Source organism: Glycine soja, chromosome 7 (assembly GCF_004193775.1).
Source record: "Glycine soja cultivar W05 chromosome 7, ASM419377v2, whole genome shotgun sequence".
NCBI lineage: Eukaryota > Viridiplantae > Streptophyta > Magnoliopsida > Fabales > Fabaceae > Glycine > Glycine soja.
The window spans coordinates 17,778,349-17,922,527 of record NC_041008.1 but is presented as its reverse complement, the minus strand read 5'-3'; the positions used below and the strand labels follow the sequence as shown (position 1 = coordinate 17,922,527).

The following is a 144,179-nucleotide window of genomic DNA, read 5'->3' as shown; positions in this document are numbered from 1 at the left end:
TGCGCTGGGAAATTCATGTGATGCTTAAATTTATTTTAGGTTACAATTTAATCTCTTTAAAAGTTGTAAAATGAACTCTAAACCTTAAGTAATGTATTTTACAACATTTTTATTCTTTTTGAAACATTGATCATTTTTAATTTTGGAACATGATTTTCAATAAAAAAAATTATTGACTCATGTGAAACTTATTTCATTAGATTCACTTACAATGATAACTATGAAACACAACTAATGTTGAGATAAAAAAAGATATAAATATGATAAAAATCGAATAAAAATAAGTTTCATAAGTAATTTTTCTGTCAATTTTGGGCTGGGCACACTTTTCGTATAATTTTCATCTTGTTTATGTCTTTTTTATATAAATATTAATTAAGTTTGATATTTTTATGTAGGTGAATATAATGTGATAAATGTCATTTCCTGAATAAATGATAAAAAAGTTATACAAAGATGCTCCAAAATGAAAATGATTAATATTACTTAAGTGGTCATTTTGCAACTTTAATAAGGGACAAAATTGTAACCTCAAATAAAATTAAGGATAATTTAGAATCAATCACTTGTGTAGATGAAGAATAATGAGTGGTGGGTAACTTACGGTACGACAAGTATGAAAGATGTAAATATTGATATTAAAGGTCTCTTGGATCATGATTGCCGCACAGATTATAATTTTCTTAGTCTGGCTAGCCTACCCTATATTAGATAACATGTAAAAAAAATATAATATATCTCGACAAATATATATATATATATATATATATATATATATATATATATATATATATATCCATCAATTAGATACTAAGGCATCTTGTTTCAACACAAACTCTTAACATATTATCCAAAATATCTACTAATAACGATGTTGGTCATAAATACTAATCATCAAAGTTTTTCAAAACATCAAAAGTACATCATCAACGTATCTGTAAGTGAGGGTCGTTTAAATTTCAAAATAAAGGAATTCTCTCTAGATCTATTATTACCCTTATCCCTATAGCTGCATTATATTGGAGTCACAAAAAAAAAATATCCATCAGATGCAATGAAGGTCTACCAAAATGTAACCAAATTCCTGGGTAAGTCAGCAAATCGTAGAAAGTAAGATACTCCACTATTTGTGTATTTGAAAAAATAAAATAAAATAAGGGGATAAGTCACAGAGACTTAGTGAGAGCATAAAATACTAAGCGGACAAGAAGGAGAGCACAACATCACACGAGTCTTAACATACAAAATGAATTTAAATAACATTAAATAAAGAAAAATAAATACAACTTGTTTTTAGAAACTATTGTATACTCCCTTGAAAAATTTTAGAACTACATATAAACTTGTATTCAATAATAATAACTCTATAATCAAACTTTCATTCCACTATGTGCACATAGACCACATTATCTCTTCGTTGTGGTGAACGGTAACTATAGAACTACAACATTTAGTTCGTAGGCTGCATTATCTCTTCATTGCAACGAATGGAAAATATAAATACACTATGAGTAATTTGATTCATAGGCTACCTATTATCTCTTCGTTGTAGCAAACGATAAATATAAATGTACTATGAGAAATTGACTCATAGGCTACATTATCTCTTTATTGTAGCAAACCACAAATATAAATATACTGTGAGAAATTGACTCATAGGCTACACTATCTCTTAGTTGTAGCAAGCGACAATCAATCATAAACTCACAATAAATAAGATAAACAAATAATCCAACATTCATTCTTATATATCTTATCAAAATCTCAAAATAAATTTCAATCAAGCGAAAATAATTTTTTTTTCCTTTATTCTCAAATACTCCTAAAATTTCAAAGATCACAAAAGAAAAAAAAAAATATATATATATATATATATATATATATATATATATATATATATATATATATATATATATATATATATATATATATATATATATATATATATATATTGAAGTTTACTTGTTTCTCCTAAAAGAACTTAAAAAAAATGTGGTTAACTAGATTAGCTACTCACATAAAAGAACACAATCAATGCCTTCCAATGTTGTTGGGAGGATCAACCACCATATTTTTCACAAGATCTAAACATTTAAAATAAGAGAACAAGATATTAGATAAAATCCCCAAATTTAGCAAACCTAGGGTTTTTGAGGAAACCGCAATAATCCCTAATACTTAATTTTCTAACCCTTTCCACACAATCCATAACTAAACAATGCTATAAAATACTCATCAAACACAATGAGTTATAAATTTTTGCCTAAAGAGATCAAACAAACAATTTAAGGAAATGAATGGTGTTCATTTTTTTCTCCAATCATATTCTCGTGTTTGGGAATGACACAAGGATGCAATAAACTTAATAAATTTTGGAACAATGAAAGAAAATGCTTTAAAGGTGAAGAGATGAAAATTTGGGAAGAAGAGATATGGTTTGAGAGATGGGGGTGGGTTATTGAAAAAGAAGAGGAAATTTGGATATAGGGGGATTTCGGGTGGTTATAAATCTAAGGGGGGTGGTTATTATATATATATATATATGAAACCATGCGTTTCATTCTCCCCCTCCTTAAAGAACAATTCGTCCTCGAATTTGATCTATGACTAATCTTGACAACCCTTCCTCAACAACTTGTGAGCTTTTACCGTCGAAATCATATTACTCAATGACCAATTTTGATCACCCTAAAACACAATGGTCGGTTCCCTCAGCATATCATACTTCACTTTATTCTGGCAATCTAAAGTAGCATGACAAGAAGCCAACCAATCCATACCTAAGATGACATCAAAGTCTACCATATCCAACTCTATAAGATCTACCATAAATGATTTTCCCTCTAATAAAATCTCACAAGATTTGTACACTAAATTTGCAAGCTTAGAATCACATACACTAAGACAAACACTCCAGTCTAACAATGGATTGTCATAGCCTCTTGCATGTAAGTTGTGCCTGGGTACACAAGTTACAAACAAGATTCCATAACAAACCAAATAATGCATCTATATGATCTATCAACCAGGCTTTGATACCAACTTTGTCACGAGACAAATATATATATATATATATATATATATATATATATATATATATATATATATATATATATATATATATATATATATCAATCCAACAATTAGATATCAAGGCCCCATGATTCAACACAAACCCTTGACATATTGTCCAAAATATCTACTAATAGCAATGTTGGTCATAAATACTAATCATCAAAGTTTTTCAAAACATCATAAGTACATCATCAACATATTTGCAAGAGAGGATCATTTAAATTTCAAAATAAAAGAATTCTCTCTAAATCTATTACTACCCTTATCCCTATAGCTGCATTATATTGGAGTCATGAAAAAAAAAACTATCCATCAGACGCAATAAAGGCCTACCAAAAGATAATCAAATTCTTGGGTAAGTCAACAAATTCTAAAAAGTCAACTACTCCACTATATGTGCATCTAAGAAAATAAAATAAAATAAAGGAATAAGTCACAAAGACTTAGTGAAAACATAAAATACAAAACAGACATGAAGGAGAGCATAACATCCAAAAGGAATTTAAATAACATTAAATAAAAAAAATAAATACAACTTGTTTTTAGAAACTATTGTGTACTCCCTTGAAAAATTTTAGAACTACATATAAACTTGTATTCAAGAATAATAACTTTATAATAAAACTTTCATTCCACTATGTGCACATAGACCACATTATCTCTTTGTTGTGGTGAACGGTAATTATAGAACTACGACATTTAGCTCGTAAGCTGCATTATCTCTTCATTGCAACGAATGTAAAATATAATTACACTATGAGTAATTTGACTCATAAGTTATATTATCTCTTCGTTGTAATTATCTCTTCGTTGTAGCGAACGACAATCAATCATAAATTCACAATAAATAAAATAAACAAATAATCCAACATTCATTCTTATATATCTTATCTTATCAAAATCTCAAAATAAATTTCAATCAAGCGAAAATAAATATTTTTCCTTTATTCTCAAGTACTCCTAAAATTTCAAAGAGCACAACAGACTATATATATTTTGAATTTTACTTGCTTCTTCTAAAAGAACTTAAAAAAAAATGCCGCTAACTAAATTAGTTACTCACACAAAAGAACGCAACAATCCACGTCGCTGCTGGGAGGATCAACCACCATATATTCTACAAGATCTAAGCATTTAAAATAAGAAAATAAGAGATTAGATAAAATTCCCAAATTTAGCAAACCTAGATTTTTTGAGAAAACCCTAATAATTCCTAATACTTAGTTTTTTAACCCTCTCCACACAACCCATAACTAAACAATGTTATAAAATACCCATTTGATACAATGGGTTATAAATTTTTACCTTAAAGAGATTAAATAGATAATTTAAGGAAATGAATGGTGTTTATTTTTTTCTCCAATCACATTCTTGTGTTTGGAAATGACACAAGAATGCAATAAATTTGATTAATTTTGAAACAATAGAAGAAGATGCTTTAAAGGTTAAGAAATAAAAATCTAGGAAGAAGATGCTTTAAAGGTTAAGAGATGAAAATCAAGAGAAGAAGAGATGGAAAATTTGGAAATAGGTGGATTTGGGTGGTTATGAAACTAAAAAGGGATTTCGTGTGGTTATAAATCTAAGGGGGTGGTTATTATTATTTTTTTATATATATATTTTAAAAAAATGAAACCATGCGTTTTAACTATAGTGATTTATTATTGAGTTTTTTTTTTTTTAAGGAATAGTGTAAGTAAAATTACTCGTGTCAAAATATGTGACTAACTAATAGTTAATAGTTATTTGACTAGACTTGAGCGAAGTTTAAAAAAGAAATACTAATATAATCGAAACTGATTTAGATTATTTTTTACGGAAAAACTGATTTATCTTTAAATTATATTTTCAGCCAAAATAACTGAACTGTATGAGAAAATCAATATAATTAGAGTATTAGATCAATTTACCCCCTTCCTAACCGATTCAACTGAATTTGCGAAGACCTCCAGCCAAATCCAAGTTTTAATAATTTTTAAAAATGGTCACAGTTAGGTGGTGTAGGATCTTATGGACATGGTGGACCGAATTGAAGATTTTTTTTAAAAATATTATCGTAACAAAGAAGATATGATTACATATTTTCATTATTTTTTAAATATGAGACATTTTCATTTACTGTTTAAAATTCATTCATAATTTTTACTTATAACATTTATTCAAAATTATAAAAAATGTATAACAACGTCCCGAATAATTCGTAAAGAATTTGATTTTAATATATTATTAAAATGTAACGGACGCGCAATATTCTACTGAGTCATAATTACATCACAATATATTTCAATTAAGTTTAAAATTTAAATTTTTACTTAAAGAAAAAGATGGATGTTAAAAACATGTGAAAAGAATGAAAATAAAAATAAAAAGCAATTTCGAATAGCAATTAGCAAGGTAACAGAAACATGTGTGCCTAAGAAGAATGCACACAAAGTTTGTAACGAGTGTCATCATTCCCAGGGCCAAACTCTAACCCTTTCATTTCACATTGTAATCGCCAAATTTCGGAGATCCATTGATTGCATTGCACACAATACCACCACCCTCTCTGCTCTTTCTATTTCTCGGTAACCGCAATTTCTCATTCACATTCACGCTTTTCTTATTTCAACTTTTTTTTTTTTGACTTGTTGGGTCGTTTACATTACATTGCATGTTTACAATTTCAGTTTCGTATTTTTACGTTACCGGGGTGATTTTCTGGGGCTGACACTATCTGGGTTCTCTTTGCTTTCTAATTTTCCTTTCTGGGTTGGTGATTTTTTTTTTCTTGTTTGGTGGTTTTTTGATGAGTTTGTCTTAACTGTTTTGTGGGTGGTTTCAAGTTGATAGATTGGTGTAAAGGGAGACATGGGAAGGCTTTTCTTGATCAACCTTGAAGGAAACTTCTATAGTTGCAAACACTGCCAAACACATTTTGCTCTTGAGGATGATATCATTTCCAAGGTTTTTAATCTTTTTTTCTCCTTGTTTTTTTCCTTCCATGCAACATTATTTTGATTTCTTAGTACTTGATTGTACAATTTTTTAAAGGATAATTGGGGTTTTGCTAGATAACTAGTTGATATATATGTAAGGCTTTTATGTGATGTTCCTTGCTGGTTGATCATGATCAGAGGGATGTAGTGATTCACCCCAAAGGGAGGGTGGCAATAGAAGAACATAGGATATGATCAACTCAAGTGGATAATAGTATCAGATATAACTTGCCAATTAATATGTTTTATTATGTTGGGTTTATGAAACAGTGACATTTCTAAATAGTGTCTCTGTCCAAACGTTTTCAATGCTAACACTCGGAATGCTAAAGTGCTGGTAGGAATCCACACACACTCATACATTTTAAGAATTTTCTTTTCAGCATTTTCAAATACATACCAAACATTTATATAACCATCAGTAGTACTTATACATTAGTGTTTCTTATATATAAGTACTTATACATTAGTGTTTCCAATTTTTCTGTATTGGTGTTTCGGTCAAATCACGTGTCATTTCATGTGTTCGTGCTTTTTTTGTTTTTTGGGGTTGTTGGGTTGATAAGTTATACTCTGCTGTTGTGTGATTCTTTGGCACCGGAAGGATTGGTGTTTCAGTGAAGTCACGTGTCATTTCATGTATCCGTGCTTTTGTTTTTTGGTTGTGTTGGGTTGATACATTATACTCTGCTGTTGTGTGATTCTTTGGCCGTGGAAGGACATTCTATTTGGACTAATTATAAATGTGTTTGGAAGGTGATAAAGTGTCAGTTGTTTGAGTTCTTTTTCGTGTGAGGCCGTATTAGTTCATACTAATCATAAATGCTGATGATTCTAAGCAACAAGTTTTCTTGCGTAGATGAATTTCTTGATTCATTGATGATGTAGTGTTATTCTTTTTTGAGGAAGATTGTAAATAAATGAATCAGAAACCACGATGTACAAATTTGAGGATGAAGTGTTTGAAAGACTTATTTTCAAATAAACCGAATATCTTGAAAGACTTCTAAAATGTTGACCTTTTGATTGAATTTCCTAATATGACTTTTCAATTATATTTGAATGGCCCAGCTCCCTGTCCCAGGTGACTTGGTAAAATCTTTTTGTCATTTAACAGATCTGAACTTGTTTAAACTTTAAACTATGGATTTTGTCTCTATCAGTGTATTCAAATTTCATAAATCATGAATTTATTGGTCTACTATCTTTTGATTTGAATTCTGTATAAGAATTGGTATAGAATGTTTCACATGAAACTTCTAGAGCATTAAAATTATTCTCTGCCCTGATTATGGCACCTGATTAATGCCTTCTGTGATATGTTTACTCTTGCAAATTCATTTTGTTAAATGAAAGAAACATTTTGGGAACGATGAGAATAGTAGCTGTTTCACTTCCAACTTCCCTTTGTTGCCACTTGCCAATATGTATCTGAACCCTTAATTGTACAGCTCATCATGCAAACTAAATGTATGAGTAAAATTTGTAACTTGCACACAAGCTAACCCTGCTTTTCTCTTAGTCTTTCCAATGCAGGCATGGGAAAGCTTTTCTTTTTGACAAAGTGTAAGTGTTATTTGACTTTCTCACTACCACATTTACATAAGCATTAGTATGTGCTGATGTTGAACCTTAATTCGCTTAAGAAAACTTCTTTTTCTATAAAAATTGAGTTATTTTCTTGTGGAATTTGCTATCTTTGAGAACAATTTATTTTTCTCTATCTTTCCTAAATCTTGAAAGCACCAATAGTGTAATTGCTACTGGATAAAAATTGAAAACTTAAGATCACTATTATTGTTATATATGAATGCTTCAAATAATATCTTGTTAATCTATGTTATGACAGTGTGAATGTCACTGTTGGTGAGAAAGAAGAACGGATGATGATCACCGGATTGCACACTGTCGTTGACATATTCTGTGTTGTATGTGGGTCCATTGTTGGGTGGAGATATGTAAGGACCAGTTTCTAAAGCTCATGTTTTGCGATTTATCTGTTTACTTATCAAAACGTCATTGGCATTGGGAAATTTTTGTTCTTAAAATATTTCACTTTATTTCATTTTAGGAGGCTGCTCATGAGAAGACTCAGAAGTACAAAGAAGGAAAGTTTATCCTTGAAAGGTAACCAGTTAGTTATTCTATGTGTTTATTGTTTAGGCATACTCTACAGCTTTTGTTTTATCTGTCTTTTGAGTAATTAAAATGACAAAAACTTAGATGTAGTTCCTTAGGTGCTTTTGATACTGTTTATCTAATCAGAATTGGAGTTTTACCTTGATAATTTGCATAATAAAGGTTTAACACTAATTCTAATTAGAGAACAACATAAAAAAAAGCACATAAGAAACTAAATCTAAATTTTGTCCCTTTTAAAAATGGTGCCAATGAGGGGGGTGGAGAAAGAATTCATTAGTTCACATTTTGATGGCAAGTGCTTTGTTATTGAGTAGGTTTAAGGTGTTGGGACCTGATGGCAGCCTCTACTTGGCAGCTCAAGCAGCTGGAAGTGATGCTGATGATTAATTTGCTCATTCCATGTTTGAATTGTACATTCTCCATGCTTCCACTTTATGAAAATCTGCTATCTTAGCTATTAGAAATGGTAGTATAATAGTATATTTGCAACTCAAAGAGCTTTGAAAGTTACAATTTATATTTCAATTCAGAGCCAACATGTCCTTTCTCTGCGTCTTTCTTGCCTTATCTTTATGCCCCATATATAATCTCTCTCTCTTTAGTTATGTACACAAAGTTAAACAATTATGAATGAAGGAGCTAGAAAATCAGGGCATTGGTAAAAATCCTAGGGGTGTTTGAAGCCGTTGATTTATGCATTATAAAAAAGTAGATGGTTATAACATTTGGGCAACAAAACAAGCACGTAAAAAATGAGCCAATTTAACGCCAAATGAAACATCAAACTGATCAAAGGCTAGTGGTTCCTTCTATGGTCTTCGTGGATATTCTCAAAAACTCTAGAAGGTGCCACCTGTGAGACAGTATTTATCTGAGTATTTAGTACGTTGCATCTTATATTAATTTAGCCAACTTACCTCTTTGAGCAAATTATATTAACAATTTTATCAAATTACACACCCATTTTTTTATTTTATTTTTTACGTTACACACACCCCTTTAAGGTTTACATTGTATTCTATTGTAAGGGACGTCATTGTAAAGGCAAAAAAAATAAATATATTTTGTGTAATTCGATAACATTTCAGGAAATGTCAGGGTAATTTATTCTTTTTGTTGGCTCAACTCTTAAATCATTTGTTATGATTTAGGTAAAAAAAATAAAAGGTGTTTCATTCATGTTTTAATTTATTTTATTGCAATGAATTAGACATGTTTCATTTAAAATAATCAATTGGTAGTTTTTTTTGAAAGACTTAATTCCTTAATTAAGAAAATACAAGTTTAATTAATTAATTTAGTGCATATTGAATATTTTTTATTCTTTTTTGTTTATCGATAAGTGATCTATAACACTTGCACATCACATCCAACTAATTAAAATAGACTTTTTTAGTGAATAATTATTTTAAAGGAAACTGCAACTGTTTGTTGTGAATAAAAAAAATAGTTTTCTTAAAAATGAATTGATCTATATATTTAAATTTTCGTTTTAGTTAAAATTACTTAAAATATAAAATGAAGTTAATTCAAAATTTTTAAAATAAACGAAATGATAGTTCTGGAATAAAAGCTGTGATGAGTTTGGAGTACTAATTGCACTCATTGTTTCCATGTTCAAACAGAATCTTTGTTCAAGTGATCCACCTCCCATAACATGAGGATATGGATATGGTGTAAGCTTTCGGAAATTGGCATGGCCACATTAAACCCGTTTGAGGAAAAGGTCATCATGTTTTCCTCTGTGATGCTATAAAAGACAATTTTTCATTCTCTTTTAATTATTTCACCCACCTTGTATCTCCTAACATGTTAAATGAAATATTATTCAATTTTTGTTATATGGTAAATATTATTTAATTCTATCATATATTTCCCTTCAAATGCCAAAACATTATTAATTGGCAGATTCAAGAGCACATTTTCCTTCAAGTTTTGTAAGTTTCTAAATGATGGTCTTTGTACAAACGGTGAATTATTCAAGCATTTGTGCACGGGATTCCACAATTGAAGAATGAACATGGCACGTTCATTCATGCTTTAAGAATTAATTTAGATATACCTTCTTTATAAAATGTTTATACTATTGATTTTTTTGAAAATAGATAGAAGTAATTGATTTGGAAAATTCTTTAAAATTCTAATCAATGAAGAATTCACACGTTTTAAGAACAAGCATGTCAATGCATGAGTGCACATCAAGAGGAGGTTTTTAAATTCATTTGTAGAAGACTTTATCATTTGAGTTAGTTATATATTTTAGTATTGCTGATAAAAAAAATTGAGTTAGTTATCATTTCATATTTATTGAAATGTCATCACATTATTTGATGAGTTTAATTAATTTATCGTATAATTGTTAGTACTTGTCAGTACAATAAAATTATTAAATAATTTTCTAATACATGATTCAATGATAATATCAACTTATCAAAATTAAACTCTTCTGTTAATATCATTATTACATATATGTCATTAAGTATTTTAACAAATTGTATAAAATCTCAATCGATCACATTTAAAAACAAATCGTTAAAAAATAATTATTTTAATAATATGGGTTGTTAGTAATTTGTTAATATATTGATCTTGAGGTGTTCTGTTGGATCAAGAAAAACAATTACTTATAATATTTTATTGATCATAATTATAAGAAATACGTATAAAACTATTTTCTTATTTTTTATCTCAAATTATTATGATATCTATTAATGATTACATTCATTTATTCATGGAGGTGAGTATATTTGTTGAATTATCAATAAAATAAGTTATATTTATTTGTTAAAATTTACTCTAAAATAATTTAATGTATGATGAATTCAATGGTGAACCATTTAAACATATGGTCCATGGGTGCACTAGCTAAATGACTAGGCATTAGAGGTAACATTGAACCGATATTCAACAGTGTTAAAGAAAGTTTTTAAAATTGCAGAATAGTCCTTTGAATTTTTGTTGAGACACGGAAGAAGTTGTTGCGCATCTGTTAGTGTAATCGAGATCCCAATCCATGACTTTTATTATTTATTTAGATCTACAAAATATCCATGTCTTAAAATATCAATGTTTTGATTTTATCTCTCCGTTGATCTTCTTTAATTATTATTGTGAAATTAAATTTATCATGTAAATATAAAAGTTAATTAATTAATCATGTTGAAGCCTCCAAAAATTCCTAAACATTAAAAAAAACTGTGAAGGGAACTAAATTGAATCAAAGAAAGAAGGAAACCAAATCAAATCAAAGAAAGAAGGAAACCAAATCAAATCAAAGGTCATTCACACAACGGATTAGGATCTGAACTTGAAGAGCTTCAAGAATAGCTGGAACATGCTCAAATGTTTCTTGAACGACGTATAATCAGACTTCTAACAAGATGTGTATTGCGAGACATAGTGAGTAGAAATTATCAATGGTAGAGGGTTGAGAAAATTTTCTTGAACATTCTTCAAAAGAGTGTGAGATGAATGAGTGCATTTTATAGAAAACAAAAGTGTGACATTAATGCTCGTGGATGGACTTCATTGGCAATTCATGGTGGAGTTGCTTCAGTGCATCCTTATGATGTTCATTCGCAGGTCTATATCTTTGATGTAGAGAGGATCATGGTGTCTCAAAAGGAGAATGGCGAAAACTTAGGATTCCAGACTGCCAAATCTGTCCAAATGTTTTTTTGTAAATTGGTCCACAAATTATAGATTTATACAAGGACTAAAGTGTAAATTGTATTACTAATAACAATCTCAATCATTAATTTTTGGGTAAATAATCACTTCCTTGTAACTCGCTAGATAAAAATAAAAAATTTAGTCTCTCAAGTGTAAAAAGTGCGACAAATATATCCGGCCGTTAATAAAATAGCCTGCATGACACAGAGAGACAAATTTGTCAATGAAATGATTGTCAACCTGGATTGTCAGCATAGAGACATATTTGCCATAATAATAATTTTTTTTTTTATTTTTCGTCTTCTCACTCCGCTGACAAATACGTCCCTTGAAAGATGAAAATACAAAATTTAGTCTCCGAAAGTATAAAAAGTGCGACAAATATATCCTAACGTTAATAATAGATTGTGACTTATTATTATTATTAGTTTTTAATTTACTGCTCCTATTCGTTTAGTACTTATGTAATATATTTTTAAAATTGTCTTTTAATATATATATTTTTATTATATTGATTTTCTTGTCAAACTTTAATCTTTGCTGTTAAATTTTTTTTATCTTATATTTTATAATTTTATCAAATTTTTACAAATTTCTCACTTTTAATCTTTAAAATTATTCCATATCCCAATTTCAACTTAAGAACCCTCATATTTATATTGAAAATAATATGTCATAGAGTTTTGAGTAAAAAAAACACAATCGGCCGCGGGATCAAGTTTATGTTTTTTAAAAAAGGATTTAATCAACTATGTTTTTTTTTTTAAAAAAAGTCTCACAAAATTTAAACTAGATAAAACTAAAGTCAAATTATAAGTCTTTTTTCTTAATCAATAAAATGTATATATATACCTCAAATATGAAAGAATTCCTTCAATAAACCTGATGTGTTTTCACTCGAGACAATACTTATTATACATAATATGAATGAAATGAAAACAATTACTAACAAATAAAAAAGCCCAAATAAATTTAAATAAAGAATATAATAATGTTCAAACTAATACAAATGTTAACTTCAAAACAAAATAAAAAAAACTAATACAGAGATTTATTCTTTGCCTTTGGGATGGAGAATTGTATCTTTGACTGATTTAGGGGTTGTAGTGACCTTACATTTCATTTAGCATACTTTGGTAGAGTATGTAATAAAGATTAATACTTGGTTGAAGAAAAAAAAAATTTCCAGAAATAAAAGGCTCTCATTTTTTTAAATGGTAACTCAATTTTTTTATATCATAAAACTAAAGAAATTTATTTTATTTTGAAAAATAAGTAGTTATATTGATTAATTAAAGAACTAATTAACAATTTGATAGATGGATAAATAGATAGATAATCAAAGTATAAGAGTTCAACTCTTAAGTTGCATTTTACTGTTTTTTTAATCTTTTTTTCCTATACAATTCATTATTAACGTTTGAATGTATTTGTCGCACTTTTTATACTTTGGGCGACTAAATTTTGCATTTTTATCTTTCAAGAACACATTTGTCAATGGGTGAGAAGACGGAAAGTAAAAAAAATATCATAGTAAATATGTCCCTATATTGGAAATCCATGTTAGCAATCATTTTAGTGACAAATTTGTCCCTCCGTGTCACGTAGACTATTCTATTAACGGTGATGAATGCAAGTTAGCGGTTGGATATATTTGTTGCATTTTTTACACTTTTAGGGATTGAATTTTGCATTTTCATCTTTGGGGAATGCATTTATCAACAAATTACACATTGAAGAACAAAAATGACTATTTACCCTTAATTTTTTTTATTAATATATCTAGCCGTTCAAATAAATGGTCCATTGGTGAGTCACCTAAAAGATAGTTCATAGTAGAATTTACCTTAATGTATAAATATTCTTAGAAAAAAATTAAAAATTATGAAAAAATAATCAATGTAATAATTTTTATTCATCTTGACTAATTAAATAATTAGTTTTTATCTATTTAACTGAAGATTGTAATAGTTAGTGTAAGTGTCATTTTAAGCCTCCCTAGTCCCCCGTGGATATATAATTATATTTTGAATATAATGTCAAATAAGGTATATTCGTTATTAGATATTTAAATAATAGAATTGAAAAAAGAATTCTTAAATTTTAGCTTAAGAGATTGAGACATTTTTAAGTAAGAAAAAGGGAAAAAAAATACTATTTATGATGGATGGTGAAACCTGGCAGAGTGTGGGGGCAGTGTGATTCAGTGATGGGTGAGCAGTTCAGAAGCAGTCATAAATGCTATTCGCAAAGTTAATAAGCAAAGATCCTTTTCAATGGGACCCTCACAATCAGAGAGGAGCGTGTTCCTCCAATCCAAATTTTGAACCGCACGATTTACGATGACCCTCCTCTCTCAACTCAGAACCGTTAGATCATTCTTTTCTACATCCCGAGGAATCTAACAGCCCACGTTTCATGTTTGTCCCATCACCATTTTTGAAAGGCAATGAGGACATAAGTAATTGTGATTGAGACTTTTATATGCTATTACATATAGGACAGAATTAATAATGTTTTTGTTCTCTTCTTTTATCACTTCATCGTAATTCACTTTTTGTTTCTCAGGTATATATGGCTATTTGTTCATTCTGTGAAGTCATATTTTTTATCTTGGAATGACAATGCCGTATATGATTCAGATTGAAAGATTCATCATTATCAAATAAAAATAAAAGACTCCATTGATTAATCAATGTGGTTTGGCACTTTAGGCAACAACTAAGAAAAAAGAATCAGATAGATAGATAAATTAATCTGACCCTAGTTTTTTTTAAATGATAATGCCATTTATCTGTCTATTTTTTGCAAGATTTTTTTATTATGTATTATTTTATATGTTTAAGATAATGTTAATTATTATCTTTTAAATTATGTTGTTATTTCTATATAATTTTTAAATATTTATATCTAATGAAATAATACTAAAAATCATTTTAAAAAGTAATTTTAAAATAAATGAAGATATTAATTTAATTTAATTTATTTTGATAAAGGGGGAAATATTTATTTTATTTTATTTTCAATCTTTGTATTATCTTCTCAGATAAATAGATAAAAAAGAATGGAAAATATCATTGAAAAAGTATATGATATGATCTTTTAAGAACATAACATTTCTCTTCTTTTAAGATATGTTGGTGCCTTTATATTGCTCTTGGACTTGAATTATAAGCATATCATATATTCCCAAGACTGGCAGCATCGTCATTCGCCTCAAAACCAATGGACAAACTTTCCAAGAATGAATTTTAAAGCAAAATATTTTAATAAAAGGCATTAACTGTGTCAGCGAAACAAATAAATAAACCGCAAAAATTGAATTCAAATCTTTTGTTTTTATTGTATTACTTATTACTTACTACTTGTCTTCCGTTTTCAAACATCTGAACGCTAACTAGACAGAGGTGCACAGCAACTGCAACTTCCAATCTTGTCAAGGCACTTCATCAATCACCAAATCAAACATTTCGAGCAAAAATAGTTTTTTCTTCTTCCAAACCAAACAAACACAACTCAATCTACCTTGTACTCGTGACTCAACTCTTCATCTAACACTAGCTGAGTTCTTAGCTTATTGAAGAAAATTTGTGTCGACCCAATTTTTGTTTCCTTGCATTTTCACCACATAACGGTAATTAGATCCTTGTTGGGTGGCTTTTCACTATACCCTTTTGGATCATCTTCCTTCATGACATTTTTTAGGCTTCCAATCATTAAGTTTTGGTTGAAAGACTGAGGCTTTGGTGATTTTTGCTTGAAGGGATAATCAAAGCTTGATTTTTGAATATTTTTTCTAGAGAGAAGAGAAGCTGAGGTGATGGTGATGAAGCAGAGAGATGAAGAGCTCTCTTTGTTCCTCGAGCTGAGGAGGAGGGAGAAAGAGAATGAGAAAAACAACCTTGTTCTGCTTCAAAACTCTGAGGAACTTCATTTGTCCAATTTGGGTATGTTTTTTTCTTTTCATGTTTTGTGTGGCACTTGTTATGTTCTGATTAATGATTAATTATGTTGCTTGATTACAGAATCCAATGATGGGGGCTCCATGATTTCCAAGATCGTGTCTTCGGTGCCACCAAGGAAGAATGAAGTTGAAGAGTTTTTGAATTCAGAGATTGACAAGTCTGACTATGAATGGTAATTTTGGACTTTAACTTTTGATTGCTGATGGGGTGTGCGTGATTTAGCTGTACGAGTTTATAGATCTTGAAAATTCTAATTAATTGAATTAAAGTTTTGTTGAGCATTTGGTTTTGTATTTAATCTGATGTTAGAGAAAATTCTTCTAGTCCAGATGGAAGCAGTCACAATAGTGATGTGAAACGCCATTTACATTGCAAAATGATTAGTGAATCTTTAATATGATTAAATTGCATGGTCGCCATTTGAGGTTACTTCTGAAGCTGAAAAGTGTTTTTTTCCCCCTTGAATTTTTGTCAATGACATTTTCTTGTCGCACATGTAGCTCCAACTTCCTCCCTTTATGTTCCTGTTCTTTTCTTATTAATGATTCGCGAGAAATGATTCATAATTAATTCGCTTCTCAAATGTTTTCTCTGATAATCACACTCTCCTTGCAATCAATGGAGCTTTTCAGTTTCCCATTTTTAATGGCGAGCTTGAGTATTGTGCTGAATGTTTTCTCCAAAGGAAACAAGCTATTAAGTTAACATCAAGCTTTACTTTTCATATATCCTCTTCCAAAATTGATGTCATATTCGCAGAAAAGAGAATCTATGATCACCTTAATCTTAATGAAAACCTTTAGTGTAGGTATCAGAAATGAATTCAATATTTTTTTCCACTGATTTGAAAACCCTTCATGCTGAAAAGAACCAAATTGCATTGCATAACACATACATAAGCAATAGATCCATGCCGTATGTCTTTTACCTCATTCCTAGTTTGCATCTATATTACATTACCATTTTTGTCCACCATAGTTACATACTTTATTGACATGAAGATTTCTGTTATCAGGCTTCTTGCACCACCAGATGCACCTCTTTTTCCTACTTTAGAGAAAGAGTCACAAATATCAGTAAAGAGTGAACAGGAGACTCGTAATGCTCGCCCTACAGCTTTAAAACCTAGGGTAAGAACCATTTAAAAGGAGATTTGGATGTTGTTGAACCAAATCAATTGGTTGGATGCGTATAGTGTACATAGCAGTTAGCACAGCACTTTGCCTTTATAATTCCTCTACCTGTACCAAAACCTTGAATTCTTTTGAATTTCAACTAGAGGAATGCTACAAACACACCCTCTAACACACTCCTTCTAAAACACTCTTTTATTGGTTAAAATTTATTGAAAACTACAAAATCATGAGTGAAACTTATTAAATAAGAAGCATGACCCATGATTTAATTTTTGAGATTTCCAATAAACTTCATCCTGTATAATAGAGGGTGTGTTCAAAAGAGTATGTTGCAAGCATTTCTCTTTCAATTATTAGTAATGGATTCTGTTGTTCTAGCTGGTTTAATTGATAAAATACTTGCAACTTTCTTGTTATGCTGTATCTTGTATTGCAGGTAGCAAATATCCAAGCAGATCCTGCTTTAAGAAGCAATGTAGTTTCCAAGCATCATGCATCAATGCCAGGACTAGGTTCTTCCACAAATGGTAGTAGGAGACCTTCATCATCTGGGGGTCTAACCCCAGCCACTTCAAGATCTTCAACTCCATCTGGAAGGCCAACATTACCTTCAACAACCAAATCCTCTAGGCCATCCACACCTACCTCCAGGGCCACCTTACCATCTGCAAAGTCAACAGCTCCACCAGTGAGATCATCCACTCCTACAAGATCCACTGCCAGGTCCTCAACACCTACTGCAAGGCCTTCCTTGGCACCTCCAAAGACATCTCAGAGATCAGCAACACCAACACTTAGATCATCAACCCCATCAAGGGCATTTGGAGCATCTGCTCCTCCTACTAGACCTTCATCAGCATCGAAAGCACGCCCTGGCCCTTTAGTTGCTAAGAATCCAGTGCAATCACGTGGCAGCTCTCCCTCGGTGAGATCTAGACCATGGGAACCCTCACAAATGCCTGGTTTCTCACTTGATGCTCCTCCAAATTTGAAGACATCATTGTCAGATAGACCTGCTTCAGCCACTAGGACTAGGCCTGGTGCACCGAATTCTAGATCATCTTCTGTTGATGCCAGCAGCAATGCAAAATCTAGAAGGCAGGCAAGTACCCCTTCCAAAGGAAGAACTTCAACGGGGCTGGTCCACAATAATCACACCTCTATGCAAGTTTTGAGTAGAGCTCGTTTCACTGATGGAGATGATGAAAGCCCAGTTATGATTGGGACAAAGATGGTTGAAAGAGTAGTGAACATGAGGAAACTGGCCCCCCCAAAACATGAAGACCACCATTCATCTCGTGAGAATTCTTATGGAAAATCTTCTTCCGGTAGCTCTGGATTTGGAACTACACTTTCAAAGAAGTCTTTAGATATGGCAATGAGGCATATGGTATATCCATTTATTCCATTACTCGTGTTTTTATCTGAAATCAATTAGATTATGTAGTTTTAATTAATGATCAAGAGAAAGATATTAATGCTTTCAATTGTTTAACCTTGGTACATGCCTTGAAGTAAAAGACAGTAATTCAAAAGGGTTATTTCTGTTCCTTATATGTCAATAACATGGCATGTTCATATTCCCATGTATGACATTAAGTAACAGAATGACTGTAGAAAGAATTTTATTTTATTGCTTCAGTAGATTGACATTAATTTTAATGTTGATATATAGTAAGTACATTTGAGATATAGTGGAAGTATGTTAGAACTTGCAACAATATGTTGACAAAGACAAAGATTTCTGAATATCTGGATTAGATGACAGTTTTAAACAGCACACAAAGTGTATCTGAATTCGAATGTGTATAATACATTATGCAGCAATAAATAATGTATACACTGATTTGACACAAGCATGGAATCATTCACTTGTGCTTCATATAGGCAACTTTACAAGTGTGTGTTTGGTTTCTCTTCCACAGGACATAAGGCGAAGCTTCCAAGGTAATATGCGGCCTCTTGTGACAAGCATTCCAGCTTCCTCTATGTACAGTGTGAGATCAGGTAGTTCCTCAAAGAGCAGGACAGTGAGTGCTTCTGATTCTCCACTTGCCACAAGCAGCACTACCAGCTCTGAACCAAGTGTTAATAACAGCTCCATATCTTATGATGGAAGTGAGGCTGAAGAAAATGATTTTGCAAGTGAGAAGGGAAACTCTTGATGGGAATCATCAATCCATGATGGGCTAGGCATGATCATCATCACTGCTCTTGCCACTTTTGCCACTTTATTTGTATGTGGTACAACAAACAGCACCCATATGTTCATGTGATACCATGTTTCCAAATAGAGTGCTAGTGAAGAAAGTTTGTAGTATAGTGGTGCATTGCCTCTGTGCCTGCTAGAGTTGTGATACAATAGAAGTGTGCCTCGAGACATTTTATGAGCTTTATTGTAGGAAAGCACTTAAGCATGTTTGTGTCACGAGGATTGTTTGTACCGAACCTTGAACTACCAATTGACAATCTCGTTCAATTTTTACACACTAAATCTACCTGATTCTGCTTTGTTGGTTAGGAAAATAAGTGAGGAAAGAAAAAGAACAGAAAAGGGATAAATTTCTAATTTGTTTGGTAAAAGAAAATAGATGTTAAAATGACATAAATATGCTTAATTATGGAATATGATATATTATATGACATAATCCTTGAGTGAACAATATTTCAAGAAAATCTTTTCGGTCATTATTTGTACTATTTTTGTTCTTATTTATAAGACTCACGTTTAAAATGATGTTTATTTTTTTTATAAGATCCAAATTTAAAGTATATTTTATAAAAGTCGATGTTATACTAAGTGAACACCAGTTTATCAATAAATTTTGTTTTGATAGCCATGTGGGGGCAGGAGTTTATAGCTTACTTTTCTCTTTGCCTTGTTTGTACTTCTAAAATTTGGCATTACTGGAATACTGGTGTTATGGTTCTTATCTTTATAAGAGAAAGCTGGGCCAAATATTTTTTATATAGAGTCTCTTGAAAAAAAATATGTAATATCTTTATGCATACGAGAATATGAAGTTTTTTAAAAAATTAATTGGGTGAGCTTTTGGAACTTGTGCAGCATATTTACAAGTTAACAATTCATGTATATTGCTCAAACAATTCAACTACATCCCTTGATGTTACTTTCTTTTTATCATTCTCTTATACCTTCTTGAACGTGTGGTCTCGATCATTTTCATTTATTTATTTATTTATTTTTTATATATTTTTCAAACAATTGAGCTACATGTATGTTTTTATGTTACTTTCTTTTTATCATTAAAATATTTCATGTAAATTTAATTAATATTTTATTTATAATTGTCCTTTGTATTTGACGTGATAATATATTTTTTTTTTAAAAAAAACTTTTATATTAAAATGTCTTTTTAAGCCAAAAAGAGAGGAGATAATTGACAAAATGTTTCTTCTTTTCTTCTTCAAATATTTTCAGTTTTAACTTAGAAATAGCTTTGAAGTTAAACAAAAAATCACTGGGCAAACATACGTTAATGTGTTATCAAATACTTACATAAAATTAAGAGCAAAACACATTAGACATAATTATTTTTTTTTAAAAATAGTTACTCTTAATAACTAGTTAATTTGTATTGATTTCTATTAACAAGTCAATAATAATCACTACTATCTTCTCAGAATTATATTTGCAGAAATATCAGTTATAAATAAAAAAGAAATGGATCTGGTCAATGAATATTTAATTTAAAATACTAGTGAAAGAAAATTAAATACATCGTATTAATATTATTTATCATCTTAAAAAACTAGCATTATTGAATATTTTATTATTATTATTATTATTAGTATAATAATACTTTCTTTTTTAATAAATTTAATTTTTTCATAATCAAAATCCTAATAATCTAACCTATAGGTTACATAGTAATATAAGATTTAATTATATTCACATGAGAATGAATGATTTATATAATGAGAAAATTTGTGTTTAATTTTATCTCTGTGTAAATTTTTTTGGAATCAATAATAATAGTCATGTAATGGGAGACTAATTTTATTTGATCCAGTCAACTAAGTCCTTATAATCTTTACAAGAAAAGCACTATCCATTTGAGGTCAACTAAATCAGTTATGTACTCATTAGAAGCTTTCCAGAACTTCCAAAGGGTGGAGCAACTTACCCCAGCAACCAATTTGCAACCGAATCCAATGTAAGCACGTCATGTTAGAATCAGGGGTAGGAAGGTTAACATTCCAAGCATCTGCTAAACTATTCTCACATTATTATTGCATTACCAAAATATGTGATAAAGATCCTCATCATGCAAACCACAATTAGGGCATATGGCATCTGTGAATAAGTGTCTACGAACAAGGAAAGTTTTTTGTAGGAAGGGCATTACGAGCCAGTTGTCACAAAAAGAATCTCACCTAGGGCATAATGCAAGAAATATTTCCATATTCCAGACAATATGCCAATATCATCCGGGACATTAGCATGCAAATTAATCTTCATAGACATAATTTTGTCCTTAATGTTATGAGGAATAATTGTGGATACATTATGCAGATACCGTCCCTCCTCATTCAGCACATCCTTAACCCTTAGGCCCAAGTCATTAACATGCACCTAAGCACTGTGTAAAGACAAAGCCTCAGCTTCAAACCAAGGATATCAAACCACATGCTGCAATTGTCATCTCCAATTTGAAAAGCAAACCAATTTAGAGAGGTAATAAAATAATAAGAACCTTTCAAAGAAAGCAAATGGTCATCATCAACGTCTTCCAGAGAATATTTTTCCTGCATATAAGCTGCACCCAAAGCTTAATTATTAGGAATGAAATATGTCCCAATTAAATAAGCTTTCCTAGAAGCGAGACATTTTGAAAACGCGCAATTCGAACACCGTACCTAAGCCACCATGCTTTCGTTCCTTAGTAATTGTGTTCCATTATTTCACCAAATGGATTCTCCTCTCCATATTACCACTCCAAATAAATTGACGACACAACCTATCTAAAGTATCACAAACATTCTGAGGGAGCCATTGCTTTTATGCATAGTATGCATCGAGATGGAAACAAGAATTGCATTGACTAAGGTAACCCTTCCAGGTCTATTGACTAAATAAATAATTTATAAGTTTTAATATCAATAAAAGATATATTTAGTTACCTTACAAATTTTTAATATTTAATTTATATTAATCAAAATAATAATTGAATGCTAGCTAATTTTCCGTGCATTACATGGCATGGCCTGCATACTAGTTTACGCGAATTTGTGTAGCATGAAACAGTTAAATAAAATCACCCCTCCTGATTTCCGTCAAAGTTCTTGTTTTCATTTTTTTAATATAATATTTATACAATGAAATTAAAACAAGGGGATTCGTACTGTTTCGTGCAAACACTGTTCGTATAGCTGTATTGAATGATTGGTACAACTTTGAATTGGCATAAATAATTATAAACTCTAGACCTGTCATTATCTTAACAACAATGCTATATGGGATGAAAACTGTTTATACGAAGACAGTACGAAGAGAGGTGTATATGACTTATATTGGTTGAATATTAGTTTTAAAAAAATAAACCCTTTGATGGAAATTAAATCAAAGGAGATTGGATGTATAACGGTTTTGTGCGTACACGAATTTGTACGCATTATTATTCTCCTTATCCTTATCCTAAACTGAGCGACTAAAAGACTTACTAGTTTTGGAAATCAAACCAAGAGTTTAACTCGATTAATTAAACAGAAACGTGTGAGTGTGATAAATCTTCTTATACTTATGAATAAAAAGTCTTAGAAATCATATGATTATTTTATTTAGTTGAAACATTAATTATTGATATTGCTATGATATATGCATGGGGATGCATGAAAGTTTGAAGTGTATCAGCAAATGAGAAATGAGAATTTGAAAATCACACCGAAATTACTGAAATGAAAAAGATCGAGGACGAACGTGAAATGAAATCTCAAACCAACCCAATAGAGCTATTGGTAGCACCCTAATATAAGAAGGCAAGGCAAGGGTATGTTGAAATAGAAAGCAACTTATTAATATTCCAGTAACAGAAGGAGAAATGAGCATATCATGAGGTAACAAATATTGTTGTTCTACTACTACATGACTTGATTAATTTGGAAGATGATAGCTGAGGACTGAATAAAAATTGGCTCAAACAATGCCACACAATTCTGGGGGACAGTGGGACACAATTCAAGGCATCAATATTGTTGCTGTAATCAGTTGAATCAACAAGGCCACGGTCAACTCCGTTGCGAATTGGATAATTTTATAAAAAGAAGAAATAGGCAAATGATATTTTGCTGTAGGTGTGTGTCTTTGTGTTCTTATTTTTTTCGAAAGAGGGAACTATATATAAGTAAAAAAAAAATAATCACAAAATGTGTAGCCTAAGTTTCCCGAAAATATATGTACTTTAAATTTTAAATTATAGGAAATATTTTTCAATAATCTTTCACTAATTTAAAATATAAACAATAAAATAATATAATAAAAACATTTTTAATGGAGCATAATACATTGTGTTTTCAATACAAGGAACCTTTCAGATTTCAGTCTTAATCTTATATCCAATACATATGGACTTTCACTTAAAAAAAATACAATGATTTGATTGTTTTGAACTACACAGCTTCTTTAATCTGGTTTTAGAACACAATGACACAATATAATATAGGTGTTTATCTAAGTTTTAATTAGTGGTTGCACGTTTCACAACTTGTTTTATTTTTTTTTGTAAATTGTTTTTAATTTTTTCCTTTTTAATTAATTATTTATATTTAAATTGTTTAAACTGAAAATAATTTTTAGTTTGAGAACACTCTTTATTGCTTTTGTTATTTTTTTTAATTTTATTTGTTGTTTAAAATCAAATAAAGTTGATTTAAGAGAAAGTTTTGTTAAATTTTTTTTAAGATGATACTTCTACTACATTATATTTTTGTTTATTTTTATGTATTTTAATCTTTATCATGTTTTGAGTAATGATTATTTTAATTTTTATAGATTATAGTTTGTTTAACATAGATTTTTTCTCAATTATTTATGTGTCTATTGTCCAATATAAAGAAAAATTAAACTTATATAAAAATTTTTAATATAAAATAGATCTATAAATAACTCAATATAACGAACACAAACAAAGAAATTATAAATCTCTTTTCAATATATATATCATCCTATCTCAACTTGATGAAAACGGTAATTCTCTGAGAATATAGAAAAGAATGTATAAAATGAAAATCTGGAAGACGAAATGATTATGGGATTAATCAATAAGATTAAGATCCAAAAATTTTACATAAACATTAATTAGAATCATTATTAGTGATTTTGTCTTGGATACAATGACCCTATTTGATACAGGGGCTGATTCAAATTGCATTTTGAAAGGATTAGTTCCTACAAAATTCTTTGAGAAAACTTCAGAAAAATTGAGCACAACAAATGACTCAAAATTAAAAATTAACTATAAGTTATCTAGCGCAATTATTGAAAATCAAGGTCTTAGGATTAATACAAACTTTCTTCTGATAAAAAACCTTAAGAACGAAGTAATCCTAGGTACTCCCTTCATTAGAGTATTGTTTCCCCTTTAGATATCTAAGGAAGGAATAACTACCATTCATTTGGGAAGAAAAATTACATTTAATTTTTCTACTGAACCAATTTCAAGAAACATAAATTTCATAGAAAAGAAAATCAACCAAATCAACTTCCTAAAAGAAGAAATATTTGTTTAATAATATTCAGGTACAATTAGAAAAACCCCACTTAAAAGAGAAAATTCAATCTTTATTACAACATATTTAATCAACTATTTGTTTAGACTTGCCGCATTCATTGTGGAACAGAAGAAAACATATTGTCGATCTCTCCTATGAGAAAGATTTTAGGAAAAAATAAATTCCCTCAAAAGTTAGACCAATTCAGATGAATGAAGAACTTTTTTTATACAGTCAAAAGGAAATTCAAGATCTACTTGAAAAAGGCTTGATTAGAAAGAGTAAAAGTTCATGGTCTTGCGCTGCTTTCTATGTAAACAAACAAGCAAAACTTGAACGGGGTACACCTCATTTAGTTATAAATTACAAACCTCTAAACCAAGCCTTGCAATGGATTATGTATCATATTCCAAACAAAAAATTTACTCAACAGATTAAATTCTGCAAAAATATTTTCCAAATTTGACATGAAATCTGGATTTTGGCAAATTCAGATTCAAGAATCTGATAGGTATAAAACTACCTTTACAGTACCTTTCAAACAATATGAATGAAATGTTATACCCTTTGATCTGAAGAACGCCCCTTCAGAATTTCAAAAAATTATGAATGATATTTTTAATCCTTATTCAAAATTCTTCATTGTCTACATAGATGATGTCTTAATTTTTTTCCCAAAGCATTGATCAACATTTCAAATATTTGCATACGTTCATCCATATTATCAAACAAAATGGTCTAGCGGTCTCCAAATCAAAAATTAATCTTTTCCAAACAAGAATCAGGTTCTTTGGTCACAATATACATCAAGGTACAATTATTCCAATAGACCAGTCAATAGAGTTCGTTACCAAATTTCCCAACCAAATTTTAGACAAAACCCAATTACAATGATTCCTTGGTTGTCTAAATTATGTAGGAGAATTTGTTTCATACTTGAACAATATTGTTAAACTATTGCATGATAGGTTGAAGAAAAACCCGGCTCCTTGGTCTGACATCCATATACAAACTGTCAAAGACATCAAACTCAAAGTCCAATCCATAAAATGTCTGTATCTCCCTATTCTTCAAACATTCAAAATTGTCGAAACCGATGCATTTGATTATTCAACAAAAATGACATGTTAGAAATTAGGAGATTCATTGATTATTAAAGCTCAAAGGGCAAAAAATAACAACAAAAAAGAAAACACTGGCCGTGGAACACAGTTGCAGAAAGAATCACTGCATACCCTTTGTTAAAACGATGAGGCCACTTGATTACACATTTTAGGAAATATATACAGTGTAATACGCTCTTTATTATTGCATAAACCAGATCTAGTTCTATTTAGCCAATAGTTGACTTAGTTTTTGTTACGCTTATATATCTTTCTTTTTTCTTAAACGGACAAGCTAATTAGGTATATTTGTTTAAAATAAGTTTTTTAAAAATTAATAAAATAAATGGGTTGAAGGAATTAAAAAATAAAACTAATTAACTTCCCTTTTCACTTTTTGGTTCTATCTCTCTGGCCTCACTTTCTTTCCTGATTCTTGGAACATGTAGTTTTTTAAAGGAGAGGGAGAAAAAAAAATTCAAACTATTGTATATAGCTAGGATCCAATAATGATGCGTCTCTTCATTTAATAATAAAAATGTGAATGACATTTTATATGATGTGTATTTGATTATTTTAAATTTGTAATAGTCTTGATATAGTTAACTATTGCATAATAAATTATACGTTTTGATTGTATAAACTATTTTATAATGGCATAGAAAGCTTAAACCTAAATTTAGTTAGACTTCTTAGCTGTGCATTACCTGGGGCCCACTGGTAATAATAATGCATTTCTACTGCATGTAATAATGCCAATGGGAATTGGTCTCTGTATTTAATTTTTAATTATAAAATAATCTTGAAATTAGTCAACTTTTACATAAACTATTTTATAATGACAAAGAAAGCTTGAATTAAAATTTTGACTTCTGTGCATTACGTGTGGGTGTTAGCAAACCTGCATTACGTGTGGGTGTTAGCAAACCCCATAGTTTTTAAAAGGATTTTTTTTCTTCTCAAACTACGTATTTAAAGAAGTAAAATGCCAACACAGGTATATGTACTGGAATTAAGCCAAGATAAATCAGATTTCTTTTATTCAATCTAAAGATCAACTTGTAGAGATATGTTGACGAAATCAACCAAAGTGTTTTACAACTCACTCAGTTACTCGACATGTTGAATATCAAAGATATTTATCCTTTACTCACTCAGTAAATTTGTTATTGTTTATTATTATAAAAATCCCTGTGATGCAGTGGTATCCCAATGTTTTAAGGCCATTCTATTTTACTTTTTTTTCGTATAAGATCTAAATTTAAAATGATACTTAATCATTTTTATAAGATTTAATTTATAATTTTTCTTGTATTAATTATTTTTAGATTAAAAATATTTTAAAAATATATATATTTACAAACAATCAAAAGAAAGAAAAGTATTAATTACATGGATAATTTTCAAAAAATTATAAATTTAAGATAAATTTATTACTATTAACTAAATTAACTATTTTTTTAATCTTGATTAATTAGTTAATTGGTAAGATCACTTTACAAATTTATTACTTTATGTAGATGAGTCATTAATTACTGTAAAGGTGCAACATCTCTATACACATCGTATTGTATTAGAAGCAATGCATATGAATGAAGAAAGCAACGTTTTTACCCTCCTCTATTTAACACGAAGATGAATCAATTAATTAAATCTATATCCAGAGTGATTGATTAATTATCTGTTGGCGGTCGCACTGTGGTGGTACGGTCCGTTTTATCGAGCCTCCCTTTATATTACCTTATTTTATACAGCTACTATGAAATAATGCATTTATCTATATTTTTATAGATAAATATTAGTCTGATAATTTTTATTAGTGAAACATTCAAGATTCGAATTCATCATCTTATCTTCATTCTCTTCGCTACTAAGTCACCATTATAACACAGGCATCTCTATGTAATAATATGCTAATGTGAATGGTATTTAATATAATCTGTATTTAAATTTTAGTTTGAAATAATCTTGGATTTAGCAAGATTTTCTACAAACTATTTTATACGCATAAAATTTAGATATAGATTCTTAATTGTTTTTAATGTTGTTATCCAACCAGCATGTGGATCAATTGGAGTCTAGACAAAAAAAAAAAATGATGTTGCTATCCAGAATTGGAGTTTAACATAGTCTTTAATTTCTCTCAATATCCATATCTTTTTTTATAAAAAAATTGTATAAATTTATTTTATCTATTTATCTAATCTATTAATATATATAAAGTTGTTGTGAGAGAAAGAACTATCACGTTATTTTTTTATTCTCAGGAAACTCTTTTATATATATATATATATATATATATATATATATATATATATATATATATATATATATATATATATTTAAAACTATTTAGGTTTAAATATGTTTTTTATTCCTCAAATTTGGGTATTTTTGCTTTTGGTTTTTAAATTTTAATTTTTTTTTCTATTTAATCTCTCAAATTTGAAAATTATTTTTTTTAGCCCCTCCTAGCTGATTTTTGATGATTTGGATGTATAATTTGTGGTCATTTTTAATTAGATGATGGACTAAAAAATGGAATCAGGATTCCATTGGATCCAAATTCGAAAAAAAAATGTATCTTGCATGACAAACGTACAGAATGCAAAAACTGTTGATTCCTTATGAATGCAGGGAAGTTGGTTGCTGAATAGGGTGAGATGCAAAATGAGGAGGGGAGCAGCAGGTGGCGTGTCATGCAAGAGTGTCAAAAGGTGGGGGAGAAGGGAAAGGGAAGGGTAAAATTGTCTCTATAATTTTAAAAAAGACATAATGAGTGAAAATAGCAAAAATTGGGTGAGAATAGCAAAATCATATGTTGTCACATCAACTTATTTATCTATATATCAATGTATGAAAAGTTTTATCTTCTATTGTATCTATCTTCTCCTAAAAGATATATAAATTCATCCCTTTCACTCTCCATTTAATTTTAGGTTAAGTTGTCATATGTAATATTTGTTTTCTCCGAATCCCTTAAATTGCATTTCTCATTTGATGCTGCAATTCTCACAAGAAATCTTATGTAGGTGATATTCACAATTCTTTATCTTATGTTATTCTTCATAAGTGTTTTCCTCATCAATATTTGAGACACCTTTTTGTATGAAAAATATTTTTTATTGAAATTTTCTTCATTGTCTACTAGAGTTTCTTAGGTACTCTGAATTTCTCTTTTAATGATTTGGATTTTGCTGGATTTTATATGATTCAAAGATCATTGGAGAATGGTGCTAAAGAAGCTATGAAAATAAACCAATTAAAGCTGTTAATTCCTAATGTAAGTTTTATTTTTGTTCTCCTATGATAATGTTGAATGGTTGGTTTTTTCTTATTGACATTAAGTTTCCCGTATTTGCTTATGTGAATCATCTTGATGGCTACTTATCTATATATTTTCATCCTATTTCAGAAGGTATGAAGCTTTACATTTCTAACTACAAGGTGATCTTGATGGTAGGTTTTGAAGGTGTTGTTCCACCCAAGTATTTTGAAAGATAGAATCATGACATGGCAGACAACCAATAATTGACATATTAATAAAATTTAAGTCTATTAATTACAAATTAATTAGCTATTGATTATAAAATCATAACAACAATATTGCAACATATTATTAAAATTTCAAGAATACAAGTTACTCAATAGTCAATACAACCGGCTAATTAATTATAATTTAAAACGATTAGTAACTCGTTACAAATTATAACATTATCATTTACTATTAATATTTTGAAATACCAATTACTCAACACAAATTCTAATACAATCATTAGGTTTGTTAGGACAAAAATGTCTAAATTAATTTTAATTAATAAAATGTTTATATTTATTACAAATTTTAATATATGATATTCTAGAAATATTTAAATTTATTTAAATCATTAGTTTTTTTAGGATATTTAAATTATTTGTTAAGTTTAAAAAAATTTAATGTTATTAACACCTGCATAATCTACCAATATAATTTATTAATATAGCACATCACATATATAAAATAAAAGAAAAATGTATTTACAATAAATGTAATTTTTTTTTTCAATATTAAAGATAATTGACCAAGTGAATAGTTATGAGAAAAATGTGATGGAACACCTCTTTTAAGTAATTAATCTCCTCTCATCTTGTAGTTATTTGATATAGTTTAAATTATACTTTTTTATAATAATACAAATAAATTGTTTAAATATTATTTAACTACAGTGAGCAACTGGCTGTCAATTTTTTATCTCCTATCTTCGTAGCAAGGTGATGTGTAGTATATTATATTTTACCATGACATTTACCAAACTTGCATAAATGTTACTTTTAAATGAATATAAAATATCATGGGTGTGTTTGCTAATATGATCTAATTTGATTATTTTGGCACATGATACCTTATGAGTGGCTATGTTCAAATGCTGGTTTGGCCTATTGGTCTTCCACTACTATCCCATGGACACAAGACTTTAGGGATATACGCTTTGTCAAAGGTGAATTTATCATTATTTTATAACTTTGTCTATAATTTGATTTGGACTCCAACACGCACTTTAATTGATTAGAGTGTAAAAGAAGTGTGCAGTAGTCACTTTGTTTATAATTAGTAGTAATGCTATTATAACATTATACCATATTTGATCATGTGGTATGCAACTTAGAATACATGCTCCTTCTGTTTTCTTTTTATTCTTGTTCTAGGGACAAGTCTCATCTTACCTTTAATTGTAAGACTGTTTTTCAACAAATTCAATATACCTTATGCTGACTTATTCATTTATAAAAATTATATCTATACTAAAATGATCAATATTTTATTTACAATCAATATTCTTTTCATCAATGTTTTTTATTATTTTTGTAAAACATATTTGGCAAACATGGCACTCAAGAAATTTTACTCTTTTAATAATAATTATAAATTTAATTTTCATTTGAATTGTCATCTCAGCATAAACACATCATTTAAATTATGTCATATTAGCCAAATTTCATTTATAATTGTTAAATTTCTCCTCTTGCCTTACAAAAGTAGTAAAAATAACTTTAAGATCATATGACAATGTACAACAAATAGTGACTTGTTCTACCCATTTCACTACTATGAAATAGTATGTTTATTTTTACTTTTCTTATCTAAAAATAAAAAATTATGTTCTTAGGGAAGTATAACTTTTATTTAAGTTTCCAGTTAAGGATGTAAATTATATTATACCTTTCTTATGTCTTCAAATTAAATTAAAAAATTAAAGTTCAAAGGTTGTGAAATACTAAGGACAACAAAGACAACATCAGAAATACAATAATATTCACATCCTCAAGAAATATTATTTCAAAGGTATTTTTTTTTACTTGAGTGTTTTGATAGTAGACCATAGATTAATTCTAATACTCATATGTGAAATAAAAATTTAATTTAATTGTTCACATTTTACTTTTTCTTTATGTATATTATATTTTAAAACGTTTCTCTCATACTTAGGTTTGTGTGATTGACATAAAATTTTAAAATTTAAGTAAAATTATAAAAACAATTATGCCATTTTATTCAAACCATGCCTCTATTTTTCATCAACAAGTAATTTAATTTTTAAAAATTTATTTTGTAAAATTTAATTTATATACTTAGGGTCTGTTTGGTTGGATGGGAAGGAAGGGGAGGAGAGGGAAATTTTTCTTATTATCTTCAATTTCCTGATTATTTTTTCCCCACATTGATCTTTAAAATCAATATTTGAAAAAAATTGAATAATCTTTTAAAAATAAAATATAAGAATATATTTATCATCATCTTAAATATATTAAATTCAAAAATATTTCAATTAAATTAATGAGGATTAAAAAATCAATAAATTAAAGAATAAAAATATTTGAAGATAAGAAAATAAGACAATTTAATAAAATTACATAATTTATTAAAAAATTCCCCTTCCCTCCTTCCAACCAAACAGACACTTGGTTAATGTTTTCTTTCAATTCACACTGGTGCATCAAAAAGTAACTAAAAATATTGAAATTTTAAGATTTTTGTATATTTATATTTAATATTATATACATTCTATATATATTTTTTACATTATATATTTTAATAAACATATAAGCCTCTCAAAATTAATTAACAATTAATATTTAACTGATAATTAAATACAATTTAAAAATTTAAATTACTCATTAACATTTGTAAAAAAATTATTACATTTTAAATTTTCATTAGAACACATTTTTTTATTGATTTTTCATATTAAAATACTTAATTCAGATTTGATTTTATGATTACTAATATATGATACACTTTTGAATTTTAAATTTAAATTTATCTCATTGTTATGTGTCATTATGACACAATTTGATTTTTGATTATTTATATTAATTATTTGATTCAGAATTGATTTGATTAGTAGCGTATATCACAATTTTAAATTTCAATTTCTTAACTCAATACATATTAAAATTATTTATTACCTTACGTATCATACTACTATATAATTAAAAATGTTTTCTAATTACATACAAACTTGACCTACTATATTCTCTTTCTTTACATAAGAATCCAACAAAGTAAAATATAATATGGTGTTGCGGGGTGAAAAGGTAACCATTTCCTTTTACATTTTACATATCATTCAATCTTTTCATATTAGTAATTTCTAAATTCTAATGTATTTTATGCTTTATAAGTATAAATATAAATAAATATTTCACATCAATAAAGTTCATGATCTAAAATTAGTTTTCAAACTAATATATAAAAAAATATGTTGGTTAAACAAAATTGAAATTTATTTATTTTTCACATTAATATGTAAAAATATATTTCACATCAAATTTAACTATTACAAATATAATTTTATTTACTATCTCTAATATTACATATTACAAAATGAAAAATAATATTCTACATTAAATTACTTCAAAAATATTTTATGCTGATTAAATTTATTTAATATTTGCTTACTACTATTGTCAAGAAAATCAATAACATATCCATTAGCATTCTTCTACACTATTTGAGTTTGGTTCAATGAAAACTCTAGCTCAAAGGGTGGATGATAGAAGTGTCTTAACATGTACAACATTAATTTTTTGCAAATTTATAACTAATTTATTTCACTCTAACATATCTCATATTTTATTATAGACATTATTGGTACACTTCATGCACTTAAATGACGAAGACTTAATTGTAAGCGGCAAATTAAACCAACAAAAATAAGGAGATTGAAATTTCTACTAAAAGAGTAAATAAATTATTCTTACTTTATCATTAATTATAAATTTTGATTAAGTAATAGATTTGTACAATTCACTAATATATATTTCTTTCCACGATAGAATAATATAAAACATTACATTTTCACATCTCTTTGTTATCCGTTATTTCCATAAATGAAGTTGTTAAAATTACTTTATAGACAAATATAGCCTCAAAATCCAAAAAAAAAAAAAACAATCAACATCCAATAAAAAGGTTCAAAGATAGTTACAATAACTTCTATAATGGATAAGAAATTCAAAGATTTGATTACTTTTAGAAATTTAAAATCCTTAACAAAATTTAGGCTTAAATATGTTTTTGATCCCTAATAAATACTCAATTTTTTTATTTGCTTCCTAATAATGTTTGTTTTGCTTTGAATGCCTAATAAAATAACACTTTTATTTTTAATCCTTGATATTTTATTTTAGTCCCTGATAAATTAGAAAATTTTGTATTTGCTTCTTAATAAATTAACAAATTTCATTTTTGTCTGTATTAATAATAAATGAGAAATATTTATTATAGAATAAACATAAAATTTGCTAATTTACCAAGAACTAAAAATAAGTGGCAAGGACCAAAAATAAAATTGTTGTCATTTCACCATGGAAATTGAAATTATTTTTCTAAATTTATTTTTTATATTAATTTTTAAAAATTAATATATATATATATATATATATATATATATATATATATAATCTTTAAATAAAAATTGATCCATAAATTCCTATCTCTTTATTTTTATATTAGCATGTTTATTTAATTTGATATTTATTTATTTATTTGAGATGTTTCTTTACTATCTTAAGTATTATTTTCAATTCAACTTATTTAATAAATAAATAATTTTAATTTAATTAAGTCTATATCATATATTTTGCTTACAATAATTTTTTTTATATTTTATTTAAGATAGTAATTTTAGTTTACTAACAATTATATTGTAATAATTGTTTTTTAAATGAGTATTCAATCGATTCAACTTCAAGTACAAAGATCTATATCAACTTATACCATCCTAATTGTGTAAAGTTCAACTTAGGGTAAAATGAACTTCCTTCTTTTATTTTATTTTTATTATACACATTTTGTATCATTCAACAAACAAAATTGTTAGTTTATTGTAATTCTTTGATTGATGTAACTATGTAGAAAAAAATTGGAGCAATAACAAATAAAAGAATTATCTTCTCCAAGTTCCGCCAACATTGATCTTGACAGAAAAGTGTTAAAAAAATAGAAGATGTTTGCAAGATATAAGGTCCATGATATGAGTATTAGAACCACATGTATGCTAACTTACCATAACCTTCATATTCATAATATTCAATCATACTTTATTTTTTCATAGTTTCAACATATATAAAATAATAGGATAATATTTTCACAATTCATGCAACAATCAATGAGATTGACTATACGTCTCGTTAGAATTATGTTACATGTGAGAGATGTCAAAAGAAAGTTAGAAAAGAAGAAAATGAATACACTTGTGGAGAATGCAAACAACCATCTAAGGTTAACATACCCCCAATATTGTATACACTTTGCAAATGCACTTTTATTTTTGAAATCAAGCTCACAACTCAGCTTGAAGGAAGGTCAAACTTATGCCGTCACAAGGACTTACATCCCAAAAAATATCATTCATCATGATTCTCACCTCAAAAAAATTAAAAAAGTAACCATATTTATGTTTTATTTACATTTTTGCTTCTGTACAAAATATTAATAATTTCGTCCACTAATTAATATTTTTATTAAAAAAAGGAGCACATTTCACCACAACAAATATCATTAGATGAGTCTATTCAATAACTAATTATAAGTCAAAGTCCAAAAATACAAACATTTAACAAGTCAAAAGGTACAACTTCATCATTTAATGAAGAAGTTTATTCAATCTCGTAAGTCCATTAAGGAAAAATAACCCACTAAATAACCTGTTCTAACATCATCCGATTAAGGATCAATCTTACTTCAATGTTTAAAAATGAACATACCAAAGAAAACAAAAGTCACCAACATAAGGAAATAAATACGTAAAAAAATCTATTTAAATAAATAATTTTTGATGTTTTATTCATATCATTTTTATGTGTTTTATCATTATGGTTGACTATTTTTCTTTCATTAAATATATTTCTTTGTCTGATTATGTCAATTTTACTTTATTCTTGTATTACTCTTATGAAATTTATTTATAATTATGTTAATCAACTTTAGTTGAGTGGTTAGTCCCCAATTTTAAAATATTACCTTATAAATATATTGACAAATAAAAAATATCTTAATTTATACACATAATTTAAAAATAATATAAAATATCATTAACAATTATATTTTTAAATTTAATTTATCAAACAAATAATTTATTTAAATATTTCTTTAATTATTTATAAACGGGTGCACTGGGTGGGTCTTTTTCTAGTTATTATTATTATTCATTGTCTTGGTCTATGTCTTCACAGCATCACTCTACTGTCTTATATAAAAAATATAAATCATAATACATTAATATTATTCATTTTGTCAAGCAAAGATCACCATATAAGTAGACAACAAAGAAAATAATAAAGACATGCAGGTACATGTCCCTTTCATAGTTTAACCCCCACTTCGTTTGATCTTTGCTGCCGTTCCTTTCTGTTGATAGCTGCTTCCTTGACCCTTCGTTTCATTTTTCCATTTCCTAACAATTTATGGATTCACACGTTCCTTCCAACCCTGCAACACTGCTACCTCTCATAAACTATCAAAGCTTTGGTTACTTTTCTCTGTACGAGTAAAAACCACAGTTTTTCAACGTTTTTAAACCCCCCCATCAGGTTGAAACCTCAGGCTAGGATTTTGGTTATAACAGTGATTCAAACCATGCTGTGAATTCTTTTAACCCTGCAGTGTATTCAAGTTTCCAACTTGCTTCGTTCTTTTCCAAAAGGTAGTTGGCTTGAGTGTCTTGTTTTCATCCTGGTTGGTGGTTGGTGTGTGTGATAAATTTGAGGGACAAATGTCGTTACAAATTTTAATAGGAGCGTAGGAGACTGGAGCTGGGGCCATAGCTATGTTTTGCAATTGCTTTGGTGCTTTGAATCGATGTGGAAGGAGGGATGATTCTGAAGACCAGCCACATGAACAAGGTATTAAAAAAGAATATGCATTTAAATTGTATCATGGATTAATTGTTTGTGTCTAAATGAACTTTTTTTATGTGTCATGTTTCTATATTTTCTGCTGAAATGCTAGATAAGTGTTGTTACAAAAGTTGGAATTATCTAATTATTGGTGGCAATAAACGGATGATTGCTTAATGAACAGACTGCATTTTCTGGCATTTTTTTGTTTTCTGTCTATTAAATCCCACAGATGAGAACATAGAGGCAATTTTTATAAATTGTTGCAGGTTCTTCAGTGAACTGTGTCTAGGATGTAGGATTGGGTGTTGCTGACAGCTAACTTTAGGCTGTCAAAAATCAAAATTGATTTTGATGTACTAACTTGGATAATTTGATTGATTTTTCCTAGAAAGAAAAAAGATTTAATCCTGGTTAATGAGGCTTTAATTCTCACCCTCATGGTCAAAATGTTGTCAACCATGGAACTCATGGTACACTTATTAAATATATTTGAAATTTATTGTGCCGGGATCTATATGTTGCTAGAAATAATTAATTGCATGTCAAACATGAGGTCAACCAGTTGAATTATCATTTATCTCTATTGAACCAACTTACTACTCCCAAGTCCCAACTTAATGGGATGCATTTAAATTCTGATATCCTATTTTAAATGCTTAAATATTAATATTGAAATTTGACTACTGAAGATGGCTGGCAGGGGTGGTTGGCCATGGTTTGGTTACATTATTTTTTGGTTATGTACTTGTGTTATATTTTATTGAATTCATCCCATATGGTGGAAATTATTTCAAATAATATAAGCAAAATATGCATGTATCTCTATTTCAGTTGAAACTTGTCTAGATCTACTGAGACATCTTCACTTGGACATTATCTTCCTAAAATTGCATTCTTGACTCTTTTTATTTGTATTTTAAATTTTGCATCCTGTGATTTATTTATGTAAGCTTTATATGTTTTTGACCCGACAGTGGTTGCAACTAAAATGTTTAGCTATAACTCATTGAGATCAGCAACAGGAGATTTTCATCCTTCAAGCAAAATCGGTGGAGGAGGCTATGGAGTTGTCTACAAGGTGAGAGTTGTGACCATCATTTTTTTCTTTCTGTTTTTATGGTTCCATTCTTAGATGGATTTCAGTACATTTCTTTGCTGGTTGTCATTAATCTTTGCAGGGAGTTTTAAGGGATGGTACTCAAGCTGCTATCAAGTCTCTTTCTGTAGAGTCTAAACAGGGAACCCATGAATTTATGACAGAAATTGATATGATATCAAATATACGGCATCCAAATCTTGTGGAACTGATTGGCTGCTGTGTTGAGGGTAGTCACCGAATATTGGTTTATGAATTTTTGGAGAACAATAGCCTTGCGAGCTCTTTGCTTGGTAAATACCAGAACAATTTAAATATGTATTAGAATTTGAGTGTTATCTAAGTTAGTTGGCTGTTCAACTTTTCCATTTTTGAAACCAGTTTATCTTAATATAATACTCACTCACTTGGCCAGTTTCATTGATCTGGGTTGCTCAAATATTGGAGCATGCTATAAACTAAAGATTTTGGGGAGGGAACACAGAGTTTTGGAGATTTTTAGTGCGACTTCTCTGTTTGGTTGGATTATCGGGAGTCAAGGGTTTGATATGCATATGCTACTAAATCAATGAACTGAAGTGTTATTTATTAATTGTTTTATGCTAATGCTGAGAGAATATCTTTACAGGTTCAAAAAGTAAATATGTTGCTCTGGATTGGCCAAAGAGGGTTGCTATTTGTCGTGGCACGGCTTCTGGTCTAACTTTTCTTCATGATGAGGCACAACCAAACATTGTTCACAGGGATATCAAGGCCAGCAACATATTGTTGGATGGGAACTTCAATCCGAAAATTGGGGATTTTGGTCTGGCAAAACTTTTTCCTGATAATGTCACCCATGTTAGTACTCGAGTTGCAGGAACTGTGTAAGCACTAATGTATCTACTAATATTTCTATTTGTCTAACTGGTGCCAGAATATTTCCTTTTGATCATTGCTTAAAATTTAGTCTACTTTTTCTGTAACTTTTTCAAATACTCATTCATGTCAAAGGAACCAATTATCAGTGTTCTTAAATTTTTTAGTTTCTTATGAATCTTTGTAGACAGCATTAATACCAATGAACTGCTTGATCAACAACTTTTGTAGCTTCTTATGAATCTTTGTAGACAACATTAATACCAATAAACTGTTCTGTGCAAAAATAAAAACTAAAAGTAATTGTTTGTATTCTCCTATGTTTCTCCGGAGGCAGATTAGCATCTTTGTAATATGGAGGCCACAGACAGTAGATCCTTATCTCACTCATTTTTTCAGTATAGGTACATCAATAATTCTTTGTACGAGACTTGGCCATAATACATAAACCTAGTTTACCTTCTGTTGCAGGGGATATCTTGCCCCAGAATATGCACTTCTGGGGCAACTTACAAAGAAGGCAGACGTGTACAGTTTTGGGATTCTTATGCTTGAAATAATCAGTGGGAAAAGTAGTAGCATAGCTGCCTTTGAGGATGATTATTTGGTTTTGGTGGAATGGGTATATTTCTTGATTCTTGAGTATGATTAATATTGATCTGATACAATATATGCTAGGATATTCTCTTAGCTTCTTTAATTGCAAGAGATATAGGAACACATAAAGATAAATAAAGTCATTAGTACAAGTAGGATGCTTGAGAAGGGGGTTTGATCGAGCCCTTCAAAACGTTTTTCTTGAACACAAACTTCAAACTGAAACTTGACAGAGAATAGAGTACTGATAAAAACTTTTAGTAGACAGGTAACTGATAAAACCAGAAAATCTGAGGCTTAGCATATCTATTAAAATAAAGAGGATAGAAAGCGAAGGAGCTTGCGCAGCTGGTTTTATACTGGTTTGACCTAGGATGAAACTTACATCCAGTCCCCGACACGAGGTGAGATTCTCACTACTCACTACTCAGCAGCAAGTATTCTGAGTTTTGGCCTCTTCTGGCTAGTTACAATATAGCAGTTCACAAACTCAGCTTATTGGTTACTTACTAACCTACAAATCTAAAACACAAGATAGAATTTTCAGCCTAACAGCATAGTTATGAATAGAGCACTATAGCAGTGTGGAGAAGCCATGAGCTACTGTAAGAGAACATTTTTTTTCAAAAGAGGATTTTATCCTCTAGAAAGATGGAGATTGCCCTTAAATCATTTCTGTTGGAAATTCCTCCATAATTAAGGTTGGTTCACATTCAAGTAAACATGCAAATTCGAATACATGGGAAATTGAAGAATACATTCCAAAGCATGCATAGAAAGTTGTGGAGCACTTTTCAAGGAATTGAAATTGGTTCCTTTGACCTTGAGACTTACACACTCCACTTAGGAAATTGAAGATTAGAATTACAAGGAGTTTTGTGAATGTAATTCATTTATTGACATCAGTAACTCACTCTTAAAGGAAGCCACACCCCTCTCCTATAAATAGGGAGGCTTGTGAAGAGTTGGAGTATCCCATCTCATTCCATCCAAAGAGTGATAGTGAGAAAGAGAGTTCTAATTTTCACCATACTTGGTGAGAGTTAAGAGGAATTATAAACCATCCTTGTTGGGTGAGGTCGAGAGATATTTTTTTTGTATTGAGAGAGTCATTATAATCCTACTTTAATAGTGAAGATATTTACTTCCGTGGTTTTTTACCTTTCACATTGAAAAGATTTTTCATGTTAAAAATTTTTGGTGTCTTTCTTCTATTCTCTATTCTTGTTTTTCCATTTTCGTTGAGTGCCTATTTTGAGTCTACAAAGAAGGAAATAGTGCTGGTATTTTCCAATAATTTTCGTTTTGTTGGCCATCCAATACATATCCTTTTGTTTGTTATGAAACCTTGCTACACAAGTTTTTGGATTACTGACTTATATAGAGATATTTTGCATCAGAAAATTTTTCAGATAGATTTCATATGTCTATCATCCTTGTTTGCTATCCGATCTCAGATTTATTTCAAAACTTGTCTGTAATTTTGAGTTTTTTAATTTTAGGCTTCCTAAGAAGCTCATTTATGTTTTGGTTTTTTCAAAATCATTTTATTTATACATGAGGCATTCCAATCTTTATGAATTGAACTTCTTTAGGAACCTTCAAATCACTTCATTAGTTGATATAAATGCATTCTAGATCAACTTGTTAACTATCATATTAATTCTCCCAACAGAATTCATGTATCAATAATCATGTAAAAAGAATTCATGTATCAAGCATACTTATCACAGTCATTTAGGACAAAATGTCTTGTATCATATTCATTGCAAAGCATACATCAAAAGGGGATTCTTGAACTAACAATAAATTATCAGTGGTAAAGTAGCTTTATGATGGCATCTTGTTTTCCTAGCCTAATGGGCCTCTTTGCGAAGTTGAAATTTGAGGCTTATCATTCGTAAACTTTTAAAATTTGATTTAATGTTAGGATATGGAAGATTTGGAATGATATTTGGAGTCTAGAGGATATTCTCTTACTTGGGGAGTACTTACTCTCATTTCTATTTGTGCCTTTTCTGCTATTTCTTTCTTTTGCAGCATCGTTTTGATGCAAAACGTATTAGGTTCATGTTCATTAAATGGTTTTGCATGTATATATTGAATGTTATTAAACATTATTGTATCCCAAAAAACAAAAAGCACAACAGAACTAAACAACAACATCAACAAAAGCTTTTTCCCATTAGGTAAGATTAGTTACATGGAACACAAGACATTATTATTGATTAGCTCAGTTATGAGCAGATCTTCAAAGATATTAGTTATCATGAGATCCCTCCTAACAACCTCCTCCCTGTTCTTTCTTCAGTTCTTGGTCTCCCTCCCTCTCTCCTTTTTCACATGACTAAAAACCATGCAATCTAATCTCTTCATGGGATTGAAAAGCACAAAGCAAACAAAAACAAAAACAAAATTTAATGCATCCTTTTTACTATTTTTGATCATAAAAAAAAAACAGCATTATCCTGTTTCTCCTTACTCATCATTCATGCGTGCAGGCTTGGAAGCTGAGAGGAGAAAATAGGCTTTTGGACCTTGTTGATTCAGAACTAAGTGAATATGATGAGAGTGAGGTGTATAGGTTCCTCATAGTGGCTCTATTTTGCACCCAATCAGCCGCTCAACATAGACCAAGCATGAAGCAAGTATTGGAAATGCTTTGCAAGGAAGTTCATCTCAATGAGAAGGCATTGACTGAGCCCGGAATATACAGATGGCACAGCAATGGAAAGAGGGGTGGTTCTTTGAATGAGACATCATCTTCTCAAGCAATCAAGTACAAAAGAACCGAAAATCCACATGAAGCACCTTCAACTCACTTCAGTGGTACAGATATTGTGACAGAGATGCTTCCAAGATGATCATGGTTACATGTGTATGTGGCGTTAGGTACATATATAAGTAGAATGTGGTCATATATATCATTTAGTAATTAGGAATAAGATCAATGTTTTTCCAAAGGGAAATACAATATCATGGGAAGAAAGGCCTTATTCGTCCGCATGTGTACGTAATATATGCGTGTGTATATACATATTTTCACTTTGCTAATTGTTTCTTTATGCTGTTAAAGATGTGATGATGATTCTTTTGTTGTATGTTCCTCAGTTCCTCTATTCCAACCTACATGAAGATTAAAATTGTTACTAACCTGGATATGATTTTTCAAATGTAAGTACGCGTCGGAGGTATTACAGTATCCAAGACCGTATCCATTGTCATAATAAATCTTTTAGCTCTATGAGAGAGAAGAATAATGCATTAATATGGTAGAAACTATAGAGAAGATAAAATAGGATTTTATTCACCATATGTGCGCAATAGATGAAATTGTTTAAGTGGTTTATATCTTGAATCAATTAGACAAATTCTTTTTTCTAAATTTTGTTATATATTTTTTTATACTACTTTTAATTCAGTTATTCTTGTTAATGATAAAAACTTCGTATCCCATTGCCCAGAGGCTCTTCGCTATGCGAAGGTATGCGGGAGGGATGTTGTACACAGCCTTACCCTTGCATATGCAAAAATGAAAAGAAAATAGAGAAATTAATTAATCTTAAAAGCCTATCAAAGAAATGATAAGATATTTTCATATATATATACTCTTTTTTACGTTGAGCACATTTAGAGGGTTTTGGATTTTTGCCACTCTTTCTCTGTAAGAGTTCCTTTAAATTTTGCTAATATAATGTCCGCATAGGTTCAGGAATACCTATAGATAAAGTATAAAGTAAATTATTATGTGATAACTATACCTGAGTGCTAAATGTGATATTTTTTTAATATATGAGACTTTTTTATTTTATAAAAATTAATAGATTTTTTTTATCATGTGGACCTAAAATTTATGTTTCAATCATTTTATTCTTAAATCGACTGCACATGTCATCATCAAATGGGAGGATGGAGAACAAGCGAAGCAACCCCAGTTTTTTTGTTGTTGTTGTTGAATGAAGCAACCCTAGTTGGAAAAGCAACTTAAAAAGTCGTTGGAGAAGATCTTGTTGCATTTTATATCTGTTGGCCAAAAAGAAAGAAGCGGGCACTATGAACTAGATAATTTTATATTGTTATTTAATAATAAATTATTAATATTATAATTTTTAAGAGAATTATTATAAAAGTTAATAAATTTATTATATAAGATAATTTATGATTAAATAACTGTAAAGTAATTTTACACTGTATAATTTTTTTCGTATATAATTATAAATTAATTAGTTTCAATGTATTATTTTTTTCATGTTTTGAAGAGTACCATTACATTAAATCCAAGTTTCAATGTCATATGATTATGTTTATGCTTTTAGTTATGACATATGTTTCAATGATTTAAGAGTATGTTTGTATGTTTTTAATGTTATGCTTAAATGCTTAAAGGTGAATTTTCAATTGTGATAATTTTTAATTAATATTTTTATTGATTTATTAATTTTAAAATTAGTAAAATGTGGGTATATAGGTACCCAATAAATATGTAAATTTCAAATACTAAATATGGGGATGGTACTATAGTATCCTACCAAGAACTTATCCATTGTCATTGTAATTTTTTTTAAAAAAATTTATGAGAGAGAAATAATAATGCATGCATTAAATATGATAGAAACTATGGAAAAGATAATATAGGATTTTATTCATCAACTCAGTATGTACCAGAGATGTATATATAGAGTACAAGATAATAAAATAACTCTAATTTATTTACTAAATTATCTATAACTTAAATTTGAATTTAAATGACAACTAAAAGATAAACTTAAATTACCATGCTAATAGTCTAATACGCACTCACGCGGGTGGTTGAAACAAGATCAATCTTATCAATAAGAAATTTGAGAATATATATAAGCTATCTATAAATTATATTTATCTAAATTAAGTTTAAATTTAAATGAAAACTAATGGATAAGCTTGAATTATAATGTCAATGGTCCAATAGTAACTACATTAATGATATAATTTAAAATAAGATAATTATCTAAAATCTATTGATTATTAAAGATGAAGTTGTTTAACCCATTTATATCTTGATTATTAAAGATGAAGTTGTTTAACCCAATTATATCTTGAATGAATTTGATCAATTCTTTTTTCGAAGTGTTGTTATATATGTTTCTATACTACTTTTAATTAGGTTATTTTGGTTAATGATAATGAAAATAAAATAGAGAAACTAATTAATCTTAACACCACTGCAAAAATGATATACAATTACATTCAAAGAAGTATTAAAACCGTTTTTGAAGCCAACATCATAAAATTTTTTGACTTTCCACGACGATTTCATAAAGAATCTCATTATAATAATTTATCCCGCCTCATAACTTGCACATCACACAATAATAATACTTGTATGATACAAAACACACACACACACACATATATAATTAAAATTACATCAAAAGAAATTACTACTAGGCATTAACTTTACAACTTTCTTTAATTTATGATTAATATATATATATATATATATATATATATATATATATATATATATATATATATATATATATATATATATATATATAACATGTTAATCATCATCGTGGAAAAATACATAACAAGACAATAATTTGTATAAAATAAGCCAATATTATTTAGAGTATAATTCACGTTAATAAAAACAATTTTTAGGATTCACACTCAACACAGGAACACATCAATTTCACAGTAAATTTTTATGGGACATCAATTGGTTCGTCAAACATGTATAATTCACAGTTATAATTATAAAGATAAAATCAAAATTTGCAGAAACACCCAAAAAGCTCATTCTGATTGATACTAAGGATCCCTACACATGTTCTCACTACTCCTCAATTGTGAATAACTCATCTCTTACCTCTAAGCGGGTTCACGTGTGTAGTTCGATAGTGATAGCAGCGTCTCTAGCAATTCCCTAAAATTCTTCAAGTTTTTCTTGTTTGCTCTGTTCGGATTTCCAAGCGTTAGAGAGGAGAATAGATTGTGGCCTCCACTTTACTGTCAAAGTGCGACACTAATTTCTCTCTGCAAAAATATTATTTCACAAATCCCAACGGTGAGAATGTGAGAAAATGAGTTTCAAAGGTGGTATCCAAATTTCACGACGACCCAACGGTTGATGAATCTGAGATTGTAGTTTTACTGAGACAGGTTTTGGGTGTATGTGGGAATAGAGAAAGCTCAGTGCAAAGGACATTTCTTTCACCATGAATATTATCTTAAAAATCCCAACGGTGGGTGTGCGGGGAAATTAGTACCGTACCTCGTGTTCAAATTTCACAACAATCCAACGGTTAGCTAGTCCAAAATCATCATTTTACTTAAACAGGTTTGAGTGTATGCAGGGAAAGATAAGGTTTTGGAGAGAGTGCATAGATGTGTCGTAAATGGAAAAATTGACCTATTACTTCTCTATTTATAGCTATAGCTAGGGTACTCTTGGTCTTTTATTTACTCCATTTTTTATTTTATAAAAATAAACTCTATTTTATTTTCTATCAAATGAATATATAAAATATTTTTTTATATTTTTCTTCAAAGCATTATTTTAATTAATAAATTTATTTCTCTTTATTTATTTAATTATAAAAACCTCATCATTTTTTCTAAAACCCTATTTATTTTTAAATAAAAAACATTTTTAATTTATTTACGAAAAATGGGTTGTTACATACACCAAAGAGAAGATGCTTTCAAGAAGTGTTAGTAGTAGTGAGGAGATTGACAATTAGTCAAGAAAACGCGAGAAGAGTTCATCCAAGAACTTCTAGAGAGTCATGTCTAGAAAGTATAGGATTTTCTTTCTTTTACATCAAAAGTGAGATATCTTTTGTTGTTCCATTTGTTCAACCCTAAAGGAAATGTGTATGTAAAATGTTTTAAGTCAAGCCTTAAGCAAAGAAATTATTCTTCATGAGCACATAAGCAAATAAAAATGGAAGCTCACTGAATGAAGACAATGACGCAGAGTTGCAGGTCACGGAGAATCAAGGCATGAGCGTCAGGCTAGGGCGCGAGAGTGAGGCCACAACGCGAGGCTGAGGCTAGGGTGGTGTAAGAGTGATGGATTTGTGGTTAATGTTACAACACAAAGTGGACACGAGAGTAAGGGATTTCTAAAAGAGAGTGAGCGCGACAAGGCAGTGTCGACATTACATATATGTTTAAACTTAAAGACGGTTTTCAAAAACCGTCTTTGTATTCATGTAATCTAAGACGATTTTAGCACGAAGTTGTCTTAAGTAACTTCTAGTTAATTTAAAAAATGTCACTGATTTTTTCATACAGTGGTTTCAAAAATGGTCTTATAAGTAATTATCGTTAAAGACACTACTAGAAATAAGCTTTTTAATGACGGTTCTAATAAGCTTTTAACGACGGTTGTAAAACTGTCTTCTTTGAAGGCAATGACGTTGAAAATGATTAACAACTACGACGATTCTAGAATAACCGTCTTAAAAAACATGCACATTCAAAGACAATTTTTATGTAACAACCGTCTTAGAAGAAGCACATTCAAAGACGGTTGTTACATAAGAATCGTCTTTGAATGTGCCTCTTCAAAAACGATTGTTACATAAAAATCGTCTTTGAATATATCTCTTTTAAGACGGTTGTTACATAAGAACCGCTTTTGAATGTGCCTCTTCAAAGACGGTTCTTATAAGTACTGTCTTTGAATGTGGTTCATTATGTAAAGACATTTGTAGAGAAACAGTAGTTTCTTTCTAATGAAATTATTTGCGTGTGAAATCAATAGGTAATAAGTGATTTGTAGATTTCACACACAAATAATTGTTAAAAAAGAGCCATTATGTTAAATTTATTACAGACAAAATTATCAAATAAACTTAATAAAATATACTCATTCCAAACAATGAAAACTTAGCATCAAGACAATTAACATACATAATCACTCAAATAGTATAGATGCAAACTCAACGACAACAAAATATTTATGGACATTAGTATACATGTATAGGTAACAAACTAACTGCATTTTGTAATTTGTGGTAAAAAGGAAAACTAATACAATAATCAAATTATTTAGTAGAGCATTTACCTTTTGACTATATTGTTTGATGAATGACTTCGATATTCTCTGATTTGATGCTTCAAACATAGTCTTCTCAATACCAAGGCGCCGATTCACATCTTCTACCAATTCTGCAGGGGAAAATTTAAAAGCAATGGTAAACCAATAACACAGCTCCACCATACACGTTAACTTTTTCTTGCATTTGATAGGAAGTACATGAATTATCTATTATTAGGCCACTATACCAGGGCAGAATGGAGGAACCAAAATGCTGAAGCAGCTAGAACAACCAAAAAAATGAGCATATTCACTTAAACACTCACAGGATTAAGAGCAAGAAGCTTCTGATTATCAAGAGCTACAACCTGCACAGAAGAAGTTGGAATACCATTAGCATATTCACTAGAATGAGCAAAATATGTGCTTTATTCCTTATTGAAAATGCTTCATTTATTTCATAATAATCGATTTGAGAAGCATCAAGACCAGCATTTGATATAGCTTTTGGTATTGCAAGGGAAGGAGCAGTTGTAAATAATTCAGGCGTCTGTAAAACACTGCCACTTTAGCTCTAAATGCTAATAATATTAATGAAGACCAAAACATGTTAACATTAACTTGTCAAAGCACCTTAGCTATATCCCCATATCCTTTTATCTTTGCAATTACATGCAATGCAAGCTCATGTGCCTTCTCTTCACTCAGTAGCTAGCACTAATGCAGTAGCACCATCACTAGTCAAGCCAATAAAACCAATCTATTATCAGCAGAACAACATGTAGTTTAGAACCATAACTATTGGAATGCATGAGTATTAATTTATTAGCAAACTACTTGCAATGACACAAGAGACAACCCCCACAGAATTCACATGGGCATCAAGGAATACATGTGTTACTATATGTATACCACGCATGCAAATACACATATATTTCTTGCTAAAACATTCATATAGACACACTAAATTTTTTTAACTATAGATTTTTTTTCAGAAGTATAAATATGTACATCTCAAGCAATAGGTAATAGCAATTTTAACACCAAACAATTTTCTGAAGAACTAAAAGATACCTTTCATCATCAAAAAATTTGCATATATTGCAATAGTACTTTACCATTGAAAACCCATTACATGAAGGTGTTATGCATAGGGGCCCTATTGGCTGTATATTCAAGCAGCGCATACACATAATTTCTGATGTTGTTTTTTTTGCAATGATCAAGCAGATGATTAGAAGTAAATACTATTATAAAATACAAGACATAAGAATTTCCATGAGAAATTTACCTATCCTTAGAGTGATCGCTGACATTGTCATGACAAAATCTGCAAGTAAATAACTTGCCACAACATGCCGCCCGAAGCTTGTAATTTCTCTTATAGTGCTCACACCCAAATACATGTTTATTTGGGTCCCAAAATTATGGTGAGAGTCCTTCTATTTCTACATTGTTAGATAATCCTTCAAATAAAGCTTTAGGTGATTTCTGCTGGGCAGCTATCCATTGACTAGTACAAGACAAAAATAACTAATTAAGAATTGGAACTTGACGACAATAGACTAAAGTGCTATCTAACAAATATAGAGCAAATTTTGCCCCTATTAAATAACACCAAAAGTATGATCACTGGAACCAACCTTGTCATCAAATTCTGCACAAGATATGCTTTTCTCCTTGGATCAAGAGTTGAGTCTCGATATACCTTGCGGATCTTTGACTCAAGTTCATTGTGATTCATTCAAAATATGTCTTTCCAACCTAGCTTGAACATCTGAGCACCTAGGAAAGAACAATAACATGCTATACTATTAAATATTCAATCTCACAATTTCCACAAAAGATGAAAGAAACTAAAATCTTATCACATACCTCTCTGAGAAGTGATATGATCTAATGTTTCTGTCTGTGTTGTAGACATTGGACTCTCTTTCTAGCATTCACTAAGCCATTAATTGAACATAGTGTTCTTAGTTGCATGCTTCCATGTATCCATCATTTTGTTTTGTTCATCCTGAGTAAGTGTAGACGTTACCCATGGTAACATTGATTGGAGAACTTCAGCACTTGTTGTTCCAATTATCCGACCCACTATCTTGTCTTGTTCCTCTACAGTGAAATGTCTCCCAAACAATGGCCATAGTTCACATTCTTCTCTGAAAAGATGCTAATCCAGGGTGATTCTTATGGATTTGCACATCCCCTGAACCTTAGTAGCAAGTTCATTATATTTTTTGATATCATCACTATTATTGGCATCAGAGGTTCCAAAATTACTCTGAGTTAAATTTTCTAACATATGGGTCATCTGCAAGACTTCATGAAGGACAAAAAACTCTGAAAGAACATAGGAAATATCCTCAAACAATTGTTCTTCCTGCTTATGGTCCAGCATATACGAATGACTCACATTATGAAGTGCCTCTTTTGATTCTAAAGCTGGAAATACTATCTCATCTTCAACATTACTATGAGCTCTATACAAATCCCACAAAAGACGAAATCTTCCATTAAATTGCCAAAGAATTGTCTCATCGCCATCATTCAACTTTCTAGATTCAACATCTAGATACTCCAAGTCTTTGCGTATAACTTTATGGAATTTAAAGATTGTATCAATTGGTCTTTGTGTAGATCCAACATTGCATGAGCTGCTCTCTATTTCCCATATGAAAAGATTGGAATTAAGAGATGAGGCAGAAGAGCTGAAAGACAAGGACTGTAAGGACTTGGCAGTAGAAAGAGAACTCAACCCTAAATTGTTACTACTTACAGCTAAACCTAGCACACAACAAGGTCGTGCACTACAACATTGTTTCTAAATATTTTCAGCCTCTGAAGTTTTAGGTAGATCTTCATTTTTGTGCGACTCTGATATGTTTCTCTTGACTGGTCTATTGTTCCCACCTGATTCAGCTAATACATGACTATTAGATAATGCAGATGCACAAGCACAAGATGACCAACCAATGTTTTCTTTAATGTCTGAAAGTCTTTGAGCAGGACAACAACCTGATGCACCTGAAGACAAACACAGACCTTCATTACGAACCTTGCAAGCCCATCCACAGAAGAGTGTGACAAGAGCAGAATCTATTGCTGGAGCTGAAGCAGATTAAGAAGTTGTCAAATGTACATTACACACAAATAAAATTCTCGGAGATATAATTTCTTTAAGTACTTCTCATAATAACATTAATAAGTACTTTTTCTTCATGTGGTAAAATAATATTGTACTAATGTATGTGGTTTTCAACAATTACTGGTTGCAGAGCATAATAATATTCAGCGTGCTAACCCTTCAATTAATTAGTGGCTTCATAAGTTTCATTGTTTCTTATTCAGTCAACGTATTTTGATGTCCATGTCCTTAATGTTTTTCATTATTATTCTTTCTCTTTGATTTGTATCCTCTATGTGCTTAACAACATTTTGTGTCCATCTTTGAATAGTGAGGGGTGGGAGGATACATTCAATTGTTAAGAGGAGTTTTTCATCCTCATTCATATATTACTGATCTTTGTTTATTAGTTTCTTTGATACTTGATATTTTCTGGCCTTGGCTGCAACATTTGATCTTTGACTTGTCAAAGTGGAATTGGCAAATATTTTAAACTCATTATTATGTTTGTTTTCCTTCATTACGTGTAGAGGCAGTGAAGGAGCACCCTGATGTGTGTATCACACATTATAACTTACTCTGTTTTTAGTTAACTTAAATGAGACTCTGAACTACTTCAAAAACTTATTTAAATTTTTCTTACATTCATAGACTAAAAACAAAATGATATATATTACTAAATTTATTATTTAATCACAGATTTTCTAAGATATAATAATAGATAACTATCAACACACACTGATGTATCACACCACCCAAGCTTCATTCACAGCACCATATAACGCACACGCACAGTAATCTATCACCCCACCAAAGCTTCTTTGAACCGCTGATTTTGGTTTTGGAATTTAGAATGATTGATCACCATTACCATTTAGGGAACTTCCTTTATGGAATTGCGATTCTTGCAAAGATTCACCATAAATGGAGATAAAAGTACAAGGCACAAGTTTATTCACTTGTGACAAATTTCATGAACTTGGGCCAAATTTATAACAGATTCTATCCATGTCTAAGGAATTTTGAGCTTTACAAATTGCACTATTGGGCTGCAGGGTTGACTGTTTTTGAACATGGGAGGAATCAGGAAAGCACTAGTGAGGCTGTGGCTGCTTACTATTATGCAGCGTTGGTGGGTCTTGCATATGGTGAATAAAGTCGTGTTGCCACTGGCTCAACGTTAATGGCGTTGGAAATTGTTTCAGCACAAACTTGGTGGCATGTGAAAGACAAAGACAACTTGTACGAAGAAGAATTTGCAAAAGAGAATAGGCTATAAGGGACAACTCAAGTTGTGATAGTAGTTGGAGGCTAGGCCATGTGCTAAAGGACATAAAATGGGAAAATTATGGATCTTTGATGCTATGAAAGTTGAGACCCTCATTCAGAAGGCTAGACATAGATTCAAAATGGCACGTTGTTGTTGTGTGTAGCTAGCTCTGTCACGAATTGGAAAAGAATATAGGTGGTGATGGCTTATGAATCCATAGAGTAAGTGTTGCTAAAACGAATGAAAAGGCTTATTGGTTAATATGGAAACATGGTGGTGCGGTGATGTCCTTTCCATCTATTCCCGTTTTTTTGTGCTTGTAAGGCTTATAGAAAAGCTTAATTGGTACTAGATTTTAAGTTGCTACATGAAGAAAAGTAGGAGATTGGAGGATGGGTGGCTTGATTGCTCCATTAATAAGGTGATTATACCTATTAATGTTATAAAATGAAGACAATTGGAAAATTCGAGGGTGGATGATGTGCTGACCTGTGGTGGAGATATAAGGTGTTTTATATAATTGAATTTATAGGTTACAATTAGAGCCTTTTTTTTGGGAAGTGGGAAGGCCAAATTTTGGTCAAGTTTGACGACTCTTAGACTCAGCAATGAGATAACAACTTCAGGAATTTCCCCTAACAAATTGTTGTTGGACAAGTCAATGCTTTATAGCAAACCAAAGTTGCCAATGTTGTTAGTCAATGAGCCACAAATCTGATTGAAGGAGAGGTTAAGGCTCTTGACAGTGATAAAACTCCAAAAATCTAAAGGCAAGTCACTGATTTTGTTGTGGCTAAAGATACAAAGATTATAGTTTTCCCAGCTTGCCTATGGTGTTATCAGCTATAGTGGCAGAGAGGTCTATACCAGAAAAGACTAAGTCAACAACATGTTCTCTATTGGCATCGGAACAAACACCTTTCCATGAATAGACAAAAGCAGAGAAGTTGTAGCCTTGGGAAGATGTTAAACCCGTCATCTTCTTCTAGAACTCAGACACAAAGAACTCATCAGTATTTGGCTGCTAAGATGCCAAATGGTTGAATAACGGTGCCAAAACCAGAACAGAACTCATCAGATCCTTTCTAGGGATGGGAAAACTATAACTTCTTCCTATACACAATAAAGAAGCGCTCAAAACCACAATAAATATGTTCTTCGCACTTACCAATCCTTAAATGTTGAACCACATGTCAGAGTAGACCCATTTAATGGCCTTGTACGCATAGGTGGAAGTGCCTTTTTTATCTACCTATACACTTTCTCTAGTATGTCCTAGAAACCTTAAGGTTTCACTACTTGCCACGTTGTGCAGCATTGCAGCTAATTAAGCACCGCCATCACTACTGTATATCGGGAAAAAAATAACAACTTGTCTTGTGTCTATATATAATAAGTAGTGAGGGGGTTAAGGTTGGTGTTCTTATCCATAGTTCTCAGGTATATTATACATACATAAAAAACACTACATATTCACGGATCTTTTGTACTGGCCAAAACTTAAGTATTAACATTCAAAATGCTTACATCACTATCTTATTGGATACTCATTACATATTCATTTTCCAGCTTTTTATTGAATTTTGATACCTTTCCCTATCTCAATTGCCTAAAGTTGAAGCCTAGCTCGGTAGGTTGTTCTTATTTTGAAAGGAATTCATATGAACGATTGTTAATTGATTGCATCAAATTAGTTCCTTTTAGTCTACCTAATTGATGAATCAAATGGAATTGTGAACACATATCACTACTTCCACTCCTCCATCAAAGGAGATATATTTGTCCTACATTTTTCCTATAGGAATCCAAAGTTCTCTGGTTTTGGACATCGAGTGTACAAAAACTATGATCCCAAGGCAAAGGTCTTAAGAAAACTGGCACAATTTGTGTTTTCCATTGTTTCCCGAGATCCTTTTATTGAGGTGTTTATCCATTTGTATTTCCTGTGTCTCTTGGCTGTTATATGTTTCATAATTTTGGTATGCTGGTTATGAGGCCTATGATCAGGGATAAGAATAAAGAGAAAAACTACTACATTTAAAAAATTTCTTCCTATTTTATATTTAAATGTATTTTTAATTTTGATTACAGAATAGTGTGCATATTGTATATGCTTCTGCATATAGTATTTACCTAAACATGTCCACACACATTTAAATGTTTGTGCATACAGATTTGCCACCTATTGTGTCTACATGCATAATCATTTGATGTCTTGTTTGGTTTGGGAAAAATAAATAGCATATCAACTCAAATGAAGATCTTTAGATATTAAAAATCTCTAGCAACACCTTTCATTTTCAAATTTAAAGTATTACTAGGGTTTCTGGCAGTAATTTTCCCTGACCAGCAAATTCTTACACATGTTATCAATCAAATTTTTCCCTTCAACAAAATACTGTTGTCAATCAAAATCACACATGTCCTGGGACCAATATTAAACAAAATCATTTCATAAAAAACAAACTAAAAAAAAGAATACTAAAGAGTATTTTCAAGAGAGCATAAACTTCATCTAAAAGAATTAAAAAATAATATCAATGTTATTTTTGTTTTCCTTTTCATCTTTCAATTAAAATCATACGATCAAGATAACTACATCACTTATTTCTAAACCTCTAGGGCTGTTTGGTTTGAGAAAATGTTTTCTATTTTTATTTTATATTTTCACTTACATAGATCATTTTCAAAAACCAGAAGAAATGGGGGCCAATGCAATTCTTTCTGAGTAATTTTGTATAAACAAAAACTAGAAGGAAATAAACTTATCTTATTTACCTTTGATAGAAAACTAAACTTCAAAGGAATTAAGCACGACTTTTAGAGTCTCCTTAGAAGTTTGCCACTGCTTGTCATTGGCACTAACTACAAACAAAACAACAGTGTTTCCCTTTGTTGTTGCTTTTGCAAGATTGTGTGTGCCTGTTAGAGCATATGGTGTTTCGAGCACGTATTTGTAGTACTGCAGACACCATTTTAGAAACGTTAGTTACTAATAATTGTCAACACTAAGTTTCTATACTTAACAATATTTAGCTCGGAAAATGAAAAGAAAATATTAAAAAAGAAGAGTATGCAATGCAATCTATAATTGTGTGAGTTTCAGTAGATAAAAAACTTGGTTTTGTGTTCTGTTTATCTTTTTCAATAGGAGGTGCACACCGCACATGGGGTTTCTTATTTAAGAATACACACATGGATAAAACTGCCATAAGCACTATATTGCAACACAAAAGAATAACTAAAATGCTACTAGTAAAAAGACACTCCAGAAAGCTCATAAGGCCCCATCCTCCAGAGATTTCAAATACTTTAGTTTTCTGAAATTTCTTATTGCAATTTATGTAATACATGTGTGTATAAACCTCTTCTACATTGCTCATTTTAGTGAAATGCTTCAACTGGAACATTCTTGTTCTCCCTGCATAGCTTATGCTTAGAGGATAAGAACTGAAGTTAATATCGTACATTTTGTTTTGTTTTTTGATCAACCAATGCTAGTTGTCAGTTTTGTTAGAATATTAGTGATGGAATTCGAACTCATGACCTCTCGCCCCCACCCTTCCCCCTTGAACCCCCATTTCCAATCACCAAGTTAATCTAATAACTCTTAAATCATCGATTTTGTGACAATGTTGAAAAAAAATATTAATTATTAAACTTATTACTTGATTATTTCATTCAGTTTCTTCATTTTCTAATAAGAAAAACCAAAAGAAAAGTGTTCAGACAACATAGGCTATGAAAAGAAAATTTACTGTCTGATCACAAAGCTTTTCAACTGAAGTCTCAAGGAGCTCTTCAGGATCAAAAGTGTTTTCAATGACAAATGGTCCAAGAGAAGCAATCATTTTTTCTGGGCTCCCAATGTCCTCAATTGTTGATAAGGATCCTTTTCATTCTTTAGGCATCATGATTACTGGGTAAAATAGGGATTTCTACCAAAAAGGAATTTCTACTAAGTAGATTTAGGGTTTAAAAAACACAAATTGATAATATGAAATACACAGAAATAAGGGAGCACAAAAAGACAAGAAATTAAACTTAGGAGCACTCTTCAAATATTGCTACTTACTAAATGAAGGCCAAAGCTACCCAGAAACAATATTGGCCACAACAGAGTGAAGGGGAATCCGCTAGCTATGGAGACCTTGGGAGTGCCGAACGACGAAGCTTGCGGCACACTATCGACGTCACGACGGAGGGAACGAGGTCACAACGGAGGTTATGGCACGGCAGAGGGAATGAGGTCAAAATGCAGACGCATCTTCAGCAACAAGATTAAGGGTTGGTGTAGTCATGCATGTTCAACAAGCCAGCTAGGTATGCACCTTCGAAAGCGAAAATAATCAAATAAAAATAATCAAATAAAAATGACAGTTCTTCAAAGACAAGTGATTAACAAAACCGTAGTTGTCTATATATGAAAAAAGACGGTTTTTTATAAAACCGCTTTTGTAACATACACATCAAAGGCGGTTTTATAAAAACCGTCCTTAACGGCTCTATATAGTTGGCATTAATTGCAAAAATGTCACCACGTCATGTACTACATCGGTTTTTAAATAACCGATGTAGATAGCGCTATGTGGAAGCCTACTTTTGTAGTAGTGAGAGTTCATTTGAAGATAATTTTTTAAAATCGTCTTCGTTGGAGAAGCGTTACATTTACAAAAATGCTATCGCCTAACCTACTAAGATGGTTTTCTTATAATTGTCATCAAAGGTGCGTCGTAACAAAATCTTTTTTTTAGTAGTATAAAAGCCTATCAAAATAAGGATAAGATATTTCCATATATTATATACTCTTCTCTTTACACAGTTGAGCATATTTAGAGGGTTTTAAACTTTTGTCACTTTTTACTCCATAGTAACTCCTATTACTTCCTAAACATACATGTATATAATGTCGTATCTTTTAGAATATCCTCATAGGTTTAGGATTTAGACATGTTGACTAAAAATAATTATTTAAATAGTTGAAAAGTGTAAAATTACATAAAATAATAAAATTATAATTTATTTGAAAAATAACAAAGAAAAATAATAAATATATCAAAGATAAAAGTGAAAAAAATATAAAAAGTTAGAAATTAACGTTTTAAAAAACATTAAGGCTAAACGTTAATAAAAAATAACTAAAAAAACTTGTTTATTAAATAAATAAATAAACTTTTCAATTAATAAAAAAATATAAATTAATTAAAATACATTTTCGAACATAACCTTTTATCTCTCATGTCATTCTATAATTAAATAATTTAATACTTAACACTTAGTAACTTATCAACTACACTCGCGAGATCGTCTAAGAGTAGATGATTGAGTGGTATATATGTTCTTAATAAATTATTATGTATGCTTAATAAACCATTCATTGGATTGTTGTTTTCCCTGGATGTTACTATTTTTTGCTCATGTCTGTTATGTATGTTTACACGCTTTCTAATTTATGCCTTCAATTATAATTGTTTCTATATGATAAAATTAAATATTTGAATTCTTTCAACCATTTTCATTAGGATGGGACATGCTCTACATCATTTGATTTTTGTTACTCACAAATATATAATGAGTTTAATAGGGATGTAATGATGGTGGTATAAAATAATTTTATATTATTATTTAATAATAAATTATTGTTATTATAATTTTTAAAAAAACTATTACAAAAGTTAACAAACTTATTATATATATATATGATAATTTATCATTAAATAATTGTAAAATAATTCCACATTATCAATATATAATTTTTTCTTGTATATAATTATAAATTAATTACTTTTTATGTATTTTTTTCATGTCCTTGTTAACGGTTTGACAAGTGTACCGATTTGTCTCAAGTCCGAGTGTCGATTTCTAAAAGGACTTTGTTTTGTACTTGTGTTAGAAAATTTTCAATTTATAAGAGGAAAAGATAAAATGAGGTATAAAAGATAAATTTAAAAGAAAAGGTATAAATAATAACTATTAATAGAAAACAAAAAAATAGTAGAAAATTCAATGAGATGAGAATGTGAGGATCTAACATGTCTTATTTGTCTAAGATGTATTATTTGAGATTTTTTTTATCAATTAGATAAATTTTTCATACCCACATCTATTAGAATACTTGCTCATATCTTACCTACCTATCTCTTAGATGTCTTTCCAAAGAATGAAAATTCTAATTCTAAATGTTTGCTTTGATGCATGGGCATAATGCAATCACTTTATGTCTAACAATGATTTTGTTAAGATATTCATTCTTTGTAATTCGATTAGAAGTTACCTTGGTCGAGCAACTAGTTGCTAAAATAAATGCGTGGAAGACCTTCTTGTATTTCTATTAAATGCAAGGATGAATAATGCATAAAATTAAAAGTAAGAAAGGATAATAGGAAAGAAAATACATATTTGCATCGATAGATATGAAATATAAAATACACTCTTTTGCTTGAATTTGAGCATGATGCCAAAAATCTTCCTTATTTATATTTTTTGATATTTTCTGAATCTTTTTTGCTTTTAATTCCTCTTTTTATATCTACAAACCATAAATAAAAAAAAATATCAATTCTTAACATTTAAGTAAAAAATAACGGCTAAATAAATATTTTTAAAAATATTTTCAATATATTTCTATTATAAAAAATAACTCATATTTAAGATTTATCAAGATACCATTACATTAAGTCCAAGTTTCTAATGATTTTGTTAAATGATTAAAATTTTATATTTACGAATATTTTGTCATGATTATGTTTACGCTTTCTAGTTATGATCTATGATTCAATGATTTAAGGATATGTTATAATGCTTTTAATGTTATGTTTAAATGATTTAAGAGTTAATTTTGTGATAATTTATTAATTAATATTTTTATTGATTAATTTATTAATTTTATAATCAGTAAAAAGCGGGTAATATGTGTGAGTATGAATATATAAATATATAAGTACGTGAATCGGAATTAAAATTATGGATATGAGAATAAATATGAATATTTTTTTTCCTCAAATGCAAATATGATGCCGAGTACTATCCTACCAATAACCTATCCATTGTCATCCTAGCATTTTTTGATTTATGAGAGAGAAAGAACAATGCAATTAAATATGATAGAAAGAAAAGATAGATTAGTTAAAATAGGATTTTATTCCGTAACTCAGTATCTGTACAACAAATATATAAAGTACAAGATATATAATAACAAAATTATAAGTTATCTCCTAAATTATATATAACTTAAATTAAGTTGGAATTCAACTAATAACTAACACATAAACTTGAATATATATATAAACTTATCTTATCTATTAGTAACTACATTAATGATATGATTTAAAATAAGATAATTATCTAGATTCTATTCGTTATTAACAATGAAGTTGTTTAATTATATCTTGAATCAATTAGACAATTTTTTTTTCTCTACATTTTGTTATATTTTTTCTATACTACTTTTAATTCGGTTATTTTTTGTAAATAATAATAAAAAGAAAATAGAGAAACTAATTAATCTTAAAAGCCTATAAAAAAATAAGATATATATATATATATATATATATATATATATATATTCACTTTTTCTCGGTAGGAGCTCCTATTATATATGTACTTCCTAAAGATGCATGTATATAATGTCCTATCTATGTGATAACTACATTTGAGTGTTTTTTTTTTTCAATATGATATTTTTGTAATATATGAGATTTTTTTATTTTATAAAAATTAATAGAAATTATTTTTTATTAATGACCTAAAATTTAAGTTTTAATTATTTTATTCTTAAATTCATGTAAATAAATGAATGGGACGATGGAGAATAAGTGAAGCAACCCTAGGGATGAAGCAACAACCCTAGTTGGAAAAGTAACCTAAAACGTTGGAGAAGATCTAAGATGCATTTGGAAGAAGCGGTAAGAGCATGAAGAACCACAGTCTTCCTCTGGAGTTGATAGAAGAAATTCTACTGAGGTTGCCTGTAAGATCCATCTTGCGTTTCAAATGCGTGTGCAAGTCATGGTTTTCTCTCATCTCCGAACCCCAATTCGCTGTTTCCCATTACGACCTAGCCGCCACACCCACCCATCGACTTCTTCTCAGATCAGACTATTATTTCTACGCTCAATCCATCGACACAGACACACCGCTTAACATGCACCCCACCACAGTGAATTTACTTCTCCCCCCTCCATCACCTCCACGCGATCCCGGCCCCAGCAACTTCAACCATTACTACGATTCTCGCTTTCAACCCGAGATTCTGGGTTCATGCAGAGGGTTTTTACTTTTATACTACATCACCCGCAGAGAAATCATTCTATGGAACCCCTCAATTGGTCTCCATAAACGAATCACGGACGTTGCATATAGAAACATAACCAATGAGTTTCTCTTTGGCTTTGGGTATGACCCATCAACAGATGACTATTTGCTTATTCTCGTTTCCACGTTTTTTATAACTCCTCCAGAAGTCGGGCTCCATGTTTTCTCCTTCAAGACTTGCTCATGGAAGGAATACTACCCTAGTCTTTCGTATGATGATTGCGGCAATAAATGCAGAGCTGGGTCGCTGTTGAACGGGGCTCTTCATTGGTTGGTTTTCTCTAGGGATAAGAAGAGGCATGTGATCATTGCTATTGATCTGATACAAATGATTTTATTTGAGATTCCACTGTTGGATAGTTTAATTTCCGAAAAATATCTAATAGATTGTTTAAGAGTAATAGGAGGATGTCTCGGCGTGTGTTGCTGGGTCCAAGAACGTGAAGTCACTGAAATATGGGTGATGAAAGAATACAAAGTGCAATCATCTTGGACTAAGTCCTTTGTTATTCCGAATTATGATGAATACATTCACTTTTCCCCCATATGCATCACCAAAGATGGTGGAATTTTTGGATCAAATAATGGAGGGAAATTTTTAAAACTTAATAAAGAAGGAGAGTGGCTTGAGGAACTCCTATATGGTCATTACGAATGGTCGTACTGTCATAATCTACAGTCTGCTTTGTATAGAGAGAGTCTACTGTTGATCCCTGGTGTCATTGGAGAAACGAGTGAGGATGATGACCAGAAATAACAAACAAGAAAATCAGGTTATGCATTGTTCTCCAATCCCTTTCACTGTTGCATTCTTATATAATTTGTTCATTTTGCATTATGCATGGGAAAAGTTACATGCTGAATGTCAAGTATGTGAAAAAGCATTCTTTCACCTATTTTCTACACTCCCCATCTCTGCTGATAATACTTCATTTTATATTTTTAAAATTAAATGATGCATGAAACTAAATGGAAATAGTTTTGTTTGTGGTGGATTCAATTTACCTTATTTGGATAAAAAAAAACAGATAGACCTCCATGTTGGATATATATATATATATATATATATATATATATATATATATATATATATATATATATATATATATATATATATATATATATATTAAAACTTGTTTGGATTCTTATTTATTTTAATATTTAATATTAAGACTAGATTATCAAATGAAATTTATTGTATTTTACTTGACTTACTTATTTTGTTTATAATATTTTGTTGAATATTTAAAGTATTTCGATTATAATTTTTACTTGGATTATTGTGATTAGTAAATTTTAATCTCATATTAAAATGTTTTAATTAATTTTAATTTATTTTTTCAAGCACAAATTAAAAAGAGAGTGTGTATTTTTCTTTATATTAAATTTAATAAAGTATTATACGAATTTTCAAAGTTTCACCGTATAGTCATTAAATTCTCTTTATATATAATATTTATTATAAAATATATTTTTTAATAGACGGGTAGTTCAAACCAGGCCAAACCTAAAAAAAAAATTATGCATTAGGTCACACCAAGGTTTATAACTTTAATTCAGGCTAAGGTTAGGCCTAATCAAGCCTAACCTAGCCTAAGCCACAATAATCAAAGGCGATTTGAATGAAAAATTGTATATAAAAAAAAAAACAAACTAATGTTTAGAGTAAAAAAAGAATAGGATTTCCCATGAGATTTTATAGTATATTCATGTTGCTGTTAAAATCCCGGAGAATTTCCAATTAATATTCTAAGATTTGCTAGTATTTCCTGCAGGCCACAAAATATTGAACTCACTTTTCTACAAATAAATGGTGACAGCGCTACCAGAAAGCATAGCACTTGGAAGAGAATGGCATGTGTCTATGATATTCAACAATCTTGTGTTAATAAATATGCAGAACTAGTGTTTATTTTAGTGTTGATTTCACTAGAGTTAAAGTATCAACAGACTTTACATTTTAATTATGCTTGGAAGTAGGGGTTAGAAATTCTTAGTTGGTGTTATACATGCTATGTAGTGCCTTTATCTTTATTTCTCTCTTAATGTTATGATGCTTGCAATTTGTTTCACTGAGGCTCTTTTACATAGTTTTCAGATTCAAACCATGCTTATTTGATTACTTCCCTCTATTTTCCCAACTCCATAACCAATCTCTCAGCCCTGATCTCACTAATTAATAACCCCATATATAACCAGGAGTTCCCCAACCATCCTTGGTATAATCCATACTTGAAAGATTGCGGTAATCTTTTTTACACTATAGAAAGGGGAAAGTGAAAACACCAATTCTGACTGTGGCTTCTATAAATTTAATAATTTTATTCGCTTTCAGTACATACATACAACATAATTTAGGGTTTAATTCTTTCACGGTTTCCTTAACCTCAAAATTGAGTGAAAAATTAAATGGTGATATTTAAATTCTTGAATTTTTTTCACTCATACAAAATCTCCATATGAGAAACCAAGATTGCAGTCAAATTGATAAATTAAAGTTGGCAAGTTATTTTCTCTTGAAAAATCAATAAAAATGGGGGAAATTAGATTCTTTTTTAGGTGGGAAAATTTGGTTGGTTTTTAACACCTTAATAAGGAATCGTCAATATGCTATCTGTTTAGTTTAATGCATCATGTTGTCTTCGAGGAAGTTTCCTTCTTGCCATATGTGATTTTGTTGCTAAAAACAAAATCTACGCTTCAACTTCCTTCCAATGACAAAACTCAATTATTTCTCAAAAAGCACATATATACTAAATAATTCGAAATTTGGTAAAATTTTGCTCTAAATCGAATTGAATCTACTCATTACCATACTCCACGTACGATGTATGCATATTGCATGGTGTTATTTTTTATGATAAACCTGTTGGCTTGTATTTCAAATCCGTACTAGTTAGCAGGAGATTCTATTATTGAATCTAGGGGCACTTCTAAACATCTATTTGTTTTGTTATTCACGTTAATTAGCTTCAAATAAGACATCTCAATCTACATCTCGGTATCATAATCAGAAATGATCATTTCTACAACTCCTCAAGGATTTAGAAAATCACATAAATAACAGCAATTGACAAGATTGAATCTCTAATATTACAAAATCACATTTATTACCAATTCATGACTAATGTGTAGACTTTTTTTTATTACAAACAATACAAATGATATATTGACAATGTCCAAGAAGATAAAGGAGATAACTAGCTAGGAAATCCTATATATATATATATGATAGCACTGAGAGCTGAATTTAAAATTTCATACATATCACTTCAAACCCTATCATTAAGCTGATTCTAATAATTTTTTTTAGAATGTGTTTGGATGAAACAATTTAAAATTTTAAAGGATTTTAAATTATGAGAATTTTAAATACTTTAATTTAAATTCTTTTATTTTTAAAATTCTGTGTTTGGATACAATCTTGCTCTTTAACTATCACAAAATTACCACTAAATGACAGTCCCAGATTTCAGCTGCTTGATCGCGATGTCATTTTGGTCGAGGAAGCTGCGGTAGACGGAGCCGAAGCCTCCCTCACCCACGAGGAGGGCTCGACTGAAGGCACACGTGATGGATTTCAGGTCGGAGAAGGAGAAGAGACAGAGATCGTTGGCGTAACGCTGCACCAGGAAGTGGTGGAAGTCCACCGTGTCGGAAAACTCCGTCGACTCAGAGTCGGAGTGGGAGCGGCTGCTGCTGCGCGTGTCCATTAGGCTCAGCGAACAAGCCCACGACACACGCGAGGTGGAGCCGCCGCGCAAACTCGCCACCGCTCCTCTCCCCACAAAATCCTCGTCTTCTCCATTTGAGAAATAGAAACACTTCATTTTCATCAGAAGAAAAACATTTCACACAGTAAAATTGCCACTCAATGTTTCATTGTTTGTTTCAAAATTAGACAGAGGAAGAGAATTGCCACTTGGGGGGTTGACCGGCTCACCGTCGTGGCTTTCACGGCTGATTCCAAACAATTTTTACCGCTGCGGCGAATGATGAACCATAGAGAGAGAAAAGTTCAAGAGTTAGGTCTGTTATAGAATTTTCAAATTCACTCTCTTGAAGATAGAATTTGAAATTATATTCTTTCAACTAATTAAAATTCTTTTTAAAATTCTAAAATTTTGAATTCCTTTTACTAAAATATCCAAACAGTTACTTTTAATAAAAAAAATTAATTCCCTATAAAAAATATATTACCTAATTAAATTACCTTATTTAAACACACTCGTAATGTATTTAGTTTAACGCTCTTCTTCCTCACATGTACAATACAGCAAAATTAAATCTTTAACAATTATTAGCATAAAAATCAAGCTATTGTAAAATTGAGATCATAAGTAATAGGTTAAAATGAAATTTTTGTTTCTTATTTTCTTAAATGTGTTATTTTAATCTTTTTATTTTTTTATTGAGATAATTTATTTTCACTCTTAAAAAATTTACAATTTTAATCTCTTATTTTTTAATTAAGATAGTTGATTCCTATTTTTAAAAAATCTATAACTTTAGTTGTTATGGCCAAGGGTGCTTCAAAACATCTATCCTCAAGTCATTTTTAATCTTCCACCTATGGCCTTCCCTCAACAAGATTTGGGAGCTGCAGATGCTACGCCACGAATACGACGGGTTAATGCGTTTCACTATGAAAAATAAAATAATACTCTACTATATCAGAGAAAGTCTAGCTTGGACACGACCTTAAATCTTAGGCGTTGGACAAACCCAATCAAAAGAGGAAACCTCATTACAACTTTATAAAATAATAAACAATAAAATAATAGCAAGCTAAAACAGAAACTATCAATTAAATCCAATATAAAAAGGGAACTTTTACGCGCCTTTTAGTTTTGCTGTGTGCCTCTCAAAGGTGCTACAGTGGGTCTCACTCAAAATCTTCCATTGACAATTGATTCTTCTACAATGGAAAATGAGTCTCCTTGCTGCCTCTCAACGCCACATGAATCCATTCTTGCCTCTTCATCAAAAGCATATTGGTCTGTTATAACAATCTTTCCTTTGTTTCTTCTACTTTTCTTTCCTCTTTTAGTATGTTATATTTTCACCGGTTCATATTTCTGAAAATTTTTGTTTCTTTTCAAATCATTAATTTATAATTATTTTTGCTTTATGCACAATAGGATTATCCTTTCTTAATATTTTTTTGACATTATTTCCCCTGATTTATCACTGTTATAGAAAAAAAAAGTTATAATATTTTTATATTTTGTAGGGCTAATATGAAGCCTAATGATTGTGATCCACTTGAAATTGATGAGCAGAAAGACATTTTTGTTTGTCAACTCTGCTCATAACACCTTTTAGTTTGTCGCTTGTTGAATTGTAGATGATCCTTCAGTCTAGTATACAAGAGTTAATCTGTCATAGAACACAATTTGCCCAAGTCAATGCAAAAGTTTGGTCTGTATTTCAGCACTTCAAAACATTTGAAAACTCAGTTATTTGATCAAGTCCTTCCCTATCACTTCAATTTGGAGAATAGCTTTGCTGCAACCTGCATTACAAGATATTGATTTTATCAGACAACCAAATTTACTAGTTAACAACGATACTTACACATTACGATAATGGCTTCCTCTCCTGCTTATTAGGTAAGGTCTTTCGGAAAATCGCATTGCAGCCAACTTCTCGTGTCACCACACCTTCATCCCTTATGCTCCTTTTCTCCGTCAGTAGGTCTTTCATAAACATGGAGTATACTGGCATCAACTCCAATGCCTCTGAGAATGGCATGGTGATGTTGAGCTGCCTAAAGATTTTCAAGAAGCAAGCATAATGCCTCTCCTTTTCTTTCTTTGTTGGCATGTGAGGACCAAGAAGCAAGCACAATGCCTCTCCTTTTCTTTCTTTGTTGGCATGTGAGGATAAGGCTTCCCCTCTCTAGCTATCTAAATCTTTGTTTTAGCTGGTTCTTGGACCACTTACTCTTAGGGGTGTGCAAAAAAAAAAAAAGTTTGGATTGAACCAGATTCAAATCGAACCTAAATCGAACTGATTTTTTTTTCAAACTAGTTTAAGAAAAAGAGAGTGCATTGTTTTATAAAATCAATTCAGTTAACCAAATTATTTCTACAAACCGAATTGATTTTCACTTGAATATTTTTTTATTTGGAAAAAATAGTTCAAAAATCAATTCGAAACTGGTCCAAGTCTTGGAATCAGTTTAAAACTAATTAAAAATCAGTTTAGTTTAGAGCTATTTTTTTAAAATCAGATTAGTTTTTAACCAGTTTTTAAATCAATTTCACTATTTAGATATTAAGTCGAACTGGTTAAAACAATTTGAAACTAGTTCAGTTTGGTTTTTTACCAAATTAATTTTTGCACACTCCTTCTATTTTCTGAATCTTCTCTTCCTTCTTATTTGTCTTTGTCTTCTATGCTACCACTCTATCAAGAATGACCAATTCACTTCTTGTAATTATAGGACTATAATTTGCTTTTGGGTTTTCTTCTGTAATGAAAACCCAACATAACTATTTTAGAGTTGCCAACTGCCCCGTTGGTATTTTTGTATTGTCCAGGGTCCACAAAATACACATGGCACCCTACTTGACACTCTAAAACAAGTGTCAACCCTCCATGTTAGCCCTGGAACAGGAGCACGGATGTTAATTGCTATTCATGAGCTTTAACTGCATTAAAAATAAGTGAAAATAGTAGTAATGTGCCTCTAATTTACCGTTTCTTTTGTGAGAATTGTAAATATTTTTTTCTTGTATGAATTTATAAAGTAGAAACTCCATTTTTGTTGACTAATGTTGAATTTAACTTGGTTTTTAGGATAAAGAAGAGAAGGTGTTGAAATGCTGCTGAAGGACTCGCTCAACAAGCCAGATTGGCTAAGCGAGGCTCATTCGCTTAGCGAGGCAGCCAGCTCGCTAAGCGAATGCAAAACCCTAGAAGATGTTGAGCTAGAGAGCAGCGCGCTTAGTGCGTAGCCAGCCCGTCCAGCGAGGACGTTGTCTCTTCTCGCGCTTAGCACGTTCAAGCCCGCTTATAGTGTTAGCGCATAGTCTTACTCTCGCTCAGCGAGACATGCTCGCTGAGCGCGCCTTCGTATGCTGAGAAGCCCAAGAGCCTTTTGTGGAAGCAAAGCTTTCCAAGTTTATTTTGATGATGCTAAAGACTCAAGTCAAGAATCAAGAGTCAAACAAGTTTCAAGAATCAAAGAGTCGTTCAATCAAGAATCAAGATTCAAGTGAAGATTCAAGAGAAGACTCAAGATATGCAAGAACTTCAAGAAAAGCATCAAGATAAGTATAAAAAGATTTTTTCAAAAGAAAAGATTGAATAGCACAATTTGTCCAAAAGAATTTTTCAAAGAAAAATCTTTTACCAGAGTTTTTACTTTCAGGTAATTGATTACCAGAAGCCCAAACAGTTTTATAACTGTTTTACAAAGTAGTAATCGATTATCATGGGCATGCAATCAATTACTAATGTTTTTAAACATTGGATTTCAAATTTCAAGAGTCAAAATTTGTGATAAAACATTTTCAAACTTGTGTAATCGATTACACAACATTTGTAATCAATTACTAGTGTTTCTAAACATTTTGATTTTTAAATTTAAACATGAAGAGTCACATCAATTGATGTGTAATCGATTACACTATGATGGTAATCGATTACCAGTGACTGATTTTGAAAAATAAATTGCCAAAAGTCACAATTTTTAAAGTGATTAGTTTCTGAAGGTTTTTTGAAGAGTCACAACTTTTAAAGTGACTAGTTTTCAAAAGAGTCACAACTTTTAAAGTGACTAGTTTTCAAGAGAGTCACAACTTTTAACTTGGTTTTTCAAGAGCCATCAAATGACTATAAATATGTGACTATGGCACGAATTTTAAAAAACAGATTCCTTTCATTCAAAAAGAGATTTTTTTTATTCACTTCTCATCATCTTTCTAAGAGTTTTTATTCAATACTTTCTTTGTCAAGAATAATTCATTGGTCAAAAACTTGTGCTAATTCTTTTGATTCATTCCTTCTCCCTCCTGCTAAAAGAATTCAAAGAACTAACCGTCTAAGAATTCTTTTGATTCATTCCTTCTCCCACCTACCAAAAGAATTCAAAGAATTAACCGTCTGAGAATTCTTTTGATTCACTCCTTCTTCCTTTTGCCAAAAGAATTCAAAGAACTAACCATCTAAGAATTCTTTTGATTCCCCAAACAAAGAATTCAAAGAACTAACCGTCTGAGAATTCTGTGTAAGAAGCGGGTAGCTTCTTGGTTGTAATAGTGAATACAAGGGAGGGTACATCTTTTGTGGTTCGCTTCAAGTAGAGGTTACATCTACTTGGTTGTTTAAAGAGAACAAGGGAGAGTACATCCTTTGTGGCTCTTTGCTTATAAATGATTTTACAAGGTTATTGGAAATCTCAAGAATCGTGGGTTACTTAAAGACTAGACATAGGCACGGGTTGTGGCCGAACTAGTATATATCTTGTGTTTTTTTCTTCTTCCCTACACTCTTTACTTTTCCGTTGTGCACTTTTTTTTTCCGCTTTACTTTTGTCTAAGTTATTGTTTTTGTTCTTTACTTTCTCATAACTTAGTAGTAAAGCCTAATTGAATCTAGTAATATTAAGAAGGATAAATTTTAATTAGTCAAGACACATTAATAATTAATTCAATCCCCCTTCTTAATTATTCTGAAACCACTTGATCCAACACCTTTAAAACAATGAGTTAGAGGGAAATAAAAAGACACTACGTGAAACAAAAGGAAGAAGGCACACAGGCTGGAGAGGAGACATTTTCTTCATCCCTTTACCATTTTCTTTCATTCAAACACCATTTCCTCTTTGTATTAAGTCCTCCTTGTTAATAGAGGGCTAGAAACTTCATTGTTGGGGAGTTATTCTACTAAGCACTTTTAATGTAAACTTCTAACTATCTATTTAATGTTATTTCTAGTGTTCTCTGCTTCTATCTGTGTTTATTTTATGTGCTTGTGACTTGATCATCCATTTGTATGTTTAGTTAGGTTTTGAGTGTTGGAAAATGCTTAGAATTCTTAGAACTTGGTAGAGCAGCTAGAGGTCTATTTATCTAGGAATAGAATGCAATAATCTAGTATATTGTGTACCGTGTGCCTACTACAACTCCCTTAGAATGATTTTGTTGAGGAATCAAGAACAAAAACTAATAGAGTTAGGCTCATTCATGTGAGGAATCATGGTTTAAGTAAATCGATGGTGAAAGAACGCTAGAGTAATGTTAAATAGAGAAAAACCTTTTAGTACGGCAAGAGGAAGTTCAGTAGAAGACTCCTCGACACTTTTACTTTGATATTTATTCCGTTTTACAACTTTGTGTTCATTTCATCATTTGTTTAAGTAGTATAATTAGTTACAGAAAATCAAACCATTAATGATTTCTTTATCTTTATTACCAAGCTAAAAATGTTTACATACTGAATATACAACATCTAAGTACAACAATTCCCTGCGGACATAATACTTCGACTTACCATTTTAAATACTACTTGTGCAAATTGGTACACTTGCCAATAGGTTAACAAGTTTTTGGCACCGTTGCCGGGGAATTTCTTTCCACTTAATACAGTTTGGAAGCATTTATTCTTTATTCATTGATTGTTTATTGTAAATATTTTCAATTCAATTTAATCTCTTGTCTTGGTTAACCGCTCTGTACTAGCTTGCTTCTTGTATGCGAGGTAAAACTCCAACATGAGATTTAGCTCCATTGGATTTGGAGATTGAAGCTACTTGCAAGAGGAACAACACAGAAAAAAAGAGAAGAGAGCTACAAGAGAGGATAGCTAACCCAGTGGCGAGAGAATTTTGTCGTTTGAATCTTCTTCATCATTTCCAGCTGATTTGAGAGGAACCGAAGTTGGTGCATCCAAAGCTAACACCATGGAAAATGATCAACCGCAGAGGGTAACTCTTGAAGATTATTCCAACTCCATTGTGTTGCAATTTTTCACCAGTATCGCGCGACCAGAAGTTCAAGCTACAAATATCTCATATCCACATTCCTTGATTCGGCTGATTCAAGGAAATCTTTTCCATGGCTTTCCCAATGAAGACCTATATGCTCACCTAGCAACATATATTGGGATTTGTAACTCTGTCAAGATAGCAGGGGTTCCTGAAAATGCTATCAGACTAAATTTATTCTCATTCTCTTTAGCGGGTGAAGCTAAGAGATGGATGCAATCTTTCAAAGGGAATAGTTTGAAGACGTGGGAAGAAGTGGTGGAGAAATTTCTAAAGAAATATTTCCCTGAATCCAAGACAGCCGAAGGAAAAGCAATTTCTTCATTCCATCAATTCCCCAATGAGTCCTTGAGTGAAGCTTTGGAGCGCTTCTGTGGTTTGCTTCAGAAGACACCAACTCATGGATTCACTAAGTCAATTCAGTTGAATATATTCATTGATGGTTTGAGGCCACAGTCTAAGCAATTATCAGATGCTTCAGCCAGAGGAAAGATAAAGTTGAAAACTCCAGGGGAAGCAATGAAGTTGATTGAGAACATTCCAGCCAGTGACCATGTTGTTTTGCGTGACAAAACACACATCCGCACAAAAAGAAGTCTGTTGGAGCTTTCCACACAAGATGCACGGTTGGCCCAGAACAAGCTGTTAGCTAAACAACTTGAGTCACTCACAAAAACCTTAAGCAAACTGCCAACACAACTACAAGCAGCTCAACCGACTCACTCAACAGTTATGCAAGTTAGGGGCTGTAGTATCTGTGGAGGGGCTCATAAATCTGGTTGTTGTATGGCCCAAGATAATGCAGCTAAAGAAGTTAATTATATGGAAAACCATAACAGACAAGGATTTCATACAGGTGGTTTTTCAGGATACCAGCAAGGAGGAAACTTTAATCAGAATCAAGGACAAGGCTGGAGATCACATCCAGGAAATCAGTTCAACAAGGACCAAGGAGGGTCTTCTAATCGACCTCCTAACCAAGGGACAAACCTGTATGATCGAACCACCAAGTTGGAGGATACATTGACTCAGTTTATGAAGGTCTCAATGTCCAATCACAAGAGTACTGAGTCAGCAATTAAGAACCTAAAAATCCAAGTGGGGCAGCTGGCCAAGCAAATAGTAGAAAATTCCTTAGGGAGTTTTGGAAAAAATACTGAAAAAAAATCCCAATGAGGAATACAAAGCCGTAGTTACTAGAAGCCAAAGGAGAGTGTTAGTGGGTGATGGGAGTCAAAGCAATGAAGGAGAGTTAGGAGCAGAGGAAGAGAAAGAGAAAGAGGAAGAACAAATGGAAGAAAAAGAAATAAGTGAGAACGAGGAAGCAGAAAATGAGAAAAAGAATAAAAAGAGAGAAAGTGAGGGAGCAGAGAGAAAAGAGAGTGAAGATAAAAAGACTAAAAGTAAGCTGGTGAGAGAAAGAAAGAAAGAGGTTGTCCCCAACCCAGGAAAGGAAGCACCATACCCTTTGGTGCCGTCCAAAAAAAACAAGGAGTGATACTTTGCTCGCTTCCTTAATATTTTCAAGAAGTTGGAAATTACTATTTCCTTCGGGGAAGGCTTGCAACAGATGCCACTCTACACCAAGTTTCTGAAGGATTTGTTGACCAAGAAGGGTAAATACATCAATAATGAAAACATCATGATGGAAGGTAATTGTAGTGTAGTTATTCAGAGAATCCTCCCACCAATGTACAAAGATGTAGGGAGCGTGACTATCCTGTGCTCAATAGGTGTTGTATCAGTAGGAAAAGCACTAATCGATTTGGGGGCTAGCATCAATTTGATGCCCCTATCTATGTGCAAAAGGATCGGGAACTTAGAGATTTCACCAACCAGAATGACATGGCATCTTGCTAACCATTCAATTACAAGATCCTATGGTGTGGTGGAGGATGTGTTGGCCAAGGTTCGTCAATTCACATTCCCTGTGGATTTTGTGATCAGGGATATAGAGGAAGATGCTCAAATTCCGTTCATCTTAGGCCGTCCTTTCATGTTGATGGCTAAGTGTGTAGTGGACATGGGAAATGGTAACCTAGAAATGAGTGTCGATGATCAAAAGGTTACCTTCAATCTATTCAATGCAATTAAGCATCCAAATGACCACAGGGCCTATTTTAAGATGAAGGCAGTTGAACATGAGGTGGCCATGGTAGCTCAAGCTATGGCATCACAATCCCCATTAGAGAAAGCTCTGACTAATGTTGTGGAGTGCCTTACAAAGGAAGAAGAAAAAGAATTGAAGAAATGTTTGGAAGAGTTGGATGGGTTGAAAGGAAGCCCTGCAGAAAAAGTTTTATTTGAAGAAGGATCCCCCTACAATGAAAGCTAAAGTGAACTTGAAGATCTTGCTGATGCATTTGAAGTATGTGTTCTTAGAAGATAATGAGGCAAGACCAGTAGTGATTAGCAACTCCCTAACTCATGAGGAGGAATCTCGGCTGGTGAAAGTCTTGAAAAAGCATAGGGCAGCGATCGAATGGCACATATCAGACCTTAAGGGAATTAGCCCTTCCTACTGCATGCAAAAAATCAATATGGAAGCTAAGTACAAACCTGTGAGACAGCCGCAGCAAAGACTTAATCCTTCTATGAAGGAAGAAGTGCACAAAGAAGTGCTCAAGTTGCTGGAAGCAGGCCTCATCTATCCCATTTCTGATAGTGCTTAGGTGAGCCCCGTACAAGTAGTCCCTAAGAAGGGTGGCATGACAGTGATAAGAAATGAAAAGAATGATTTGATTCCCACAAGAACAATCACAGGGTGGCGCATGTGCATCGACTATAGGAAGTTGAATGTTGCAACAAGGAAAGATCATTTTCCTCTTCCTTTCATGGACCAGATGCTTGAACGACTAGTTGTTCAATCATTTTATTGTTTTTTAGATGGCTACTCTGGATATAATCAGATTGTTGTGAACCCAAATGATCAAGAGAAGACTACATTCACTTGCCCATTCGGCGTGTTTGCTTACAAAAGAATGCCCTTTGGGCTTTGCAATGCTCCCACTACTTTTCAAAGATGCATGATGGCAATATTTGTCGACATGGTAGAGAAGTGTATTGAAGTGTTTATGGACGACTTCTCAGTGTTCGGCTCATCATTTGATTGATGTCTAGCCAATTTGGAGCTGGTGTTGCAACACTGTGAAGAGACGAATCTGGTCCTCAACTAGGAAAAATGCCACTTCATGGTCCAAGAAGGGATCGTCTTGGGGCACAAGATTTCTGTAAGGGGAATAGAGATGGATAAAGCAAAAATTGATGTTATTGAAAAACTGCCTCCACCAGTTAATGTTAAGGGAGTAAGGAGCTTTCTGGGATATGTGGGGTTCTATAAGCTGTTTATTAAAGACTTTTCGAAGATTGCCAAGCCGATGAGTAATTTTCTCAATAAGGATACTATGTTCTTATTTGATGAAGAGTGTTTGAAGGCATTCAACACTTTGAAGACCAACCTAGTATCCGCTCCCGTAATTACAACACCGGATTAGAGCTAGGAGTTTGAGCTCATGTGTGACGCAAGTGACTATGCCGTCGATGCTGTGTTGGGCCAGAGGAAAGGCAAGGTTTTTCATGCCATCTACTATGCAAGCAAGGTCTTAAATGACACTCAATTAAATTATGCCACCACAGAGAAGGAGATGCTTGCAATTGTCTATGCCTTAGAAAAATTTAGATCATACCTGGTGGGATCCAAGGTCATTGTGTACAATGATCATGCAGCTATTAAATACCTGTTAACAAAGACTGATTCTAAGCCCAGGCTAATAAGATGGATCCTGTTGTTGCAAGAATTTGATCTAGTCATTCAAGACAAAAAGGGATCCAAAAATTTGGTAGCTGACCACTTGTCAAGACTAGTGAATGAAGAAGTTACCTTCAAGGAACTGCAAATACGAGATGAGTTTCCAGATGAATCACTGTTAGTGGTGAACGAGAGGCCATGGTTCATTGATTTGACCAATTTTAAGGCAGCACGAATCCTTCCAAAGGATCTGAATTGGCAGCAGAAGAATAAATTCTTGCATGATGCTCACTTTTATGTCTAGGATGATCCATACTTGTTTAAGATTGAAGCTGATAACCTTTTGAGGAGATGTGTGATGAAAGAGGAATCTAAAAGCATATTGTGGCACTGTCATAATTCACCTTGTGGAGGTCATTATAGTGGGGACAAGACAACAGCCAATGTCTTGTAATCAGGATTCTTCTGGCCTTCACTTTTCAAGGATGATCATGAACATGCAACTGAATGCGATCAATGACAAAGAATGGGAAGCATCTCAAGGTGAAATGAAATGCCCCTGCAAAGTATCATTGAGGTAAAAAATTTTGACTGCTGGGGTATTGACTTCGTAGGTCCTCTTCCCCCCATCTTGTGGGAATGAATACATCCTTGTAGTTGTTGACTATGTGTCCAAAGGGGTTGAAGCAGTCGCTACCCCAAAGAATGATGCCAAGAATGTTGTAAAATTCTTGAAGAAGAATATCTTTTCTCGCTTTGGGGTATCGAGAGTTCTGATCAGTGATGGTGGCTCTCATTTTTGCAATAGCCAACTTCAAAAGGTGCTGGGGCATTACAATGTCACACACAAGGTGGCCTCACCATACCATCCACAGACGAACGATCAAGCTGAGGTTTCCAACAGGGAACTAAAGAAGATTCTAGAGAAAACTGTGGCCTCTACTAGAAGAGATTGAACTATTAAGCTAGATGATGCCTTGTGGGCTTATCGGACTGCCTTTAAAACCCTCATACGACTATCTCCATTTCAAATGGTTTATGGCAAAGCCTGCCACTTGCCAGTAGAAATGGAGCATAAGGCATATTGGGATTTGAAGTTCTTGAATTTCGATGAAGTTCTATCGGGGGAGAAAAGGAAGTTGCAACTCTTGGAGTTGGAGGAAATGAGGCTGAATGCGTATAAGTCATCCAAGCTATACAAGCAAAAGGTGAAGGCGTATCACGATAAAAAGTTGCTGAAGAAGGACTTCCAGCCAGGCCAACAAGTTTTGCTTTTCAACTCAAGACTCAATCTGTTCCCTGGAAAATTGAAGTCCAAATGGTCTGGACCATTTACCATCAAATAAGTAAAGCCATACGAAGTAGTGGAGTTAATGGATCCTCAGTCAAAGACTCTAGAGAGAAGTTGGATTGTGAACGGGCAAAGATTGAAGTTGTACCATCGTGGGAGTATTGAGAGATCAACCATCATCTTGCATTTACAAGACCCATAGAGGTGATATACGTCAAGCTAGTGACATTAAAGAAGCGCTTACTGGGAGGCAACCCAACTTTCCTACCTTTTCAATCTTTTATTTTTGTTTTAATGCATGTTAGTTAGGTTGTGTTTCCATTGATACTGCTAGGGAGAAGAGTGAAAGAGTATGAACTTAAATGAAAGGGGTTGGCCACAAGCTTCTTTGAAGCTGCTTGGCTGGGTTGAGTCTAGAAAAAAAAATCCAGTCATCCAACTCGCTCAACGCGACACCCGCGCTAAGCGAGACATAGCCTACATGATGAACGAGTAATACTCTTGTTAAGCGCACCAAGAAGAAGAGAGAAGAATGAAAAGACACACAAAAATTCCAAGAGAATACAATTCTTTATAGAATGCAAATGCTAGAAGAAGAAGAAACAAGCATTAGGAGTCATTCCTTCCCTCTATTCCCTTTCTTATCTTCTTCCCCTTCGCTAAATATTCCCATCTTGCAATTCTAAAACCTCTATGAGAATGAGAGGCTAAACCCGCTTTGTTAGGAACTTGGCAGCCAACTATTCTTGATGTAATTTCTCTTCCTATCTATTTAATAATATTACATTTTCATGATCCTTTCTTGTTTTTAATATTATTGCTTGTGGCTTGATCACCCATTTACATGATAAGTTTTAGGGGTAGCATTGGGAAACGTTATTTTCTAATAGAATTGGGAAATGGTATCTAAATAAAGTCATCACTAGGGATAGATTGATATTTGTTTAGCCTGTTATACATCTCTATTCTTAATGCAATTTACTATTTTAGCTTTCCAAAGGGATTTAGAAGAGAAAATAGATAAATTAGGCTCTTTCATGCGAGGGACCAAAGTTAGAGTATACACTAGTAGATGCAGGTGTAAATTGGAATAATTATAAATAGAGAAAAATCATTAACATTACATCAAAGAGTATCTCTGGTAGGCTAAGTTTCCAACATTCTCATCTTCTGAATTTCCTTCTACAAGAATATTGGATTTTCTCATCTCTTCTGTCTTTAATTAATCCATTTAAATTATTGTTTAAATTCCCCTCTCATTTGATTTAATTTTCTCTTAATTTAAATTTTTGTTTTTCTCATAAACTTTTTAAATCAATTTTCTTTAACTTCTTTTACTAATCCAATATTCATCTACCTAAGTACAAACAAAGTCCTTGTGGATATGATAATCGGACTTCCATTTTAACTCTACTACTTGGGATGAATTGGTGAACTTGTCAATCCATCAATAACCAACAACTATGATAGACATAGATACTCTTTCGCAACTCTAAAACTGCACTGCGGAGATGGAGCGATGCCGTGAGGAGGAGCTGAGAAAGCTAAAGGCTGATCATGACCAACTAGAGGCTCATGTCAGATGTCCCCACGACTATGGATATCAAAATCACATTTTAAATCGTAGAATCGTACGATTCCATAAAGCCTTGGTGAGTTAAAGCGGGAGCAGAATCAGAATCGAAGTGGACTTGATCGAGTTTGCATAGACTCAAGCGAGTTAAGGTAGAATCGCGAGTCTACGTCGAGTCTGCGGGTTTGTGAAAAACCCAAAACGGTGTCGTTTCATTTGCGCTTCATTTTCTATATTCCTTATGTGTGGGTTCATGTTGCAGTTGCTTAATGGTTTTTTCGTTTTCTTTGTAGTTTCTTCCTCCGTGCAACGCGCTTGCTGCCGGAGTGCGACGGTGAGGTGCAGCGGTGAAGGGATCCTCCGCGAGACAATGAGGTGCATTGTGCAAGTTCAACACTAGGTTTTTTCCGATCCCTTCACTACCTGATTAATGTTTGTTTTTGTTTCTATTTATGTGATTTTGTTTTGCTATTCATCTTCAAGATTAATGTTCCTTAGCATTTGGTGTGTGAGTTTTGTTGGTCATTTGGTGTGTTAACTTGTGTTTCTTACTATTACATTTTGGTATTATGTTGGGTTGTTGGCTACTATTTTTTCAACTTAGAGACTAATTGATTGTCATGTACTGGATTTTATCATTGTTGGGGAAATGGGAAGTTGCAAATTTTCCCATATTTGTCAAAATTCCAATATTTAAATATTAATTAAGTAGAATGACATATGAGATATGAATAAATGATCTTCTGTCAGTTATTTCTTAGTATTAATGTCTCTTGCATTTCTATAAATTGAAAATTAGAATCACTTGAGGTTGAGGGTCAAATGATACTTTAATTCCAAGCTAAGTGAGTTGTTAACTTACCACAGAGAAAAATAGAAACATGAAATTCTTCACTGCTATCATTAGTGTTCTGTGTTTCTTGGCTAGCCAGATTGTTTGGGAAGTTGCTTTTGCTATTGGAGCTTCTATTCAGTTCTTGTATGTCATATCAGTCATAGACATGTATTGGCCTCAAAGGAAATTAGTCTTGGTAAATGACCGAAAATACTACCTGTAGGCTTTGTGTATCAAGTGAGCACCTTATTTCAACCTATAGAGTTTAAATAAGTGAACACCTTCATTTCTTTCTTTTATGAAGGAACACCCTCATTTCAATAAGTTGTTCCATGAAACAGGTGATCATTTAATGACAACAGAATAAGAGAAAATAATATGAAAGTAATATACAACTTAGAGTGTTCAAATAAAGCCAGCTACTTCACGTAAAAAAAAAGATATAAATAACATTGAGCTTAACTATCGACTAAAGTAACTTTCAATACACATGGTCACTAAAACATGAATATTATTTACCTTGTGATGTGTCTGAAAACACATAAATGGGAGTGAAGTCTTTAGACATATCCATAACATAACATCTGGGTATATGTCTAGCTTTAGTTCCAACCAACTCCATTGTAAACTAAGTATTTATCTAAAAAATCAATATAAAAGGACAAAAATCACATGGAAAAGTGTTATTAATAGTTACAATCACTAACTATTTTACAATATATATGCAAACTATTGTTGTGATTCCAAAAACATTCTCATTCTGTCTCATTCAATTTAGTGTTAGACAACAGTACAACTAAAAAACTTCTTTGAACTAGTGATTTTTCTAGTTATTGATGTCATTTGAGTAAAGGATGTGCAATCAAACCTGAGGTCATTGAAGAATTACATGTTTGTTAACAAATACTTACAAAAGGTCCAAATCATATTTCAACTAACACATAGGAAGTCAACGTATTTATAGAAACAATAGATATGCAAACTATTATCAAGAAGAAACATATTAAATAGATTTTAAAGTACAATGGAACATGTTTACAATACACTAGTACATATAATGTAGTATTATTTAACTAATGAACTAAATTATACTTTTTCAACGAAAAGATGGCATAAGAATACAAAGACTTACCTGGCCAACCCATTGCTAGACTTGGTTCCAACTATATTTTCAAATGTTTGCACAACATTTTCTTGCCTGTCTTGTCTAGTTTCTTTCTCAATATTTATATTTTCAGGCCTATCTAAATTAGAGGTTCATCATATTTCACAGGTTCAACACTAGGCATTTTATCATCTGCATTATTGTTATCCATTTTCATCTCACTTAGTTTTTCATGTACCACATGTGTAGAAGCTTCAACCTTAACTTTTGTAAGCTTAGATTTGATTGAGATAGACTTCTCAACATTGGGATAAGCTTAGGGTTGAGACTGAGCATCCCTAGAAATATATTCTATTTTCTACTACTAAGGTAAAAATGGTTAAAATAAATTAAAATATGATTGTTAAGGTAAAAAAAAAAAATAGGATATAACAAAAATTATTAACAACCAAAACTATTGCCCGCATTAGAAGTGAACTATATTTTATTTTCTACCTTCATGCACTTTTTTCAATCTAAGCAAGGTTTAAAAAAAGGGTTTGACACCATGATTTCGGCCACAATATCAAGGTTTCTGGAGTGTCCCTAACAAGAGTGGCCAACGCATTGGTCACACTTGTCTGCAATTTTCTACATATCACTATTACATAATGTCCTAGTTTCAATATATTAGAGTTAACCATGTTTACTAAATATTAGAACCAATTTTCTGGTTGGTAACCTTAGAAATTGAGATTATTTAGTTTGCTTTCTCTTTATGAATTATGACGATAAGTGATATGCTACCAACATGCTTTCTACAATAATCCTTTAAAATGCTTTTTGTCTCTATTGATGTTAGTAATTTATGCTAATTGCTATGGCCTCAAACGCGTTGTCCTTTGTTATTAGTATGTTATAATGAGTGGAAGTGGATCCAATTCAAGTGGTGGAGATACAACTGCAGGTGGCTCTTCTTTGGTTGCTAGAAATAAATACAAAAATGCCTCTGGGAATAGGGCTGATATTGGGTGGAAACATGGGATTGATGCTGATGGCAATGGTAAGAAAGTCAAATGTAAGTATTGTTCAAAGACTGTGTGAGTGGTAGAGTTTTCAGATTCAAGCATTATCTTGCTAGGACTAGAGAAGATTCTAAGCCTTATGCTACGGTGTTGGATGAGATTAAATTATTGAATATGAAAATTGTTTTTGAATCTAAAGCAACAAAAGAAAAGAAAAAGGAGATTGAATAGTATTGATGAAGATGAAGAAAGTGTTGAAGGGGTGGAGGCAACCAACTTCCAGGGACAAATGGGTTTTGGTTCAAAAGGAAAAGAAGGTAGTGCAAGTAGTGGGAGTGTTAGTGTTCAAACAACTTTGAATCAATTGATGAAAAAAAAATATAAACCTTTAGTTGATGCTCAAGTTGCTGAATTTTTTTACACAAGAGTCATTCCATTCAATGCTATTAAAATCCTGCATTTTTAAAGATATGTGAGATGATCGGGAAATATGAACCTGGCTATAAACCTACATCTTACCATGATGTTAGAGAAAAGCTGTTGAAACAAGTAGTGAAAAAAATTGATGACGATATGCAAGAGTTTAGGGATGAGTGGAAGAGAACTGATTGCTCAATAATGCCTGATGGGTGGACGAATAAAAAAAGGCGTTCAATTTGTAACTTCTTGGTGAATAGTCCAAAAGGGACAATATTCCTGTATTCCTTAGATACTACTGACATTTCAAAAATAACTGACAAAGTTTTAAGATATTAGATGACGTTGTCACATTTGTTGGAGAAGAGAATGTAGTTCAGGTGATTATTGATAATGCTGTGAATTTCAAAGCAGCAGGAGAATTGTTGATGCATACTTGGTCGAATTTGTATTGGACTCCATGTGTTGCCCATTGTATTGATCTAATACTTGAGGACTTGGAAAAACATCCAAAGGTTCATGAAATTACTATAAAGAAGGGAAGAAAGATAATCACTTGTATATATGGTAGAACAATGCTTATCAGCATGCTCAAGAAATACGCAAATGGAAGGGACTTGGTTAGACCTGGTATGACTAGATTTGCAACTGCTTACTTGACTTTAGCTTGTCTCCATGAAATGAAAGCATCTTTGATGAGGTTGTTCAGTTCTGAAGAATGGGAAGAGAACTAAGTTTGGAACTTCACAAGAGGGGAGAAAAGTAGAAAATTCAGTTTTGGATAGTAGATTTTGGAAGAATGTATCCATATGCCTCAAAGTTATTGCCTTTTTTATGGTAGTCATTTGATTGGTAGATTCAGATAAAAAACATGTCATGGGTTTCATATATGTTGAGATGGATCGTGCAAAGGAAAGGATTAAAAGCAACTTCAATAATGTGAAGAAAAAGTAAGTTTTTTAAATTATATCATTTAAATTTTAAAATATAGTTTACTTTACTTATCTATGTCTAATTCTAAATATAATTTATTTTATTTATCTATATAGTTATGAACCTGTTTAGGAAATTATTGATAAGAGGTGGGAGAGCCAACTTTATAGGCCTTTGCATGCAATTGCATATTATCTTAATCCTCAATTGCATTTTGAAGATGATTTTAAAAAAGATAATGGAGAAGTGAAACAATGATTGTTTATTTGTATGATGAGATTGATAAAGGACATTGGGGTAAGGAACAAAATTATTGGTCAGCTTCTTGAATTTCATTTTGCTAAAGGCCTTTTTTCTATGGAGAATGCAATAAACTTTAGGAAGACTATGTCACCTGCAGAATGGGAAATGTTTGGGGATGGATGTCCAAAATTAAAGTAGTTTACTATTCGTGTTTTGAGCTTAGCTTGTAGCTTTTATGGATGTGAGCGTAATTGGAGCTCATTTGAAATGATAATTGAACTTCATGACTTTATTTTTTGTTATTTATAGGTTCATACAAAAAGGATAAATTGTTTGCATCAAAAGAAAATGAATGACTTAATTTATATGATGTACAACTTGAAACTAAAAAGTAGACAAATAAGAAAAATTATTGCTCTTCCATTTAAAGATATGAAATCTGATGATGAGTGGATAACAAAAAAGGGAGATGATATTTTTGATGAAGACAATGTTCAAGTTGAGCAAAAGCAACCTCTAGGTGAAAGTGGTAGTGGAAGCAATATTGACTTGGTTGGAGGAAGTTTAACTGATCTAACTTTGGATGCATTTGATATTGACAATTTGATTTTCAATGACAATGTGAAAGATCATTTCTCAACTGAGGAAGAGATTGAAGATGATAGAGATGAAGATGATGGTAGTGGTTGTGATATTAGGGATGATTTTATTAGAGGATTGATGGTCATTTGAACTATTTCTATGTTTTTAAAGTGTTTTTATTTCAAGAACTTATGTTTTGTATTTTATGAATTTATGTTTGATTGGGTGTGGACTATGGACTATGTTAGTTTATTGAATTATTGTTAAGGTTTGTTATTTTGATTTATTTTAGGGTTGAAATATTTAGTTATGATTTTATATATTGAAATATTAATAAATTTTTTAAATTGAGTAAACTCTTACGAGTTTACAATTCGATTCTACAAGTTGAATTTACAAAGTCTCCACGAGTGTACGCAGAATCGCGAGTCTGATAACCTTACCCACGGCGATGAGCACTCCGCTCACACATTGCCTGAGCGCACCCAAGGGAAATCACACCCCCGACGCACAGTCAACACTCTAGATGACTTAAGTCTCTCCCATATGTACCGTCTAGCAGGGCAGACTACTAGTCGACACCCTTTCGTCGATCGAATTATGGAAGCTGTCATACCCTTGGGGTGGAAACCACTCAACCTGGAGCAATATGATGAGATCACCGATTCAAATGAGATCTAGACGCCTTCCTGACTCAGGCGAATCTATATACCAATGACGATGCAATCTTATGTCGTGTCTTCCCAATGTCCCTTGAAGAGGTGTCATTGACCTGGTATGATGGACTCCCACCAAGATCCATAGACAACTTTGACACCCTTGTCGAACGCTTCAGTGTGCAATATGCAACCAGTAGATCTCACCGCATGACCTCGACCGCCTTGGCTAGTGTGGGACAAGCAGACAATGAGTCTCTTAGAAAATTCATGTACAGATTTTGGCGCACCACTGTCCAGATCTGAAATCTTAAAACAGAGGTAGCGTTGTATTCCATACTCCTCGCCCTACGGCTCAACAAGTTCATGGGCAGCTGTGCAAAAAAAAAACCCCGGTAGCATGGACGAGTTGCACAAATGAGCCAAGGGTTACATTCAGATGGAAGAAATGTCCAAATTCAGGATTGAAGTCAGACAAGCTGGACATAAGTGTGACAAGTGAGAAAGAAGCACCAAGATCAACTTACACAAGTCGAACAATAGGCATAGGCCAAACACATGCTAGCCTCTTTCAAAAGGGCCTAGTTACGAACGTTACACACCTCTGTCGGCTAATCACACTATAATTCTAGAGGACCTGTAACCCCTACAAACAAGGACCCACAGTTCCACTCCTCTCCTATAAATACCAGGTTCCATCAAACTCTCAACACATCCCACACGAGTAAACACGTCTGTGCATACATTATTATACTTGTTTTCTTATTCTTCTAACTCATATACTTAGTTGAGCGTCAGAGTCCTTTGTTTTGTAGGTCTCTCCTTTTGTCCTTTTAACAAAGATCACTCTCAAAGCTGACCTGCGAAGTCCAGAAACTCACTTTAGCCATACTCACCCTGATGTGTGCCTGCTTCGAATTTTGGTATATACAATTTTCATATTTTTTATGGAGGCATCCATGTTCTTCTTAACCTTGATACATCCCTCCCCCCCCCCCCCCAAAAAAAGATATAACCCATAATTTCATGAACCCAATTCCATAATTAATCGCAATATAGCAACAAAAAGGGTTTTAGCCTTCTGCTTTGGTGCAAATTTATTTCAACCCCAACGAACACTTACCCATGACAAACTCGAGAATTTAAACTCTTATCTGTGGAGTTTCAACGACGAACAAAAAATCCTCAAGCGGAATGATTGGTAACCAAATCCAGACGATAAGTGCAAACCCAAAGAGGCTCTAATGTGAATCCAGCCAAAGGCTTCAACGACCACGAAGGCGCACATCGAAGCAGTGGGTGTTTCTCCTTTGATTCATGGGAAGAAAAAATAAAGGCAAGCAATTAGCGTAGCATTACGTGTTTTATGATTTGGGTTGGCTCTTTCAGATTCAAACTAAAATGTATTTTTATTTTTCTTTCTGTCAATTTATATTATTTTATATTTTTTAATGACGTCACATCATTTAATTTGATGTATCTAACGCGTCATATTTAGGGAAGAGTATATGCAAGACTTTCTTATTATATCAATTTTTTCCCATCTCAATTAATGTAGTATCCGTTTTACTTTAGGGTTGACACAAAACTTCCTATGTGGATTCATCAAGGATTTACGGTTGCAACACAGAAATCGATATATAGTGGATCCTACATGAGCATAGAGGTAAAACTTTTTTGTACCCAATTCAAATTCATTTGAATAGACATTTAAATGTGTTTCATTATGAAAAATAAAATATTAATTTATTATATTATTTTTTTCACATCTCAATTAATGTAGTATGCGTTTTACTTGAGTGTGGACACAAAACTCCCTTCGAGGATTTATATGCAAGAATGTATGGTCACCGCACATAAATCGATACATAACTTTGATGATGTAGTATAGTGGCAACCTCACTAGAATTTGTTTTATCAACTCAATGAATTGAACTCTATTTTATTTATTAAAATTTATTGAAAATTAAAAATTCAGTGTTTTTCACTTATTTAATGAATCTTATACTTTTATAGCTTTCAATGAATTTTAATTAATACTAAAACTAAAAATAAAAAATATGTCAAAAAGAAAATATTAAAAACACATTACTAAAAATGAATATTGTCGGTGACTTTTTGCAAAATCAAAATATTAAATTGCCTTTAAGTCAACTATGCTAATTTCAGTGGAAGCTTATTTTTTTCCCAATGGAGTGAGAGTGAGTTGGATTTTAAGGTTCACAACATGCTTCAAAGCTTATTGAATGCTTATGGACATATTAACAGATTGTCTAGCAATAAGATTTTTATATTAACAATGATTCAAACTCACACTCTTGTAAGATTATGAGTCTAATATTTATCAACTCCACTCTTGTAAGATTATGAGTCTAATATTTATCAACTGTACCAATATTTGTCAATAGCTTCTACATTACTTTTCAAAGCTTATTGAATGCTTATGGAGGTATTAACTGATTGTCTACAAATAAGATTTTCACATCAACAATGATTTAAACTCACACTCTTATAAGATTATGAGTCTTATCTTTACGGAGTGCACCAATATTTATCAACAACTTCTACATTACTTTTTCTTTTAATGTTCTTGACATTTTAAATATAGGGGAGTAATAATAAATAGTAATACATTCTCACGACACATTCATTTAAATATACATTCTATGATTGATTAAAATTTATCAAAAATTATTACCTCCATTTATATTTATAAGATCCAAATTAAAAATGGTGTTTATTCTTTTTTATAAGACTCAATTCATAATGTCTTTTGCATTAATTATTTTTGAACTAAATTATCCCTAGATAAAAAAAATGTTATATCAACAAACATTTAGAAGAGAGAGAAAAATATTAATACCAATAATAGTAAAAAAAAAACCTAAATTTAGACCAAATTTATTACTACAAACTACTATCTTTGTTCCTAAATACTCTTTTAATTAATTTACACTCTTTATAAAAGTTCTTTAATAAAGTTAGTACAACATTAAACTTGTTATAACTTGTATTATTTTGCAAAAAATATCCTTCAAATTATTGAGACTCATAATCTCTCTATCTTTTCACTTAATTATTTTTTTTCACTTAATTAATGTGTGCTAGTCATTTTATGTAATCCTTTATAAAAGAGATAATCCTTATTAATCTCCGTTAATTAGGTATTTGAGTCTAATAAATAAAAATGAAATAAAAATAGTATAAAATTAGTTAAAATTCATCTAATGAAAAGTAAAAGTTACCAAATTTTATGATTTGTAATAAATTTTAGGGTATGGTCAAAAGTCCCTTAGGAAAATATATTGTTAGTTCCTTCTTTTAAAATATATTGTTAGTATTTTTCTTTATCTTATCTTATTTTTGCAACAAAGTAATAAAGATTTATTACTATATCTAAATTAAGATTTTTTTTTAATTTTATTTGTTTCTTTTTATAAGATTTTTTTTAAAGTTATTTTTTGCATTAACTTATTTTTTTACTCAAATTCTCTTAATTATTTATAATAAATGCTATGTACTAAAAAGATAAATATATTATTTCTCTTATAAGGATTAAATAAGAATATTATTACACATTAATTAATTAAGTGAAAAGATATAAATTATGAGTTTCAATAACTTTAAGGTAATTTTTGCAAGATAATATAAATTTTAAAAAATTTAATGCAAGTAACTATATTAATAAACATTTCTAAAAGATGTGAATTAATTAGAAAAAAGTCTAGAAAGGGAAAAAATACCTACCAACATGCACATTCATAGTTAAAATAGGATAAATGCTTTTTTTTTATTTTACTTTTTCTTCTCAAATAAAAAAAATTATATCTTTTTAGTTTCTCAAATTTGAACTGAAGATTAAAAAAAGTAATTTTTAATTTTTTGAGAAATTAAAAATTAAATTTTTTTATTTGAAAACTTTTTATTTTACCACATATATTTCTTAACTTATTATATCGAATTAATCCTTAATAGATAACGATCGTTGATGTAAAAAAAATAAAAAATATAAATTTTTTCACAGGAGCTAACCTTATAACACCAACTCTATGCAATTATTAATATGATACGAAAAATTAAGATGGATAACAAAAATATAACCCACTTCTTCGCGCGATGTAAAGTATTAGTAGATGCTATTCAATGTCTCATCATTCGTCCCCACCGTGTACTTAACATCACCCCAGGCAAGCCAATCGGGACACATCAGTAATCTCACACATCCTCTGTTCAACCGAACCCCCTTCCCGGCCTATAAATATCCAAGCACTGTAATGGTTTGAAATTCGCAGGCTAGAGAGAGAAAGACACGGACTGAGAAAGAGAGAATGCTCTGAGTTTCAGAGACACTGTAATAGAGAGAGAAAGAGAGTGTGAGTTTGCGATGATGAGAACCAGAGACCGAAAGAGCAAAACGACATTCACAAATCTGCGCAAACCTCTCAATCTTATTTCCTGAGCATTCTCTTGCGTTTTGTCTCCACCGTCGTCGTTTTTGTTTCTTGAAGCATTTCGCGCGCGAGGGAGGGTAAGATGAGTCGTTTAGGGTTCAAGCACGAGGTGTACGACGGCGACAAGCACATCGGCGAACTAGATTTGATTCCTCCGTCGTCGTTGACGACGACGACGCCGTTTCACAACAACTTCCGCTTCCCGAACAACGAGATTCGCATCCACCACTTCAGCGCGAAGAGCGAGCGCTGCCCTCCGCTCTCGATCCTCCAAACCGTTGCCGCATTCAACGTCCGCTGCAAGCTCGATTCCTCAGTCGCCACTGAACAGAAGGAACTAATCGCCATCCACGCCAGTTGCTTCTACGAAATGAAGGTTATCATCAACAAATTATAAACTAATTATTAATTAATTCACGAATAAACAAACGAATTGAATATATTTGTGTAGTTTTAGTGTTTTCTGATAAAACGGTGCGTTTTAGACGGCGGTGGTGGTGGTGAACGACGAGGAGATTCACCTCGTTTCGATGCCGAGCAAGAGGAAGAAGTTCCCGTGCTTCTGGTGCTTCGCGGTGCCGTTGGGGCTCTACGACGCGTGCTTGGGGATGCTGAACCTGCGGTGTCTCGCGATTGTCTTCGATTTGGACGAGACGCTCATCGTGGCGAACACGATGAAGTCATTCGAGGATAGGATTGAGGCCCTGAGGGGGTGGCTTTCGCGTGAGACCGATCCGTTGCGGGTGCAGGGGATGTCCTCAGAGCTTAAGAGGTACCTCGAGGACAGGTTGTTGCTCAAGCAGTACGCGGAGAGTGACACTGTTGTTGATAACGGGAAAGTGTATAAGGTTCAGATGGAGGAGGCGCCACCGCTGTCTGGTAGCCACGAGAAACTGGTTCGGCCGGTTGTACGGTTGCAGGAGAGGAATATTGTCCTCACGAGGATTAATCCTGAGGTTTGTGGTTATTGTTGATTGAGTATTAAGTGTTGTGTTTCTGTTTGATTTTGGTTGTTGGTTAGTTTTTGTGGTGTTTGGGTTTTTGAGGGAGGGTGAATGGTGGGGGGAGATTGCTCGATAGGGTTTTTAGGGTTTAAGTTTGGGGTTTTGGGAATTGGTAAAATTTGATGAGGTGAAGTTTGGGGTTTTGGGAATAGGTGAAATTTGCTGAGACTGAGCATAGTGGGGTGTTGTGCCTGATTTATGAAAATTGTTAGATGGGATTGAAACTTCGAAATTTGCTGAGGGCAATCTTAGTGTGGTGATGTGGCTGATTTATGAAAATTGTTAGATGGGATTGAAGTGATGAAATGGATTGCATGTGGCTGTAAGACTGCTGTAGCTGCATTTGGCCTCTGATTGTGGATTGCATTGGGCTGCATCTGAGCACAATGCAACTGCAATTTCTAACCTTTTAAAGAATGAAAGAGGAGCTGGGGAGAGTAGTAAATCTTCTGGAATAATTGTTCGCAAACCCCTCTTGTACTCGTTTATGGGTCGCACAATAACACTTCTGTGCGGGGAGTGAGTGCACAATCAAATTGAATGGGTATATATGGGTAAAGTACACACAACTTTGGCTTGGATAAACATAGGTTTTAAATTGGTTTGTCTATTCACTTCATTCTTGCTTTTACTCAGATATAAGGATTCACTTTTCAGAGATTTGGATTTAGAAGAGTAGAGTTTTACTCAGTAATTTTTGACTGAATTAGGAATGTGTTATCACCAACATAGGAGAGAGACAAAGAATGACATTATTTTGGGTTTTATTGATATGTGATATATTCTGCTTTCTATGATCTTGTATTTTGGATAATTAGTCATTTAAGAGTTTTACATTTTAACATCGTGTTGATTCTCTCTTGTTTACAGTTTCAGCTTTTGCTTGTTTATATTTTTTGCCTGTATAAATGAAATCAGCTTCATATACCTTCAAATTTTCTTTCAGTTGCGAAAAAATGTTGAGTTAATGTTGCTGAGTGTCAAGGGGGCTAACTATTATTGATTAAATTGCCCAGTGGTTACTGATTCTTGCATGTGCTTGTCCTTGTTTATGAATGTATATGCTATCAATTTACTTGGGCAGCTTTTTTGGTTTTCTTAATGGATCTATTATGTATAGTTTTGTTGTAGTTTAGCATTGTTATTCATCTTTGTGAGTTTGTTCCATGTCTCTAGATAGTACACAAATACTGTGTAAAACTTGTCATTTTTTTGTATGAATTTCTTGGCATGTAATGTGGTTATTAATTACACCTAAATATTTGGAACCCTTCTGATATGCAGAGATTTTGTGTCTCACTGCTTGTTTTTTCTCATAGATACGTGATACTAGTGTATTAGTGAGATTACGACCTGCTTGGGACGATTTAAGAAGCTATTTAACAGCTAAAGGACGCAAGAGGTTTGAAGTATATGTTTGTACTATGGCTGAAAGGGATTATGCTTTGGAAATATGGAGGCTTCTTGACCCTGGGGCACATCTTATAGGTTTAAAGCAAGTCCTTAATCGTGTGATTTGTGTCAAATCAGGTATTGTTTCTATTATTTCGTAACTATTTGAACCTTCTTTGAATCACCTTTAACGTGATACACAATTTTGAAATGAAACTTAATTTGAAATCTTATCTACCTCTTAAAACATTTTTTTTTATGGGGTCTTGTTGGTTGTGTAACAAATATAAAGGGCACAAGTTTGTTTTTGTAGGTAATTTGCTTTATTTTGTCTTATTGCTTCTTATAGTTGTAATTTCTTCTTGCTGTTATTCATTTCTGTATGGAATAATTTCCAGGCTCCCGAAAATCTTTACTAAATGTTTTCCAAGATGGTGTCTGCCATCCCAAGATGGCAATGGTGATTGATGATCGGTCAAAGGTCTGGGTAGACAAGGACCAGCCTAGGGTTCATGTGGTGCCTGCCTTTACTCCTTATTATGCTCCTCAAGCAGAGGTGCAGGTTTATGTATATTATTGCAATTTTTTTAATTTTATTTTCTAAATATTCTTGATAGAGACTTTAGTATATTCTTTTCTTTATTAGACAGCCAATGCTGTCCCAGTCCTATGTGTAGCAAGAAATGTTGCATGCAATGTCAGAGGTTGTTTTTTCAAGTAAGTTATATGATTGAGTGTTTTATTGGCTCAAATATTATTCCCACTATGGCTATAATTAATTTGCCACGTTCTCAGAGAGTTTGATGAGAGTTTATTACAAAGAATTGCTGAAATCTTCTTTGAAGATGATATTGGACTTCTACCTCATCCTCCGGATGTCAGCAACTATTTGATGTCTGAGGTATTACTGCATTAGATGTGTGCTTCATAATTTATTGATGATAATTAGCCATCCGTGATGATGTGCTATTATCTTCCTGTTTGTAGATGCTTGTTTATCTGTTGCTCTGATATCACCATGTTCACTGGATGACAGGATGTACCAAATGGTAATGCTAATGCCCCCTTCAGTGAAGGAATGAATGGTGCAGAAGTTGAACGGAGGTTAAGCCAACCTGTAAGTTTCCTTGGTTTTCAATGTGTTATTTCTGGTCTTGTTGTAGCAATGTATTTTCAAACTTTCAAGTAATTCTTGGTAGTGGCTTTCGTGTTGTCTCTGTGATGTGTTTTGGCCAGTAGTATTGTTTGTGCATGGAACATTTGTAGATACTACAATAATTTATTTTATTTTTTATATATTTTGTGTTATTCTTTTCAGGATGATAAGTTTTCTGTTGATTTATCCACCCGACCCATGACAAACAGTGTTGAATTCAGACATGAAACCTCTCAGCCAACTGCTGGTATTATTTCAAATGTCACCGGCCCTGGATCTTCAAGAACACTGATTCCTTCTCAGAGTACGGCACAGATTATGCTATTTTAGGGTTTCTATATTCTAGTTTTGCAAAAATGTGCTTTATTTTCATGGTATTTTTCCCATCCTTGTCTCAGAACCTGGTTTGCTTGGACCTCCTGTCAAGCATGATGGCAACTCTGTTGATCGTGATTATGACATGAGAAAAGGACTTTTAGGCATGAGGCATGGTCCAGATATAAGAGGTCAAATTTCAGCTGAACCTCCTCTGATATTGAGGCCACCTAATCAAGCATCACCATCTTTGATGCAGCCATTTGGAGGTGGGTTGGTAGAAGATGATATAGCCAGCAGAAGTCAGACCAATAGTTGGCCTTCTGCATCTGTTAAAGAATCTAATGTAATAAAGTCCGATAAGCATCAGGCTCAACAGAAACCATTTTCTAATAGTGTCATAGGTTCATCCCCCAATGTTTTACTCCCACAAGCATCACAACTAAAGGCTGAAGAGGTTTGTCAATGAGCATTTTGTTGCTTCCCATTTTTGACAATATTTGAAGTGTTTTTTTGGAGTACTGTAAAATTTCCTGTGTTGAAAATATTGCTTATATGCAGGCAACTTCTGTTTCTGATTTGCAGAGGCAGATTGTTCCATCTAAGTCTCAGCTATCATCAGGTAATGTTTATTTTCTTGATATATTCTTATTTAAAGCCTTTGAATCTTATTTGACACTCTTATTAAGTATGATGAACTGTGTGTGTGTGAATGGAATAAGGGCCAGTTTGTATTTGGCTACTATAAATATTTTCCATGATTATTTAATGAGTTTTTATATTGGTATTAATATAGTTTTGATGTACTGTTTGAAAGATCAAGTGTTAAATCAGAAATAGTATTACATAGTTTAGTAGCATGTATCTTGTACATGTTAAAAAATAGACCCATGAATGCTTTGTATTTCACCTTTTGGATGTCCCCACTTTCTATTTTTCCCTTCTGCTTTCTGTGAATGGTGTTGGAGCATCACCCTTCATGCTCTGATTTTGTGTTAACATAGTCCACTCTGTTTTGATTGAACTCAAAAAGAAAACCAACTGCTAATAATTGAATATTGAATATTGCAGCAAGATGTTACAAATTAACAGTGAAATATCCCTAAACAATCAAAAAAGACATGGGTGAAACAGAGAAAATATTCCATTGCTTTCAGAGCTTAGGGCCCAAGCCAGAGGCCAACCACGCCTTCTTTATGATTCACTTCCTTCCTTCAATGATAAAATTAGGAAATTGACTTTACAAGGAATACTCATTTTATACACTTTGGATTGGAGAGAGCTGAAGTTGTGCATGAATGCATTTTTTCTTTGTGGTTGTTTTCTTCCTTTTGCCTAGTGGGAAAAAGGCTATTGTTGTTGTTGGGTGTTTTCTTTCATTTTTCCTTTGTAACTTCATATCATTTGGTAGATTCTAATGTTGGCCTTGTTGAATTATCCAACCATATCTCCTAGTTTGTAGGGCTGGAAAAATCCCAGATACTGGGACAAGCTTGTTTCTAAGTTCTCGTTAGCATTTTATTTTCATTGCTGCCTATATAATTGCTGTTCTGTGTTGTGTTATTGACCTAAGTTTTTGCAGAGTATGGGATATCTCAGAATCATGCCTCTTCTAACAGCAAAGATTTTCAACATGAAGCTGGAAAAATGAACTTCTTATCCCCTCTATCTATTCAAGTGCTGCAAGAAATTGGGAGGCGGTGTAACTCTAAGGTATGCATGACTTTTGCACCTAACTGAATTTTTATCTGTTTTTCTTGAAGTACAATTTCATGTTTTTCGATTACAGGTTGAATTTAAGTCTATTTTAAGCACCAGCAAAGACTTGCAGTTTTCAGTGGAGGTCAGTGAAAGTTATATCTCTCTTTTTTTTTTTTCTTCTTCTTCTTCTTCTTATTATTATTATTATTATTATTATTATTATTATTATTATTATGCCTCTTTATGCACGCCTTATTTAACATTTTTGTTATATGATTGCATTACTCTTTGTTTATGTAGCATGAGTTGTATTATATGCATTATTTGATTATTGGTTTTGAACTCTTGAATTTTTGTTACTCTTGGATCTGAAATAAGTTTTGGTCTTCTCTGTTTTAATTGATTCATAACCTGTGCTGTAAATTTGTCTTGTGCCTGGGTTTAGGTACTATTCACTGGTGAGAAAATAGGTGTTGGTATGGGTAGGACAAGGAAGGATGCTCAACAACAAGCTGCAGAGAATGCTCTTCGTAGTTTAGCAGGTAAACAGCAATTGTTTGAGCCAATTCCAAAATTGTGTTCTGATTATATTGTTTGTATAGCATTTGTTCCTTTGTAATGAAGACAAAATTTTTGGAACATAGGGATATAAATAGTCAGTCAATAATATGATACGGATTGATAGGTAAGATATTGTTGCTGCATTTGGTGAGACATTATTGGTTAAGGGAATAGGTTGAAAATTTCCTTTCTTCATTTTGGTTACAGAGATAGCATTTACTTGTTGCTTGATAACAAGTATCTGAATATGGCTATGCCCTTCCAGCACTATGCATAGAACAGTTCTGAGATTCTTTATTTTGGTGATTTGTGAAATAGTAACTATTGAATTATGTAGAACAAATAGGAGTGAGTTCAAATTGAAGAGTATCTGTTGGTATCTTTCAGTTACTTTCTTGCATCCTTAGTCTTGGCTCCATGATTGTACATGATCACACATCTAGTAATTATCAGCAAACATGGCTCAAGAGGTAAGTATTCTTTTGCACTTTATTGTCTGGGCGTGAGGAAATGCTTCTGCGCATGCTACTGGTGATTGGTGAATGATGGCTAAGTAGTAACTATTGAATTATGTAGAACAAATAGGAGTGAGTTCAAATTGAAGAGTATCTGTTGGTATCTTTCAGTTACTTTCTTGCATCCTTAGTCTTGGCTCCATGATTGTACATGATCACACATCTAGTAATTATCAGCAAACATGGCTCAAGAGGTAAGTATTCTTTTGCACTTTATTGTCTGGGCGTGAGGAAATGCTTCTGCGCATGCTACTGGTGATTGGTGAATGATGGCTAAGTGTGTGATGGTTGATTAACAAAGATTGTTTATCTCATTGTTATAAATGTAACTAGCTTTTTGGCCTTTTCTTTATTGGAATTATATTAACTACTGAATGTGTTTTTTGGTGTATGGAATTACAGAGAAGTATGTGGCACATGTGGAGCCTCAATGTAGAGCTGTCGATAAAGATTTTGACAAGCTTTCTCTTGGATGTGACAATGGTTTCTTGTGGGATGTGATCAATCCAGAATCCAGTGAACCGCAACCAGAAGATGGAGTGTCTAGAGAAAATGCTTCTGAGGTGAGTATCTTTTATGTTTTTGGTAGTTGATTTGACTTGTTTGTTTAAGGAAATAGGTGATGCTTGGATAAGGGGTATGTGGACTAGAAATTCCAGATGGAAGTGGTTGTATAGAGAAATCACGTTGTTTATGGAATTGTGTAGCATCAATGTGAAGGCTAAATCACTGAATGGGGAGTGAACTGGCTTCACGACTGCTACTGCTGTCTTAGACAGGCTTCTTAAATTCCTGCTTATAAGGTAATGGCTTGGTATAATCAGTCCCTGGTATCTACCCATTATCCAAGTACTCCCTTGTTATTGTTTTAGCCATATTGCTATTGCATGCTTCTAAATTATATTGTTGCTTTCCAGTTCAATTGGGAATACAAGAAGGAATCAATTACTTTTTCCTTGAGTTTATGTTGTGGGTTGAATTATTTTCATAACAGCGGTCTCTAAGGGTTGATACATGGAATTTGTAAGGAGTAAAGACTCAAATAATTGGTACTGCAGGATATTACTTAAATTAGGTTGTTTTCAGGAATTTTTATTATGTGGTATGCTCTATATTCTACCACCTAAGAGTGTGTTTGGATGAAAGAATTTAAAATTCTGAGAAATTTTAAATTCTAAGAATTTTGAATTGAAATTTTTTTATTTTCAAAATTTTATGTTTGGATAAAAAAAAATTAAAATTCTGAGGGTGAAAGAAAATGAATACAAAGAGAAGAGAAGATATGATTGTTGTGTTTTCCAAGAGAAAAATATTGATGCGGCATGGGGAGTTGCAGAGGAACCGGGACATGACGGACGGTTGCTTTCCTGACTGACGGGTGCAGTTCTACGTGTTCCCTTACACATGTCCCCGATCGAAGCTCTGCGAGCTCAGACAGGATTTCTTGAAGAAGAGGAGGATCATCGGCACGAGGAAAGAGTTGCAAGTTCGAGAACGGGATTTTGGGAACTTTCAGGTGAAAGAGAAGATGAAGATTATAAAGGAAATACAAAAACGTTTTGGAAGGTTCTTCTATCAAGAAGAAAATTTCAATTTCTCACCTTTTAGAAGGAAATTAAAATTCCACATTTTTAGTTGTTTAAAATTTTATTTTAAAATTTCAAAAATTTAAATTTTTCATATAAAACATTCAAACAATAGATTAAAAAAATTTAAATTCTTTAATAAATTATTTTTTCAATTAAAATTTTCTATCCAGATTCTAAAGTTGATCTACTAGTGATATGTGAATTGCTGCCTACCATGTCATGAAGATGTAATTATTTGTATCAATTCACTATGATTTTCAGGCTTTGGATGCTGAGACTAGGTCAAGTACCCCTAACGCCACTAATCAGCAAATGGACAAGCGTATGAGCTCCCCGAGGTAACTTGAAATCGGATTTTATCTAGGCGTGTTAAAGCACGGATTTTTCATCCTGAACTCTTCTATTTATGTTATGCTTTTCCTCTCAATGTTCTTGGTTATTTTTTTTCCTCAACTTATACAATTTCTTTATGTTTTCTTCAATAATTTAGGATCCTGAAATTTGATGAATTTTTAATACCTTGAGCTTGGTTTTTGGCGCAGGTGAGTATTTCATATAATAGGGGGTGTCTATCTTAGTTTTCTTTTGTCAATTTCAGGATGCCCAATTCTAAACGATTGAAGGAATGAAAAAGTTCCAAGATAAACAAGATTTACCATTAGTGCAGCCAGCAACTGGAGAATTGGCCATCTGAATTCTTGGAACGGCATATTATCATTTTATACGTAAAAGGTTTTGATGTAATTCTCGTGTAATATCTCTGCCATAACAGTTGTAGATGTGACAAGGTAATTTCCCTTAGCTAAATTCTGTTATAGAGAAGGGCATTATTTTTATTTTGTTTTGCCCTACTATTTTCCTCATTAGGATGTTTCTCTAGCTTCCTGTTCAATGCCATATTAGTTGGAATATTAATTACAAGAAAATCATTTCTCCTTTGTAATTAATCCCTTTTGGTGGTCTAATTTGCTAGGATTGGTCCCTACTGATTTGACTGTTTTTTTTTATGATACTGATTTGACTGGTTCACATAACGTTGGCTTAAAGTTTTTTGAGTGTCAGTTTCAGACTAATTATCTACGCTTACCAGATAAACATGCCATATTGTTCATTAATAAAACTTGTCCAATGTATCCTCCACATGGTAATAATCAATTAGGACTGCAAGGAGGGCTAAATTTTCAGGTCTAGACCATGAATTAATTTGGCCCTTTTACATAAAACTATAATTTTTTGTTTTTTTACTGAACATAGAACTATAATCTTAAGTCTTAATAAATCGGAGTTTAGTTGTGTTTTCTGTCTTTTAAGTTTATGCTTGATTTTGGTCTTGAGTTATTTTAGTTCAAGTTTTTTAAAATAATCTAATTTGATATCTTAATGAAGTTTTCTATTTAAAATTTTAATTTGTCGATAAAGTACTTGAGAATTTATGATGGATTTTATATATAAAGTAATTTAAATGCTTACTCAGAAATTTATTAAAAAACAATTTTTTTAAAGGATTTTAGTATAATGTAAAAGCAGGATTTGAAAAGAGAAACAAAAATAAAAATTGTGATTCATAATTTTAACAAAAATTTGATGTTTCTTTAGCAAAAATAGACAGGTTTATGATGTGATTAATAAATTGAATTATTTTTTCTTTCTATCTTCTTCAAAAGGCATCATAACTGACGGATGTTTTATTTTTTTTTCTCTAATAGTCACTAATTCTTCAATTCATTTATAATCAAAATTATACGTAAAAAAATAATTAATCACCAAATTATTCCCTACAAATAAAACTTTTAAAGAATTAATTCTTTTTGGTAAAAAATAATTAATCAAAAAGAATTAATTCTTTTAGAGCTCTAAATGTTTAGTTTTAAATTACCAATGTAATTTGTTGTGAAAAATCATTTTTTTATGAAAGTATTTTTTCTGGTGTTGTTTTGCTTGTTTCGTGGCCTTATATTTTGAAGTCAACTAGTTTTTAACCTACCCGGTTTACCAACAAATAGGGGTGAAAATAGGTCAGGTCAGTCTATAGGGACCTAGGACCCTACATAAAGTCGGGCTTGAACTGATCTATTTAATCAAAAGGTTAGGTTCACGCTTTTTTTAAAAGCCTATTAAATTAAATAAACCAGTCTTAGGCTTATTAAGAAGCCTTATAAGCCTGATAGGCCGGCCTATATATATATATATATATATATATATATATATATATATATATATATATTATTTTTTGGGTATCAATATATAATATTATTTTTTGGATACAATTAATTTTTTTTTTGAAACGATCAGACTTTGATTACACTCCATAACTTCTATTCCTATAATCAAGGACTTTAATTACAATTTAGGTGAGTCATGTGTCCTTTTATATTTTTCATTATTTTGATTGACTTTTCCTTTTTTTTTTTTAACTTTTCTATTACGTTCCTACTCCATAAAATATTAGATATTTATTGTGAAGAAGACTTTTAAAAAGGCGATCAGGCCACACCAAACTTTTAAAAAGGTTAGGCCGAACTAAAATAAAAGTCTTTGATAGGTTATAGGTCAGACTCAAGCCTCAAAGATTCATCGTAGGCTATGCTCAGGCCTTTTAAAGCCTGGTTTGACCTATTTCCACCCCTACCAACAAAGTATACTTACGTGGAAAAGTCTTATTGAAGTTTGATGAGCTTGAAAGAAAAAAATGGTCTATATTAATGAGTTAAAGTAACAAATTACAAGAGTGACATTTTTCTAGTCAAAATATTAAGTGTATATGGCAGGAGAAAAATGAAATGGTAAGGAGGGAAAGGGTCAAAATTGCTCTTTTTTGCATTTTTTCTTCTTCTGCTTGATGGATTTGAAAGGAAGGTAAATTATTTATAATTTTTTAATTGTACTAGTAAATTTGTTCTGAGGTTTTATTATTTTATTCTCCTCTTAGTTAATGTTTATAAATTATAAGAATATAATAGTATATCTATTTATAATATATATTTGAAACACGAATTTTGAACTTAATATTTAAACATGACTTTAACTTCTTTTTGCCTTACCAGTGTAACTTTTCAAAAATTCTCTATCTCTTAAAAATTGATTTCTTATTTATTCCTCTAAGTAGAAATAAAATTTAATTTTTATTTTCTTCTATTTATACAGAACTGTTTCTAATTTTATGTTTTTGCTGTCAGTGTACATACAAAAAATTGTTTTTAAAACCTCCCGAGCTATAAAACCTTATCGTTTAATTGTTATGAATGGTACTGTTATTTGATTCTAAAATTTAAAAACCTCTCATTTGGATCAACCAAGGGAGAATCTTTTTATTTATTATTTATTTTACTACCCATTTAAATATTAATTGGAAATGACTTAATTATCTATGTCTAATTTGATTGTTTTAAGGACAAAAGAGTCCAACTATTTCTAATTATTGAATATTCAGATTAAATTATAGACAATGTTTTCTGCTAACCTTTTTGGCCATTATAGTTCTTCGATTTTTGAGAAATAAACTGATGAGCCATGGATAGGTAAAAAACTCATTTCATTGATGAACATATATGACCATACAATAGAAGTAACACATTTATTTTTACTAATAAATAAGTGGTTATACTATCAGCAGAATTGAAATGCCGAGCTCAAAGTAACTTGAGCTTTAATTCTAGTAGATCATACTTTGTTTATAAGGAAACAAAATTAAGCAATTTTGATTGGACGTGTGCTTTTTAGCACTTTATCAGAATTGATTTCAGCTTCTCCTTAGAATTACCCAAATTCTCGGCAAAATTTGGCATTTCTGACTCCATCTGGAATTCCTTGTTTGTGTTAGCAAGTTGATCTTCCTCCTTAATGTTTGGAACTCCATCATCTTCTGTTACTTTCTGTTGCTCAGCATTGTCCCAATCCTCACAAACAGTGATTCTGTTCATTGCTTCCCATGTGTGGAGATTTCTATCTGGCCCTGGCTGCCAAACAATCTCACCTTCTCTTGTTTTCAGAATGATTTTGAATTGGAATTTTCCAACAGGTACACCCTGATTGCATAAAATGTTGCAACACTCAATTCTTTTTTTTTTTTCCATCACACAACATTTTCCATATTTTGGAAAGATAATAATAAATTAATGATAATACTCACCATCTCTGCAGTCCACACATGCCCTTCTGACCATGTCATTGGTATGGCATTTTCAGGGTTCCATGAACCAAACATAGGATCATTACCAACTACTAGAAATTCTTCCCCAAAATTACAATTGCGTTGTAACTGAAATTTGACATTTATTGTCTTTGATTCCACTGCACAACACAAATTGACATTTTTAAGAGTTTTTATAGCCATAGAATAAAAATATTCTGTAGAAAGATCCTAAAAGATGTTAGAACTCACTTGGTTGTTCTTGAGATTGAAGCACCAAATTGTCCAAGTCCACCTGCATCATGTTACACAAAACACATTAAAGGCCTAAACCAATATATATATCTATCATTCAAACAATGAAAACAATGTAAGAAGCAAACAAAATAAAATAGAAAAGGACCATTGTTTTGGATGGCACAGCATGAAGTGGGAAAAGGCCCTTGTTGTTTTGAACAAGTTTGGGGAACCCCAAGTTGCAGCCCTTTTTGTCATTCAGCTGGGACAAGGAAAATTTGGGTGTGTTAGAAACATGAATAGCACATTTAGGAACATGAGTTCCTAGCATGTCAACAATGGCCATGGAGCAAGAGGTGTTGAGGGCCATCACTTGATGTTGATGGAGTGAAGTTTGGTCACAGAAAAAACCGTTTATTCCTTTGTAGTAAGCTTTTGTTGGCAAATTAAGCTTAATTGTGTGTTATTGAGAGTGGAAGTGGGGTACATTTTATATTGATGGGGTCATAGGAGTTTATGGTACTAGAACCATGGTAAAAGTAGAACACGGATCAAATTGCACGCGGTCATTTTGCCTTTTTTTTATCCCAAGTGAGAATCTCATCAACTAACTAATTCTTGGTTTGTCTATCTGAGTGGCTACAAACAAGTCTCGGAGTTTTTGTCTTAAAGACTATCTTGTGTAATGCACCAAAAGTCATAAACTAAAAAAAATGGTTTATGTATATACAATTTAAAGAATTTTATATTGTCATCTTTCATGATAAATAAATATCAAAATAATTTGAGAGATTAGTCCTCATTCTCAATAAGAAGCATCAGGTTCACACAAAAAATATTAAGTTATGAAATTAAGACACCAATCCAAGTGTTATATAACTGTTCTCTTTACTATTGTAATTTTCCACAATTTTCGATTCTTCCTCAATTTTTTTCTTATCTCCTATAATATTTTATTTACAAAATTTATTTAGGCATAAAATTCTCTTAATAATTGCCTGTATCATGTATGTTGTAATAATTACGTATCTCCTAAAGCTTTGCTTTGTAGCTTACACGCTTTTTTTATGATTGGAATGTGATTTTTTGCGTCACCAACTTATGTCCAAACAGATAAGCACTAAATTCACATCGCATTTCCGATTTTCTTTAAAACAACTCTTACAATAATAATGTAAAATGTGAAGTAATACCTAACTATACATACACTTTATCTTCTTAAAGGTATACCTAACTACTCAAATCACATATAGGTAACACAGTTTTTGCGTCCATACAACTTACTTGGTACTATGCTTATCCCTCTATCCTTTGTCGGAAAAGGTGTTTCTTATGAGTTTAGTTTAACCTTACAAAACTGGCTTGTAAGGTGAGGATTATTTTTCATTTATATAGTTTATCTCGACACTATCTTTATTCGATGTGAGACTTCAACATGCCCCGTCACCACACCTCCCCTCACGCTCATCATCAAGGCTACCTGCCTAGAGCGTGACAACCATAGGAATCCATTTAGGATAGGCTCTGATACTATGTCAGAACATGAATTTTTCATGAATTTAGCTTAACCCTATAAAACCGACTTGTAAGGTGAGGATTACTCCCCACTTATATAGTTTATCTATAGTTTATCTCGGCACCCTTTTCCATTTTCACCTATTCATTCTATTTTAACTATTTAGTACTAAATAGGAGCTTTTAATTGCATGCAGTTTGTTAACGACCTCAGTCATAGACACCCTTTCACGTGGTGAAGTGGTTGAGCATGACACTCCTATTTGCAACACTCTATTACTTCAGGTTCATTCTCCCTCAACATTGCTTTCTCCTTTGCCGAAAATTCTTCATCTCTATCATCAAATTCTTGCTTAGGGAGCAATAAAGGGTCAATTATTTCCATGACATGGTTTGGTAAAGCCAAGGCTGTAAAATGGTAAATTCCCATGCATGCTGACACCTTCAAATGCTTCATCTGTTGGTCTTTTTCCTGTGAAAATCTCAAGTAATAGTATCCCATAACTGTAACTATCTTCCAGTGCTGAAGGCTGGCCACCCATTCCATATTCTGCATCATTTGTAACTGATCAGTTTTTATTATATATAACTAAGGTTTAAAATTGTGACCGTGTTCGCGGTTTCATTGCAATTCTAAATATTGTGGGAAACTACAAACAAATGTGGCGGATATGACCTAAATGGAAGTCAGTGTAGTCATAGAGAACACAAACCTTGACGTTGTGACCAAAATCGCGGTCGTAAGTTATTTTTTAAAACCTTGAATGTAACTCACAATTGAACATTTATTGTTTGTTTGGATGAGAGGAAACAAAATAGAGTTGAAGAGAAAATAAAAGAAACAAAGGAAGAGTTGACTTATAGGAACAAAAATTCAATATTTTCTTTTCTTTCATCTTTCCTTCATGTCAAATTTTAATTTCCTTCAACCGTTCTTTTTGTTTACTTTCCTTTGAGACAAACAAAAAGGGGTTAAATTTAAGAGAGAGTGAAAGACATACCGAGAAGGATAACCCATTAGCACACTTGACATGGTTGATTGTTGGGGAGAACCGTTTGATTCTTCAAACAGAAATATAGCTAATCCAAAGTCACCAACATGTGCCACCATATTGTTGTCAAGAAGCACCATTACTTGGCTTTATATCACAATGAACAATTGGTGTATGACGAAAGTGGTGGAGATATTCCAGAGCACAAGCAACATCAATTGCTATATTAAGTCTTTGTCTGTTTATGCAGATTATCTACAGGATGCAACCACTCTTCCAAACTTCCATTTGGCATGAACTCAAACACCAATGCCTTGAAGTCGTTACCTTGATGATCTACTGATACACAGAGCAAGCTAACACAAGTGGATATGACAAGCAGACCCAAGAGGAAAATATCAGCACCAAAGTATTTAGCAGATTATTATTGAATAAGCCTGTTATTAGGAATTAGACTAAATGGGCTAGGGAGACATGTTGTCTGCCACCACTCCTATTAGCACTAGTATTTTGTTATGGTTTCTGTTATGAGAATATTTCAGTATCTTTTCGGTTAAGAGTTTGTTAGTGGTCTACTACCTCTATCATCCAAGTTCTATATATAGGATGATTAGTGTAATACAGAGGATATAGAAAATAATACTCAGTTTTTATTCATTTTGTTAAGGGAGGCCCTTCCTGGTCCTCAAATTCCTGGAACCGTAGTTATTAAAATTCTGAGAACATACCATCTACACTTGAGATAGCTGTTATGATCTTGCGAAGGTTGCGGGGCCTTATACTTCTTAGAACTTGGCACTCATCAATGAAGCTCTTCTTTGTTCAAGATTCAATACTTTAACTGCAGCACTTGATCCATCACTTGAAAGGGTTCCTTTGTACACAGAACCAAAACTTCCTGACCCAATAAGGTTATATTGGGAGAATCCACCAGTGCATTTTGCAATTTTCTGAGTATGAAATTTGCAATTCCAAATCCTTTGTAGTAGTTGATCTAGAAGATTTCTTTCTAGCTCTTTTTATCATAAAGATTGCAAGAAAACAAAATAGAAAGAGCACAAAAACAAGTGCACTAGCTAGAGGGATAATCACCTTGGGGTCATGAAATTTTCTGAAGGAAGAGGCTTTTTTGATGGTGCATGCATGTAAATCTAACTCTTGGACACCACCACAGAACTTGATGTTTCCATACATAGAAAAGGAAGTTGCATTCTTGAAGATCCTATTCCTCCCTACTTTTTTTTCCCTTGAAGCCATTGTAAGAAAGATTGAGATGCTTAAGCACTTTGAACTCAGCAAGAAATTCAGGAATCTGCCCAGACAAGTTATTGCATGATAGATCTATATCTTGTAAGCCTATCAAATACTGCATAGTTGAAGGAATGTTTCCCTCAAAAAAAGTTTCCCTGCAAATGTATCCATTCCAAATCAATACAGCTGCCAAGAGAGGATGGAATTATGCCAGACAATTTTTTTTTGAGAGGTCCAACTGAGCAAGATTGACCAACTTGCCCACTTCAACAGGCACAGATCCTATCAAAGCATTATGAGACAAGTCCAAGTAAACTGAAAGAGAAGACAAGGCAAAGACTTGTATTGGTATGGTACCATTGAGCATGTTATGGCTTAAATTTAGCATCAACAATCTTTAGCACTTTCCTAGACTTTCTGGTATGCTTCCCTCAAAGTTGTTCTCTTCCATCTGTAGCCTTATTAACCTTGCATATTTACAATGGATGAAGGGATTGCCCCAGAAAATTTGTTGCCATTCAATTCCAAACCATTTAACATTTGAAGCGTACCTATTGTATGAGGAACAAAACCACTTAGGTTGTTCTCTCCCAATCCTTGAACTGCTAAGTTAGCAAGGTTCTTGATCCCAATTGGGATACTTCCATGTATTCCATTGCTGCCTATAGTAAGTATAATTAATTGAGTTGAAAGATTTGCAATTGTGCTAAGTAGTTATCCTCCAAAACTATTATCAGCAAGGCCAAAAACTTCAAGAGCAGAACAATTAACCAGGGAAGCAAGAAAATTCAGATCACCAGTTTTCCTAGTTCCGAGTCTATTGTCATCAAAATTCAGTCTTATTAAATGGGATAATCTTCCTATATTCTTAGGAGGCATACACACTAGTGAGGCCATTTTCAGCAAAGTCAAGAATTTCTAGCCTTGAAGCATTTGACAACGATTCCAGAATTGTTACAGTGAAGCTGTTGACTCCACCAGCCCATGTTTCACGATTCGGAAGAGTGTAACCAAAATCAGCTGGTTGTTACCATGCAGGTGATTTTGAGAAACAGTGAAAAAGAACAAGGAAGAAATATTAAAAACAGTACCAGGAATTGTTCCAGACAAGTTGTTTCCATTTAGTGCAAGAAGTGTCAATCTTGATAATTTCCCTACCTCAATCGGTATGCATTCATGCAAGTTGTTCACAGCTAGGTTAAGTAAAGATAAAGATGAAGAGTTTTCAATCCATGCATGGAATTGTTCCTGTGAAGTTGTTATGACCAGCAAATAATATACTTAGTTCAGTGCAATGACTTAGATTGCTTGGAATACTACCACCAAAAGAATTATAACTTATGTTTATATGTTGCAAGAATTGTAGAAGTCCAACTTCTTGAGACTACTATTTCTGAGATTGAGTATAGATGGAGAAAGAGTGCCAGATAGTGTCATGTCTTGTCTGAAAGGATCAAATACATGACTCTTCCATTGGAGTTGTTGTAGATAATTCATAACCAATTACAGTGATGGATGAAATCATTCCACAAACTCATGATGTGGAATGGATCATGTGACAACCTCTATCCCTCACATATGTGTACTAATAATAAAAGGAATAAGAAATCAGAATTAATTAAAAACTTTTAAAACACATTTAAATACAAGCCTTTCAAAAGGGTAAAAGGCTCAAATTCATTTTTCTAACATCATAATAAAATTTTTCCAAATAAATAATAAATCATCTCGACTCAAAATAAGGTCGTCCAAGACTTCATGCAATTAATATAGAAACATATACCCCAATGTCACATCCTATCATAGCATTGTATTCTTGTGTCCTCTAGCATGAGGTTCTTCATAGTCATTCACCTAACCATCTGCTCTCACGAACACAAGGTTCGAGATCATCATAGGATCCAAACACAAATAGCACACGAGGAGTGAGTTATCACATTCCTAGTTCATAGAGAGAAACAAGACAACATGTATATATATATATATATATATATATATATATATATATATATATATATATATATCAGATAAACGAAATATAACTTACTTAAACATAGCTCACGTCATTCCATCACTTTGTCGAGTAACATCACATTATAACACAACACGTCTCATTCATTTTCACATCATTCATGTACTCAAGGATCAAAACACAATATCACTAAATTAATCAATATCGATCAATACACAAACGTTATACAATAGATACACTAAGACTCAATTCTATATGCAATTTGATACCATATCAGTGAAAAACCTCATCGGGTGCCTAGGAGTATATGACAAGACAAACCACACACTAGTAAGTCAGGTCACTCTCACTAGGTAAAATCATAGAGAGACCAATCGGGGTCACACTATTTTGCGAGAATGCTCCAACCATGTGGGATCAGCATAAGCTTAAAGGAGCACTCAAACTGAGTGTATTTACCCCCAAGGTCTACACTCCGAAGAATCCGTCAGGGCATCCCCTCCTGATTCAGGTCCAACCCATAAAATATTTTAGCACGCAGACTATATCTATGAATTGTATAAAACACACGACTCCTCAATTGTTCTCAAAATAATTATATCTCGTCGCACTTGTGATTAAACTCGTCGGGTCCCTTCAGTGATTCCCATCACAATAATCGTCGTGCATTAACTCATCGCCCTTAAAAAGTCTTGTAGTCATGTGATTGTACTATAATTCATAGCTCACAACTCAATGCACACAATAACTCAATGCACATATATATTACAAGTCAGTACATACTCAATTTATCACATACACTTGGTCTCAATCATAATGGTATAATCCCAATTAAATATGTTATCACACCTCATGAATCATATACACTTTACCTATGAACTATGCAATACACACGACTTCTCAATTATTCTCAAAATAATTTTATCTCATCGCGCTTATGATTAAACTCGTCGGGTCCCCACAGTGGATCCCATCACAATACTCATTGCGCAAAAATTTTTCGCCCTTAAAGGGTCTTACAATTATGTGATTCCACAGTTCATAGTTCACAATTAAATACACACATTTCAATACACGTGTCATTCATCACAAGTTCAATTTGTCACTTACTCACAATTTGAATCACCATTTCATAATCTCACTATAACAATTTATACAAAATGTTTCTCACAACATGGTGTAAAACCCCTTAAACAATTCCGCACAATCATATTAAAATCAATGAATCAAAATCATAAATAAAAAATACGAAAACACCAAGAGCACTCAAATTTATCTACCAATTCACATCAGAACATCAATTGATTCGTCAAACACAACAATATTGTATTTATAATCATAAAGGAAAATTATAATTCAATAAACATCTTAAAATAAACACCAATTTACTCTTCTAAGGATCCTTACACATGTTTACTCTAAGCAGACTCACGTGTGTATTCTGACAGCGATAGCGACATCTCTAGCAATTTTCTAAGATTCCTCGAGTTTTTCCTCTTATTTGCTCTGATAGGATTTCCAAGCGTTAGAGAGAAAGAGAATAGATTAAAGCCTTCATTTTGTATTGTCTTTGTGCGATTCACTTTTCTCTCTCCATGAATATTGTTTCGTAAATCCCAATTGTAACATTCCAATTTTCGTAAGCTAGATTAAAAAGGATTGTTATTTATAAATAAATAGAGTTTAAAAAAATGATGAGATTTTATAAATAAATAAATAAGGAGATATAATTATTAATTAAAATAATGATTTGAGAGAAAATAAAAAGAGTATTTTATTTAATTGTTTGATAGAGAATAAAATAAAGTTTGTTTTTATAAAATAATAAATAAATAAATAGAGTAAACAATAGGTCGTAAATGCCCCTAGCTATAAATAACAACATGCTAGGTCAATTTTTAGACTGACTCTCCTCTGCCTCACAATGTTGTTTCTTCTCTCTTCTCCCAAAACCCTCTCTTTTTTCCGCAGGCCACCTAACCTGTTTCAGAAAAACAACGATCTCGGACTCGTTCACCGTTGGATCGTCGTGAAATTTGAGCACCACGTTTGCAACCAAATTACGAGAATTTTCACCGTTGGGAATTTCGATATTATGTCTGAGATAAGAGAAATACCCCTCGCATTGTAGCATTTTTCTTTCCCGCAGAAACCCAGAGTTGTCTCGGTAAAACTATGATCCCGGTTTCGTTAACCGTTGGATTTTTATAAAATTTGGATATGTTATTCGAAATTCAATTTCACACGCGTTTACCGTTGGGATTTGCGAGATAATATTTGTGGAGGGAGAAAAATAAATCGCATGGTAACAGTACAAGTGGAGGCTTCAATTCCTTCTCTGTCTCTTTGACGTTTAGGAATTCAATCGGAGCAGCTAGAGGAAAAAAATTGGAGGAATCTCACAGAACCGCTACAGATGATGCTATCGCTGGCTGAAGACACGTGAGTCCGCTTAGAGATAAGGGATGAGTTATTCACAATTGGGAATTAGTGATGACATGTGTAGGGATCCTTAGAGATATCAATTGGAATGAGTTTTGGGGTGTTTTTGCAATTTTTCATTTTATCCTTATAATTATTACAGTGAATTATATATGTTTGACAGACCAATTGTTGTGGAATTGATATGCTATTGTGTTGAGCGTGAACCCTATAAATCGAGTACTTTTTCTAATTAATATGAATTGATGAAATAAAGGAGAAATTTAGAGAGAGATATTGATTTTGTATTTTCTCTCTTTTTTTTGTTGTTTATGTTTTTATATATAATTTAAAAAGTTAATATCATAATTGAAATTGACCAAAGTGTTCATATAATTATTTAGAATTTGTGCATTGAAAGCTTACTTTGTAATTTGTGATTCAATATGATGTATGCTAGCTTATATATATATAAAGGTTGTTATTTATATTAATAATTTATGTAAATAATATTGTAGAGTGTTATAGTATGATTCCAAAAATTATTAAGTGTTGGAGTTTGAGAATATTATGGTTAAATTTGATGAACATGTGTATGTTGTACCTTATGAATATCATTAGGAATGTTATGAGACGGTTGATGTGATGCTATGAGATGTTAAAGTGTGGACATGATATTCGATTGTAAATAAGTGAATGTGTTTAACACTTGATGTTACATTAATTATATCGTGAGCTATGAATTATACAATAATCCGACCAGTGTTTATGCGCAGTGTTAAAGAGAAAGTGTAGGTTCCTAGTTAGGAACCCGTGTTAAATTGTAGCACAATTGTGTTAAACATGTTTGAAACATGAGTGTGAGGTCGTGGTATTGTATAGTTCATGAGCAGTGCTTATAAATGAAATATGTGATGAATTGTGGAATAATATGTTGCCTTGAGATTATAATATTGTTATTGAGATTGAGTAAAAGTATAAAGTAGAACATGTGTTGAATTGTGAGATACGTGAAAACATGTGATGGTGGATTGTGACATTATGAGATGTGAAATTGTGAATGAGTTTTGGTTGTGAATAAATGTGTGATTAATTCTTGATGTGACATTATTTGTGTTGTAAGCTGTGAATTGTACAATAACCCGGCCAGTGTTATCTTGAGAAAAGTGTAAATGCGCAGTGTTAAAGAGAAAGTGTAGGTTTCCTATTTAGGAACCAGTGTTAAAGAGAAAGTGTAGGTTCCTATTTAGGAACCAGTGTTAAATTGTAGCGCAATATGTTGTACGTGTTTAAGACACGAGTGTGAGGTCGTGAGTATTGTATAATTCACTAGCAGTGTCTGTGTGCTAAAATGATTTTAGGGGTTGGACCTGAATCAGGAGGGAGAGGCCCTGACGGACTCTTCGGAGTGTAGGCCTTGGGGGTCATCGGGTTTGAGTGCTCCTTTAAGCCTATGCTGATCCCATATGGTTGGAGCATTCTCGCAAAACATCGTGACCCTGACTGGTCTCCCTATGATTTTACTTAGTGAGAGTGACCTGACAAACCCATTGTGTGGTGTGTCTTGTTATGTACTCCTAAGCGCCCCAGGGTGGTTTTTCACTGACATGGTACCACATTGCATGTAGGCTTAAGTCTTAGCATAATTGTCTCATGCGCTTGCTAATTGTTTATTATGAAATTGAGGTGTTATTATGTCTTGATCAGAGCGTGTGATTCTTGTGTAATGTGATTGATGATTGAAAAGTGTGATTGATGGATGAAAAGTGAACTTTGAATGACAAAGTGGTGGAATTACGTGAATTACATGTAAGTAAGTTTTATTTGGTTTATACGATATGTATATCTAGTTGTCTTGTTTCTCTATTAGTTAGGAATGTGATAACTCACTCCCAGTTTGCTGTTTGTGTTTGGATCCTGTGATGATCTTGAACTTTGTGTTCGGGGGAGCAGATGACTAGGTGAATTACTTTAAGGAATATTGTGCTGAAGGATGTCGGGACACAACGCTCTGATAAGATGTGACATTGGGATATAAGTTTTTATGTTAATTTTATGATGTTAGTCTATTTTATTTCACCTCACTGATTTAACAAAATATTTTTGTAAATTTGACGGTCTTATTTTGAGCCGAATATATTTTTGATGAGTTTATTTGGTAATTGAAATGAATGTGAACCTTTTACCCATTTGATTTTTGTTTACCAATATATTTTATTTATTTATATATATGTCGGGGTAGAGGGTGTCACATTTAGTGGTATCAGAGCAGGTCGAACCTTTCGGCCAGTGTGTTATGTGCTTATCATATTCTGGTGTGCACTCTGTGTGGTTACTTATGACTAGTTTTGTTGAACATGCTTGAATTATTATTTTTATTTTCTCCTACATGATTAAATGAGACTTAATAATAATGTTTGTATGTGTCTTGCATCCTTAATGTTTGTTATACCATAAATCCACTGTTGAGTCATGAGTTATGAGACTGGTCATCTCTATAATTTGCGAAGTGCGGTTGGACATTATGGCAAGCCATTGGGTGATTCAAGTAGTCTGGATATTGATTGATAATGTGTTAATGAACCTTTATCATCCTGTGTGTATGTTGTTAGTTAGTTTGTTTCTCCCTTGATGTGTGGATTAGTGTTGCAAGAACCTTTTGGACCATATACATATCTTGGATGAGTGTGTCTTTCTTGATGTGTAAACGCATGACTACTTAACTCTCTTTATTTTGTGTGTAATCGTGAATGTAGTTATTGAAGCTTGTGATTCTTTAATACATCCTTATTAATTGTTTAATTCTTACTCTTAAATGTACGTGTTATACTTGTTATAGGAACCTTATAATTCTAAGTATATATAGTTGTAGTATGGTGTTTTGCCTTAATTTCATAGATAATATGATTGTTTGTGATTTTTTGTTCTTAGTGATGCTAATATTCTATAGTTGGAAGACTCATTTCAAGTTATATTTCATAAGGAATACTCTTTTGATCGTACCTTCTAATTCTAGTGCAATCTATTCTTTGTGTTGCATGCTTAAGTCAAGTAATTTGATTACACTTGAAAGCTTGAGTTTAATTCATTCGTTGTGTTATGAGCCTACATCAAACAATTGGATTACTGATGTTTCTGTCACAATCAAGCGATTGTTAACGGCTTCATATGGGTGTACGTTGTGGTCATGTTTTCGTTTCTAGAATTCTTTGAGATATTGTTGTTGATTCTGAATAAGTGATCATTTTTTTTATTCAAAATTATTGTCTCCTAATCAATCGAGTGTTCATCTTGTCATTAGTTGCTCATCTTCCAATCATGTCTTGTTAAACTGCTCGATTTGTTGTCATGTGCTACTTCTGTTACGAATAGAGAGAGACTTCGCCCTTGTTAATCACGTTAAGGTGTTTTGAGGGGAAACACTTGAGTATGCATTTTCCTTGTTACCTATATACGAAAGTCAAACTTAGTAAGTCATGTACTTGTGTTCCTTGAAGATATGCTTAGTTACCACCTAAGTGCAAGATTGAGAATCTTATAAGTGTAGTACCCATAGAAACTTGTAACCGTAGTTCGTGAGAAATATCTAGTATAGAGTTGTTCGAGAACATAATGTAATTGGAAAAGTTGTGAAGAATAATTAAGAGGTTTAATGTGAAACCTTAAGAAAAGTGTAAGGTAGTTAGTAAGACATTAATTGTTACGCATGAAAAGGTTTGAGAGTGAGTGTTCTTGTGTAAGGTAGGTGACCTAAAGGATTATGGATGATAGTTACATGATTAGCAAGATAAATCTTAGTTCTTTTTACCTTAATCTGGAAAAGTTTGTGGATGCTTCAAGGAATACCTTAGTACCTATTGTGGCCTCTATGTGTACCTGGTCATGACCACTATGTGTTCGTGGAATGCGTGAGAGGATCTCCTACCCTGAATGTTATGGTTTCAATAATTAGTGTTTAGTATGTTTCCAGTTAAGTTGAATTATGGGGTATACCTTAAGGTTGTTATAGACCCTTGGGAATCATGTTCGTACTAAGAATTTCGTATGCATTTTAGTTAGATGAATATGACCCTTAGAGTATGCTACATCTAGGTGAAAGATAACTACAAATCCTTCTTGGGCAGAAGTTGTTTTGAGATGAGAGGAAACCTAAGATTAAGATGAAATGCTCTTAACTAGTAGTCGAACAAAAAGGTTATTTTAGGATCCATTGGATCAACCCTAACCCTTGTTAAAGATGACTCGAGTGAGTTTAAGTTTTCTAGTGAAATTTATATAAGGAGTAAAACTTAAGTTTGAACAATTTTATAGAAGTGAGAAGTGATTTGTTTTGCTTATTCAGTTGGTATTATAGTTGAACCGTTACGATTTCTTGAAGCAAGACTTATGAGTCAAGTATACGAAAGTGAGAAAGATCATGTTGAAGGAAGAGGCTTAGACTCGAGGGTAGGCAAATCATGTATTCTCGATAGTCATTGTGAATTAGGATTGGTAGAGCATGAGAGACTCGAAACTCATTATTTTTCTTGAACCGTCCGATGTTCGAAAAAGAGTCGACCATGTAATCAGTTCTGTCTCCTTGTGTTTGTTTGTTTGTTTCAAATTGTCATTAGCGTCTCCTATAGTATTATTATACTCCAAATAGTATATCATTCACATTCTATTATCATTGAGATGTTACTCTTGAGACACAACTTAACTCATGAAAAACTATCATTGAGGGAACGAGAATCACCAGATTTATCTTCAGGTATAGAAGACTCTTATGATCGAAGTCACAGATAAGTGTTTCAACAGAGCACACAACTTGATATTGAGAACTATATGTGTAATATCTTTTTCTTGATCTTTCGGCAAGTTTCGGGGACGAAACTTCTTTTAAGAGGGATGAAATTGTAACATCCCAATTTTCGTAAACTAGATTAAAAAGGATTGTTATTTATAAATAAATAGAGTTTAAAAAAAATGATGAGATTTTATAAATAAATAAATAAGGAGATATAATTATTAATTAAAATAATGATTTGAGAGAAAATAAAAAGAGTATTTTATTTAATTGTTTGATAGAGAATAAAATAAAGTTTATTTTTATAAAATAATAAATAAATAAATAGAGTAAACAATAGGTCGTAAATGCCCCTAGCTATAAATAACAACATGCTAGGTCAATTTTCAGATTGACTCTCCTCTGCCTCACAATGTTGTTTCTTCTCTCTTCTCCCAAAACCCTCTCTTTTTTCCGCAGGCCACCTAACCTGTATCAGAAAAACGACGATCTTGGACTCGTTCACCGTTGGATCGTCGTAAAATTTGAGCACCAAGTTCGCAACCAAATTACTAGCATTCTCACCGTTGGGAATTTCGATATTATATCTGAGATAAGAGAAATACCCCTCGCATTGTAGCATTTTTCTTTCCCGCAGAAACCCAGAGCTGTTTCGGTAAAACTACGATCCCGGTTTCGTTAACCGTTGGATTTTTATGAAATTTGGATATGTTGTTCGATATTCAATTTCTCACGCTTTAACCGTTGGGATTTGCGAGATAATATTTGTGGAGGGAGAAAAATAAATCGCATGGTGACAGTACAAGTGGAGGCTTCAATTCCTTCTCTGTCTCTTTGACGTTTAGGAATTCAATCGGAGCAGCTAGAGGAAAAAAATTGGAGGAATCTCAGAGAACTGCTAGAGATGATGCTATCGCTGGCTGAAGACACGTGAGTCCACTTAGAGGTAAGGGATGAATTATTCACAATTGGGAATTAGTGAGAACATGTGTAGGGATCCTTAGAGATATCAATTGGAATGAGTTTTGGGGTGTTTTTGCAATTTTCATTTTATCCTTATAATTATTACAGTGAATTATATATGTTTGACAGGCCAATTGTTGTGGAATTGATATGATATTGTGTTGAGCGTGAACCCTATAAATCGAGTACTTTTTCTAATTAATATGAATTGATGAAATAAAGGAGAAATTTAGAGAGAGATATTGATTTTGTATTTTCTCTTTTTCTTGTTGTTTAGGTTTTTATATATAATTTAAAAAGTTAATATCATAATTGAAATTGACCAAAGTGTTCATATAATTATTTAGAATTTGTGTATTGAAAGCTTACTTTGTAATTTGTGATTCAATATGATGTATGCTAGCTTATATATATATAAAGGTTGTTATTTATATTAATAATTTATGTAAATAATATTGTAGAGTGTTATAGTATGATTCCAAAAATTATTAAGTGTTGGAGTTTGAGAATATTATGGTTAAATTTGATGAACATGTGTATGTTGTACCTTATGAATATCATTAGGAATGTTATGAGATGGTTGATGTGATATTATGAGATGTTAAAGTGTGGACATGATATTCGATTGTAAATAAGTGAATGTGTTTAACACTTGATGTTACATTAATTATATCGTGAGCTATGAATTATACAATAACTCGACCAGTGTTTATGCGCAGTGTTAAAGAGAAAGTGTAGGTTCCTAGTTAGGAACCAGTGTTAAATTGTAGCGCAATTGTGTTAAACATGTTTGAAACACGAGTGTGAGGTCGTGGTATTGTATAGTTCATGAGCAGTGCTTATAAATGAAATATGTGATGAATTGTGGAATAATATGTTGCCTTGAGATTATAATATTGTTATTGAGATTGAGTAAAAGTGTAAAGTAGAACAGGTGTTGAATTGTGAGATACGTGAAAACATGTGATGGTGGATTGTGACATTATGAGATATGAAATTGTGAATGAGTTTTGGTTGTGAATAAATGTGTGATTAATTCTTGATGTGACATTATTTGTGTTGTAAGCTGTGAATTGTACAATAACCCGGCCAGTGTTATCTTGAGAAAAGTGTAAATGCGCAGTGTTAAAGAGAAAGTGTAGGTTTCCTATTTAGGAACCAGTGTTAAAGAGAAAGTGTAGGTTCCTATTTAGGAACCAGTGTTAAATTGTAGCGCAATATGTTGTACGTGTTTAAGACACGAGTGTGAGGTCGTGGGTATTGTATAATTCACTAGCAGTGTTTGTGTGCTAAAATGATTTTAGGGGTTGGACCTGAATCAGGAGGGAGAGGCCCTGACGGACTCTTCGGAGTGTAGGCCTTGGGGGTCATCGGGTTTGAGTGCTCCTTTAAGCCTATGCTGATCCCATATGGTTGGAGCATTCTCGCAAAACATCGTGACCCTGACTGGTCTCCCTATGATTTTACTTAGTGAGAGTGACCTGGCAAACCCATTGTGTGGTGTGTCTTGTTATGTACTCCTAAGCGCCCCAGGGTGATTTTTCACTGACATGGTACCACATTGCATGTAGGCTTGAGTCTTAGCATAATTGCCTCATGCGCTTGCTAATTGTTTATTATGAAATTGAGGTGTTATTATGTCTTGATCAGAGCGTGTGATTCTTGTGTAATGTGATTGATGATTGAAAAGTGTGATTGATGGATGAAAAGTGAACTTTGAATGACAAAGTGGTGGAATTACGTGAATTACATGTAAGTAAGTTTTATTTGGTTTATACAATATGTATATCTAGTTGTCTTGTTTCTCTATTAGTTAGGAATGTGATAACTCACTCCCAGTTTGCTGTTTGTGTTTGGATCCTGTGATGATCTTGAACTTTGTGTTCGGGGGAGCAGATGACTAGGTGAATTGCTTTAAGGAATATTGTGCTGAAGGATGTCGGGACACAACGCTCTGATAAGATGTGACATTGGAATATAAGTTTTTATGTTAATTTTATGATGTTAGTCTATTTTATTTCACCTCACTGATTTAACAAAATATTTTTGTAAATTTGACAGTCTTATTTTGAGCCGAATATATTTTTAATGAGTTTATTTGGTAATTGAAATGAATGTGAACCTTTTACCCATTTGATTTTTGTTTACCAATATATTTTATTTATTTATATATATGTCGTGGTAGAGGGTGTCACATTTAGTGGTATCAGAGCAGGTCGAACCTTTCGGCCAGTGTGTTATGTGCTATTCATATTCTGGTGTGCACTCTGTGTGGTTACTTATGACTAGTTTTGTTGAACATGCTTGAATTATTATTTTTATTTTCTCCTACATGATTAAATGAGACTTAATAATAATGTTTGTATGTGTCTTGCATCCTTAATGTTTGCTATACCATAAATCCACTGTTGAGTCATGAGTTATGAGACTGGCCATTTCTATAATTTGCGAAGTGCGGTTGGACATTATGGCAAGCCATTGGGTGATTCAAGTAGTCTGGATATTGATTGATAATGTGTTAATGATGCTATGATGCTAAGGACATTGTTAACAAGTCATTTTACTATGACATGTTTGAGTGTATACGAAAAAAGAGAGGATTTAGGAGGAAAAAAGAGAAGAGGAAGAAGAGGCGTAGAGTCTATCGTCACTCTTGGAAATTGACTTAACATATCTTTATTTATAGTTATTATTTAGTCTGTTTATTTTTTTTTTTATTCTATAAAAAAGAACTCTATTTTATTTCCTATCAAATGAATAAATTATTTTTTTTTATTTTTCTTCAAACAATTATTTTAATACAGTTATTTATCTTTGTTTATTTAATTATAAAAACCTCACCATTTTTTAAAATTTTATTTATTTTTTTAACTAAAAAATCTTTTTAATTTATTTACAAGAAAAAAGGAATATTACATATCATGAACTATCCTACTCTTGAAGTCAAGATCAAGTGTGTAGATCAGTTTCATTTCCTTGAAGGGTTGCTGCTGCAGTTGCTGAGTCTTGACATGTGCTCATGCATAACAAGAGAAGAATTCCACAAAGGAATTGGGATACATGAGAAGTGCCCATTTTTCTTCTCCGAAATGCAGATTCTGATGCCATTTCAAAAAGGACTTATAAATGATTGATTTTGTTGATTTGTAAAGAATTATCTGCTCAAGAGGATAAATATTTGACTCATGAATTAGAATTCCAACACATTATATTATTAGCGAATAATGATTTATATATTTTTATTATGATTTCTATTACTTTATACATGTTGAATAATTATTCATGTAGTATTTAATTAATAATTAGTCCTTTTCTTTCCAGGTTCATTCTGTGCAGTGGAATTTATTATGGCGGCCATTTTTTTTTTTTTTTACAGAAGGTTGGCCAATTTTTGTTTGGATCCTAAACATTTTTATTAAAGAAAATGCTGCATGCTTTTAATAAGACAATGAATGACTTATGCTCTATATAAAAAATTATTATATCAACATAATGGAACTAAGGTTAAATCTTTTGAATTTTCAAGTTTATATATTGTGAATGAAATAGAAAATATAATTAGAGGGATTAAAAAAAAGTAATCGGTTAAGCTTTCGATAACAAATTATCTGTAAAATTAATAAATATTTTATATGTATATCCTGTTAAAAAAAACATATTATAAAAAATAATATATATATATATATATATACGGAAAAAAAATAAAAAAATTGTTAATCAATATATCACGTCTTAAATGGCTACTGTCCCCTCTCACAAAAAAAAAAAAAAAAAAATTGGCAACCGTCAGAGCTTGCATTTAAAAGACAGCATCCATTTGGCCATTAGGATAGAAATTTCGCTAATCTTCAGATTTGTACTAATTTGAATTTGATATAATTAATGTTCTCTGTCTCTGATAAAATGCCATGGTTAGGGAGAGCCATTGCTACAAACTGGTGAATTTGATATAAAACTTTAAAGTTACTTACTTGGCATTGCTATAGTTCACGTTTCAGAATGTAAGTATAGATTTATAAATTATTTTATCGGTAAGAATTGAACACAATACAAGCAATTTATAATACTTCAACCAAGTGTGATTTAAATAGAGATAGATATACATAAAATCTTGTGGTGTTTACATATCATAATTCATTATCTTATTTTTTTTCCCTTCCTAAATGTTGTTCATATAGCACTATGCTTTATCTTTTTAAACGAGTTCTTGATAGCATGTAGCTTGTTGATCACCACTGTGATTGGCATTCTCTCACTAGGTGGATTTGCAGAGCAAGACGCTCCAATTTCCATCAGTGACACAAAGCAATCCTCCATCAAACCTTTAGCTGAGGCTTCAATCTCATAGTTCTTCCTTATTGCTTTCTCTTCATCCTCAAATTCTTGATTTTCCTCATCAAAGTCTTGTTCAGAAACTAATGAAGGATCAACTATATCCGTGACACGGTTAGGTAAAGCCATTGCTACAAACTGGTGAATTCCCATGCCACCTTCAAATGCTTCTTCATCTGTTGGTCTTTTTCCTGTGAAAATCTCCAGTAATAGTATCCCATAACTGTAGACATCTCCAAGTGTAGAAGGCTTCCCACCCATACCATACTCTGCATTTCAGCTATTTGTGAGTCATTTTTCTTTTTTAGATGTAATGCAACCAACTCTAAATTTTGATATAATGACCTAATCATGTTTTTATTCCTTCAAATTAAGAGGTCTAAAAATAATTTGAGGCACTAAAAAATACAAATTTTTATTTGGAATAATAAAAAAACAAACCCCTGATTTGAGGGACTAAAAACATAATTAACCCTTGAATAATGAATAATGTACCTGGAGGGATGTATCCAATAGAACCCCTTAGGCTAGCTGAAATAACTGATTGTGTGGAAAACTTGCTTGATTCTTCAAACAGAAATGTAGCTAATCCAAAGTCACCCACATGAGCAACCAAATCATTGTCAAGAAGTACATTGCTTGGCTTTATGTCACAATGAACAATTGGAGTTTCACAGAAGTGGTGGAGATATTCCAGTGCACAAGCAACATCAATTGCTATGTTCAGTCTTTGGATAAATGTCAGTTTCTTAGTCTGAGTTTGCACATTGTTTACTGGATGCAACCAATCTTCTAGACTTCCATTAGGCATGTACTCAAACACTAGAGCTTTGAAGTCATTGCCTTGATGATCAACACCTGAGATGGCGGTTATGATCTTGAGAAGGTTACGGTGCCTTATGCTTCTCAGAACATGGCATTCATCAATGAAGCTCCTTGAAGCTCCTCTCTGCTGAAGATTTAACACTTTAACTGCAACAATTGATCCATCACCCGAGAGAGTTCCTTTGTATACAGAACCAAAACTTCCTGAACCAATCAGGTTATCCTGAGAGAAGCCACCAGTGCACTTGGTAATTTCTGAGTAAGAAATTTCCAAATCCAAAGCATTTCCAGTAGTTGATGTAGGAGTTTTCCTTTTTGCTCTTTTTACTATGGGGAACAATGTAAGAAAACATGATAGAAGCAATAGTAATATAAGTGCAATAGCTATAGGGATAGCCACCTTAGAGGCAACAAGTTTTCTTAGCCGAGAGGCCTTCCTCTTCCTTATAGTGCATGGAGGGAAATTTAGTTCTGAGACACCCCCACATAGCTTGATATTTCCATATAATGAAATGGAAGTTGCATTCTTGAAGATTCCATTCTTTGGTATTTCACCTTCAAAATTATTGTAAGAAAGATTGAGATGTTTGAGCTCAGTGAATCCACCAAGAAACTCCGGAATTTTACCGGACAAGTTATTTCGCGAAAGATCTATGTCTAGTAAACCTCTCAAATCCTTTATAGTTTGAGGAATGTTTCCCTCAAAAGAATTACCCTGCAAATGCAGCTTTTCCAGGCTAATACAACTGCCAAGAGAAGATGGAATAACTCCAGAAAAGTTGTTCTCAGACAGAACCAACTCTGCAAGATTACGTAGCTTACTCACTTCAACCGGCAGGGTCCCTGACAAAGCATTATAAGACACATCAAAGTATATTGCTAGTGAAGAAAGACCAATAACTTCTGTTGGTATGGTGCCACTGAGCTTGTTGCTATAAAGGCTGAGTACCAATAACTTTTGGCAGTTTCCAAGACTAGAAGGTATGCTTCCCTCAAAGTTATTTTCCTCCAGAAAGAGTTTTGTTATTAAAGATAAATTTCCCAAGGAGGATGGGATTCTACCTGAAAATTTGTTGACATTCAGATACAATAATTGCAGATTTTGCAGCCTACCTAATGCATCAGGAACACCACTGGTTAGCTCGTTTCCTTCTAATCCTATAAGGGCCAGGTTAGCAAGATTTCCAATTCCAGCAGGTATATTTCCATGTATTCTATTAGAATTAAGGGCAAATGTGTGCAGTTGGCTTGAAAAGTTAGCAATTGATTTAGGCAACACCCCACCAAAATTATTTACGCCTAGACGTAAAACTTGTAGAGCTGTGCAGTTGACCAAAGAATCAAGAAAGCTAAGATCATCTGTTTTCCCAGTTCCAAGTCTGTTGTGCTCAAAGCTAAGTCTAGTTAACCTGTACAATACCCCTAAGTTCTTAGGCAGTGTTCCAGTGAGACCATTCAAGGAAAAGTCAAGAATTTCAAGTTTTGATGCGTTCAACAACGATGCAGGAACAGACCCTGTGAGATTGTTGACCGCACCAGCAAATACTTGAATGTTAGGAAGAGTAAATCCAACATCTGCTGGTAAGGTTCCATGAAGATGGTTTTGAGTAAAAGTGAAATAGTATAAGGAAGAGATATTATAGATTGAAGAAGGAACTGTGCCAGTTAAGTAATTCCCATATAGCACAAGAGATGTCAAGCTTGACAAAAGGCCTACCTCATGTGGTATGCGTCCAATGAAGTTGTTTAAACCGAAGCTAACGCGAGATAAGGAAGAAAGGTTTCCAATCCAAGTTGGGATTGTTCCTGTAAGATTGTTAAGACCTGCAGCTAGCACTCTTAGATTTGTGCAGTGGCTGAGATTACTTGGAAAACTGCCATCAAAGTTGTTTATGCTGAAGTTTAGGTATTGAAGGTATAGTAAACGACCAACCTCTTGAGGAAATTCACCATGGAAGCTATTGTTTAACAAGTTGACTGTGGTGAGGAATGTGAGGTTTCCTATGAAGGGTGTAAGAGTGCCTCCTAGTCTCAGTTGCTCAAGGCTAAGGTGTGTGACTCTTCCATTGGAGATGTTGCATGTGATTCCTATCCAATTGCAGTGATTGATGGAGCCATTCCAAGAACTCATAGTGTTGAATGGATCTTCAACTATCTTACTCTTGAAGTGAACTAAAGCTTGCAAATCAGTTTCATTTCCGGTAGGGATTGCTGCTATTGCTGAGTCCTTGATTAAGATCATGCATAATAGAAGACATCCATTAAGGACTTGTAACAGTAGGCTCTTAGAATTTGCACAAGGATGGTTCATATTTTAAGTGCAAAATTTTTATGCTAACTCTGAAATGATCCAGCTTTCTGTTTTCAGCTGATAATGCTATAAAAAAGTAACTGACACTATTAGATAACAGAAAAAGGATTGCCTATTCTTTTGTCACTAATCTTTGTCGAAAGTAACCTATAGTGGAATCCTCTCTTATAATCACATTTTTTTTCATCTACAAGACTTGTTGGTTAAGGATTGCCTACTTGTCATAATAGGTAAGAGACGGTTCGTTGCTATTAAGACGAAAGCAATTCTTAGGCTCTTAAGACATTTATTTTCAGTTAACAATAATCTCCATACACGAATTTATGATTCTGAGCTGTGTGTTAGTTGTTAGGTAAGAAAACAACTTGTGTATTATTTTTTATGCAACTATAATCCATACAATCTTATTGTGGCTAAGAAATATTATTTCAAATATAATCTATTTAATTTAACCGAGTTTAATATATTGTGTAAATATTAACATATTCAAATTTATTAAACGAAGTTAGCGAAATATTATATAACAGTATGGTAAAATCTGATCAACAACGCATCAAAATTAAATTTCAGCAAATTACGATCATACAATTGTGAAAGTAGTATTTATATAGCGTTTATGTATGAAATAAATGAATGCAAATAACTACCTAGATATATGATTACTGCTAGTTATTAATCAAGAGCCAAGACTATGGCATAACAGATGCAATTTTTTACTATATTATATTTATGTTGAATGATTGCACAGCATATAATTGGGAAATACATACGATTTTAGGGAACTGTTTCTGCGTTCTACTGGAATTTAATCGCAAGAACTGACACTAACCCATGGCCAATGAATATATAAAACTTCTTCCAGAGAAGGAACCTTCTTTTTCTATGTTAGTATCATTTAAGTCAAGCTCAGGCCTTCTGAGTTCTAAACAGTTTTCATGTGAATGAGATTTGGATTATTCTTTCAATACCCTACAAATTTATTATACACCCAACATTTTTTAAAAATTTTCAACTTTATCTTTTTTTTCTTTTTCTACATTCCTTCCTTGTTTTTTCTTTTCTTCGTATAGCCTACAAATTGACAATTCATAGGACCAATCTGGATGGTCCCATACGGATTAACAATCCCTAGTTCATGAAGATCTCAAACTTGTGACTTTTGTGTTATTAGCACACTGCTTTAACCAAATGAGATATGACTAATTATGTTAAAAAATAATTAATGTCGTTATATATAATACTAAATTTTTTAATGTATATTTAATACACATATAAGTTTACATGATAAATTTTGTAATAATTAATTATGATCTAATAATGAATTTTTTAACATATGTAAATTTTTATTAAATTTATGATTTTTATTTAAAATTTATATATGTAAAAATATATTATTAGATTAAAATTAATTATTACAAAATTTATTATGTAAATGTATATGTATATTAAATATAAATTAAAAAATTTAATGATATATATAACGACGTTAATTATTTTTTAACATAACTAATTTATTAGCTCAGTTGGTTAGAGTGTTATGCTAATAACATGAAAATCACATGTTTGAGACTTGCATGGGTTATTAATTTTAAATTATTTCATAAAACATATTTTTTTAATAACCCATAGGCTATACAAAGAAAAGAACCAAGAAGTAAAAAAGAGTAAAATTGGAATTTTTTAAAATATGTTGGGTGTAGGAAAAATAACCCATGAGATTTTTACACTACACAATGGGCTAGTTGGGCTGGCATTTAGATTGAATATAGACCGAACATATAGGGACATGCTAGGTGCACCCAACAATTTATTGAATGGGCCATTTTGCCCTTCATTTAAAAATTTATAAAGCTGCTCCTCCTCCGGAAGAACCACTTTTGTTCTTCTTCGCGCTGCTTCTTTTCTTCTTCCCCACAAGCCTTGTGCCTCTTCTTCTCCGCGAGCCCGGCTGCTTCTTCTCGTTGGATCAGACGTGATTTGCCTTCGAGGTAGGTGTCCCTAACTTCCCATTGCTTTTATTATGCAGTATAGTTGTAGTATTAAGGCTAGGATAGTGGAACCTTAGGGTAGAAGACGCTGGAAAAAATGGGGAAAGCTCGGTTACGGTGACGTTTTCTGGAAGAACCGTGAAGGCTTCTTCTAGAACTTCCGAAAGAAGTTCCGGAAAATTTCCGGAAGAAGGGTTCTTTCGGAAGTAACCAAGGGTTATCCGGAAGAACCTTTCTTCTGGAAATTTTCCGGAACACTTCTTCCAGAAAGTTTCCGGAAGAAGTAGTTCATCCGGAAACTTTTCGGAAGAAGGGTTCTTCCGGATGACCTTTGGGTATTCCGGAAGAACTTTCCGGAAGAACTATTTCTTCCGAAAGTTTTTTTTTTAAAAAAAAAATATTGTTTTGTTTTTTTTTAAATGAATGAAGTTGTTATTTTATTTTTATAAATTAAGTAGTGTATGTTTTTGAAATTTTATAAAAAAATGAGGTTTGGCTTTTTTATGACAAATGAATTTGTTTTTTTATAATTTAAATTGTGTATGTTTACTAAATATTTATTTTTAAATTATTTGTGTTTTTGTTTATAAATGAAGTTGTTTATTGTTATAAATTAAGTTGTGTGTGTTTTTGTTTATTTTTTTTAAAATTAGTGTATTTTATTTATAAATAAAGTTGGTTGTTTGTATAAATTAAGTTGTGTATGTTTTGAAATTTTTGTTAATTGGTTTTGTTTATTTTTTATATGATTTTAGTTGAGTATTTTACTAATTATTTATTTTTAAATTAGTTGTGTTTTTTGTTTATAAATAAAGTTTTTTATTTTTATAAATTAAGTTGTGTGTGTTTTGGAATATTTTTTTAAAATTATAATTTTTTTATAAATGATATAAATTAAGTTGTGTATGTTTTGAAAATTTTTTCTTCCATTTTTGTTTTATTTTTATATATAATTTTAGTTGTGTATGTTTACTAATTATTTATTTTTAAATTAGTTGTGTTTTTTTGTTTATAAATAAAGTTGTTTTTTTATTATAAATTAAGTTGTGGATGTTTACTAATTAATTATTTTTACATTAGTTGTGTTTTTTTTATAAATGAAGTTGTTGTTTTTTTATAAATTAAGTTGTGGATGTTTACTAATTAATTATTTTTACATTAGTTGTGTTTTTTTTTATAAATGAAGTTGTTTATTTTTTTTATAAATTAAGTTGTGGATGTTTACTAATTAATTATTTTTACATTAGTTGTGTTTTTTTTTTATAAATGAAGTTGTTTATTTTTTTATAAATTATGTTGTGTGTGTTTTGAAATAATTTTATTTAAATTAGTCTTATTTTTTTTATAAATAAACTTGTTTTATTTTTATAAAGAAAGTTGTGTATGTTTTGACCGAAAAAAATACGTGTTCCACATGATTTGCAGATCATGGTTAGAACACGAGGTTTAGGTCGTGCTATAGGTAGAGTTATAGGCAGAGATAGACAGGATGAGCATGATGCAGTTGATGTTCCGGAGAGGCGTAGGCCTAATGCATCAGCCCGTAGGCAACGAGTTCATCAGATGACTGAGGATGTTCCTCACATGACTGAGGATGTCCCTGATATGGCTGAGGATGCACCTGAGATGACTGCGGACGTACAGGGTGATGATGGTGCTGAGGGGTCACATGCTGATGATGTTGAGGGATTCCCAGGTGGGCCACGTGACCCATCAGTGCTGACATCATTTGCGGACCATGTTGCACACGCCATTTGGAGTGGACATGTATTTTAATTTGTTAATTATTTTTTCATTGTTGATTTGTTTGTCATTAATATTTTTTTATAATTGAATAATTTGTACTTCAAATCAGGAACGTTGTGAGTTGAAGTTGGTGTCGCACGGGAGGACAGTGACATTAATTGGGAGGTCAGTGCCTAAGATTGAAGGACTGGTTGGTGCCACAGGATTAAGTCCATTGATCGGGTGTTCAGTTGTAACCGGTTATCCTGGACTTATATCCGCATTTGTGGAGAGGTGGCACAGCGAGACCAGTACCTTCCACCTTTCAGTAGGAGAGTTGACGATCACACTGGATGATGTGTCGTCACTCCTCCATTTGCCTATCAGTGGCGCGTTCCACAACTTTCATGCTCTTTCTGTGGACGGGGCGATATTTTTGTTGACCGAGTTGCTTGAGGTGTCTGCCGAGGAGACTAGAGCCGAGACAACACGATCACGAGGGGCATATGTACGACTGGGATGGGTTTGAGACATCTATGAGATGAGATGTAAGGCCCGGTGGTGGATTGTAGCAGCTCGTGCTTATCTGCTGCACTTGGTTGGTTGCACTCTTTTTGCTAACAAGAGTGCAACATTTGTTCATGTGGTGCATCTAGAGGCTTTTCACGACCTGGGTCAGAGTGGTGGTTATGCCTAGGGAGTTGCCGCGCTGGTTCATATGTATGACCAGTTAGATGAAGCTTCTAGGACCACTACACGACAGATTGCGGGATACCTGACTTTATTACAGGTAAATTTTGTGTTTTTAAATATGTTACGTTGAATTATGATTTAAACATGTTTTTATGTTATGTTAACCTCATTTTTTTGTAGTGCTGGATCTATGGCACTTTCCTAGCGTGCATCAGTGCGTTACAGATGATGCATACCAGGAGACGTCCCCACGTGCTTCCTGGTGGCTGACGTCGAAGGCGCATATGAAGGGAATTATAGGAGCACCGTACTAGGCATGTTGTGATGCTTTGATGGTCACAGATGTGTGCTGGTTGCCTTACACTAAGCATCGAGGGGTTAAGGGTTTTGAGCTGATTTCATCATTCCAGGGTCAACTGAGATGGGGTCCTATGATGGTCACAGCTCGACCGGAGAGGGAGCTACGGCAGTTTGGTTACATTCAGAGCATCCCTCCACCGCTTGTTAGCGCTTCATTGTCATATGATGATATAGATGACAGGTGGATGCATTTCGCGGACCACGTACTAGCTGTGGGTGAGCTTTGTGTAATGTCTGGGCAGGTATCTGCGTATTACATGGAGTGGTTTTTTCGGATATCTCACCCATTCATGATACCGACCCAGGCAGGTGACCAGCCCAGACATGCACCTGCCGCAGACCCTGAGGAGTACATGCAGCCGCCCATCCCACAGGTTCCAATGGCATTTGACGCCCCTCCACATGCAGTGGTAAGATTATTTGTGCGTTTAATGTTTGATGAGTTGTTATTTATTTTAAATTTTATAATAAATGTTTTTAATGACTGTCACAGGATGATTATGACGGCTATGAGGCGATCACAGATAGGTTAGAGCGTGTGCTCAACCTTAGGATGGTCACTGCAGATACAGAGTTACATGATATTATGCAGGATTGCCTCACGGTCGCTAGAGGGGGTGCCAGTGCAGATGGAAGTGTCAGGGCTCGACAGAGACGGCGCATAGAGCATTGATTATTGTTTTTATGTTTTGTTTTGTAGTTGACATAATTTTTTTTATTTGTTACACTTTTTAGTTTAATATAGTTGACTTGTTGTGTATAGTATATTATTTTATGATATAAACTGATGTATCGATTCTGATTCCGATCCTGGTCCTTAAGCGAAGTTTTGGACTGTTTTGAATTTTTTATAAAAAACAGTGAAGCTAAAATCATGAGTTTCATTCGTAAGAATGACATTAAAATTAATTTTTTTTTAAAAAAGAGGCAGAAAAAATAGAAATCAGACCCTTTTTACATGTTTAAGTACCCATGTTTGGGGTTTTTTTTGGAGGGTGTGCGAGTGGCGTAAGACTTTCGAGGGGCGCTATTTCTCATGTTTGAACGTCAAAGAACCCAAAAAATTTATTGTCGTTCCCTGGTTCCATCAAATAACACCTAAAAAAGGAGGCAGAAAATCCAAAAAAATAGGAATCAGACCCTTTTTACATGTTTAAGTACCCATGTTTGGGGCTTTTTTTGGAGGGTGTGTGAGTGGCGTAAGACATTGGAGGGGCACTATTTCTCATGTTTGGACTTCAAAGAACCCAAAAAAATTATTTCCGTTTCCTGGTTCCATCAAATAACACCAAAAAAAAGAGGCAGAAAATCCAAAAAAATAGGAATTGGATCCTTTTTACATGTTTAAGTACCCATGTTTGGGTTTTTTTTGGAGGGTGTGCGAGTGGCGTAAGACATTGGAGGGGCGCTATTTCTCAAGTTTGAACGTCAAAGAACCCAAAAAAATTATTTTCGTTCCCTGGTTCCATCAATTAACACCTAAAAAAAGAGGCAGAAAATCCAAAAAAAATAAGAATCGGACCCTTCTAAGTATGCGTAAGGTCTGAAGGTCAAACAATTAAAATAAATTATCTTTGGACCATTGAAATAACACATTGAACTTTATTATGGGATTTAAACACGCCGTAAATAGATAAAGGTTACATCAACGAAAAAGCAAAAAAATAAACATTGCATTCAGTCGCTTAGCGATGTCGCAGTCACCTCGTCTTCGAATTCCACAACATATTTAGTAAAGACAGCTAAAATTTCTATTGGTCCATATTTTTTCCAGTAGTTAGATTGTACTAACACCTTCAGCAGTTCTTCATTGGTCTTCAGCTCATTAATTTCATTTTTTATAAGCTTATCTGAATACTCAAAGCGACCTGGTTGGCAGAAAAACAATCGTCTTACCGTTTGTGATTCGTGAATTCCATGAGGGGGAATCCCTTTAGGTGCAACTTGCTTTATTAAATCCTTCAATTCATCGATGGTACATGTTGAAGGAATTTGAAATTTCTTTGGATTTTTTCCTGTGAAAGCACATCCAACAAATTTGTTCTGCGGTGGTATGTTCCATTTCCCGTTGTAATACATGATCGCGTCATGAGTACGGGGCATAGTGCATTAAAGTAAGTTTATTACTCCATCTGGTGTTCTTCCAACGGTGCATAATAACTCAATCGGACCAACATACAAAAATTGATCATTACACATTAACATTGTGTTGACATCATCATCATTTATCAATTTCATAACACTGAAAGCGAATTTGGTTACCTGTATGGGTGAATGGCTTCCGGTAGTGAATTTCATCCAAAAATTGTTTGTCGGATAGCCGAAGGGTATTGTGTATTCTGATTTTTAGGCTTACAAAATCACAGATGTTTGGTACTCGAATGGGCACCGGAGTCGAAGTTTGGAAGTAAACCCCAGTATCATTGTGAATAATCGATCCATTTGGAAAAATGAAACCCAACCTTGAGTTGACAATCGTCTGACTGTTAGTTTCTCCTAAAAATGTCATACTTTGTGTATCAATTGGGAAACTATGTGAAAGCAAGATAATGTGTGATTTATTAGTCGTGTCTCATATATATACATGGTTGTCACCGACAGATTGCTTCACTTTTTTTACAAAAAAATAGACACGTGTGAACTTGTTTCGTGTTTATGTTTCCTTCAGAATGTGTAGTCAAGTCAGTCAATGTGGTGTCGCGCTCAAACTTTAATACGCATGCATGTCATTATGTGTTGTCAATTATGACAATGATGTATCGTACACGTGTAATTGATTTTTGTTGGACCAACTATTTTTTTGCTTAACGAAATGAGTACTTAATAATATTAATTGGTTATTAATGGCTTACAATAAATTATATCGCATAATGAATACAATTACATAAACAATGCATGTTTAGTCTTCATTTAGGTTGACATAGTGTCTTTTAAATGACATCAAGCTTGTGTATTGCTGCATTCCACTAATATATGGAGTTGTCCACCGCTTTGCCTGAGAATAATAATTGCTTGACCACAACAACGCTGGAGGCGGTAAGGGACAATGGTCTTTCAAATAAACCTGTTGTACATGAACAAAGATTATATCATGCGGTAACCGACTCAAATGAACCAGGGAAGTCATTGCATAATTGTTATACTAACTATATTCAATGTACCTATACAAAATGATTTCCAAACATGTGACCGACACATATCATGCGGTGCCCAGAAGAATGAGGTGGTGGTTAACTTCTAAGAGGAAAAAATGCCATGTTTTGTTCTCGGGACAACGATACAAGGATTACGTTATACTGTGATGCAATCACATATCTCATCTCCGTTATATCCATCCACTTGTCCACACTAACCTGAATCAAGCAAACATACACATGTAAGTAATTTAAAGTTTTTTATTAAAAAAAAAACCTAAAAACATACCTTCAAAAACTCATCAACAAGTAGGGACAACTTTAATTGTTCAAATCTCTCTGTGCCACCGAAGAGGTTCATGTACTCATGCGACCACCTGCCAAGTTCTTTAATCAATTCGTTACGCAATAACGGCCACGAATCTTCCCCCATACCTAATAAAGCGGCAATGGACCGATATCCATAGTTATCGTCCGCTTTCACATCCACAACGTCACGAATAAAACCTTGAATGAATGGCGCAAATTGATCCAACATCGAGATGATCGTTGTTGGCTGAGGCGGTTCAGAACATGATGCACTACGTTTGACTGAAGAGTTGCTGCTTTGAACAGAATGAAAAGCATCAACATACTCCCAGTAAGACGGATCACGCTTTGTGGATCTTTGACTTTTTTTCATCGGTTTCTTCGGTGCACCTTTAGTGTTGACCTTTGATGGAGGAGGGCACATAGAGTTCTGATCAGGGTATGCAATTTCTCAAAGTTTACTCTTTAGAGTTACTTTGCCAGACACATCAAGTTCCTCAAACCTTTTAGATATGGTCTCAATCTCTTCCTTGATGCTGACTTCTGCCTCACATAACCCTTGGTCTGAAAAGCAAAGTCTCCTCTAGAAAATATGGACTGACTCCACTGGGATGCTACCAATAGTATACCTAGAAAGCTCACATGCACAAGGAAGACTGTGCGTGCTTCTCATCACACAACCACAATAAGAGGGATTGTTGCTGAGATAACGTAGACGGTCAACTTCAAAAGCAATCTCATTTAAAGCGTCCCTTGAAACTATCCCAAGAAGCCTCTTGTATAAGGTTTTTTTAAATACATGTCCAACCACATGCGTACTGGTTTCAAAGGATGCTTTAATTTCAATGTGTTGCAGCGTGATCATGTTGTTAATGGCATCCCAAACACTACAAAGGTCTCCAAGGCTATTTTGTAGTACTCTTTTTAGAGCCCAATAAGCTGATTCAACCCTACATTTAAAATACACAACAAACATGAAAAATATACAACAATTAAATACCATTTATTAATAATCCTTACTAACAAAAAAAACAATTCTTAATACCTGTTTGTTGTTGTGTTGCCTAGGTGCATGACCTTATTCGTCCATGCTGTAATAATTTTTTCCTTGTGGGGGATAATCCATGTGTCGTTAACATAGTCAACAAACATCGGCCAAGGCGGTCAAGCAATTTGAAACTTCTGAAGTGACTCAGCGAACTAGTGTTCGGACGGACAATCAACCAAAGTACCCCAGTTATCCATTACATAGTCCCAGGCATTTTTTTGACCGATTAAAGATTTGCACTTCGCCTTCGCATTCTTATCGATATGAAACCTGCACAACAAATTTGTACACTCCAGGAACACAGTTTTCACTGCATTCATCAGTGCTAGGTCTCTATTAGTGACAATAACAACAGGGAGGTGATCGTTTCTTAAAAATAGACCTCGAAATCGTTCCAAAGCCCATACAATATTATTAACACGCTCAACCTCTAGATATGCAAACCCAGCAGAGAATGTCATCGCCGTTGGTGTCACCCCAACAAAGTCAAGTAGTGGGAGTTTGTACCTGTTTGTTTTGTAGGTACTGTCTATAAAAAAACACCAAATGACATGCATTGCATAACTTTACTGCATTTGGGTGACACCAAAACAGATCACGCACCACAACTTCATCCTTCAATCTATGCCAATGAATGTATTGATCACATTCGAGAAGCTTCATCTGATGTTGCATTTCGGTATCAGCTCGTCTTATTGAAGAACGATATGCACTTCTTGCATTGTAAATTTGCTTTATCGTGGTGCAACTGTTGGCATTGTGTTCCTTCAACATTAGCAAGATGTTTTTTGGTTTCACCATCGACTTTGTCATATCAGCAATAATTTTATTTTTATCCTTAGTCAATCGCCCAGCGTATGGATGTCCAACTAAGGACTTGGCCAATTCATGATTGTGAATCCCACAGATCAACTTCACCATCCAACCTTCCCCTCCATGCACAGGTTTCCCATGAAGCCTGAAGGGACAACCACATTTCCTACTCCCAGTGTCTTTTCTAACGAATTCTTTATTCCTACACTTGTACATACCACTCCTTTCACACCCAATTAAGACAAATGAACTTCTTCCTATGCTACCGGTATCTGTGTCAGACCTCATAATCACTACAACAAATCCATTTTCATGGGCAACTGTTCGAGCCCACTGCAAAACATCATCTCGAGTACCAATTACCTACAACGCAACCCCAACATATTAATTTTTATACAAAACATCAATTCAACCAAATGACTCAAACTAATCAACATGATTACCTGAGACGTATTAAAAGCATTTGAACAATCAACATGTGGTTCATTCACACCACATTCTTCTTCATTATCATAATCATAATCCATATGAACTTCTTGTGACATCATATAGTCATACGTCCATTGATCTTCGTTCATCTTAAGGGCATATGCATCATACACAAGTACATTCAAATTATCATATAACCACATCCAAAAATTGACTACATATTAACTAACAAACATATTAACAACTAATACAAATACATTTAAATTTATAACTACATTATTTACTTAAACTAAACTTAACACTATAATAAACAACTAATAAAACATTTTTCTACTACAACAAAATACAATTATTTTACCTAAATCATTTAATATTATACCAAAATCATTATATCTAATTAAACCAATTATCGACAATTTAAAATACAGATATTATAAATTATAATATTCATATACATACATATATATATATATATATATATATATATATATATATATATATATAAATTTTAAAACAGAATTCAAAAAAAATTTTAAAAACTAACATTTCAGAAGAACAACACTGAAATTCCGGAAGAAGTTGTTCCGGAATCACTTCTTCCGGAAGTTGCCACATCAACTTCCGGAATAAGTTGTTCCGAAATTTCACAACTGTTCTTCCGGAACAACTTCCTCCGGTAGTTCAATGTTCTTCCAGAAAAAGTTTTTACCATTTTACTGTTCATCTTCTCTAAAAATCTACCCAGAAAACACAAAAAAAACCCGATAAATGCGTACCTCCCACGAAATAGAAACAACAACGACTAACACATAAACGGTACCACCAATATTTAAGCTTCACGGAACAGCTACTTCACGGGACCACCAAATCTTCAAAAGCTTTTTACGGAAAAGGATAGCAATACCAAGAACACCGAGATGAAGGTGAAACCAAAAAGGTGTAAAACGAAAAAGCAGCGCAGTAAATTTAAAGAAAACAACACAGGAACAAAATCGTCATTAAATATGTATTAAATTTTATTTTATTTTTAGTTATTATTATAAAATTAAATTTATTTTTGACGTTGTTATAAAATTAAAACTATTTTTTTATTATATATTAAGTTTTGTAATACAAATTAAATGTTATCATAATAAATATTTTATATTTTTTATAAAATATACAAATTAATTAATTTTTATGATTCAAATTATACTAAATTGTCACACAATTTATTATTTAAATTTACATGCACGTAAAAAAGGAATTACAAATATTAGTCATAATTATGTTTACTAATAATTTATGTATAATAATATTATTTATTTTATACCGTAATTTATTTATTAGAAATGAAATTATTAAAAAAATATTGCATTTTAAAAAATCATTTACAAAATAACTTCTGGAAGAACCTTCTTCTGGAAGAAGAAGGTGGTCTTCCGGAAAAACCTACTTCCAGAAAAAATTCCGAAACACGTCCTTCCATAACGTATTCCGGGAGTTCTTCCGGAAGCCCACCTTCTTCTTCTGGAAGAAGGTTCTTCCAGGAGTTTTCCGGAAAGATCTCTTCCGGAATTTTGTCCGAAAGTAGGTTCTTTTGAAATAAGGAATCGCAGAAGGACAATTTCGCCCATTCATTGTTTGTTGGGTGCCCCATCAATATTGCTGGGTGCACGTAGCATGTCCCGAACATATATAGTTTGTATTTAAGCCAACGGGCATGAGATCTATTGGGATTTGCTATTCCCACCACTTTTTTCTCTTCCCATCCCATGGTTTATTTGTTATTTCCAAAAAATACCCTGATAGAAACGCGTTTCCCTTGAGCAATTGTGTTAGACAGGGTGCAAATTCAATTAACAAATGAAACATGTTCCATTGTGTATATTTGCTCAACAGAATTGGGTTTCATTGTTTATTGAGGTTACACTTCTCACACAACAAAAATATATTTTGATTAGACAAATGCATATCATAAACACATTTCTGATGTGTATTTCCTAAACAAGAACAATAAAAAAATGTTTTTGTTGTGTATTTGGCAGTCATACACAACCATTGTGTTTCCATCCACTGTGTATTTCTAAATTAATTGTTGGTATTTTTAAAGTTCTATTTTTATGGAGGAAGACACCTAATGTATTAACGAATCACATGATAATTCACTGACACGTGAACAATGTACACATTTTAATTGTGATTTGAACCCTTGATTAGTCATACAATTTTAACTATTTGTTTTTTTTTCTTTTTTTATGAAAATTATTTCTTTTTTTGACTCATAGGATAAAACTTTTAATCACTTCTAATCATTATTGTGTATTATGATGATCATCACTACTAGAAAAATCCCATTTTACATCAGTGGAAAACGTATTTCAAAGACGGTGGACGCCCGTCTTTGAAAGAGTGTTGTTGTAGAGGACGGATTTCTACGACGGTCGTAAAAGGACCGTCTTAGAAACACGTGATTTTCTACATCGGTGGTGTTGTAGACACGACTTCTTTTATGACGTGTTCTACGACGGTCCTTTTATGATCGATGTAGAAAGTTATGATTTCTACATCGCTGCCTGCATAGAAACGACTTTGTTTATCACATGTTCTACATCGGTCATTTTACGACGGATGTAAAAAGCTTTATTTTCTAGACATATTCATACATCGGTGCCTATTTATATATAAATTAACCAACATAATGACTTTGTCTCATCATTCAATTTTAAACCCAAAGGTGAAATGAAAAAGATAATGATATATCAATCAATGAAATGGAAAAGATTACTAACTTTTGGATGGATAATATCCCGGGCTGGCCTTTTCATGCAAAGACAACCCACTTTAACTCCACAAATTATAACTATTCCAGCTGAGGGGTGCTTGAAGCACAAGACCTTTTCCATTATTTCAACCCTTCTCTTTCTAGGCAGACAAATGCTTTAGAAATTTTCATAATTAATTGAACATCAATATATATATGAGTGGCTAGCTACAATGCATGTGGATGAAAGACTAAGGGCTTCTTTTGTCACAATGATGTTAGACAGAAAGATGAAATTCTCATATACAGTAGTATATTAATTACTTATTCTCTCTTTCAAAGCTAATTGTTTTCTCGCTCTAGTCGATTTAAATGCACTATAGAGAGTGGGGTAGACGATGGCATATGCATAATATATTAGGAGAAGATTATTTTTAAGTTTATCCTTAAAGTGTGTATTTTAGAGTCCATGTACTCTTAAATTTTAGCATGTCTGCAGATCAATTTTTTCACAACGTGTCCATGTCATAATGTTCTTTAAATTATACTATTAAATTGAAGATACACATATTTATACTTGTTCACGTATTTTTTATATTTTATGTTGATTGATTGGAGATCTTTTTGTTGAGCTATATAAGACGAAATTATAGACAACCTACTCCATTATTTTTTAAATTAAAAATTATGATGATTAAATGTTCTAGAACAAACTACGCAAAAACTGTGTGCTTTTTTTCTTTTTTCCTAGTAGTTGTTTAAAAAGAAATTAGAGAAGGAAAAAAAGATTTATTCAAATCAAACCCAAAGTCATGTATTAGGTAAAATTAAGTGAGATTTAAGACTTTGAGCGTGGAGACAAGGCAATTTACCTCTAGCACCAAAATATGATAGATAGCAGGTTTCCCAGTCTTAGGATAGCAGCAGGTTTCCCAATCTTAGGATAGCAGCAGCTCTGCTTTGTGTCACAGTATGCTCCTGGCCACTGCATGATACATGAAGAATTAATCAGAATAAAATGTGAACACACAAAGACATACATAAATGAATCCAGTAGAAATAAAAAAGAAAGAAAATGAAACACTAAACTATTCATGATCTTTGATGCTTTTTTCCCTTCTTTCTCTCTTAATATGAACTTTGGCACTTCACACAAGCAAAAGGAAATAATATTGTTGATAAAAAATATAAAAATAACAATACATCAAAATTAGTTTCCATAATTTTAAGTACTAGTTAATATAGTTTCTAAAATTATATAAAAATAGCTTTTCAATTTTTGAAATTACCAAATGCTAATCATTTTAGTCTTTATTGTTATAATTTCAAATACTAAAGTAATGTTTTTATAATTTTATTGATTAAATTGACAAATTAGTTTCTAGAATTAACACTTTTACATACTCATATACAAATTAACACTTTTACACGTAAAGAAAAACAACAATACATCAAATTAGTTTTTAGAATTTTATAAGTATTGATCGGTTAATCTAGTTTTTTTTTTTAAGTATAGGTTAATCAAGTTTCTGAAATTATATATAAATATCATTTCATATATGCAAAGTGCTTTCCCGAGTTCCTGGTTTGGTAGCATTATATTAAGCATGAAAATTAAAATAATAACAAAACACTGAAAGAAGATTCAAGAACTAAAAGGCATGGAGTTTCAAGAATGAGAATATACTTACATTGTCTTTCTTGCTTTTCGTCTTGATTTTTTTACCTAAAATTCACAACCATGTAAGTTTGCCCAAGTTTTATATCCAACGGCTTATTTTAAGACAAGTTTTAAATGCAGATTGGTACGTAGTCATCTAAAAAAGAAAATGTAGCTGGATATAAATTATTTGAAATATTTAGATAGATACTATAACAATATAGAAATCATGCAATAATCTTTTAGTTTCTTTCATTGATTTGAATTTTGATTATATGCATTGCTGGCAGACATCCCCATCAAAGCAGCCATATAGTAAAATAATTTAGAACTAATCCTTACTAGATCATTATATTGCTGATAATTTTTTATTTTTGATAAACATAGAATTCGTTGAAATTTGAATTACTACCTTTCAATAATGATAACACCACATAGCCATTAGAAGATACAGAGGAAGAAGGGAGAATACTCCAACATGAGCCAACTAAGGAGAATACTTTCAATAATGTTCTCATTCCCACTTGCTTGTAATTCAATCTGAAAAACATCAATAACTCTTATTATTCAATCTTCATAATCTTGCTTGTAATAATGTAAAAGAAACTAGAAAGAGTGTAACTTTACAAATTTGGGTGGGACAAAATGGGAGATTTCCCAAAGCATTATCTATAAAACTATGCCAAACTGTGAACTGGTGGGACCTTTCAAACCTTTTACTATGGACTTTATTAATTGGGGGCATAATACATGCATACAGACATTATACACTTACACAATATCATCCATTGGCTCTGGTCTTTTGACTGAAATTGGTGCCACATCTCCATCATCCAATCTCACTACTATAGGCCTGAGCTTTGTTTGGTTTGTCCTTTTCTTGAGAAAAAGTGATTGCTCTGTCAGCTTGACTAGTTCTGCAGCTTCATCATTTATATTATTGTTAAACTTTGGATCATTTGTAGGAAGATACTCATCTGAAACAATCTCACTCTTCTCCGAAGGAAGACAATATAATCCATCCCACTTACGGTGCTCAATCAAGGATGTGGATTCCTTCAATGGCCCTGAATCTTCATTTTTCAGAACATTGATATCAACATTGTGCTTCAACAGAGAATCTAAAAGGTAAAATTCTCCACATACAGCAAGAGTGTGGAGAGGAAGCCATTTATCCTGAAAATAATAGTAGTATTGAACATTAAAAAAAGCATTGAAAGTATTCACCAAAGACTAAGTGAATCAGAACCTTTTTCCCTCCCTATACCTTTATCATCATTCGCTTTCTCACACACACACACCAAAATAATAGTCTTAGATCTTATACAATTCAACGATTGTTAGTGCAAAATGAATGTCAAGTAGGTCCCAAACGAGTACCAAAAATTAAGTCTTACCTCAGTTTTCCAATGTAAGTACTACTAGATCTTGATATGTTATCTGCATTCATTGATATAATATACTCTGTGCAAGTTGTTCTTCTTGTCCGTTTTGCAGAGAGAAGAAACTTTCCATTTTCAACAAGCAAGACTGCAGGAGTAGAACTGACTTATGAGTCCAAAACAGGTCCAAAAGACAATAACAATAACAATAAGCAACTAAGCAATTAAGCATGATGTGGCATCATCACACCCAATACTAGAGTAACTTGGTAAACCATTAGCTATTATCATAAACTTCAATAAATAAGCACAAGAAACTCATAAGTGGGCCACAGAAAAGAATTTGACCATCATATGTGGCACTTGCCATATATCTAAATTGCACAAACAAGAACTTAGTTTCCATGAAAATTTAGTTACGACAAACAATTCCCACTATCACTTGGAAGCAGTTAGTAAGATGTAGTTAATGGTACCAAAGGTTGCAATTTATTGAGTAGATTTGCATTCAAGCGTCACGAGCTATCAATACAAGAAAGCATCCACTTGATTCCATCACTTTTCACCAATCCAAACATAGAAATGAATATCATATTCAATTTAGCAAAATCGAAAATCAAGTAAACATAAATAAATTCTACATTCAACCTAGATTCACAAGGAAAAAAATTCAACACATATATCAAATGCCATAAATACATAAATTATACGATAAAAAATCAAAGAAATCACAAAACAAGATGATTATATAAATCCATACAAGTTAGGTGTGAACAACAGAAAACTTACCAGGACTAAGGCAAAGGAAGAGGTGGTATGTCAGCTTAGATTTGTCTCTCTTGATGAAACACTGAATGGGTCCATCCCTATGCCCAGGCTGTAAACAAGAATCAACCAAGCATAAAAATGTAAACTTCAGTCATGGTACAAATTTCATATTTTAATTATTTTAGACATATTTTAGGCATAGAATAGAAGAACAAGAAAATCTTACCTGCTTCAAGGAAACAGGGAAAGTAATCTTCCCACAGAATTCAGGACTGCTGACAATTTCTTTGCACATTTCTCTCCAGGACTTGCACATGGCAGCACATGCAACCACATGCTTACAACCAGGCCATGTACTCTAGCTTGCTTCCAATCTATTAATAACATCACGAAGAAGCTCCAGAAGAAGGCTAGCCCACCGGCTGTTCTGTATAACCGGTGGCTGATCCTGCAACTCGTGGACTGAACTGTGCATAATAAGATCTAAGGCTATGCATAATTGTTAAATAACTGGTGGTAGAAAATGTCCAATAAACAAATGTAAGTGATGAAATTTCCCATGCAAATCAAACCAATTAACGAATAGAAAAGCAAGCGTTTAACAAGAGCCAGGGAAGACAGATCAAATGGCACAGATACAACAAAGAGCATCAAATTTAGCAGCAAAAACTAAACCCTAGCTAGATTCTAGAAAAAGCCTCAGAGAACTTGAGTTTTCAATAGATCAGTGCTAAGCTCCAATTAAATAAACAAAGTGAAGAAGAAACGCATGCGTAACACGAGATTTGCAAGGAGTGAGCAAAATAGGAGAATAAGAACCCTAGATTCTTACCCGAGTCGATAACCACGAAAAGGACTCATTCGAGATGATGAAAGAGGAGCTCATGGGCTGATTCCGTTACGGGCGGAGAGGGAGAAGGAGAGGGACTGAGTTACCTCCCTCCTTTTTCTTTTAGCGATGAGCGGAAGCTGATTGAGAAGAAGCAAGGCACGACTGAGAGCTCTCAAGGACAAAGCTAGGTTAACGTTATTATTAATTATTAAAAATAAGTAAATGATTCAAAGACGGTCAAAAGAAAAAAGCCGTCGTTGTACACTAATACAACTACGACGGTCTTTTCCTACCCGTCCTAGTAATTATGAAACTCACCTCCTGGGGCGGTCTTTCAATAACCGGCGTCGTATGCATTTCTTAAAATTACAACATTGCCACCGTGTTACCTTCAACGACATTTTTATTTAACCAGCGTAGTAACCCTGTCGTAAAATGCAATTATTGCAGTAGTGCATATGATAACTTTTAAAGGTGTCTTGTTTCAATGTCTTTATAGTTCAAAATTTCTTAGGACAAGTGAGGACAAGATAGTGTGCACTTTGGACAAGATTCTTAGTACTAATTAGCTAGAAAGGATTATTTTTTTTTATCTATAACAACAGATGATTTTTAATTAATATCCAATTAAAATGGTGTTCATACTTATAAATATGAATAATAAATTTGTTGCATGCAGCATGCAGTGGAGGATGAAGCAGTGCGATTACTTGACAATTGATGCAATAGCTTAGTTAGAATTACTCATGATCTTAATTAATGGCTGAGACGTCTCATCTAAGAGATTCAATTTATAATAATAATGTTATTTCAATGAGAGAAAAAAATTATGCAATAACAGTATAAAAAATTTTATATAATCGTTCAATTATATAATAAGTTTATTAACTTTTAACATAACTATAAAACATAACTATAAAGTAATTCAAGTGATGATTAGAGATTGAGTAATGATATAAAATTATTTTACACCCTCATTATATACTTCAATTAGTTGCACATGTCATAAAAGAAAATTTTGAAGGACCTAAAGAAGAGACTTAGGAAGTGGAATGCTACACATTTTGGCAACCTATAAGGAAATTGTGGTGGAGTTGGATGAGTCGGATAAGAAGGAAAAATACATGGCCTTAACCGTAGAGGAGTTCAATTTAAGATTGAAATTGAAGAGGAATTTTGGAAAGTAGCTTGAAAATTGGAATCTCTTTTAAGATAAAAGACAGGAACCAAGCGATGAGGGAGGGTGATAGTAATAGAAAGTACTTTCACTTGACTCTTAATTGGAGAAGAAAAAAGAATATGCTTAAAAAACTAGGGACCAAAAAATGGAAAAAAAAAACATTTAAAGACCAAAAGAAAAATTTGACTATATTTTGGAGATTAAATCATATTATTTGTCTACCTTGAAATGAATATTAGAGACCAAAAATGGTAATTGCAGATTTTGGAAGAATAAAAATCAGAATTTTAGAGGGACCAAAATAAAAATTCACTCATTTAACATGAATTAAAAGCAATGATTACACATTTTAGAGACTGAAAATAAAGATTCTTTTTTTTTTTATAGGCTCACAATCAAAACTTACTCATTTTATAAAAACTATAAACATATTTACGCTTTTTTAAAAAAATTTATATAAGAAACAATAAGAATAAATTTCCATTTTTTTTATCTTTACATCCTCTATAAAAATATAAAACAAAAAATAGAAATAGAAAATATTTTTTAAGTTCTCTAAGATCCTTGTAATCTCCATTGGCAAAGATACGGGAGGATATTTCCGAATTATACTATCACAAAGCATACCAAATGAAAATAAACTGACAAGATATATATGTAAAACAATATAACATCATGATTTCACATATTGAATTGGATCGATTTTTTTTAAAAAAATTATCTGATCTAATTACTTTAATTTTAATAATATTTAATTTAATTTAATTTAAAAAAATTGAATTAAATTGATTTTTTGGGTTTAACATTACTTTTATTTTTTTGAGAAAAATAATAAATAAAAAGTAAGATATTTTATTTATATATTGTTATATAACTTTTTTTTTATAGGATATAGCTTTTTTTTAAGATGTGTTATTATCTAACTAATAATAGTATAACTTTTTTAAATATAAACTATATAAAATAACATGGGAAAAGATGAGATTCTTATATATACTTGTTACCACAGTTACATAATAAATACAAACCCAATAATCCTCTGCCACATAATAATATTTGGTTAACTTCATAGTTTAATTTATACCATAATTGTACGCTTATCTTCGGCGGCTTTCGAGTTGTCGAAATTTGACATTCACCTCCACACTTTGAATGTTTCAAACAACGACCAACTGACGAGACCTTCCACAAAACTTAATCAAATAATAATAATAATAATAATTATTATTATTATTATTATTATTATTATTATTATTTTATTTTCATTTTTAATATTCTACATCACATGTTGAATATTCAGAAGAAAAAAAAACCATCACATGTTGAATTCCCAAGTCTTCCCCAACATGAGGGTTACATGGGGGGCGTTCTGCAGGAGAAAGTTTTTTTATTTCACAATCACTAATATAGTAATTTTAGATAATTAAAACTTTTCTTCAATTTACTAAAGTTAAATTTTCGACTTTCCTATAAGAAAGTTTTTTCGAAAAAGTGGACTAAATTGATTCTCGGAAATCTTGACAATCTTTTTTTAATAAATATATACCAAATATAAAAAACTTAGTTTTCCAATTTAAGATAGGTGGGAATGTAGAAACTTACCACACACCCAAAGGCTATTATATTGCTTCTGGCTTCTGCATAAGTTTTTTCCAATTTCAACTCTCACCGCAAAGAGAAGAAGAACTTGATCTTGTAACAAAATGCTTGATCACAAACATACCAAGATATCTATATTCTCTTTTATCACATTCTCAGCCATATTTTATCTCATGCTCTGTGATTTTCTTATCTACCACGATTCCCTACACCCTGGAACACTAGTAGAAGTGCTGCAACACAGAAATGGAGAAGGGATAAGGTCAACTTTGACTCTCTCACACACCCCTTTACGTTCCATGCAAGAAGAGAACGAAGGAGTTGGTGACAGAAACCATGGAGTACTAGTTGCTCCACTTAATGCCAATGAAGAAGAGAGAATTGCATGGTTTAGAGGGAAGCTTCGCGAATTCAAGATTCTCAATTCAGACAAGTTGAGCAGGCGATTCCATGCTCGGGTTCTGCGATTTTTCAGCCACGAATGCGAGTCTCGATTTTTCATGATTTGGGAGTCCCCTGCAGGCTCATTTGGCGCAAGAGAATTGATGTCCATAGATAGTGTTTTCAAGGTGCATCCCAAGGCATGCTTGGTGATTCTATCAAGGACTTTGGACACCATCCGTAGCTATAGGGTCCTTAAGCCAATTCTTGATGAAGGGTTCAAAGTTCAACCAGTGACCCCAGACTTGCAATTTCTCTTCAAGGGGACTCCAGCTGAAGCATGGTTGAATGAGTTGAAGAAAGGGAAGAAGGACCCTGGTCAGATTTCTCTCTTTCAGAATCTATCAAACTTGATTAGACTTGCAGTTTTGTACAAATATGGTGGTGTCTACCTAGACATAGATTTTGTAGTCTTGAAACCTTTATCTTTGTTGAGGAATTCTATTGGAGCACAAAGCATGGATGCTGGGAATAAGCACTGGACTAGACTAAACAATGCAGTTCTGATATTTGACATGAATCATCCACTTCTTCTCAGATTCATTGATGAATTTGTGTTGACTTTTGATGGGAACAGATGGGGGCATAATGGTCCCTACCTTGTTTCCAGAGTGGTTAAGAGACTAGGGGAAAAGCCAGGCTTCAATTTTACAATCTTGCCTCCTATAGCCTTTTATCCAGCAGATTGGAAAAAGATTGGTGGTCTCTTTAGGAAGCCAAAAACTAGAAGTGAATCAAAATTGGTTGATGCCAAACTGCTTCAGCTCAGTGGTGAGAGTTATGGGGTGCATCTATGGAACAAAGAAAGTAGGAGATTGAAGATTGAAGAAGGAAGTGTCATGGAAAGACTAATATCTAATCATTGTGTTACTTGCAAAAACTTAGGCTTCATTTCACCAACCAAGCTTTGAGTTTCTCTCCACAACCATTTTTTTTTTATTTTAATTCTTCTCATAGGAACACTTGATGTAAATCACACAGCTCAGCTAGTTGTAAAGGAATACTCTTTCAAGACAATAATAGTTTATCTACTTGATCATTCCAAAATTTTCAATAATGTTCAAAATTCAATGCCAATTTGATGGTTCTATCCGAATATTCTACCCCGAATTCTAAGTTTAAGCCGTCTAAATTTCAAAGGGAATCTAAATCTTCCACATCTCCACAAACCAAATCCTGGCAATCTCCTAAAGGACTCTTTCCTAGTCAACTTGCGCTTGCCACTTTTATCATTTCTATAATGAGAGCCAAAATCTCCTTCCACGTAACTACCCTTTGAGGCTAACTCACTTTCTCTCTCGGTTCCAGCAAAAGGGATGGATCCAATTTGCTTGATCATGGCCCAAGGATCCTGGAATTCATGCTCAGAATCACTTTCCCACAAAGATATGGACTTGATAATAGGTGAGCCACTATAAGAGTCAAAATGGGTTGCCAAACTTGTGTGCTCCATGTCAAATAATCTACTCATAGATATGCTTCCTCCTTTCATCAACTCCAACAAAGTGGTTGATTTATGGGGTGAGGAGAAGGATGATGAGGATGCTGCTGAAGATGACAAAGAAGATGATGGCCTATATAGAGATTTTTGGTACCGTATAATCTTCCTGATTTTTTCCTTCTGTTCTTCTGTGTTGATAAACCAGTGGGTATCTACATCTATTTCCTCAGTAATCTCTGATAACATGCTGTGTATAAGGATTCCAATAATATGCGTGATTCAAATAAATTTCCAAGATATAGGTCTTTTGATTTTATACAGAAGGGATAACACAATGGAAAAAATCATTAGAAATGAATTATGAAGCCGGCTGAACTTGACATTTGGTGCACGAATGGACATAGGACACAACAAAATTGAACATAAACTTTTATTGAACACTAAGGAGTTACTGAAAGGGATGCTTTTTTCTTCTTAAATTGATAAATGTTAATTGTAGAAAAAATCGAATATGTAATTTTTTTTTCTTTTTTTTAGTCGACCAGTTAATTTTATATCTCCTGGGATGATATATGTTTCAAGAGAGGGAGAACAAATCCTCCCAAATGCTGACAAAAAGAGACATTCTGACTTTTTAAGGTAATTTTATAAAATTCAACAAACTTATCCAAATAATAAGTTATAATTAAATAATAGGATAAAAAATTCAAAACATAACTTTTTTTCTCATGCAAAATAGAGCAAAATAATTTGACTATTTGTGTTGATCTCACTAATAATTACTCTTTTTCTAATTAAAATATACACATTAGTTATTTATGCGATAATCATTCGTACTGGTTATAAATTAAATTTTAATTTTAATTTTTAATTATTTATTTATCATTTTTGTCTCTTTATTTTTTTTATTAATCTTGGGATTCTAGAAATTTCATAATTACATATATATATAATTATATTTTAATTAATTAAATTATTTTTCGATGGTATCTTTGATAAATATGTTATAGGACTAAAAATGAAATATATCCAAAATTAAAGATTTTTAAAAAGTTAAGGACTAAAATGGTGAAAAATAAAAAAAAATAAAAAAGGACTTGTAGTGATCTATTTAGAAAGAAAAGAAAAAAAAAAAAAAAAAAAAGTGGCATTATATTCTAGACAAAAGAAGTCATTACCCTTGGGCGGAATCACAGCGATCCCTCCCCTTGTTGAAGTTCAACTCTCAAACCTGCAAATCCTAGTTACTCACACTGTCTACAATACACACAACAATTAACAAATTACAAATCCCATAAACTCAACAATGATCCCCAAGCGCCTCCTCAACAATTCCTCTTCAATCGCCCACACACAACCCCAC

General features: G+C 32.4%; 13 protein-coding genes, 1 long non-coding RNA gene and 2 pseudogenes across 26 annotated transcripts in view; 10 read left to right on the top strand and 6 right to left on the bottom strand.

The window, feature by feature from the left end:
* Positions 1-5,469: 5,469 nt before the first annotated feature.
* On the top strand, positions 5,470-8,751 carry LOC114419664 (protein yippee-like). 2 transcript variants are annotated; one of them, XM_028385405.1, is made up of 6 exons: positions 5,470-5,642; positions 5,901-6,021; positions 7,576-7,619; positions 7,903-8,011; positions 8,125-8,180; positions 8,510-8,751. In XM_028385405.1, exons 2-6 carry the CDS (start codon positions 5,926-5,928, stop codon positions 8,580-8,582), a joined length of 378 nt encoding a protein of 125 aa, XP_028241206.1. In that variant the 5' UTR covers positions 5,470-5,642; positions 5,901-5,925; the 3' UTR covers positions 8,583-8,751. The 2 variants fall into 2 exon arrangements, with proteins under 2 accessions (XP_028241206.1, XP_028241207.1); XM_028385406.1 differs by having other exon boundaries at positions 5,908-6,021; positions 8,510-8,595.
* Positions 8,752-15,221: 6,470 nt separating this feature from the next.
* On the top strand, positions 15,222-19,462 carry LOC114419050 (cell wall protein RBR3-like). The gene is made up of 6 exons (XM_028384643.1): positions 15,222-15,501; positions 15,668-15,814; positions 15,893-16,004; positions 16,848-16,962; positions 17,405-18,358; positions 18,894-19,462. The coding sequence occupies exons 2-6, from the start codon at positions 15,688-15,690 to the stop codon at positions 19,131-19,133; spliced, it is 1,548 nt and encodes a 515-aa protein (XP_028240444.1). The 5' UTR covers positions 15,222-15,501; positions 15,668-15,687; the 3' UTR covers positions 19,134-19,462.
* A 16,166-nt stretch (positions 19,463-35,628) lies between these two features.
* LOC114419049 (putative serine/threonine-protein kinase) lies at positions 35,629-41,837 on the top strand. Of its 2 annotated transcripts, XM_028384641.1 has the most exons (7): positions 35,630-35,989; positions 36,081-36,188; positions 37,160-37,263; positions 37,364-37,574; positions 37,910-38,147; positions 38,611-38,761; positions 41,238-41,837. In XM_028384641.1, exons 2-7 carry the CDS (start codon positions 36,113-36,115, stop codon positions 41,598-41,600), a joined length of 1,143 nt encoding a protein of 380 aa, XP_028240442.1. In that variant the 5' UTR covers positions 35,630-35,989; positions 36,081-36,112; the 3' UTR covers positions 41,601-41,837. The 2 variants fall into 2 exon arrangements, with proteins under 2 accessions (XP_028240443.1, XP_028240442.1); XM_028384642.1 differs by having other exon boundaries at positions 35,629-36,188; positions 37,202-37,263.
* A 5,242-nt stretch (positions 41,838-47,079) lies between these two features.
* LOC114420464 lies at positions 47,080-52,138 on the bottom strand (annotated as a pseudogene).
* Positions 52,139-59,071: 6,933 nt separating this feature from the next.
* LOC114420463 (F-box/kelch-repeat protein At3g23880-like) lies at positions 59,072-60,229 on the top strand. Its single transcript, XM_028386354.1, has one exon. The coding sequence runs from the start codon at positions 59,072-59,074 to the stop codon at positions 60,227-60,229; it is 1,158 nt and encodes a 385-aa protein (XP_028242155.1).
* A 10,807-nt stretch (positions 60,230-71,036) lies between these two features.
* On the top strand, positions 71,037-71,801 carry LOC114420462. The gene has a single exon (XM_028386353.1). The coding sequence runs from the start codon at positions 71,037-71,039 to the stop codon at positions 71,799-71,801; it is 765 nt and encodes a 254-aa protein (XP_028242154.1).
* Positions 71,802-74,245: 2,444 nt separating this feature from the next.
* Positions 74,246-74,560, top strand: LOC114420460. The gene has a single exon (XM_028386352.1). It carries the CDS (start codon positions 74,246-74,248, stop codon positions 74,558-74,560), a length of 315 nt encoding a protein of 104 aa, XP_028242153.1.
* An 11,469-nt stretch (positions 74,561-86,029) lies between these two features.
* Positions 86,030-95,522, top strand: LOC114419048 (RNA polymerase II C-terminal domain phosphatase-like 2). Of its 11 annotated transcripts, XR_003668161.1 has the most exons (18): positions 86,031-86,680; positions 86,790-87,260; positions 88,628-88,838; positions 89,099-89,256; positions 89,347-89,417; positions 89,496-89,601; positions 89,737-89,817; positions 90,019-90,160; positions 90,255-90,628; positions 90,733-90,793; positions 91,754-91,884; positions 91,961-92,014; positions 92,318-92,414; positions 93,351-93,511; positions 93,656-93,751; positions 94,285-94,464; positions 94,799-94,875; positions 95,136-95,522. XR_003668161.1 is itself a non-coding variant. In XM_028384637.1 (16 exons), exons 1-16 carry the CDS (start codon positions 86,387-86,389, stop codon positions 95,059-95,061), a joined length of 2,499 nt encoding a protein of 832 aa, XP_028240438.1. In that variant the 5' UTR covers positions 86,030-86,386; the 3' UTR covers positions 95,062-95,138. The 11 variants fall into 11 exon arrangements, 7 of the variants coding, with proteins under 7 accessions (XP_028240438.1, XP_028240441.1, XP_028240436.1 ...); XR_003668159.1 differs by lacking the exon at positions 93,656-93,751; XR_003668160.1 differs by lacking the exon at positions 94,285-94,464 and having other exon boundaries at positions 86,032-86,680.
* A 2,532-nt stretch (positions 95,523-98,054) lies between these two features.
* On the bottom strand, positions 98,055-99,349 carry LOC114417805. Its single transcript, XM_028382852.1, has 4 exons — positions 99,070-99,349; positions 98,919-98,961; positions 98,667-98,827; positions 98,055-98,562 (listed from the first exon to the last, which is right to left on the bottom strand). The coding sequence occupies exons 1-4, from the start codon at positions 99,271-99,273 to the stop codon at positions 98,254-98,256; spliced, it is 717 nt and encodes a 238-aa protein (XP_028238653.1). The 5' UTR covers positions 99,274-99,349; the 3' UTR covers positions 98,055-98,253.
* Positions 99,350-100,514: 1,165 nt separating this feature from the next.
* On the bottom strand, positions 100,515-104,923 carry LOC114420459 (annotated as a pseudogene).
* Positions 104,924-116,841: 11,918 nt separating this feature from the next.
* Positions 116,842-121,445, bottom strand: LOC114419043 (probable LRR receptor-like serine/threonine-protein kinase At3g47570). The gene is made up of 2 exons (XM_028384629.1): positions 117,631-121,445; positions 116,842-117,404 (listed from the first exon to the last, which is right to left on the bottom strand). The coding sequence occupies exons 1-2, from the start codon at positions 120,269-120,271 to the stop codon at positions 116,974-116,976; spliced, it is 3,072 nt and encodes a 1,023-aa protein (XP_028240430.1). The 5' UTR covers positions 120,272-121,445; the 3' UTR covers positions 116,842-116,973.
* A 2,377-nt stretch (positions 121,446-123,822) lies between these two features.
* Positions 123,823-124,513, top strand: LOC114420458 (protein MAIN-LIKE 1-like). The gene is made up of 2 exons (XM_028386351.1): positions 123,823-124,026; positions 124,115-124,513. The coding sequence occupies exons 1-2, from the start codon at positions 123,823-123,825 to the stop codon at positions 124,511-124,513; spliced, it is 603 nt and encodes a 200-aa protein (XP_028242152.1).
* Positions 124,514-127,315: 2,802 nt separating this feature from the next.
* LOC114419041 lies at positions 127,316-128,522 on the bottom strand. Its single transcript, XR_003668158.1, has 3 exons — positions 128,461-128,522; positions 128,199-128,390; positions 127,316-128,101 (listed from the first exon to the last, which is right to left on the bottom strand). It is a non-coding gene; the product is annotated as an uncharacterized LOC114419041 (long non-coding RNA).
* A 3,565-nt stretch (positions 128,523-132,087) lies between these two features.
* LOC114420457 lies at positions 132,088-136,449 on the bottom strand. Its single transcript, XM_028386350.1, has 5 exons — positions 136,441-136,449; positions 135,949-136,349; positions 135,586-135,713; positions 135,205-135,239; positions 132,088-134,498 (listed from the first exon to the last, which is right to left on the bottom strand). The coding sequence occupies exons 1-5, from the start codon at positions 136,447-136,449 to the stop codon at positions 134,388-134,390; spliced, it is 684 nt and encodes a 227-aa protein (XP_028242151.1). The 3' UTR covers positions 132,088-134,387.
* A 4,456-nt stretch (positions 136,450-140,905) lies between these two features.
* Positions 140,906-143,113, top strand: LOC114419151 (uncharacterized protein At4g19900-like). Its single transcript, XM_028384795.1, has one exon. The coding sequence runs from the start codon at positions 141,039-141,041 to the stop codon at positions 142,284-142,286; it is 1,248 nt and encodes a 415-aa protein (XP_028240596.1). The 5' UTR covers positions 140,906-141,038; the 3' UTR covers positions 142,287-143,113.
* Positions 143,114-143,976: 863 nt separating this feature from the next.
* The window catches only part of LOC114419040 (pentatricopeptide repeat-containing protein At4g28010), a 4,401-nt gene continuing 4,198 nt past the window's right edge, over positions 143,977-144,179 (top strand). The window contains exon 1 of the mRNA XM_028384627.1: positions 143,977-144,179. This exon is cut by the window's right edge and continues 2,092 nt beyond it. Coding sequence (XP_028240428.1) covers positions 144,123-144,179 — 57 coding nt within the window. The 5' untranslated portion in view covers positions 143,977-144,122.

Bases quoted from the DNA above. Each gene is read 5' to 3' on its own strand.
- LOC114420463 (XM_028386354.1), top strand. From the start codon at position 59,072: ATGAAGAACCACAGTCTTCCTCTGGAGTTGATAGAAGAAATTCTACTG.
- LOC114419043 (XM_028384629.1), bottom strand. From the start codon at position 120,271: ATGAACCATCCTTGTGCAAATTCTAAGAGCCTACTGTTACAAGTCCTT. The intron at 117,405-117,630 runs GTACATTATTCA...GCTGAAATGCAG, and splicing joins TATTGGATACATCCCTCCAG to AGTATGGTATGGGTGGGAAG.
- LOC114420460 (XM_028386352.1), top strand. From the start codon at position 74,246: ATGGTTTATGGCAAAGCCTGCCACTTGCCAGTAGAAATGGAGCATAAG.
- LOC114419049 (XM_028384641.1), top strand. From the start codon at position 36,113: ATGTTTTGCAATTGCTTTGGTGCTTTGAATCGATGTGGAAGGAGGGAT. The intron at 37,575-37,909 runs GTAAATACCAGA...ATATCTTTACAG, and splicing joins CCTTGCGAGCTCTTTGCTTG to GTTCAAAAAGTAAATATGTT. The intron at 38,148-38,610 runs GTAAGCACTAAT...CTTCTGTTGCAG, and splicing joins ACTCGAGTTGCAGGAACTGT to GGGATATCTTGCCCCAGAAT.
- LOC114419664 (XM_028385405.1), top strand. From the start codon at position 5,926: ATGGGAAGGCTTTTCTTGATCAACCTTGAAGGAAACTTCTATAGTTGC. The intron at 7,620-7,902 runs GTAAGTGTTATT...ATGTTATGACAG, and splicing joins GCTTTTCTTTTTGACAAAGT to TGTGAATGTCACTGTTGGTG. The intron at 8,181-8,509 runs GTAACCAGTTAG...GTTATTGAGTAG, and splicing joins GGAAAGTTTATCCTTGAAAG to GTTTAAGGTGTTGGGACCTG.
- LOC114420457 (XM_028386350.1), bottom strand. The intron at 135,714-135,948 runs GTAAGTGTATAA...GATGTTTTTCAG, and splicing joins GAGCCAATGGATGATATTGT to ATTGAATTACAAGCAAGTGG. The intron at 135,240-135,585 runs GTAGTAATTCAA...TGTGAATTTTAG, and splicing joins GGTGTTATCATTATTGAAAG to GTAAAAAAATCAAGACGAAA.
- LOC114419151 (XM_028384795.1), top strand. From the start codon at position 141,039: ATGCTTGATCACAAACATACCAAGATATCTATATTCTCTTTTATCACA.
- LOC114417805 (XM_028382852.1), bottom strand. From the start codon at position 99,273: ATGGCCCTCAACACCTCTTGCTCCATGGCCATTGTTGACATGCTAGGA. The intron at 98,962-99,069 runs GTCCTTTTCTAT...AACATGATGCAG, and splicing joins CTGTGCCATCCAAAACAATG to GTGGACTTGGACAATTTGGT. The intron at 98,563-98,666 runs GTGAGTATTATC...TTATGCAATCAG, and splicing joins ATGTGTGGACTGCAGAGATG to GGTGTACCTGTTGGAAAATT.
- LOC114419050 (XM_028384643.1), top strand. From the start codon at position 15,688: ATGGTGATGAAGCAGAGAGATGAAGAGCTCTCTTTGTTCCTCGAGCTG. The intron at 16,963-17,404 runs GTAAGAACCATT...CTTGTATTGCAG, and splicing joins CTACAGCTTTAAAACCTAGG to GTAGCAAATATCCAAGCAGA. The intron at 18,359-18,893 runs GTATATCCATTT...TCTCTTCCACAG, and splicing joins ATATGGCAATGAGGCATATG to GACATAAGGCGAAGCTTCCA.
- LOC114420458 (XM_028386351.1), top strand. From the start codon at position 123,823: ATGACTGAGGATGTTCCTCACATGACTGAGGATGTCCCTGATATGGCT. The intron at 124,027-124,114 runs GTATTTTAATTT...ACTTCAAATCAG, and splicing joins ACGCCATTTGGAGTGGACAT to GAACGTTGTGAGTTGAAGTT.
- LOC114419048 (XM_028384633.1), top strand. From the start codon at position 86,387: ATGAGTCGTTTAGGGTTCAAGCACGAGGTGTACGACGGCGACAAGCAC. The intron at 86,681-86,789 runs GTTATCATCAAC...GGTGCGTTTTAG, and splicing joins GTTGCTTCTACGAAATGAAG to ACGGCGGTGGTGGTGGTGAA. The intron at 89,602-89,736 runs GTATTACTGCAT...ACTGGATGACAG, and splicing joins GCAACTATTTGATGTCTGAG to GATGTACCAAATGGTAATGC.
- LOC114420462 (XM_028386353.1), top strand. From the start codon at position 71,037: ATGCCACTCTACACCAAGTTTCTGAAGGATTTGTTGACCAAGAAGGGT.